General features: G+C 54.3%; 41 protein-coding genes across 41 annotated transcripts; 15 read left to right on the top strand and 26 right to left on the bottom strand.

Moving 5' to 3' along the window:
* Nucleotides 1–6,280: 6,280 nt before the first annotated feature.
* PHYSODRAFT_252777 (hypothetical protein) lies at nucleotides 6,281–6,727 on the top strand (the record flags this gene model as incomplete). Its single annotated transcript, XM_009537752.1, has 1 exon — nucleotides 6,281–6,727. One exon carries the CDS (start codon nucleotides 6,281–6,283, stop codon nucleotides 6,725–6,727), a length of 447 nt encoding a protein of 148 aa, XP_009536047.1.
* A 263-nt stretch (nucleotides 6,728–6,990) lies between these two features.
* Nucleotides 6,991–7,884, top strand: PHYSODRAFT_526254 (hypothetical protein; the record flags this gene model as incomplete). Its single annotated transcript, XM_009537753.1, has 1 exon — nucleotides 6,991–7,884. One exon carries the CDS (start codon nucleotides 6,991–6,993, stop codon nucleotides 7,882–7,884), a length of 894 nt encoding a protein of 297 aa, XP_009536048.1.
* A 161-nt stretch (nucleotides 7,885–8,045) lies between these two features.
* On the bottom strand, nucleotides 8,046–8,900 carry PHYSODRAFT_386740 (hypothetical protein; the record flags this gene model as incomplete). The annotated part of the gene is made up of 1 exon (XM_009537754.1): nucleotides 8,046–8,900. A coding segment is annotated over one exon (855 nt), but the record flags the coding sequence as incomplete, so codon positions are not given.
* A 5,384-nt stretch (nucleotides 8,901–14,284) lies between these two features.
* Nucleotides 14,285–14,729, top strand: PHYSODRAFT_339777 (hypothetical protein; the record flags this gene model as incomplete). The annotated part of the gene is made up of 2 exons (XM_009537755.1): nucleotides 14,285–14,402; nucleotides 14,485–14,729. The coding sequence occupies 2 exons, from the start codon at nucleotides 14,285–14,287 to the stop codon at nucleotides 14,727–14,729; spliced, it is 363 nt and encodes a 120-aa protein (XP_009536050.1).
* A 57-nt stretch (nucleotides 14,730–14,786) lies between these two features.
* Nucleotides 14,787–21,016, bottom strand: PHYSODRAFT_339778 (hypothetical protein; the record flags this gene model as incomplete). Its single annotated transcript, XM_009537756.1, has 10 exons — nucleotides 14,787–15,264; nucleotides 15,329–15,399; nucleotides 15,436–15,576; nucleotides 15,921–15,986; nucleotides 16,059–16,356; nucleotides 16,420–17,043; nucleotides 17,110–17,579; nucleotides 17,657–17,914; nucleotides 17,976–18,351; nucleotides 18,426–21,016. The coding sequence occupies 10 exons, from the start codon at nucleotides 21,014–21,016 to the stop codon at nucleotides 14,787–14,789; spliced, it is 5,373 nt and encodes a 1,790-aa protein (XP_009536051.1).
* Nucleotides 21,017–21,988: 972 nt separating this feature from the next.
* On the bottom strand, nucleotides 21,989–26,340 carry PHYSODRAFT_339779 (hypothetical protein; the record flags this gene model as incomplete). Its single annotated transcript, XM_009537757.1, has 4 exons — nucleotides 21,989–22,140; nucleotides 22,356–23,043; nucleotides 23,242–24,963; nucleotides 25,054–26,340. 4 exons carry the CDS (start codon nucleotides 26,338–26,340, stop codon nucleotides 21,989–21,991), a joined length of 3,849 nt encoding a protein of 1,282 aa, XP_009536052.1.
* Nucleotides 26,341–27,057: 717 nt separating this feature from the next.
* Nucleotides 27,058–28,104, bottom strand: PHYSODRAFT_526501 (hypothetical protein; the record flags this gene model as incomplete). The annotated part of the gene is made up of 2 exons (XM_009537758.1): nucleotides 27,058–27,861; nucleotides 27,904–28,104. The coding sequence occupies 2 exons, from the start codon at nucleotides 28,102–28,104 to the stop codon at nucleotides 27,058–27,060; spliced, it is 1,005 nt and encodes a 334-aa protein (XP_009536053.1).
* A 2,308-nt stretch (nucleotides 28,105–30,412) lies between these two features.
* PHYSODRAFT_527717 (hypothetical protein) lies at nucleotides 30,413–30,823 on the bottom strand (the record flags this gene model as incomplete). Its single annotated transcript, XM_009537759.1, has 1 exon — nucleotides 30,413–30,823. A coding segment is annotated over one exon (411 nt), but the record flags the coding sequence as incomplete, so codon positions are not given.
* A 460-nt stretch (nucleotides 30,824–31,283) lies between these two features.
* On the bottom strand, nucleotides 31,284–34,079 carry PHYSODRAFT_252786 (hypothetical protein; the record flags this gene model as incomplete). Its single annotated transcript, XM_009537760.1, has 2 exons — nucleotides 31,284–33,515; nucleotides 33,882–34,079. The coding sequence occupies 2 exons, from the start codon at nucleotides 34,077–34,079 to the stop codon at nucleotides 31,284–31,286; spliced, it is 2,430 nt and encodes an 809-aa protein (XP_009536055.1).
* A 740-nt stretch (nucleotides 34,080–34,819) lies between these two features.
* On the top strand, nucleotides 34,820–35,122 carry PHYSODRAFT_366939 (hypothetical protein; the record flags this gene model as incomplete). The annotated part of the gene is made up of 1 exon (XM_009537761.1): nucleotides 34,820–35,122. A coding segment is annotated over one exon (303 nt), but the record flags the coding sequence as incomplete, so codon positions are not given.
* Nucleotides 35,123–36,196: 1,074 nt separating this feature from the next.
* PHYSODRAFT_526094 (hypothetical protein) lies at nucleotides 36,197–37,912 on the bottom strand (the record flags this gene model as incomplete). Its single annotated transcript, XM_009537762.1, has 2 exons — nucleotides 36,197–37,051; nucleotides 37,571–37,912. 2 exons carry the CDS (start codon nucleotides 37,910–37,912, stop codon nucleotides 36,197–36,199), a joined length of 1,197 nt encoding a protein of 398 aa, XP_009536057.1.
* A 147-nt stretch (nucleotides 37,913–38,059) lies between these two features.
* Nucleotides 38,060–38,608, bottom strand: PHYSODRAFT_288756 (hypothetical protein; the record flags this gene model as incomplete). Its single annotated transcript, XM_009537763.1, has 1 exon — nucleotides 38,060–38,608. The coding sequence occupies one exon, from the start codon at nucleotides 38,606–38,608 to the stop codon at nucleotides 38,060–38,062; it is 549 nt and encodes a 182-aa protein (XP_009536058.1).
* A 369-nt stretch (nucleotides 38,609–38,977) lies between these two features.
* Nucleotides 38,978–40,621, bottom strand: PHYSODRAFT_549964 (hypothetical protein; the record flags this gene model as incomplete). The annotated part of the gene is made up of 1 exon (XM_009537764.1): nucleotides 38,978–40,621. The coding sequence occupies one exon, from the start codon at nucleotides 40,619–40,621 to the stop codon at nucleotides 39,053–39,055; it is 1,569 nt and encodes a 522-aa protein (XP_009536059.1). The 3' UTR covers nucleotides 38,978–39,052.
* A 1,237-nt stretch (nucleotides 40,622–41,858) lies between these two features.
* Nucleotides 41,859–43,436, bottom strand: PHYSODRAFT_526653 (hypothetical protein; the record flags this gene model as incomplete). The annotated part of the gene is made up of 2 exons (XM_009537765.1): nucleotides 41,859–43,340; nucleotides 43,407–43,436. The coding sequence occupies 2 exons, from the start codon at nucleotides 43,434–43,436 to the stop codon at nucleotides 41,859–41,861; spliced, it is 1,512 nt and encodes a 503-aa protein (XP_009536060.1).
* A 10,773-nt stretch (nucleotides 43,437–54,209) lies between these two features.
* Nucleotides 54,210–54,617, top strand: PHYSODRAFT_526948 (hypothetical protein; the record flags this gene model as incomplete). The annotated part of the gene is made up of 1 exon (XM_009537766.1): nucleotides 54,210–54,617. A coding segment is annotated over one exon (408 nt), but the record flags the coding sequence as incomplete, so codon positions are not given.
* An 84-nt stretch (nucleotides 54,618–54,701) lies between these two features.
* Nucleotides 54,702–54,857, top strand: PHYSODRAFT_461662 (hypothetical protein; the record flags this gene model as incomplete). Its single annotated transcript, XM_009537767.1, has 1 exon — nucleotides 54,702–54,857. A coding segment is annotated over one exon (156 nt), but the record flags the coding sequence as incomplete, so codon positions are not given.
* A 390-nt stretch (nucleotides 54,858–55,247) lies between these two features.
* On the top strand, nucleotides 55,248–61,603 carry PHYSODRAFT_288758 (hypothetical protein). The gene is made up of 2 exons (XM_009537768.1): nucleotides 55,248–56,174; nucleotides 61,124–61,603. Exons 1-2 carry the CDS (start codon nucleotides 55,851–55,853, stop codon nucleotides 61,556–61,558), a joined length of 759 nt encoding a protein of 252 aa, XP_009536063.1. The 5' UTR covers nucleotides 55,248–55,850; the 3' UTR covers nucleotides 61,559–61,603.
* Nucleotides 61,604–63,403: 1,800 nt separating this feature from the next.
* Nucleotides 63,404–64,849, bottom strand: PHYSODRAFT_377957 (hypothetical protein; the record flags this gene model as incomplete). Its single annotated transcript, XM_009537769.1, has 1 exon — nucleotides 63,404–64,849. A coding segment is annotated over one exon (1,446 nt), but the record flags the coding sequence as incomplete, so codon positions are not given.
* A 310-nt stretch (nucleotides 64,850–65,159) lies between these two features.
* On the bottom strand, nucleotides 65,160–68,985 carry PHYSODRAFT_565047 (hypothetical protein; the record flags this gene model as incomplete). Its single annotated transcript, XM_009537770.1, has 2 exons — nucleotides 65,160–65,940; nucleotides 66,011–68,985. The coding sequence occupies 2 exons, from the start codon at nucleotides 68,983–68,985 to the stop codon at nucleotides 65,160–65,162; spliced, it is 3,756 nt and encodes a 1,251-aa protein (XP_009536065.1).
* A 196-nt stretch (nucleotides 68,986–69,181) lies between these two features.
* On the bottom strand, nucleotides 69,182–69,775 carry PHYSODRAFT_527385 (hypothetical protein; the record flags this gene model as incomplete). Its single annotated transcript, XM_009537771.1, has 1 exon — nucleotides 69,182–69,775. One exon carries the CDS (start codon nucleotides 69,773–69,775, stop codon nucleotides 69,182–69,184), a length of 594 nt encoding a protein of 197 aa, XP_009536066.1.
* Nucleotides 69,776–71,560: 1,785 nt separating this feature from the next.
* Nucleotides 71,561–72,394, bottom strand: PHYSODRAFT_306053 (hypothetical protein; the record flags this gene model as incomplete). Its single annotated transcript, XM_009537772.1, has 2 exons — nucleotides 71,561–72,149; nucleotides 72,246–72,394. The coding sequence occupies 2 exons, from the start codon at nucleotides 72,392–72,394 to the stop codon at nucleotides 71,561–71,563; spliced, it is 738 nt and encodes a 245-aa protein (XP_009536067.1).
* A 411-nt stretch (nucleotides 72,395–72,805) lies between these two features.
* Nucleotides 72,806–73,252, bottom strand: PHYSODRAFT_527265 (hypothetical protein; the record flags this gene model as incomplete). Its single annotated transcript, XM_009537773.1, has 1 exon — nucleotides 72,806–73,252. A coding segment is annotated over one exon (447 nt), but the record flags the coding sequence as incomplete, so codon positions are not given.
* A 794-nt stretch (nucleotides 73,253–74,046) lies between these two features.
* PHYSODRAFT_288766 (hypothetical protein) lies at nucleotides 74,047–74,583 on the bottom strand (the record flags this gene model as incomplete). The annotated part of the gene is made up of 1 exon (XM_009537774.1): nucleotides 74,047–74,583. The coding sequence occupies one exon, from the start codon at nucleotides 74,581–74,583 to the stop codon at nucleotides 74,047–74,049; it is 537 nt and encodes a 178-aa protein (XP_009536069.1).
* A 1,942-nt stretch (nucleotides 74,584–76,525) lies between these two features.
* On the bottom strand, nucleotides 76,526–78,739 carry PHYSODRAFT_339793 (hypothetical protein; the record flags this gene model as incomplete). Its single annotated transcript, XM_009537775.1, has 3 exons — nucleotides 76,526–76,970; nucleotides 78,141–78,458; nucleotides 78,528–78,739. The coding sequence occupies 3 exons, from the start codon at nucleotides 78,737–78,739 to the stop codon at nucleotides 76,526–76,528; spliced, it is 975 nt and encodes a 324-aa protein (XP_009536070.1).
* A 5,854-nt stretch (nucleotides 78,740–84,593) lies between these two features.
* On the bottom strand, nucleotides 84,594–86,669 carry PHYSODRAFT_252750 (hypothetical protein; the record flags this gene model as incomplete). The annotated part of the gene is made up of 2 exons (XM_009537776.1): nucleotides 84,594–85,505; nucleotides 85,542–86,669. The coding sequence occupies 2 exons, from the start codon at nucleotides 86,667–86,669 to the stop codon at nucleotides 84,594–84,596; spliced, it is 2,040 nt and encodes a 679-aa protein (XP_009536071.1).
* A 5,062-nt stretch (nucleotides 86,670–91,731) lies between these two features.
* PHYSODRAFT_374597 (hypothetical protein) lies at nucleotides 91,732–92,064 on the bottom strand (the record flags this gene model as incomplete). Its single annotated transcript, XM_009537777.1, has 1 exon — nucleotides 91,732–92,064. A coding segment is annotated over one exon (333 nt), but the record flags the coding sequence as incomplete, so codon positions are not given.
* Nucleotides 92,065–93,478: 1,414 nt separating this feature from the next.
* On the bottom strand, nucleotides 93,479–94,045 carry PHYSODRAFT_252765 (hypothetical protein; the record flags this gene model as incomplete). The annotated part of the gene is made up of 2 exons (XM_009537778.1): nucleotides 93,479–93,640; nucleotides 93,698–94,045. The coding sequence occupies 2 exons, from the start codon at nucleotides 94,043–94,045 to the stop codon at nucleotides 93,479–93,481; spliced, it is 510 nt and encodes a 169-aa protein (XP_009536073.1).
* A 670-nt stretch (nucleotides 94,046–94,715) lies between these two features.
* On the bottom strand, nucleotides 94,716–95,816 carry PHYSODRAFT_288769 (hypothetical protein; the record flags this gene model as incomplete). The annotated part of the gene is made up of 1 exon (XM_009537779.1): nucleotides 94,716–95,816. One exon carries the CDS (start codon nucleotides 95,814–95,816, stop codon nucleotides 94,716–94,718), a length of 1,101 nt encoding a protein of 366 aa, XP_009536074.1.
* Nucleotides 95,817–96,340: 524 nt separating this feature from the next.
* PHYSODRAFT_526791 (necrosis inducing like protein NPP1 type) lies at nucleotides 96,341–98,259 on the bottom strand (the record flags this gene model as incomplete). Its single annotated transcript, XM_009537780.1, has 3 exons — nucleotides 96,341–96,680; nucleotides 97,753–97,780; nucleotides 98,103–98,259. The coding sequence occupies 3 exons, from the start codon at nucleotides 98,257–98,259 to the stop codon at nucleotides 96,341–96,343; spliced, it is 525 nt and encodes a 174-aa protein (XP_009536075.1).
* Nucleotides 98,260–100,787: 2,528 nt separating this feature from the next.
* Nucleotides 100,788–101,045, top strand: PHYSODRAFT_526744 (hypothetical protein; the record flags this gene model as incomplete). The annotated part of the gene is made up of 1 exon (XM_009537781.1): nucleotides 100,788–101,045. A coding segment is annotated over one exon (258 nt), but the record flags the coding sequence as incomplete, so codon positions are not given.
* A 4,419-nt stretch (nucleotides 101,046–105,464) lies between these two features.
* Nucleotides 105,465–106,738, top strand: PHYSODRAFT_527229 (hypothetical protein; the record flags this gene model as incomplete). The annotated part of the gene is made up of 3 exons (XM_009537782.1): nucleotides 105,465–105,974; nucleotides 106,049–106,268; nucleotides 106,350–106,738. 3 exons carry the CDS (start codon nucleotides 105,465–105,467, stop codon nucleotides 106,736–106,738), a joined length of 1,119 nt encoding a protein of 372 aa, XP_009536077.1.
* Nucleotides 106,739–106,874: 136 nt separating this feature from the next.
* PHYSODRAFT_527000 (hypothetical protein) lies at nucleotides 106,875–108,329 on the bottom strand (the record flags this gene model as incomplete). The annotated part of the gene is made up of 3 exons (XM_009537783.1): nucleotides 106,875–106,997; nucleotides 107,154–107,801; nucleotides 107,898–108,329. The coding sequence occupies 3 exons, from the start codon at nucleotides 108,327–108,329 to the stop codon at nucleotides 106,875–106,877; spliced, it is 1,203 nt and encodes a 400-aa protein (XP_009536078.1).
* Nucleotides 108,330–109,954: 1,625 nt separating this feature from the next.
* PHYSODRAFT_339802 (hypothetical protein) lies at nucleotides 109,955–112,347 on the top strand (the record flags this gene model as incomplete). Its single annotated transcript, XM_009537784.1, has 3 exons — nucleotides 109,955–109,988; nucleotides 110,246–110,508; nucleotides 111,643–112,347. 3 exons carry the CDS (start codon nucleotides 109,955–109,957, stop codon nucleotides 112,345–112,347), a joined length of 1,002 nt encoding a protein of 333 aa, XP_009536079.1.
* Nucleotides 112,348–112,538: 191 nt separating this feature from the next.
* PHYSODRAFT_527317 (hypothetical protein) lies at nucleotides 112,539–113,144 on the top strand (the record flags this gene model as incomplete). Its single annotated transcript, XM_009537785.1, has 1 exon — nucleotides 112,539–113,144. One exon carries the CDS (start codon nucleotides 112,539–112,541, stop codon nucleotides 113,142–113,144), a length of 606 nt encoding a protein of 201 aa, XP_009536080.1.
* A 1,282-nt stretch (nucleotides 113,145–114,426) lies between these two features.
* Nucleotides 114,427–114,873, top strand: PHYSODRAFT_527485 (hypothetical protein; the record flags this gene model as incomplete). The annotated part of the gene is made up of 1 exon (XM_009537786.1): nucleotides 114,427–114,873. A coding segment is annotated over one exon (447 nt), but the record flags the coding sequence as incomplete, so codon positions are not given.
* On the top strand, nucleotides 114,870–115,583 carry PHYSODRAFT_252745 (hypothetical protein; the record flags this gene model as incomplete). The annotated part of the gene is made up of 3 exons (XM_009537787.1): nucleotides 114,870–115,121; nucleotides 115,193–115,492; nucleotides 115,542–115,583. 3 exons carry the CDS (start codon nucleotides 114,870–114,872, stop codon nucleotides 115,581–115,583), a joined length of 594 nt encoding a protein of 197 aa, XP_009536082.1.
* A 110-nt stretch (nucleotides 115,584–115,693) lies between these two features.
* PHYSODRAFT_526670 (hypothetical protein) lies at nucleotides 115,694–116,259 on the top strand (the record flags this gene model as incomplete). Its single annotated transcript, XM_009537788.1, has 2 exons — nucleotides 115,694–115,881; nucleotides 115,998–116,259. 2 exons carry the CDS (start codon nucleotides 115,694–115,696, stop codon nucleotides 116,257–116,259), a joined length of 450 nt encoding a protein of 149 aa, XP_009536083.1.
* A 3,286-nt stretch (nucleotides 116,260–119,545) lies between these two features.
* On the top strand, nucleotides 119,546–121,060 carry PHYSODRAFT_339804 (hypothetical protein; the record flags this gene model as incomplete). The annotated part of the gene is made up of 3 exons (XM_009537789.1): nucleotides 119,546–119,921; nucleotides 119,994–120,271; nucleotides 120,299–121,060. 3 exons carry the CDS (start codon nucleotides 119,546–119,548, stop codon nucleotides 121,058–121,060), a joined length of 1,416 nt encoding a protein of 471 aa, XP_009536084.1.
* An 8,430-nt stretch (nucleotides 121,061–129,490) lies between these two features.
* PHYSODRAFT_429996 (hypothetical protein) lies at nucleotides 129,491–129,712 on the bottom strand (the record flags this gene model as incomplete). Its single annotated transcript, XM_009537790.1, has 1 exon — nucleotides 129,491–129,712. A coding segment is annotated over one exon (222 nt), but the record flags the coding sequence as incomplete, so codon positions are not given.
* Nucleotides 129,713–129,730: 18 nt separating this feature from the next.
* Nucleotides 129,731–130,746, bottom strand: PHYSODRAFT_526370 (hypothetical protein; the record flags this gene model as incomplete). The annotated part of the gene is made up of 2 exons (XM_009537791.1): nucleotides 129,731–130,150; nucleotides 130,408–130,746. 2 exons carry the CDS (start codon nucleotides 130,744–130,746, stop codon nucleotides 129,731–129,733), a joined length of 759 nt encoding a protein of 252 aa, XP_009536086.1.
* Nucleotides 130,746–131,051, bottom strand: PHYSODRAFT_288771 (hypothetical protein; the record flags this gene model as incomplete). Its single annotated transcript, XM_009537792.1, has 1 exon — nucleotides 130,746–131,051. The coding sequence occupies one exon, from the start codon at nucleotides 131,049–131,051 to the stop codon at nucleotides 130,746–130,748; it is 306 nt and encodes a 101-aa protein (XP_009536087.1).
* Between the last annotated feature and the right edge of the window lie 2,918 nt (nucleotides 131,052–133,969).

The raw sequence follows: 133,969 nt of genomic DNA on the forward strand, positions 1-133,969 counted from the left end.
ACTCTCGCTTCGTCACGGTACACCTGCTTAGTGACAAGCAAAGTCCTGTGATCAACAGACTCATGAAGGAGTATGTTCTCTGGGCCGAGCGGCAGGCGGGTCGTAATGTCAGGGGTGCGTTGTACAAAGTGCAGCAAGTGCTGACGGATAAGGGCGGGGAGTTTTTCAACGATGAAATGACAACCTGGTACGATTCGCAAGGGATTGAACATGTGAAAGTCGGCCCTAAATCCTCACAACTCAACTTGTGCGAGCGGGCTCATCAGTCGCTGGAGGGCATGGCGAAGGCGACGATGGCGCAAGCAGGCTTTGCCCGGAGCCTATGGCCGGAAGCACTGCGAAACGCGGTGTACGTGAAGAATCGTGTGTGCAATAAGGGCACAGGCGGTGTTCCTTACGAGATGATGTTTGGGATTCAGCCGGACGTGCACCATATCCGGAAGTTTGGTGCACTGGCTTATGTACACGTGCCGGTGTCTCCTCAGCGGAAGAAGCACCACAATAACGCTAGAATTGGCTTTGTGCTCGGGTATGCAGAAGACGTGATCGGATGTAAGGTCTATTTTCCTGACGAGCACGCTGCTAAGTTTGTTCCTGATCTGAGAGTGGCTGAGGACGTCATGTACCGTGATCGCTACGAAGTGGACGTGGATGACGAGGACTTGGAGTCGCTGCACTTCGTCAGACGCACGGTGACCGACGCCAGTGACACCGACGGAAGTGATATTGGTGATGCCGATCAGGCTTCAAATACGAACATGGCTACACGGGCGAGTACAGTAGTGGTGGGACTAGAGCAAAGCGGTGAAATGCAGTCTACTTTTGAGGACGCCGTTGACGAGAATGTTATTCTCGAGGCGGGAGATGAAAGCCAAGCTGTTGTTGATGGAGAGTCAGTGAATGAAGAGCAGCAGGACAACAGTGGTGGTACTGACGAGACTGGCGGCACTGGCGAGCGCCTCGATGGAGGCAAGTGTGGAATTCGTACGCTTGCGACTCCTGCGAACGATGATGAGAAAGTCACTGACAGCGGTGAGGACGCTGCTGAAGAAGACGACGGTGCTGCTGGGGGTGACGACGCCGTGTCGGTTCCGGAACGTGTGGGTCATCGCTGGTAGGAGGAGCGCATAGTGATACTGAGGAAGAGGAAGATGATGAAATTCTCAATGGTGATGGTGTTACTGTGGCAAGTGTCTTGGCTCCGGACGAGCACGAGGGAGATGCAAACCTGTCCCGCACTCAGTCACTGCAAGAGGACTTCGGTGAGACCGAATCGGTCAAGAGGGTGCATTCGAGTGGTCATGCAGCGGCTGGCGAGATTATTGACGCTAGTGTGATGTTCCCACCGACCCTGCCGATGAATATCGGGAAGCGGTCGCATCGTGACGAAACTCCGTCGGAAGAGGTGCGCGTCGAGCGAGATGCAGCAAAGACAGATGTGAAGAAGACACGAACCGGTCTTCGCGAGTACGACGAGCGTCGCCGTCCCAGCTACTTGAAGGACTATGTGATGAACGCTGCGCTCAATACCTCGCGTACTCTGGACAAGAATGGACGACCCATAAGAGCAAGTAATGTGAAGATTCCTCGGAACCACCGTGAGATGATGCGTTCTAAGTGGCGAGAGTTCTTTCTGATGGGCGAAATGGAGGAGATTGCAGCGCTGAAAGCCAAAGGTGTTATCATGGAGATTCCTGGCGAAGAGATGCCTGAGGATGCACTGCTGGTGAATACGATGTGGGTGTATGACTTGAAGACGGACCACCAAGGATATTTGATCCGCTTCAAGGCTCGCATTGTTGCACTGGGCAATTACCAGCGACCCGGGATTGACTTTTGTGAGACGTTCGCCCCCGTTGCTAGGATGTTGTCGTTCCGACTGCTGCTGGCGATAGCAGCGGAGCTGGGACTGAGTGTGTTTGGTGGAGATATAAACACCGCATACTTGAATGGTCTTCTGAGTATTCGGCAGTACCTACGATCGATCGATGGCTATCCCTGCAAAGTGAATGGGCATGTGTACGTGGTACTGAAAGCATTGTGTGGGGTGCGGCAGTCAGGTCACGAGTGGAATACGGAACTGAACCAGTGGTTTCTGGATCACGGGTACCTGCGATCTCTGACGGAGCCGTGTCTGTACTATCGTTTCGAGGGTGAGACGATGGCGTACGTGCTAGTCTATGTCGACGATATTCTCGTAGCGACAAACGACGAGCCGTACAAGGAGCGCTTGTTCAAGGAACTGAACGAAACGTATGGGATCAAGGACCAAGGGCGGCTGGCGCAGTACTTGGGCGTTGAGGTCGAGCAGACCACGGAGCGGATTGCGATTCGACAGGAAAAGTACGCAAATGAGATTTTGAATACGTTTGGCTACAGTGAGGCTCATGCTGTTGGGAATCCCATGGAAGTGAATGTGCGTCTGGCGCCGAGCAGTGATGAAGTGGTGGCGGATACAAGCTTCCCTTACCGTGAGGCAGTCGGGATGCTCATGTACTTGGCCACCGGTACGAGACCGGATTTGGCTTTTGCGGTAGACAGCTGAGTCGCTTTGTTGCAAAGCCGACCACAAAGCATGTGGGCACTTTGAAGCGGGTGCTGAGATATCTAGCTGGCACACGCAACCATGGGATCACCTACTCGAGAGGGCAGATAGTTTCGAGTGAAGTGGTGATGGAAGGATATTGCGATAGTGATTGGGCAAATGATCCTGAGCAACGCAAGAGCACTACGGGGTTTGTGTTTACCCTAGCTGGCGGTGCCATTGCGTGGATGTCACGACGACAATCGATCATTGCCTTGTCCACGGCAGAGGCCGAGTATGTAGCGGGTTGTGAAGCAAGTATGGAGGCGGTTGCAGAGAGTAATATCTTGCAGGAGATCCTGCCTCATCACACTATCCGGCTACGGATTGGAGTGGACAACCAAGCAGCTCACGTGATGGCTACAAACCCGACCTACTGCCGCCGCACGCGGCACATTGAGCTACATTGGCACTATGTGCGGGAGCAAGTGCAGAAAGGAGCTATTAAGCTGCACAAGGTGAAGGGTGAGCAGAACCCTGCCGACACGTTCACTAAACCTCTTGACAAGAAGAGACTCAAGGCGTTGCTGTTGCTGGCCGGTGTTGGAAGCGTGCAATAGGCGAAGAGTGCTCTTCGAGGAGGGCGTGTTATAATGCATATCTGAGACCTGGTCATGGCAGTTGAGACGAAAGCTGAGAAGCAGAGAAAAGCAGGTCGTTGTATGGGAACGGGTAGGAACCCGTGAGTGTTGGTAGGAGCTCAGGCAGTGAGCAGCTGACGCTCCATCAATTCAGTCTTCATTTTATCCTTCGTAGGCACAAGGTGCTCGGATCCGGTGCAGATTCCATTAGTGGTAGCTGGCAGTGATCGTGACGCAGGCGAACAATTCCAATAGCAATATACCGAATAAAAATTATTGTGCCTTTCACTTATTCTGCCGTGATAATTCTGGCATAACTCTAATCCGTTATCGACCTTAATTATGCCCCGAGTTAGCTAATTCCCATGTTAATTCCGGGTCGTCCCTCCGTGGCCGAATTAGGAGCGGCGATGGTGAGGCCGACTCAAGGCGGAATAAGCTAATCCAGCCTTCGTTATTAATAGGCGGAAACAGAGCGATTGGCGGTTTCCTATCCGCCAATCCATGCCATTCTGTTCGTATCTCCGTCGATTAGCTGATCGCGGATGTTAGGGGAAGCGCTCACAATCTTAGGCATAATTAACACTAAATAAGCGTTGATCACCCTTTTATGACTCTAATTCCGCATGAATTAACAGCTCACCCGCCAAAATACGTGAAAGACACAATACGTCATATTGATATTACTTACGCAACAATACAAGTCACACACATTATTTGGAAAAGAGGAGAGTGATTTACAAGGGTCTAGATGACGATAAGATCATCGATAATGTTTGGATCGCGTCGTTTTCACCACGGTGGACGGCGATATTCAGATGGCATCTACTTATAAATATAGTTTGAGCAAGCCATGAAATGCCCCGTGATATTATGCAGCAAGCCAAGCAGTATGGAGTAGATTTTGGCAGTCTTTCTCAGGCATGAAAAAGAAAGCAGGAGCAATCATTACAATGCCATTATCAATGCTGAGATCGTAGTTGTAGCGTAAATAACAACGGTAGCGGTAGTGGCAGCAGATAATAAACAGTCGCAGTAGCGATAGCAGCAGATACGAACAAGCAATATCAATGCCAACATTACTATGACATCATTAACAGTAGTGAAATAGTATTTGTAGTAGCTGTAGTACAGCTGCTCCAGCTGTAGTTGCAGTAGTGGTAAGCAGATAGTGCCTGTGACCAGCGCGCCACAGGTAGCATAACAAATGCAATATCTTTAACAATAGTGGAATATGAGTAGTATAGCAATATAAGTAGTGATGAGGTAGGAGTAGGAGCAGCAGCGATAGTGCCAGTGTCAGTGACAGTGGCTGAAGCAGTGGCAGTAGCAGTGACAGTAGCAGCCGCAGTAGCTGTAGCATGGCGTGGTGGCGACAGTGGCAGTTGCAATAAATACCAATTGCAACATGATGTTGTCAATGTCAGGGACCCTCCAATTCAGTATTATATTGAATTGGTAAAATTGCTTGACAGTAATAATGATTTAAATATGACGATAACCAAAGCTAATTATTATACTGATTAAATATTTCAATTCCATGCGCCTTGCCTGTGTTTTTGAATACCCTGAAATCGTACGAGCCAATAATACAAATTTCAATATGGCGCTTGCCAATAACACATATTTTCGTCATATTAATTGACAATTTTCATATTGAAATTTTTTATTCATACCCCTGGTCACCATCAATTATAATAGTATGAAAATTTAAGTTTCTTGTAGTAATATGAATCGTTTCATGTATAGTAGTCACAAAAATATTGGTGATAATGTTAATAACAGTAACAAGTGCAGACTGGCGCTGAGGCGCGGCGCGTCCCAACCGTTTTAGTAGCAAAAAACACAAAATTGTTCGGTCCGCTTAGAGACCCGCACGCGAAGCGCGCCCCAGTTCGGTCTCGTTTAGATGCCGTAGGACCAAAACAGGACCAGACCTGCATAAGACCTGTTTAAAACCTTACCGGTTGGTGTGGTTTGCCAATGGAGTTCTCTACGAATCATTCGCAACTGCATTTTGTGGCGTGGACCGGTGCAGTATGTCGCTAGTGTCCAGTGCTGTAGTTCTGTTAAAATACGTGTTTCCAACAACCTCCATCAGTGGGGAAAAATGTTTTTTCGTGTTGTGTCGCGGGCGTGGAGTGGCGGGTGAAAGGTACCGAGGAAATTGCAGACTGACTATACTACCTACTTCTGGCGCTCGTCCACGGGGGCCATGGTCTTCTTTCTCGCCCTTCACTTCGTGCAGCGTCGAAGTGGTTTCGAAACCACCAATACACAGAATCCATCCAACAGTGGCGACTCTGGTTGCCGAGCCATCGCACCCCGAGCACTTAGAATGCCGTGCACTAAATAGTATAACTACATGTATAATGCTTTTCTACGATGCTGTCTCGAAGCGAGTTTGTCCTACCTGCCACATCCCGAGCCATTACATGCCGTGATGGTGCACACAACTCACTTGATATGATGCGCGCCCAGTGTATGTGCATGTAGGACACAGAAGCAGATAGAATAAACACACTGTAAACATGTGACAAGGCGCTCAGTTCGACCAAAACTGGGGCATGAATACGGTCTCGGTTCCCGACGGAGTGTATACGGTCGAAACCTTACCAGGAGTTTGTCTGGACGGGTTGTTAGTCTTTCACGTGCCCAGGCATGAGCTCCGCTACCCATGGTCACCGGCGGTACTGTACGGTACGCCTTCCGGTCTGGTCCTTGCCATGTGAGGATACTCAAGTGTCCAGCCTGAATTCAAGAGAGTTAGGAAACGACAACCTGGTGTGGACAGGGAAAGTTGGTGGAGGGGGCCAGCCGATATAAACTTTCGTCACGTCACAGATTCGCCACGTTTTATGTGTGGGCTGCTCACCAGTCATGGGTCCATGTTTACAGCCGCGTGTTCGCTCTTTCGCGCAACCAACCGCTGCGATAAAACTCGCCCGCCAATCATGCACTGCGGCTCCTCTGGATCCAGGTACTGTACAGTACAGTCGTTCCCCACGGCGAGACCGGTGGCTTCCAGGCCTCGCGTCCAATTCGCGTCGTCTTCACAACCCCAAATAACACTTTGCAATCTGCTTCCAATCACACACCAGCCTCCAAGAAGAAAATGCAGCTCGCTCAGTTCTTGCTCATGCTCATGGTCGCGCTGCTGACAGTCAGCGCTTCCGCCGAGTACTGCGGCGACGGAGGGGCGGACGACGCTACCGTCGAGATTCCCCCCATCCAGCAGATGGCCGCAATGCCCAAAACCAACAAAGCGCAAGCTAAAACGCCGGAGCCCGTTGGCTTCATGGTGCCCATCAAGCTGCTGGCCGCGCTGCGGTCAGAAGACGAAGAGCGCGCGGGTGGCGCGACCCCCGGCGCTGCAGCTCGAGCCGTCGGCGCGAACGCGATCCCTCTCAATGGCCCGGTCGCGAACCCCAGCACCGACATGATCGTCATCACCAAGTTCAGCAACAACGGCCTCTTTAATCGGATCGCGCGCTGGTGGAGGAGCTTCTTCCCCCGCGGAGGAGCCAAGAACCGCCGACTGCGCAGCGTCCAGGACGCGTGAACGCGCTAGAGATATTTATCTGCGCCCATACAGCCTTCATACATAGCCCATAGACACCCCCATAGACACCAACACCAATAGACAACAGACAGCCTTTCGATTCGTCTACAGCCTGTCGCGGTCCCGTCTTGTTGAAGCGCGTCGTCGAATTGCGCGCGTCTCCCTCGCGAGAGTGCCCTTTAGCGACCCATTCCCCCAAGAGAGTGCCCTATGACAACCTCCTCTCCCACTCCACTCTCCATCCCTCCTCCTCCTCGCTCGCAATGACGGCGTCCGCTGCGCCGGCGGCCGTGCAGCTCGCGCCCAAGTGGGACGCCAAGCAGCTGAAGCAGATGGCGGCGGGCGGGGGCGCGGGCATCGTGGCCAAGACGGTGGTGGCGCCCTTCGAGCGCGTCAAGATCGTGTGCCAGACGGGCGAGAGCGTGGGGATGCTGGCCACCACGCGCAGCATCGTGTCGTCCGAGGGCGTGCTGGGCTTCTGGCGCGGCAACATGGCGGCCTGCGTGCGCGTGGTGCCGCACAAGGCCGTGCTCTTCGCCTTCTCCGACTTCTACAAGGACCTCTTCCGCTCCATGGACGGCGAGGGCAAGATGCCCGCGTGGGGGCCCTTCGTCTCGGGCTCGCTCTCGGGCTTCACGGCGTCCATCGTCACGTACCCGCTGGACCTCATCCGCACGCGCGTGTCCGGCCAGATCGGAGTGAACCTGGTGTACAGCGGCATCGCCCACACCTTCATGCGCACGCTGCGCGAGGAGGGACCGCGCGCGCTGTTCCGCGGCATTGGCCCCACGCTCTTTGGCGCGCTGCCGTACGAGGGCATCAAGTTCGGGTCCTACGACCTGCTGACGTCCATGCTGCCCGAGGACATTGACCCCAAGGCTGACTTTGCTGGCAAGATTGTGTGTGGTGGTGGCGCCGGCGTGCTGGCAACCATCTTCACGTACCCGAACGACACAGTGCGCAGGCGGCTGCAGATGCAGGGAGCGGGGGGAGTGACCAGGCAGTACAGGAACGCGTGGGACTGCTACGTCAAGCTGGCGAGGAACGAGGGCTGGACGGCCTACTACAGAGGCCTCACGCCCACGCTGGTGAGAGCCATGCCCAACATGGGCGTGCAGTTCGCCACCTACGACTTTCTCAAGAGCCTCATTGACTAAGAGATAGAGAGACAGAGAGAGGAAGGTAAGAGGGAGGGGGGAGGTACGGACGAACCTGCCATCCTAGACGACGTGCACGAAATAAACTTTACATACATACTGACGTTGAATTGGACTGACCTTCGAGCTAACTTCTAGTCGTTGTCCTTGTCTTCGTTCTTGTCGTCATCAACGGCGACCATTTCTTTGGCGAGCTCCTGCTCGTCGTCGGTGAGAACGCCCTTCAGGGTGGACAAGTCCTTGTGGAAGACGGTCTTGACTACAGCCTCCAGGGCGGAGCGACGGTGGGTCTCGCGCTTGACGGTGGTGGTGAACCTCTCCATGAGACTGGGGCGAGCCGCTGCCGCTGCCAACAATTTCTCCTTGTTGCGCGCGATGGCGTCCTTGAACTGCTGCCGCTGCTCACGAGCTTTTTCTTTGGCCACGGCGTCGAGGTCTTTTAAGTCGACGAAGTTGCCAGAGTAGTTCTCACGTCGGACGCCCTCCGACCGCTTCACTTGGGCACGGACACGACGAGCTGCTTCCTCACGTCGTCGCTCGCGAGCGTCAGCTTCACGTTCTTCGCGTTGGCGTTGCTTCTCCTGCTTGGCAGCTTCGGCCATCAGCTTCTGCACGCGCAGTGCCTCAGATTTGGTAGGTTTGCGTTGAACCCCGACATCCTTTCCCAATGAAGCTCGAGCGCGTTCAAGCAGCTTCTGTTGAGCCCGTTTTGCGTGCTGCTTGATGGCCTCCTCCTTCGCTTGCAGCCGTTGCTTACGAGCCTCCTTCTTCTCCTGCAGCTCAGCCAGCTTGGCCGCGCGTGAGGTGAAGAACTCCCCATTCTTATTCTTCGATGAGGTGTCAGTGCTGTCTTCCACGACAGCTTCTTCATCCTGGTTGCGACGTGCTAACTCCTTCCGCTTCTTCAGAGCGGCCTCCCACTTCGAGTGAAGCTGGTCAAAGTTTGGCACAGGCTTCGGTCGGCGCTTCAGTTTCTCAGCTTCCGCCTCCGCTGCTGCTCGCAGCTTCTTCTTCAGCTTCACCGTCATGTTCCCAGCGTCCGGTCCCGATTCACCATTCGGGGTTGAAGTACCCGACATTGCATTCTTGCTGGCCACCGCCATCCTCGGTGGCAGTTCAGCTGATTGCATTAGCTCCTCGGCTCGCTGGCGAATTCGCTCTTTGCGCTTCTGCTCAGCCTCCGCAGCATCTTCCGCCGACAGATAAGTCGTTAACGGTACGTCACGCGCCTTTGCTCGTTTTTCACGTGCTAACTCTGCGTTCATTTCCTGCTCGAGCTGCTTAAGCTGCTGAGTCTTACGCTGGTTCGCCAGTGCCTGTCGCTCCAGAAGTTTTTGCGGTGGTGCTGCGTGTCGAGCTCGTTGTAATCGCTCAGCTGCCTCCTTGGCATGTTGCTCAGCCTCCGCTTGAGCTCGTGCCTTGTTTTCGAAGAATGCACAAGATCGTCGCAATTCCTGGCTGTCTTGGTTACTTCGAGCCGTTCGTGTGGCTGAAGGACTGCGAGATCTGCTCAGACTGAGACGTCGAACGTGTGATGACACAGCTCTTCCGCGCCGGAAATTGAACGAGGAAGAAGGTTCAATCCTGCTTCGAGACCGAGAACGGCGACGCAGCGTCTTACTGGGTTCAGGTGAGTTGGATTCTGCCACACACACACACGACTTAGCCTACTGATCCAAACATTGTGTGATCTTAGGATGAACGTACCCTCAGGTTCGGATGCAGGTCCCGGTGGGAGGGATTCGTCTCCAGTCCATGCAGGCCACCCGGAACTGCGCTTGAATGGTGATGTCTGGGCGAAAACGAACACGGCATTAAATTACTTGACCAGCGTCACTCGTTCCGTTGAACGTACCGCAGGCGAAGCAATCCTGCCGTAGGGCGGAGGCGACTGCGTCATGTCGTCCCATTCATGAAGTTCCGGGTCCTCTACTGCTGAGTCCTCGTCCTCGGACACAACTCCACCATCGTTATTGTTCTTCGAGTGGCGGCAACCCCCGTTCTCTTCGTCAGAGTAAAAAGGGGCTTCATCCCACGCGTTCGTCTTTCGCTGGCCTTCTGAGGTACGGGTTGCTTTTGCTTCTTTTCTCGACAATTGAACTTCCTGTTCGCGAAGCTTTTGCTCTAGGCGACGTGCTTTCCGCTCAGCCTCGTCTTTCTCGCGTTGCAGTCTCTCAAGAGCTTCAAATTCGATCCGCTGGGCCTCTTTTAGCTTTCGAAGTTCATCCAGCACCTGGTCCTGGAAGGATTGCGATACAGCCTTGGAAGCGGGAGGTTGCTCAGTTCTAGGGAGCAATTCGTCACTAGTACTTGACGTATCCCCAAATGAGAGACGGCCGCTGCCATGACGAGAAGACCTGGATTTTCTTGCTTGGCCTTTCAGCCGCGGAGACCCACTTCGGATAGGAACTACCGGTGCTTCACGCCTGCTTGAAGGATGTCGAGATCGGCTGCTGTTGGAGCGGCATCGACGCTGGGCTTCCAGGTCGTTGATGATTCGCGCCACATCGTCGGTCTGTGAAACGTAAATGGTTTATGGTTAGCCAATTCGACCTGAGGCAGCACATTTAGACCACAAAAGCACGAACCTCTCGCTTCTTCTGTCCGTAGTCAAGGACCCTGTAGCGGCTGGAGCTCGCTCTGACAGCAACTTCATCCTCGTTCCATGCCGACCGCGTGTTTGACATTGACCTTGGTGTTGTGACTCGCGACTGCATTGAGGACAAGGAAGACGCGGTCGAGATGGCAGGACTCATAGTCCAGGTTTGAATGATGAAAAGATGCAGAATAGCGTGCGGAAGCCACGAGACACCAAGCAAGCAACTTACTCCTTGCAGTGCAGCTGTCTACTGTAGATGCTCATCAAAATAGCGACCACTAAAAATATGCATAAACGCGAAGTCCGAATAGAATGTACTGGCGTGATATCTCCCATTTAACATCAAGATGCCGCGTCGTGTTGATCTTCTATTATAATAAACCGAGCTCCCGCTGCCAAGTGCTCACGTTTTTGCCGGCACTTTCCTCATGCATCCTCCAATGTGCTAGCGACATCGCTTCTGTGTTTTGCACCCGCGAACTAGTTTTGCAAGACTTTCCGCAACGCCGTCTTGCAGGTTAAGTATTGGCACTACGGTAATATAATAGTGCCTAGTGCCGGTTCAAGGTGATCACGGATCACTTCTCCTATCTCATCGTTGCAATAAGTACCATATACAAAATCACAACAACAGCTTAGAGGGGGAAAGATGTCGTTCATCCGGCTATTGACTCGATGCATTCGTCAATGATAGTGGCGTTCTCCGTGCTCTTAGCGGCCTTCAGCATTAGTTACCGCGCGGGATATGGGCTTCGTAAAACCTGCGGTACGCCACTCCTACTTGAACGTTATTCGGGGAGAAATCTCTCATCCTGAACGATATCGTATCCGGGTGGATTCCGTTAGCTAGCCAGTCCTCAAACTGCAGCTTCTGTAGGAACTTTGCCGCGGAGATCTTCGCAGTACTCAGTGCGTCAGCCAGGCCCAACATACCGTACTCAAACCTTTTTTCCAGTATCCAAATCACACCCGGTTTTTTGCTGTCGACATTGTGAAGTTTGGCAACATAGAACGCCCATGCACCCAACGCCGGGTTACGTACAAGATCGTAGAGATATGGGCTCTCCAGATCCTCACCGAGCTTCAGCATCTTGAAAATATCATCGCCAGTTTTCCCCTCGCTCCTCCAAACCTCTTCCCTCAAACGCGCTACAACGGCATTCGTACTGTCCAGATCATGGGACAGCATTGCCACCTTTCTGATGTCATCGGGGACTTTTCGGTTGTTGTTGTAGACGTCGTGGATGCGTTTTTCTTTGCGTCGGCAATCATTTCTTGTACGCCGTCGTCGCCGTACTGCGCTTTCAAAGTCACGTATTGTGCCTTTCGGTCATTTTGCCGAGTCCTACGTAGGACTTTACAGGTCAGTTAATCTGAGGTTGGCGGTCTCTAAATCTGAGATGCAAATCTCGGACGAGTCCGATGAGCGGTCTCCCGGAGTCTCTCCGTTCAATGGACTCCGGTTGGAGTCCAAGCCAACCAAGCTTTGTTTAGGGAAGCAAGCAATGCCGGAACACGCGAAGGCGAAGGGCGAAGACTGGAGTGTTTAACGTATCGACTGCATCGTGTTTCCCTAAGTTTTTTCTGCGTTTGACATACGCCGTATTAGAGTCAGCTCGTATGAAAGTCCTGCCACAAGTCTTGGCAGGAGTCCTTCGTAAGACCTCAAACCCCGAATGCCGTGAAAATGGGCGACATTCGGGCTTTCGGCTGTTTGTAGGACCTGCGCAAGTGCTTCCATCGGACTAGCAATTCTTGGTCCTAATTCCCTACTAGGGACCTGCTAATCTGCTCCGATAACCTAGCCCCATCTTAGTAGGTAGCTGTTTTACACGTCCGATTCGCCAAAACAACTGAAAAGCACAATACATCAACTGATCTGGGTCGGTCTTGTCCAACCTCGTTAAATACGACAGTTTTTCAGTTTGTATTTGAGGATTGTATAAGCAACGTCTACCTGCTAAAGGAACGAGCTAGACATCACCGTCGCTTCTGAGCCTACACATCTCATCAGCCCGCTGCATGGTTGAAACGGCCCAGGCAACTTCTGTCTACTTTCCCCGTGGACAGCGTCACGGTCCCTGTGCCCCCGAACGGCATCGCCTTCCCTCCGAGAACCGAAGCCCTCTCCACTGCACTTGTCCAAGCAGATCTGCGTTCCTTGCTGCCGTATATGTTGCAGGCCATCTTGATCGCTCCAACAGCGCTGTTGTTCCCCCAAGGCGCTCCGTATAGCTGTTTCTCCACTGCGTTTTCTCCGTCCCGCCGCGCCATGAAGTTTACCGATATTCCCATCCACGTCGCAGGCCTGCTACGTGTGGTGCAGGCCACATTGACACTCAGCCGAATCCCGCTCGTCACTACGGTGCTGAGGATGGGCTGCGCGAAACACACCCAACGACCTGGTGACCTGCCAGAGCCGCACGCATGTCATGAAGGCACCGACGTCCTGTTGGGACCACGGCGTCACCTGTGGGCTGGTTTCTAATGGGAAACGGCTCCACATGGTGGACATGTAGTCCACCGTGGACCCCCCACAGGCCCCGCCTTCCGGCTGACGGTATTAAACCGCCGCAATACGCCGCCCCATCCCAGCGACGCAGACAGCCAGCTTGGTCCACGGTGTCACCCGTGAGCTGCCACGCCATGATGACCAGTCAAGACGTGGACGACATCCGTGTGGGTCCACGGTGTTCTGGAGTAGCGCCCTCGCAGAAATCTCACGAATGCGATCTCGCACAAACTCGGCGCGTCTGGATAGCGGTCGCGCCGAGCAAATTATTCCCGGTTGTTGGAGTAGCGTATCTTCGAAATACAGGCCCAAGTCTTCGCAGGCTTCGGAGTTGGGGGTTCTTGTGTTGACGCTTGTTCCTTGTCGTAGGGCGTCGAGCCTTGGGCGTGCGGCGTTATCGGGCCGGCGTTTCCTGGGGCTTGTGTGGCGTTATCGGGCCTACAGGGGGACTTGTGCACGGCGGTTATCAGGCCAGTGCGGTCCTTCGCCTAGGCAGCGCGTTATCGGGCGCCCACCTAAACGGTATACGTTTAACGTGCCTTTGTTCCAGCACGGGTCTGTGGGAGGTGAGCACCCGAACCAACAAACGACGGGGGGGCCGCGATATCGAGGCGGCTCTACTTGCCGGCGCTTGGTGGTTCCCCTGGAACCTCGGAGAAGACGGGAGGTCTTTGTGGTTCAGAGAAATTTCGGGACTGAGTCCTTACCCTATCCTATGCCCTAGCTACTGGCTACTCTGTACTACTGCTTGCTAAGCCTACCGCTCTGGGCCTATCCCTACTTCTGTCGTGCTTGCACTGCCGTCCTTCAACCTGGTTTGCGTGGTGCAATCAAGATCTTACCTCGGCGCGTTTTGGTCGGCGGGGGTTAGGGTCGGCGCGTTTTGCTCGGCGGGGTTTAGGGTCGACACGTTTTGCAGAGACGGGGCGCTGGTCGACTTGTCGGATGATTACGCGTCGAGTTGGACTCTGTCGCTGTGTCTCGCGGCCCATCACCCGCGTCGACTTTCCGTCGACCTCTCCCGCGCGTCGCCCCCATCAATCGCGTCGCGTTTCATCAACTGCGTCGAGTTCATCATCCGCATCCATCAGCATTCGTCTCGGCGCCTTCTTTCACCGACGCCGACGTGCCCGCTTCCTCGCTGGGCACTACACCACATCCGTCCCGCTGCCACGCACGCGCACTCCCCAGGTGGGTGTGTCGTTGCAGAACCTGCCCCGCGTGTTGGCCGCATCTCGATTCGTCGAATTCTTTGTCGTCTCCGTCCGCTTCGTTGCCATTCAAGCATCATGGTTCGCGCTGAGGACTTCTGCGTCGAGGAGAGCGGGCCCGACACGGGCAACCTCGAGGCTGCGCTGACATCGTCGTCTATGCAACCAGTGCACATCGGTCTCGCCTCCCTGATCCGTCCGATCAGCTCGCGGTAGCCCAAGCTGCCTCCCCCCGGTCCAATCGCGACTCGGCGCTACCGTGGCGGAATGCGATCAAGCGCAGCAATCCTTCGTAGCTGCAGAGCAGCAACGCGGCGAGCTTTTGCCGAGCGAGACCGCGCGCATCAAGCCCTGGCGGTCGTCGAGCAAGCGCACGACGCTTCCAGCATCGCGAGGGACCACGTGCGTCAAGCTTCGGCTCTCCAAAAAGGAGTGCAACACCGCCGTCACCGAGAGAGACCAGGTCCGTCGCGCTCGGACGGCGACGCACTACCCTTGTTGGGCATCTCATTCTTATCCGTAATGCGCCCACGCAGAGCCGTGCGGAAGCCGAGTCGGCGCAGCGTTTAACGAGCCGCTGTTAGTAGACCTTCGGCGCAATAACGCGTTCCTTGTGACCCACACCAAAGAACTCCGGCGGGGCGCGACGCGTATCCGCGACTTGGAGGAATCGGCGAGTTTCAGGCCACGTCTCGCGCAGCTGGGAATACGTCGCGTGTGGGGGTAGCGGCGAGATGCCGCGAGCGCTCAAGTCCACCGTTCCAGCGCTCACGTAATCGAGCTGGAGGACGAGCACGACGTGGCCATCCAGGACCGCGACGAGCATGACGCGGTTTGAGGACGGGTGCTTCGGGAAGCGCGTCGAGGTTGGTAGACGGCGTAGCACGTGCGCGATGGACTTCGAGAACATCTTGCCGGTGTCGTCACGTCCGTAGGCGGGCACATTGACACCTACGACATGATCCGTCGACGTGAAGCTTCCGTCGCGGTGGAGATAAACGCTGTGGCCTGTGGAGTCAAGCCGAGCGGCGGCCCCCGCTGCTCCTGTCTCGCCTCCACTACGTCGAGTACGGGTGTCAGCGTGGGTTCTGCCGCCCCCGTTTCCGGTCCTGAGGCTAAGACCTCGTTAACCGCGGATACTCATCGGGCTCCGACGCACCGTCCAGGTCCGACGCTTCGTCCAGGTCCGGCGTCTACTCCGCCGCCAGCTTCAGCGGGTGTCCGCCGACCGCGGTACAGCGGAGCCAAGGAATCAACGCGTCACGGGTGCAGGCCTCCCAGTTCGGTCTCGACTCCATCGTCTTCGCCTTCGTCTCGGCTGCTGCTGTCGATCGAACGCGCCAGGTCACAGCGCAGTTCCAGTCCGAGGCCTCGGACAGCGACGCCCAAACGCGCCGCCCTCAGACCAAGTGGCGACGTCCCTCGTCGCGTTCACTGACATGGACCCCATTGAGGGGCCCTAGTGCCACACGTTGTCGTTGCTCGTAGTCGCTGTAGCCGTAACTCCAACACGTAGGTCTTGCTCTTTTCCTTCGTTTCTTTCCACTTCTTCACATCTTTTATGAGATCTCATCTTCAGCAACAGGCTGGTCCTCCACACTTTCCTCATCCAACCCCTCGCTCCGGCCATTCCCAGAGTCGAGGCTCTCCGCCTATCCACCTGTCGGCAGCCACCCTGCCAACTTCCACCGCGCCACTAAAGGCGCTCACCCACCAGGGCTCGGCTCAGCCGCCCCACGTCCTCGCGCGAAATCGCCGCAAGACGGTAACGACCAGCGTGCTGTCGCGAGAAGTCGCACCGCCACTTTCCGCAGTTGAGATCCAGTTCGTCGGTACAGCCTCTCTAGGTCACGTCGGACTCGCGGCGCGCGCAGCCAGGTCGGGAAGCCCGACCGGCATGCAGCTCCAAGGACTTCTCCCCTTCGGAAGCATCCTCGTCCAGAGCGAGTGTCAGGCTGTGCTCCAGTAAACACGTATCGGTGGAGTCAAACGGTCCGTTCGTTGACACCGCCAAACACGTCGCGGCGTGTGACAGAAACTCTTCAACGGGGTTTTGCTTGGAGGTGCGGAAGTTGAAAGACAGTTGGTAAAGCGAGTTACTCGTCTCGCGACGCGATTCGTTTGGCCTGCCTTGCGCTTTGGTGCACAACCTGACGCGCCGCATCTGCGCACGCGGTCAGATCTGTAGCGTCCGTCGCTTGGGCTCGGCGCACTGGTGCGGTAGTTTTCCGACGGCGATTATCGCCCTTGACGTACACCGCGGATCTCGGTCGCGCGCGAACCGAAAGGAGAGCGCCAAGTCTACCACGACGCGAACCGTCTCGGCGTGCTTGTCCCTGACCTTCGAGTACGCAACGCCGTCACTCTTTACAGTGCTAGTGTCCCGGCTCACTTCTAGCGGCATCTCGTCGCGGCAGTCGGCGGGCTCGTTCGACGGGATCGTCCCATTGATCATAGCGCACACAGGCCTCAACTTGAAAACGTCCTTGACCGAAAATTGACAAGGCGTGCAGCCCGTCTCAAGACGTACAGCGTACGTGCTCACACACGGGGCGTCTCGCGGCACAGCGTCCAGCATGAGCTCTAGCCCGTAGGCAAATCCCATTCTGCCGCGATCCCAGCAATATGACATCAACGAATTCACTCCAGCCCTGTTCATCGCCGCGACGTCGCCCCGGGTCCGATTTGCGTCGTCCCCGGCTTGGCCGACTACTAGCACGTTCACCTGCGCGAGTCGGCAGTTCAGAAGGATGCATATCCCTCGGCGCGTCGACTCTGTTCCGTCGCGCGACGAGTCACTCGCGGCGTCCGACACGCTCCTCGCAACCTCGAATTCCCTATCAGCCTCGACGCAAGGTGGGTTTCTGTTTATCGCGTCGTCGCACTCTAAGGGCTGTACTGACGTTGGACCCTCCACGTATTTCGACACTGCAACAGGCCTCCTGATCGGGCTCGACGCGTTCCTCGTTGCAGCAGGCTCGTTGCCACCCCCCTGCGCTCTCGCCCCGTCGAGGGCACTTCCCATCGCCCCGCGTCTCGCTTCAGCGTGACTGTCCGTCGCACGACATTGACCGTGTTTCGTGGAATCTGGTTTCCTGACGATCTCCTCTCGGTGGTGTAGCGTCTCTGCGCACCTGGTCTGCGACGAGTTTCCCGTCGCGTTGCACTCATGACGTTGTACCTCGCATCCTGCCAGTGCGTCGGACATGCGCTTAAGCTCGTGGGGGAGACCGGGGCTGTCGCAATCCAAGCAATACCGTATCGGCAAATTGACTTCAGCCGTGTCCGTCGTCGCGACTCCGCCCCGAGTCCGATCTGCGACGTGTACACCTTGGTCGACTTCTAGCGCGTTCACCTGCGCGAGTCGGCGGTGCTGTCGAACGCATAGCCCTAGGCGCTTTGACTGGGCACCGTCGCGTGACGTGTTTCTCGTTGCGACCCACACGCCACCGAAAAACTTGAATGCACAACCAGATCCGACGCAAGACGCGTCTTCGTCCAGCACACCGCGCCCCGTAAAATACCCGGGCCATGACTCTCTGCGCATTTAGCCGCTCTGGGAGGGGTCTTGACCAGGCTCGACGGGTTCTGAGCAGCCAGCTCTTGTAGGACACCTGGAGCTCTGCCTCTGGGGTTCGTCGCGCGTGTAGAAGCCGAGTGCATCGTCACCACGAGGACGTATGCCGTCCCGCGCCCCAAATCCATGTTCTCCGGCGTCGGCGGGTCTCGTTCCGGCGCGTTGACGACAGGGTTGGCCTCGTTCCGGCACGTTGACGACAGGGTTGGCCTCGTCGCAGTTTCCCTCGTCGCGATTTTTCGCGTCGCGTTCCGCGTCGAGATTTTCCACGTCGAGTTTTTTTGCGTCGCAATCTTCCGCGACGAGGTTGACAGGTGACGCTGTTTCTAGATCTAACGTCCGGGGTCGGATGTCTTCTCGCGAGTGATCCGCCGGCTGTATGACAAACACCCCTGCCCCTGCTGCGCTGGCGTCACCGTCGCTCGTCCCGCGTCTCGCGTCAGCGCGACTGTCCGTCGTGCAACGTGGGTCTGGCACCCTCGCCGCGCTCGGGCTCGACGTGGTCTGCGCTGTAGTAGGCTGGGTGACCCCCACCTGAGTCTTCGCTGAGTCGGCACCGTCCTTCGCCCTGTGCATCGCGCCAGTGCAACCGGCCGCCGCGGAGCGTTGACCGCGTTCCCCAGGATCCGATTCCCCGGTGACCTCTCGGCGGTGCATCGTCTCCGCGCACCGGATCTGCGACGAGTTATTCGTCGCGCTGTCTTCTTGATCTCGTCGTACGCATCCAACAAGTGCGTCGGGCCCCGTGTTCCCGCCTCGACGTACGCCGTAACGCGGTTGTACGTGTAGTGCGTCACATGTTCGAAGTCGGTGTACGTCGTTACTACGTCGACCCGTGTCTTCAACACCACGCGCGACAGCGTCGAGTGGTCACGCATCTGCAACTTGCTGACCGACGACGTCTCCACCGCTGGCGCACGGGTCAGCCCCGCTGTTGGTGACTTCACAGCGACTACTGGGTACGATGTGGGCTTCCTATCCGCGTGAACTTCTTTCTCTAGCTCACCTCGACGCGCGTCGAATTCCAGATCTTCGTAGGTCGGCCATCCATACATGGGCCAGACGAGCTCGTCGTCACGCCAGGTCTCGTCCTCGTCGCAGGTCACTTCATACGCAAGGTTTTGCCAATCTTGGTACTGTCGATTAGTCGCCAGCACGAAGCGGGGCGCAGGCGGAAACAGATCGGAGGGTGTCCACCAACCCACGTTCGTGCCTGCGTCGAGCATTATTGTCTCGTCCGTGACGTTGGTCACCCGCAGGTATGTTTGTCGCTCGATCTTAGTCTTAAACATGGTTGTAACCCACGTTTTGCTGCGCGTGACCCACAGGCGCGGTGCATCTCGGCTAGAGCGCAGGCGGACGTCGAGTGTTTGCCCTGGGTCGAGTCGCTTAAGCGCGTCGAGTGAGACCGGCCGCACTCGTGCGTCGTAGCGCGATTGCTCGGGAGTCGTAGAGGCCCGCGCCGTGCCCAACGGTCGCCTGGATGTCGTCGCAACCGGCACTGCGACGGACATCACGGCGTGATTACCAAGTCCTTGCTGGCGCATCTCCTTCGACGCGTCCCGCGTCGACATTTTCTGCGTCGAGTTTTTTCGCGTCGAGTTTCTTGGCTCGACATGAACCGCAGAGACATGGGTATTCGATGCCTGAGTTGTCGTAGAGCGCGTACTCGCCTCTTCCAGCGCCTTAGGAATTGTTTCCTTCAGATCCGGCAGAACCTTGATACGCGCTGGCGTGACCTCACGGGGCGTAGCGCGCGGCGGCTCGCTCAGATGGTTGAAAACCTCGTCCAGTTCCGGTGAAGTCGTGGTTGAGGTCGCGGCCGTGGTTTTCGACATCCCGAAGTCCACGTCAAACAAGTCGGCGGGTTCGTCATCTACGTCGCGTCGGGGTTTGGACCTCGACGTGGAATCCACGCTCGACTCAGCCTGGGGCGAAGTTATCATCTGCGTTGAGATTGGGCGCGTCCCAGGCGGAGTCACCTTGCGTTGGATGGATCCGACCAGGACCGTCAAGGGTCCCAAGACGCCGTGGATCGTATGTGTCCACGACTCGACGTCCCAGTCATACACTCCCGTCCTCTCGGTGATGCCCAAGCTGAAGCCTGATTCGTGCAACATCTCGAAGAGTGTCCCTGCGGCTCGCGTGACGTTCGTGAGCATGTCAAAGTCCGGCACCCGGAAAGGACCCGTGAACTTGATCGCGTTGGGCTTGATGAAACGCAGGATCGGATCGTGCTCCAGCAGCCGGATCAGCTCCACTCCAGCAAGCATATACCTCATCTCTGCCGCGGTGAACTGATTCCCCGTGTCATCGCCTCTCGCCTTGACCGGCGGTCCATCCGCTGAATCCGGCGCGCAGCGCTTCTCCGGAGACTTGCGCTTGCGCGACTCGAAGCTGCTATTGAAGTCCACACTCGATTGGTATCGAGGTGGCGGCGAGGGCGTGGTCGTCGAGGTCTGGGCTGAGCCCGTCGCGGAACTCGTCGCGACTTGTTTGACGGATCCGGCGAGAATCGTCAAGGGCTCCCGCACGACGCGAATCGCGCGCAACCAGGACTTGAGGTCCCAGTCGCACAGCTTCTCCATCTCGAAAGATCCCAGCACGAATCCCGAATCACGCAGCATCTGGAAGAGAATCGGCGCGGCGTGGGCGACGCTGGTGAGACTATCGAAGCCCGGCGCGACGAAGGGGCCCGTGAAGTTGCTCATCAGCATGGGCTTGAGGAAGACCAAGATCGGGTCTTGCTCCAGCAGCCGGAAGAGCTCAGTGCGCGCCACGACGTACCGCACCTCTTCGACGGTGTACTGGCGCCCCGCGTCCTTGCCTTGCGGCTTGGACAGCGACGCTTCCGCCGAGTCCGGCGCGCGCAGCTTCTTCTTCTTCCTCCTCTTGGGCAACTTGCGCTTGGCGGCGGCCTTGGCGGTGGGTTGTTGTTGGTTGTCGGCCTTCGCAGGCTTCCGACCAGTAGGACCGCGACTTACGTCGCGGCCCTTCGCGGCTCCCTCGTCGGGAGCCGAATCGGGAACGGCAAACTGTTCTTCGTAGCCCTCCAGGTCGTCGCTGGCCCCGTGGCCTGTCGTGAAGGTTCCCTCAGAGCTCCACGACGCGACAGGTCTCTCACTGTGCTCTCTTGCGGTTGGCGACCTTCCAGCCGACTGCGCACCTGCCTCCGATGCCTCTTCGATCGTTGGCCCGTCATTCGAAGTAGTACTCCCGGGTCGCGGCACCATTGTGGAGTAGCGCCCTCGCAGAAATCTCACGAATGCGATCTCGCACAAACTCGGCGCGTCTGGATAGCGGTCGCGCCGAGCAAATTATTCCCGGTTGTTGGAGTAGCGTATCTTCGAAATACAGGCCCAAGTCTTCGCAGGCTTCGGAGTTGGGGGTTCTTGTGTTGACGCTTGTTCCTTGTCGTAGGGCGTCGAGCCTTGGGCGTGCGGCGTTATCGGGCCGGCGTTTCCTCGGCGTTCCCGTCGGGCGTGCGGCGTTATCGGGCCGGCGTTTCCTGGGGCTTGTGTGGCGTTATCGGGCCTACAGGGGGTCTTGTGCACGGCGGTTATCAGGCCAGTGCGGTCCTTCGCCTAGGCAGCGCGTTATCGGGCGCCCACCTAAACGGTATACGTTTAACGTGCCTTTGTTCCAGCACGGGTAGCCTTAGACCATCTTGCTGCTTCTTTATCAAATGTTTTCTTTTTTAGTCGATACAAAACCTTTTCACCGACCTCGAACTCGTTTTCAATCCTCTCGGCTTCAGCCTGGTTGTGGACTAGTTCAGATTCAATTACCTTACCTTTAGCTTCGTTGGGGGTCATACCAATCGTCCGATGGGTCGTGCTATTGTAGTTCTCAATAACAGCAGCTATGAGCTTCTGGGTTAGTCGCTTTGGTTTGATTTTGACAAGGCGCTGCTTCAGAGTTCTATTGAAGCGTTCAATTTTACCCATTTTGGCGTGATCTCCAGGCTCATTGTTGAAATGGTCAATTTTCTTAGTTTTGAATAATTTCTGAGCCTGTTGGTTCATGAATTCTGAACCATTATCGGTTGTGAGAATGTCAACCTTATGGAGGCGGACAAAAACCCTAATTGCTGCTAGTACGGTCGGGCCAGTTTTGTTGGTTAGCAATTTTGCGTAGCCTAGGCGAGAGTTGATGTTGATCGCAGTCAAGATTGGTCTTTTCTCCCAAAACGCCAAGTCCATCTGTCACGAATTGGGGTTAGTCGATGCGATTTTGAACCCATCGTATCGCTTCTTCTGCTCCTGAAATCGCTGAATATCGCTCTGGTTTGAGTACCATTCCTTGACGATTTTCATCGTAATCTTCGGCTCCAGTTCTTTAGCCTTCTGGTATAAGGCTTGGGCACCCACATAGCCCGTTTTGGGGGCATAGTATAATTTGGACAACAGCTGATCCATCGCTCTATATGGTTATAAAACAAAAAAATCCCCTGCCAGGTAGTTGCTTATATGTCGAGCGGTTCGGTGGTGATACCATCCGCAAGTACACGACGCTTGTCATAATAGTAGTTTAGAGCTGTTTTAGTCTGGGTGTACGTAATGATTGACTTACTCTCCTTACTGCGTCTAAACCCCTTGTTAGTGCCCTGTAGCGTGATGCGGTCGCGAACAACTGATTCAAAGCCATCTGGGTTGAGGACGTCGCCATTGCGGCCACCACTCTGCTGGACTCCCTTCGCTGAAACCTTGACCTTGTAAGATTCGTCTGGTAGGTAGCAAATGTAGTTCTTAGAGGACAATGATACCATAGCATCACCAGACCACTCATCATTGAACAAACCTGGCGTTCGGCGATCAAACTGAGCCATCTCTTCGCTATAATCACGTGGGAACCACTCGTACTTATGCTGCTGAAAATGCTCACGAAGCTCGGGCTTGATACACTCAACGAATGGCTTCTCACAGCTGAACGCAATATAAGCCGAGTCTGTGTCCATTTCTTGGTACTGGAATTCCGAACGGTCGAAGTAGAAGTCAATGCAATCATAGTAGAATTGCAACATACGGAGCTTAGCGAGCTGATAGATTGCAATCGATAGATGAATTGGGTTCTTATTGTTGAGCTTTCGCTTCTTCATAGTGAATTCACATGAATCATTCAGCTCTTCCAGTCCATGGAAGGTGAAGTACTCAATCTTGGCCTTGATTGCCATATCGTCCGGCTCATACCTGACCTCCTTGTGCTTGCTCATGTCCATGCCAGATCGACCAAACGCACTATTACCAACCAGTTTCATCATCTCAGCAATCATAGCCTTATTATTGCTACCCTCACTAAGCGTTTTCAGCTTAGTCAACAAGTCTAGAACCAAATGAATCTTAGGATTGGTTGTCGATTCATTCATGAACCTATCGATAATGAGCGCATCAAATGATTTAGGGTTCGTAATGATTTTTTTCAACTCTTGGACTAAATCATCCATATCAGAGTCAGATACCTTCTCAATAATGATCTTACAGATGGATTTAACATTTTCATCACCCTCTCGTCGCGCGCTCGATACGGCTTCCATTAATGGTGCAAATGCCTTGTGAGAGCTAGCCTTGATGAAGCTGTAAGTCTTGGTGATCTCCATACCATGAGAAATGTACCATTTGAGTAGCGGTGCATAAATGAGGATCTTCTCACCAAAGTAGCTCCCGATGAGTTTGCGAGCCGGCTTTGCTCGGCTTTGCTTGCGCTCCTCGTTGTACTCGAACATGTGCTGACCGATGACACTCCGATCGCTGCAGTCGATAAGGGTGTTCTTGAAAATTGGGGTCATTTCACTGAAGTAGGGTTTGAGGTGCTCTGGTGTACGGATATCACACTCGAGGAAGCCAAAGATCTTGTCATTTACAATATCATCGACGATCCCTGTGTATGCTTCGATGGTAGTCAACCGTCCACATGGCATCTCATTACCAAGAGCCCACAAATACAGAGCATTAGCATCGTAGCCGATGATCTTTTTGCAGATCCTACCCCCTCGAATCTTGGTCTCGTTGCGTTTCGCGTATCTGTTGAAGATGATAGAAGGACCACCAGCAATGTTCGCCTTCATCTTGGTGTAGATGTCCTTCTCCTCTCTATCGATAGTGTACACCAACCTGTCTGAGTTGAATTCAAATAGCTTCTTGCGGCGGAAGCCCTTTAGCGACATGTTCTTGCGAGCAACGTTGCATCCCACACAGCTGATCAAGATATTACCATCGATGTGTCCGAGCTTGTTATTGATTCGGTCAGCCGAGGCAGTATCAGCTGTGAGTTGCTTGTAGCATAGCCCACACAGGTACTTTTGTCGCTCTAGCAAGTCGTTGAGGTGTTGTAGCGTCATATTGAATTCACGATCGGCATCAGCATCCTGGGTCTTATATCCACTTAAGCGACTAGCGGGAAAGTCAAACGCTTCAGCAGGCTCCTTACTTGGTTGCTGGAGGTTGTTGAAGCACGTCTGATACATGACTTTCTCAGAGAGACCAGGTAGCGACACACCATCAGTGAACATATCAAGTTCGAAACGTTTGAATAGTTCTCGCTGGGCTTTGATGGCCTTGATGAAGGGTACTACATCGAGGTTGTTGTAACAAATGAGTAGATCCTTGATCCACTTCATGCCATAGTGTTCCCAGACGAACTGTACCCGCACATAGTCCTCATCGCTGATACTAGTGCTACGAAGATCACTGTCGAACGCCGACTTAGGAGGGACTTCCGGCTGACTGAGTACGTCAAATGAAGTAATGTACTCGTACGGGAAGATGCCTTTTCCTAGGCCACAGACGCATCGAATCTTGTCATCACACTTGCACTCACCGAGATATGTCGACAAGTACTTTGCATAGCTGCTGCCTGCCGGAACATAGTTGCTAATGTCAAGCATTTTCATGTCTGACGTGGCGATGCACATGTAGCTAGGGTTCTTGATGACTGATGTGATGTTGTCAGTACCGATGACTGCAAACAGGTCCGCCTTGATAAGGTTGATGTCGTAGCGTCCAGAGTTAAATCCGAATACTGGTACCTGACCAATGCACTGCTTCAGCTTGCCATAATCCGAGCGCTTCTTACCGAATGTGAGCTTGCTGTGGAAATCGAAGAAACAAGCAAACTCCCCGTTCTGAATCCAAGCATTGACATCATCCATCTTGTACGTCTTACCCAAGTCTAGACCAGGAACCTCAGCGTCAGTCAAACCATGGACGTTGATGATTTTGCGGAGCAAAGACTCGTACTTCGTGACGTTGTACTACTGAATCTTAGCCGCAACTTCCTTGATGTACTGAAACATATCCTTGAGCAACTCCTTCGGGTCATCACTGACAAAGCATCGCACCTCCTCAGTCAAGCTGTCGGCCGCGGAAACAAACACAGGAATGTGTTCGTTTGTGAAGATAGTATTCTCTCCGTTTTTGACACCCGTAGGCTTGAGGATATCCTCAAAATCATAGACAATGAAGTGATCGATGTAATGGTCAGCATCCTTGATGGAGTACTTAGTCAGCATGTAACGAATGCTGTTCGGAGCGGGTTGGTAAATGGTTGGCTGAGCTGGGAACGATTCGATGTTCACGAGTTCGCATTGGTTCTTACTGTGGTTACGTAGCTTATCAGAGCTAACAAACACCATCTCACACGTAGAGCATTGGTACTTCTGCTGGAGCATATCAACGTTCGTGATGTAGAGAGCGTGATTCTCGTGCGACAGGATGTTGATCGAATCATAGTCCTTGTCCGAGCAGCGAATGCATTCAACCTTGCCCGTCTCAACATCCATGTTGAAGACGTTGATGTTCAGCTTGAAGCACTCCTCAAGCTCATCGAATTGGAGAATGTCGATAGGCTTAAAATTGCGGAACAGACCCAGAGTGTAGGTGATCTCCTTGTACGAACAGTACTGCTTGAAGGCTTGTTTCACCAGAGCCTGGATTCTGCGAGGATCCTTCTTGGCTCCCTCCTGCTTGTGATAAGCAATGCAGTGGAAGACACACTTGTTGTTCGTCTTGGGGAAGTTGATGACGTGCTTGTTATCACGAATCGCCTTAGGAATGACAGCCTCGCTATCACCCAGAGCATGGTCGCGTTGGTAGATATAGATTTTGAAGCCAGTAATCCCCTTCACCATGTACCCGGAGCTGGGGTAGTTGAGCTTGTCAGCCAACTCCATGGAGCGAATCTCCGAGATCACCTTACGAATATCAGCCTTGCTGTTGATAGCTACAGGAGTGCTAAATACAGACGTGTTGCTAATATTCGGGTGGAAGTAGCGAGTCTCGCTGTCATCAGTTCTGCTGACAAGCTTGTATCCAAGAGCGATGTTGACCTTGAAGGCAGACTTCTGGGTTGCGAGCACGTTCTCGAGCTTGTCGTAGAACTCAGCAGGCTGAATTCCCTCGTAGAGGTGCGACTCCATGTTCTTGCCTTGGTAGAAGCGGTACTTACTGTCTTCCTTGAAATCAGCAGCCACATTCTTTTGGAGCTTGCCTAGACTGATCTGGTACTGCTTCGCTACCAATTTTTGGTTGGTGGGGTGGGAAATGTTGCTAATGTATACCATGCGCCCCGTCTTGCCACGTACCTTAATACGGTAGCTACTACCCCATCGAATGGGTTGAATATTTAATCTCTTTAATCCTTCGAGTTCGTATGCAAACATGTTGCCTATATATGCTTGACTATATTATTCTCCGTAGATATGACTTTATAATTATTTGACCTTGTATCAGGATCGACTTTATATCTTAGTCATTTACAAAATATTCTGAAATTAATTAATTCATATATTAGGCTTATACCTTTTTGGAGGTTTTAAGCCATTGTCTGACTATATTGGGATTGACTTTTTGAGAAAAAAATTAATTAATTAATTAAGTTCGGTTTCGTTGTTAGGTTCGGTTTTGCCATCAATAAGTTCGGTTTTGGGCTTTCGCTTGCGAGCTCGCATCTGCTCTCTATTCTTGTCGTTGTAGTCTTTTTGATAAGATAAACGAGCTTCGCGTGTGCGCTGCTTTGATACGTTCCTTGCTAGCTTGGTATTGCTCAGGAGAGTATGCCATCATTGTATATTACTAACTTTATATTTATTAGGATGAAAAAAATGTCACTGCCCCTTGTGACATCGCCGATGTTCCTTGCCAGCTAAACCAAGTATTAATGGTGAAGCAGAGAATTGGCAGAATCGTGTATTATAAGTTTAAAGTACTGTCGACGGACCGCCACGTCAAAATGAAGCTATCCGGTCCTGTAATACTGCTGGGTCCAAGCACGCACGTAGCTAGTTGTCTTCCGACAGGATGGAGTAAATCATGCCCGCAATCTGCTTCACTGATTCAGGTGCAGGAACGTCATTCTCCATCACCATCATCACGGGTGTCGCACGCTCAATTTTTTCATCCAGACTTCTCGAGAAGACCCATTCCAAGAAGTTCGTGACAATGCTGTACACTTTCGGCAGTCCTTCTACATCCGCAAGTGCTTCACTTCCCACGTAAGCTTGAGCAAGACCCTGCTGGATATCGTCACGTTTCGCTTCCACAATGCAAACTCGTTTCTCGCCGCGCTTAAGCACGAACTCAAAGGCTACGTCTCCGTGAACACGTTTCCCAATCACGGTTTCTTCGGCCAGGATTTGGACGCCTCCATCGAACAGCGCACAGACACTTGCAAGCACGGGCACGATGAAGTGCAGTCGCTTTGCTTCTTTGCCAGTAATGATATCTCCAAAAGCCTTGATCAAGATAGGAAAGTATCTATGCAGCGCATCAAGCTTTTCGTCAGGGATAAGCTTTGACGATGGTCGATACTTGGTCGCTGGCATGATGCTGTCAATCTCCGGGAACGACACGTACGAGAAACCCGCGGAGCCGGCACCCTTCTTCGCTTTCTTGTTCTTATCAAGAACCTCGTTCAACTTGTCCCATCGTCTCTTGCGACTCGGGTGCGGTGCAATTTCAGCGTCCTGGACTTCAAGGCACTCCCGATCTGCAACCACCAGCACGTGAATCGTCTTCTTCGTTGGAGCACCTTCAAACACGTCGCCAATCTCATCTGCTGGGTCCATTTCCACGTTCAGCAGTGTCTTCACTTATTCAGGAATGCCTCCACTTCGCATAGAAATCACATCAGGGTCCTTCGATGAGAGCCACGCGCCGTCCGCCGTCTTCGCCAGGGAAAGCTGCAGGTCCTTGGCGTCGCACGTGATAGTCGCTGGATTCTCCGCCTTGATCGCCTTCTTCAGGTCTCCCACCGACTGACCCGCGTCAATGTCCACAGGAAACGCACTGCCCGCCGCACCAACGATCGCGCAGAAGAGCTTCACCATCTTTCCTCGAGCTGGCAGATTCTGGTATGAGGAAGAAGGAGGTAGAATTTCTGGCGTACTTAAGCGAACATGATGGTGTGTGACATAGATTTTCAACGAATGATGAGACGCTGGTCCGAACTACTAGTAAAATCTGCCGGCGTAATGTTCCATGACCCACTACTGATCACTGGTGCCACCATTTCAGCACTAACGACACGGGCACTACACTTCAATTCGTAAAATTTTCCACCTTTTGTTCGTGCTAATCGAGCCCCAGTGGAGTTTGAAAGTGCCACCAGCTAAACCGCTTCTTATCTTCTTCGATCCTCTGCTGCAGCGTGAACCTTCGATGTTTATCCAGCTTCTCTGTACTAGCGCTGAGGACAGTCTGTCCCTGAGGATGGAAGAGTTGGTAGCAATCCTGGCCTACTTCGTGCAGTTCCCAGAGTGATAACACGTCAACTTCATTCCAGCCGTCCTCGCTGTTCTTACCGACTTGGCCACGACCGCAGAATGCAGACTGCGCGGGGCTTCTAGGAGTGCCATGGTTTTTGCTTGCTCGCGTGGTCACCACAAAGTTGCGAGAACCCGAGAGATCATCATCTGGCGAAGGATGTCGACTCGTAGCTCGCATTTCTTCGTAGGGATATCGATAGTTCACAATGCGGAATTGAGTGTACCTGGAGCTCACTGGTTCAAACCGCCACTGAGCTTCAAGGTCGTCGCTGCCAGGTGTCCAGTCACGGCTAGCTGCACGCCCACCAATGCGAATCCGTCGCGCGCAGTCCCCAGCATATGTAACAACAGGTCGCTGGTGGCGCTCGTCAGAGCCAAGCTTGACCTCAGGGGAAACGAGGTACTCCGCAACCTGGCTTCCTTTATTTTCAAGCAGCAGGCCTCGTCCGAGCACAATCGACTGCTGAACAGGCGAGAACCAATGGCACCAGTACTGTTGCGCCAGCTCCCGCGAGCCAATCGGCAGAGTTGTTGCCAACGCGTAGACGAAAAACGGTAAAACGAGGCTGTCACGCCGGTCTGCCTTGGTCTTGGATAGCTCTTGTTCCAGGGATCGGGCGATCGAGCACCCAAACAGCGTGTGCTTGGGCTCCGGTAGTTTTCGGAGGAAATCCACTACTGCTCCAATGTCGGAGCCAGTACTGTCGAAGAGATTGCGGATCACCAACTCCAACGCTGCGAACTCTCGGGCTGCTTCCGGGATCAAACGTGGGTTGGACTCTGGATTTGACGTACTGGACGAGTTTCTGCCTTCTTCGACAGGGTCAGTAGCGCTTGGATCGAAACAAGGTCTCAGTCGCCATGCGCAACGACGCATCGTCGATGGTACGCCAGCATCATTTTCCGGAATGACCAGTGCTAGACGCTTGTCAGGATCGAGCTGTTTCTTGGCCGAGCAAAGATAGACACCAGTATGCGGGTTGTAAATCAAGAATGATCCAGCCATATCCCGAAGAGGTTGCAGCTCCCACATAGCTTCCGGTGCACACACCGTGTCGTTGTCCGAGCCATGAGGGGGTCGAGACATCATTGCATGCGTCATGCCGTTGCCATCTGTGGAGGTGGAGCTGACGGAGGTGGCGTACAGCCACTCGTATGGGTAGCGGAAATTGACGACACGGAAGAGCGTTTTCGTTTCGTTCACGGGGACAAGTCGCCACTGCGTTTCCAGGTCGTCCTCCGACGGAACCGACTGGGCAGCGGCTCCACGCCACGTAACAACGCGACGCCGTGCGCTGTCCAGTTTGAATTCACTGCCAGGCGCATAAAGTATTTCCAAGTTTGAAGCATTCTCAAGCAGCAGACCATGGCCTTGGACCAGAGTTCTGACATACGCTGGAAACCAGTCCACCCAGTACCGCTCTGCCAGTTCACGTGTAGAAGAGTCCTTCGTATCAGTAAGTTCTTGGATGAAAGACGGTAGAGCTAAGCAGAGAACTTCAGGCTGGAGCTCCATCTCCAGATCATGAAGCACAGCAGCCCCTTGAAGTACCAAGCTAGAACTCGGGAGAGACCGCAGCAGATCCAGCACACTGCAGACATCGTAGCCAATTTCCCCAATGTAGTCGCGAATAGCATCTTCCAAGTCCTTCTCGCCCAGCGTATGGTCTTGTTCTGTATCTAAGTCGTCGGTGGTCTCACCACCAGGTTGAATACCACGACACGTCCGCACGTCACCCTTCACGCAACTGGGCGAGCAGGTGCTGATACTGAGCGTCGCCAAACTGCTGCAAGGGCTGCTGACGTGGTGTGCGCAGCGATCCTCCGTCAGAGCCTCCTGGACCATATTCCGCCGCATCGTCCGGCCCTGCTCCCATTCGTGGCGCCACGCCGACATCTCCGTCATGTGGACAATGCTCAGCACCTTGAACAATTCGTCGATCTCTTTGTGGAAGTCTTGGATGCGGTCAGCCATACGAGCACTCTCGATCAACCTCCGCAGCAGCCTCTTCCGTGAATGGCTCTCCAAGAAGCTCAGGAACTGAGCGATGGCGCTGCCGTACATGGCCAGCACCCGACTTTCACGCAGCGACGAGGCGTCCGAGCACTTCTGCAACTCGTCGTACACGAACCGCAGCCGCTCGTACACTCGACGGCACATGGCCTCGTTCTCCTTCATCTCCCCACACAGCGTAGCTGTAGCCGACAGAGCCTCGAAGAGCGATCCACCCACGACTGGAACAACGAAGTCGCACAGCAGCGACGACACCAACTTGCTCATGATGGCGCAGCGTGTCAGGCGGAGCTGGAAGATTGAATTGTGTGCATTGGTCTCGGTGATTCGCAGGTCGGCCGGTATCGATATGCGAGTCGGGCGATGAACAGGCAGGAATGGCGACGAAGAGAAGCGCGGCCGACCACAACTCCGGACAGAAGCTGTCTCAAAGTGCAGCCATCAAGCGTCGGGCCGTCCACCCTAAAGGCAAAAAGCAACTAACATTAAAGCTTTTTCATTTTGCCTTAGGATGGATCTGGCCTAACAGGCCAACCGCTAGCTCGAACACATTCTGTTCCTGCCTCCTGACACATGCATTCCTGCCTCTCGACTTCACCACGCTCCATCGCTGGCGGCAGATTAAGAAAATAACGACTCATAAATCAAATCAGCTGGGAGTGGCGCCTCACTTGCACCTTCGTCTTCTCACGCTTGGCGCCAGGGTGCTAGTCACTGCTGACGACACCTACACGAAGTACATCGCGCCCTTCATCGACTGGTGCACGTCGTACATGCGCGTATCCGTCTCGGGAGCGGTATCACTGAAGCCCGAGACGCTCGAGGCGGTGTCACTGCCATCGACCAGGAAGAATCGAGCGCGGAAGGCCACGAGGTGCGAGTAGTACGCCGACGGAACCATCGACACGGAGCGCGTGCAGCGAGCGAACGTGTAGCACAACTTGTACGTAAGCGTCTGCAGCTCGTCCGCCGTGAAGCCGATTTCGTCCAGCAGTACGTGGTAGTGAGTGGGGCGACTGGTGCCTTGCAGTCCGGCGTGACTCATCAGGTAAAAGTCGTTCTCAATGGGGTGGCATATCCCCGACTCCACAACCGTGCCCGCCTTTACGTTTCCGCTGCGATCCGCTTCGTTCCTGTTGTTTGGGAACAGACGCGTGTTGTGGCGCTTCTGGACAATGACGAACGTAATCGGGGGCATATACCCCTTCTCCAGCGCTTGGCAGGCCTCGCGAATAGCCGTCACTTCATAGTTCAAGACCATGTGGAACTGGCCTTCGCTCACACCGTCGCGATAGAACACAATACGGTCGGGCTTGCCGCGCGTCGATCGGTAGAATTGCTTCATGAGCTCCATCACCATGTCCTTCAAGTTCATGATCTGCTCCACGCGGTGGCCTTGCGCCCGAATCGCAGACGCGTGACGAATAAAGTTGGCGTCCATTGAAGCTGTGACCGCAGCAATGGATGGACGAGTCTTGTCCATCGGGCTCGGGTGCGTCACGTCGGCTCCGAAGATGATAGTGCGCGATGCCGACACCTGTGGCAGTGGGCCGCTGATGACTCCGTTCTTGCCGCCCAGCTTCGTGTTCACCTTCATCAGGATGTTCGCAATGTACTGCGGGTTGCACTTCGGGATATGCTTCGACAGCATACACTGCGACACAATGCCCATGCCCGCTTCCGTGTCGGACATCAGCTTGAGCTCTCCATACGCGCGAGCGTCCGACACGGGGTTGATCATCCACACGATCTCTGGTTTGGCGTTGAAATTCTGCGTCGCCGCCGTCACTGCCGCTTGGAACATCATGCGCACAGAATCATTGCGGTTCTTCTTCAGCAGAATCGGGGGCGGCGTCCTCGGGCAGCGCATGCCAAGCTGGCCCATCTGACTCATAACAGCCTTGAAGAAGGCCAGGATGCTGTCCAGACTGCACCGGTTCGGGTCACACATGCTGATGATGGCCCACGACTTGAACTGCGCCGGCGCGTTGAACTTCTTGCCGCGCATGTTCCACGCGCCATCGCGCGGGTTCTCGCGCGCGCCGCCGCTGTACTCGATCGTCGGTGGCGGCAATTGGCGGCCCGTAGTCTCCACCATGTGCGGGTCCACTTCCAGTCCAAACGCTCGCAGCGTCGGGTCCGTGCTGAATCCAGCCTCGCGGAACTTGCGCTCAATGGCGCTCTTGCGCTGGTCCGGCGGCGTGCACGTGAACTTGATCATGTTGGCCACCTGCTTGTCCGTGACCTTGCGCGGGCACTTCTGTCCGGCCATGATGTGGCACACCTCCATGGGCAAGTAATTCTTCTTCTGCGGGGCGCCAACGTGCAGACACGGCAACTTCGGGTAGCGCAGACGGATGTTGTACGTCCTCTGGAAGTACTGGACAATGGACATGCGCTGGCCATCGTCGTTCTCGAAGAACGTGTTCTCCGCGCTGTCCTTGGACAGGCCGTTGACGCGGTAGCTGCGTCTCACGCCGGGGCGGTGCGTGATGTTGACCTTGACGCCTCTGATGGCCTTGCTGAAGGACGAGTGCTGGTACTTGGCCAATGACGTGGGCATCTGGCGCAGCGACTGCGTCTCGCACAGGTACTCAGTGACGCTCATGGCCTCCACGAAGGCGGTCGCGGCCAGGTCCAGGTTGACCACGAGGCGGCTCTGCGTGGGGCGCAGGCTCTGGTAGTAGCCGAACCAGAGCTCCGCGCCCTCGCCCAGCGTCCTGGCGCCCGCGTTGGTAAAGAGGTTACGCCCCACGACCGTGAATCGCTGCGACGCCGAGTGGCGCAGCGCCACGTCCAGCGCCTGCAGCGCGTCGTACGGCGTGTAGTTGAGTCGGCCGGCGAAGAGCTCCTCCAGCTGCTGCATGCGGATGGCCACGGGGTCCGCCTCCTTCACCACCGCCGAGAACTCGCGCGCGCGGCCGCCGTCCTCGGGCAGCGCGAGGCCGCCGAACTCCTGCTGCTGGAAGGGCAGGCGACGCGGCGCGTAGATGTTCTTCCTCGCGTCCGAGACCAGCATCACGTCGGGGAACTGGCGCCTCAGCTCCGCCATGAGCGCGGCCATGATCTTGCCCGCCAGCGCCTTGGGCGGGCCATCGTTGCCGAAGCTGCGGCCGGCCTCGGCCATGCTCACGTCGTAGTGATACACGTCGCCGGCCAACTTGAAGTTGACCTTGAAGTGGTTGGCGAACACTTTGACGGCCCGGCCGGCCTTGCCGAAGCCCGGTCGCGGCGGGAAGCGCGTGGCCACCAGCGGCTGCACCAGCTGCGGCGTCGCGTCGGGCACGCGCGCCTTCTCCTCCAGCTCCGAGGCCAGCGACTCGACGCTTGGAGCGGCGCGCGCGGGCGGGGGAGGGGCGACAGGAGCGGGGGGAGGCGCCACGGCGGAGGGAGGCGGCTGCCCGGGGCGTCCTCGGCCGGCGCCTTGGTCCCCGCGCCCCTGGCCGCGGCCTCGGGTGCCGCTGGGGCGCGCGCGGCCAATCACGGGCTCGCCCTGCTGCTGGTTCTTGCGCCGACCCGGCATCTTGCGGAATGAATGACCAAGCGACAGGGGCTCCCCCCCCTGTCAAAAGTGATTCGCGCTACTTCAGGATCGGCAACTTCAACGTCGTGGACGGTTGGATACCAGGATACCGGTCGAGCCGGGGGTGTCAGTCGGATTTGTCTCGAGCGGAGCGCGTTGCTGCAAGTGAGAGAGAATCTCGGAGCACTGCTGATCGGTTGAAGTTAGGGGCTCTTTTCTACCGGGTAATGTATGTCGACACCCATCCATTCGCCACCTTGCCTCTCATGAAGGCGTCCGGTAGAAGCAATGGCCAAGATGCTAGCTAAGCCAGCCTTGAACGATTGGTTGCTGTACGAGAAAGAGCTGAAGAGGAAGCCGTACAAGTCGTTGCTTTCGAAGCTGAACACTCGCTACGACGTGCCAGCCTGCTGATAATGGCGAGAGAAGACTCCACGACAAGGAGTATCGCGAAGAATTAGAGGGGACACAACTCGATGAGTGGCTAGGTCAGGGTGGAAATGCAGGCAGGCTCCATCTTAAAGCTGCTGAAAATGGACAAGGCCGGAGTACGGTTTTTCTTTTCGAACCCGTTGCTCAACACTTGGACGTCATACCTGGCGAAGCTAGACGCGAGCGGTCCAGAGAGGGCAGCGTTATTCGTCTTAACGGCGCGGTTCAACAACGATAGCCGCGGCGAAGAAAGAGGGGAGTACGAGCTCGATCGCCACCAAATTGGAGAGGGTTCAGCACCAGACTTTTGGTTGAGCGAAAGGAAAACGGCAGACGACATGTTCTCGATCCTTCGTCTCAACAAGGAAGGGGGCAAGTTCCTCGACAATTCGACGTTTTGGTCGTGGGTCTTCTTCGCGACGAAGCTGAGCGACAAGAACCCAGACGAGGTCATGCTGGCAGCTCTGAAAAAGCGTTTCAGCGACAAAAGTCTGGAAAATATCTTCACGGCATCAAAACAAGGGGCAAACCCGAAGCTCATCGCCACCCGATTGAGGCAGGAGCTGTGGATCAGTCAGGGCCAATCGGCGGACGATATCTTCAGGCTTCTCAAGACAAGGGGATCGCATTCTTAAAAGTCCCGAGTTGAGCACGTGGGTTTCCTATGAGACGAAGCTGATCAAACGGGGCGACACAGCGGGCGGCTTTTAGCCATCACGATACTGAAGCAGCAATTTGGGGACTTAGAAGTGGCGAAGATGCTTGCTCTGGCAAAGGCGGAAGCGTCAAGAGGATGCGGCAACGCAAAGGTCATCGACGAATTGCAAAAGATACGATTCAAGCAGTGGCTGACACGAGGAGATCATGGTCAGAGAGAACTGCGAGTCATCACTTCGATCAGAGAGCTGTGTGACTTCTACAAAGCGTGATTGGCGCATTAATTTGTGGAAAGCAGAAGGGGTGAGAGTGGTTATGTGGCAATGCTGCCGATGCGGGATACGACTAATTCTTTTGCGTGTTGGTAAAGATGCTTGCTTTATCTTTCACTACGTGGCAGCTTTTCTTTTCAGCTGACCAAAGCAAACAATCAACTAAGTGCATCGCATTATTTAGAAACGGAGAAATCCAGCCAACGGCGCACGCGCTCATATTCCTGCGATCGGAAGCAAAACGATTTGTCCCGGAACAAACATGAGGTCTGTACAGTACTTACTGGGTCTCTCGTGCTCCACCACCAGGAAATCGTCTGTGTACAGGAGGTTTTCGTGTGATCTGTACGATCTTGAAATAATACTGTTAGCACCATCCTCAACCAATTTTCATCCACAACTTAAACAAAATTGTTTAGTTTGCGTGCGATTACTATCTTCGAGCTACGACTATAATACGTATTACCAAATACTTACTGCCTAGACAGTAATCCTTTTTATTAGTGAAGTACTCTGGTTGTATTCGCTGGAGCGTCTTCCTTGAAAATTTCCTTCAGAACTGCAATCATGACCTGTCACTATGTATTGGTACCACGCCCTGAACGCTGCGGACTCCACCCGTTTCTCGCTCAGGATGCTCATCTTCAGCGCGTGGCAAGCTTCCCCTACAGTTTTCCCACAGTCGGAGCTCCTTGATTGGGTTTGTCGGTTTCTTCTGCGGACGCTGGCTTCAGATGTTGCTAAACAAAGTGGGCATTACGACTTCGCCAAATTAAACAGCAGCGCGTTCAGTTTTGCTGCAAGCTTCTCCGACCCATCGATAACTGTCGGGACTGTCTGCATTCGCTCGAGCCTTTTGTTGGAGAAAATTGTCGTCAGCACCGAGAGCATCTCCTCATACGCCATCTCTTCATCCATTTTCGCCAATTTCGTGACATACGAGATCCAAACCGGAAGAGACGATCTCGTGAACAACTCGTTTTCTGCGCTCGCCAGGTTGAGGTGAGTAAAGACACCCGTAGCGGATTTCTTTTGGCTGAGCCACAGCTCCAGCTCCAGCTTTACAGCAATATCTCTGGTACCACCGACCTTTTCCGCCTTATAAAGCATGTCGCCTAGCTGCTTCTCGTCAAAACGCTTCTGTAACACCTCAAACATCGTCTTGTAAGGGCTCTCCTTGTCCATCTTGGTCACGTAGGAGACCCACGTGTGTATGTCGCGCGTCTCAAAAATATATCGGTGATGATCCTTCAGTAAAAAGTCGAAGACGTTGTCCGCCGTTTTGCCATCTTGCCGCCACTTCGCTATCGCGGTGTTGGCGAGCCTCTCGGCTATATCAGCGTTGCTGTACCATCCGAATTGGATCATTTCCCCGATCTTTTCGTCGCTGTAGTACGACTTGAGTACCGTGAATATGACGTCGTCCGCATTCTTCGAGTCCAACTCGGTCACGTAGTCCACCCACATCCTCGTTCGAGGATTCCATACCGCGTTCTCCACTGCATTCTCAATTTTGAGTAGCTTGAAGACATCAACCGCGGTTTTCCCGTCACTCAGCCACTTTTCGAGCTGAATAGCTTCGATCTTGCCAGCGATGACACTTGAAATCTCCTTTTTCTTGTAGAGCATCAGCATATCGGCAAGCTTGTCGTCCGTATCTGTGAGCGTGGATATCTTCAGCTTTGTAAGCAAGATCGAGTACGGGTCTTCCTTCAGCTTCTGCACGTGGGCGACCTAATTAGTCAGCAAAGGTTTACTCAAGAGATCCTCCATGTCGTCGCCCAGCTTGAGGAGCTTGAATACGTCATCTGCAGACTTCTCAGTAGTGATCCAGTCCTTCATCTGCGCCTACTCAAACTTTTCGGCAATAGGTTTTGTGCTGGGACTCTTCTTGGCCGCAATCAGCATCTTGGCCAGAACATCTTCCTCGTAATTCGTCTTCAGAACGGCAAACATCAACTCGTCTCCCTTGGCCTCATTCAACATGAAGTTGTACCACGTCCTGAACGCTGGAGCCTCGAACAGTTTCTCGCTCTGGGTGTTCAGCTTCAACGCGTTAAAAGCCTCCGATGCCGTTTTCCCCTCAGCAAATCAAACCTCCTCCTGCACCGCTTCCACGCGTTTAGCAACGTCACCCATGCCGGACTTCTTTGCACCAACAAGCATAGGCGCCAGCTCGTCGTCGCCGTAGGCCGTTCTCAGTATCGTATACATGTGCGTATCTGCGTTCTTTTCATCAATGCTCCTCACGTAAGACACCCATCTGCTGAAACTAGGATCTTTGAAGAGAGTTTCACCCTCGTTTTTCAGCTGCAGGAGCTTGAAGACGTCGTCAGCACTTTTTTTCTCGGTCGTCCAGCTGCTGAGTAGTAATTCCTCCACTTTCTCCGCCACGGTCGACCCAGGCAGCCCCCACTTCGCTGCAGCAAGAAGACTTGCAATCTTGTGGTCATCAAGGTTTTGAGCCCTCATCATGGCCAGCAGCAACGCGTATGGATCCGCCTCCGTCCTCTTCACGTAGTTTATCCACGTGGTCAACAGCGGGTTCGACAGCAGATTGTGTCCCTCGTCGTCCAGCTTGAGAGCCCGAAAGACATACTCCTCCGATGTTTTCTTGCTCTACCAATTCTTCAGTTGTGCCTCCTCCAGTTTTGCAGCCCAAGACCGAGAAGACTGGGTACTCGTCGCTTTCTTGGCCTGTATGATCATTTTCGCTAGCGAGTTATCGCCGAGCTTGGTTGTCAAGGTCGAGGCAATGACCATCTCACTCGCCTCAGGGTTCTTCTTGTACATGTCGGTAACTAAGCCGGCCCAATCTGGAAACGGCTTGGTCTCCAACAGATTGGAGTGGTCGGCCAGGTTGAACCATTTAAAGAGCCTGTCCACTTCGGGTTGTTTGCTCGGCTTCTTGGAGAACTTGTCTAGAAAGCTGACAACTCTATCGAGCCCCCTGTCTTCGGAATTGTCGTCGTCCTCCCGGATTGTGCGCTTTCTCAAACGGCGATGCATTCGGTCATCGCTTGGCTCGGTACTGAGCGAATACTGCGAGGTTTCTGAGCCGAGGACGGTCTTCTTCGGCGAACTCGCACCGGCAAATACCAGCGCGATGACCGCAGCCAAGAATATGACTCGAGCCACCGACCAAGTCGACTTGGTCTTGGAAGCCATGCCTTGAAGCTGAGCAATACTGGCTTCGGCGGCGAATTGTAATATGATGCATTGGATCCACTCAGACGAATTACACCTCCAATATATATAATACTTTCTGACCGATTAGTATCCATTACATCTGTAATTTGAACGAGCCATCTCCGATGACGCGATAATGCGTGCGTTACTAATAGAATTCTACTGTAGACTCCGAGTACATGCCCAACATAAAAACGAATGTTCCAGACGCCCAAGACTTTCCATTTCAATTGCGCGTAAACGTTTTGATGACGAATTATGTAAGTTAGTTGGACCATACGGCATAGTAAGCCTACGCGTAGTAGGTAAGGTACGAATCGGATGCAACAATAAAACAAAAACAAAATTGTTCGCATACATGCACATTCTTTTAAGAATCTTAAAAGTTTTGTTCACAATTGTTGCTACAACCGAACCGGTTTTTTAAGCAAATGCGGCAACTCGGTGCCCGCACGCTCCACAGAAGTCGAACTCCTCCCCCACCATGGCACTGCAACCGGGACACACTCGGTCCGTCTTGTCCACGTTGTTGCGCAGCTCTTCCCTCTCCGCGAACAGCTTTAGCTCCGTGATAGCAGCCGAGAGCGCAATGCGCTGCTCCCAGTCCGGGTCCGTCAGCCTCTTGACGAGCGCCCACTCGTCGTCCTCCAGCCCATCGGGGCGGGGGTACCCCTCTCCAGAGAACAGCTTCTCCAGGATCGTATCGTCATCGTCCAGGGCGTAGGGCGGCTCGTCCCCGAACGCTTCAATGATGCACATGCCAAAGGAGTAAATGTCCGAGGCGAAGCGCGGGTTGTGCGCCGCATCGGCCGCGTCCGGGTCCCCCATGGGCATCAGACACTCGGGCGCCTTCCAGCGCACCGTGTCCGTCTGCGCCTTCTTGCTGAGCCCCACGGACTGGCTGCGGATGTACGAGAAGCCAAAGTCGCAGATCTTGGCCTTGTCATCCGCGCCAATGAGGATGTTGTTGCACTTGAGGTCGCCGTGCACCACCTTCTGCGAGTGGATGTAGTCCAGCCCCACGGCGGCCTCGTAGAACAGCCTCCAGATCTCGCTCTTGTCCTCCATGAAGTGATCGGCAAAGTTCCCGTGGATGGCGTCCTCGCACACGAAGAACGCGGGGGTGCTCACGTGGCACGCGCCGAAGAGTTCGACCACGTGGGGGTTGGCCAGCCGTCGCCAGACCTCCACCTCCTTGAAGAAGGACGTCTTGGCCTGGTCGTCGTCCATAAGCAGCGACTTGATGACGACCTTGGCCCCCTTCCCCCACGTCCCCCTGGTCACCGACCCGTAGGAGCCGCAGTCGAACTGCTCCTTTGTGTCAAAGTCCACGTCGTCACTACTAATGAACCACTCGGGAACCGGCGGCACCTTGGCGCCCGACGTGCGCGTGATCTTGTTGAAGGTGCGCTTCATCATGCCTAATGTAGCCATCGAGTTCTGCTCCTTCTTGTGCGTCATCTCGAACTTGAGCATGGCCAGGCTCTCGACGAGGTTGCTGTCTTTGCTCTGCAGGTCGGCGCTGAGCCGCTGCTGGTTGGCGGCGATGCTCAGCAGCATCTGCTCCTGCTTGCGGCGCTCCTCGTCCCACTCGCGGCGCCACTTGGCCATCTCCTGCATGTGCACGAGGTTCAGCAGCTTGTACAGGTCGTCGATGTCCTCGTTGAACTGCTGGATGGCGTCCACGACCTTGCGGTTGCTGGCCAGGCGCTTGATGAAGCTCTTCTTGGCCTGCTTCTCGAGGAACTTGAGGAACCTGGCGATCGTCTGGCCGTACATGAACAGCACGCGGTTCTGGCGCATGGCCTCCTCGTCCGAGATCTTGGCCAGCTCCTCGCTCACGAACACGAGCCGCTTGTGCACGGCCGAGCACATGTCCTCGTTCTCCTCGAGCTGCTGGCACAGCTCGATGATGTTGCCCAGCACCTCCACGATGAGACCCCCCACGCCCGGCACCACGAAGGACGCGACGAGCGAGCACACGGCTGACATGGCAGGCTATGACTTCGAGTCCAAGAGTGAGCTGGAGGGAGCATTGGATACCGCGCGCGGTATCATGATCGTTTGACGTACATGTGGGAGAAAAGATCAGAATTACATGTAGTTTCCAAAACACGTATGATTTACACAGTTTTCAGATGAAGCTCCTGGAATTGGCACCCTCTGGAACACCTATCTTGCGTTATCGTTCTCATGGCCACGAGAAGGAATCCAACGTGCTGTAGAACCAGGCACCCAAGCCTGCGGGTGCACCCGTACATGTACCGCGTGAGCTTTAAGACTCGAGTTTAGAAGAAAGGGGGAAATGGGTAGAGGTGGAGGAGGATCAGAATCCACAAACAGCGCTCTGAACTAGAGGCAAAGCTTTGGTCTGGGAGGACAGTGTAGACTTCATTTGTGTGCAAACGTGGGGTAGGCAAGAATAATGTAACATGAAAATTGGTGGCAAGTTTTCAAACCCTGGTGTAGCGCCTTTTAACAGTACCTCCAAATTACAACTTTACAGAAATGATCGCATGGGGTGGAACGTGTTTGGTCGATAACATCGGAATCGTGCCCGATATTTTTTAACGTTACGATGATGAAGATCAATGTTGATTGATACCAATAGGTGGAGCTCGCCCACCAAGAGGGGACACAATGCACACACTCCGTGTGCACCTCGACGCCTACATTAATCGACATGTTCAACGTTTGGCTGAAGAGTCACAAGTACGGATTCAGCGTCGCAGTCAACCCGATAGTGGCGAATTATGCCGGAAAACGCGCGATCATAGTTTAGGGACCTTGGTTGCAAGATGGCAGGCGGATGGGTGGGTACGTAGGTGGGTAAGCATTCAGAATGCGAAATGGCTGCACTTTGGTCTAAAGTAGACAGATAGTGAGTGATCGGACTCAGCTACCGGATCCAGTTGCCGGGTCAACAATTGGAAGACGGCAAGTGACAAGGGACCACGATACCGGCATCGGCCACTGCTATCCCTGTAAAAGTAAATCAATAACTTTTCTTTTCACTTAAAATTGACGGGATCTGTGTCCTTTTGACCATTTTGCCGCCCAATTTATGCTGTTTTGTGATATGGATACGAAAACGATGTGTACCCATTGAGTGGGTGAATGCCTGACACAGGTGCAGTGCACTGCAACGCTCGGGGCATACAATAAGGCTCGCTTCGCTCCACGAACTTCCATTCCCTTCCGATTACACACACTATCGACACCTCCTCTCTCACGCCGACGCCGCAATATTTTCCTGTGCAGCTCCCAGCGGCGAGCCGCATTTGCCACAGAACTTGAACCCCGCGGGAACGCTCATGGAGCACTTCGGACAGTCCTGCGTTGCCTGGTGGGCGTCCTTCTCGCGCTCCGCGAATCTCTCGAGCATATCGATGGCAGTGGAGAGTCCGATTCGCTGCTCCCAGTCCGGGTCCGTCATCTTCTGCACCAGCGCCCACTCGTCGTCCTTCAGGCCTTCGGGGCGGGGGTACCCCTCTCCAGAGAACAGCTTCTCCAAAATAGTATCATCGTCGTCCAGAGCGTAGGGCGGCTCGTCCCCGAGCGCTTCAATAATGCACATACCCAAGGAGTAAACATCCGAGGCGAACCGCGGATTGTGCGCCGCATCCATCGCGTCCGGGTCCCCCATGGGCATCAGGCACTCGGGTGCCTTCCAGCGCACCGTGTCCGTCTGCGCCTTGGCGCTGAGCCCCACGGACTGACTTCGGATGTACGAGAAGCCAAAGTCGCAGATCTTGGCCTTGTCATCCGCGCCAATGAGGATGTTGTTGCACTTGAGGTCTCCGTGCACCACCTTCTGGTCGTGGAGGTAAGCCAGGCCGACCGCGGCCTCGTGGAAGAGCCGCCAGATCTCGCTCTTGTCCTTCATGAAGTAGTCGGCAAAGTTGCCGTGAATGGCGTCCTCGCACACGAAGAACGCGGGGGTGCTCACGTGGCACGCGCCGAAGAGCTTGACGATGTGCGGGTTGCTGAGCTTGTGCCAGACCTCGACCTCCTTGAAAAAGGACTTCATGGCCTGGTCGTCGTCCATGAGCAGGCACTTGATGACGACCTTGGCGCCCTTGCCCCAGATGCCGCGGTGCACGGAGCCGTACGAGCCGCAGTCGAAGGCCTCCTTGGAGTCGAACTCGACGTCGTCACTTGAGATGAACCACTCGGGCACGACGGGCACCTTGGCCTTGGACGTGCTCACGACCTTCTTGAAGGCCTTGTGCATGAGCTGCAGCTGCTCCGGGTCGTTCTGCTCCTTCTTGTGCTCGAGCTCGAACTTGATCATGGCCAGCCCCTCCTGCAGCGCCGAGCCCGAGCTCTGGATCTCGGCGTGGATGGTCTGGCCGTTCGAGAGGATCTCGGCCATCTGACGGCGGATGCGCTTCTGGTCCTCCTCCCAGTCCTTCTTCCACTTGGCCATCTCGACCATGTGCGCGATGTTGAGCAGCTTGAAGAGCTCGTCCAGGTCGCTGTGGAAGTCCTGCACGGCCGCGACCACCTTGCGGTTGCTGGCCAGGCGCTTGATGAGGCTCTTCTGCGACTGGCGCTTGAGGAACTTGAGGAAGTCCGAGATGGTGCGGCCGTACATGAACAGCACGCGGTTCTGGCGCAGCGCCGTCTCGTCCGTGATCTTGTACAGCTCCTCGTTCACGAACTTCATGCGCTCGTACACGCGCCGGCAGATCTCCTCGTTCTCCTTCATCTCGTTCACGAAGTCCAGCACGTTGCCCAGCGCCTCCGAGATGGCCTCGCCCAGCTCCGGGATCACGAACTCGGCCACGAGCGAGCACACCTCCATCTCACAGTATCTATCGCCCTGCTGTGCAGGACCTACTTGACTTGAGTGCGTCTGACGGGGCCAAAGCGGAAGTGAGCCAAGTGCAGGAAGATCGCCATACATGTGTACCACGTGCCTCCTCTGATTTGTAGTACCGGATACTGTACCCATTGCCCAGACCAGAAAAACCAATTGTTTCACACGCATCTTGTCAATTCACATATAACGACCATTGAAATGGCAAGCGCTACCGCAGTCCAGGAATCTCTGCGCGGCTGTCATACGTGGCTTAGTGCCTCCACACCGAGACGGCAAGCTGGCCGGGTGATAGGTTTTGGAAGGAGCGAGCTGACAAGAAAGCGTTTACGAGAATGCTGCACCAGCGAAAAAAAGAATATCACTGCAAAACTGGAGGAGGGGAGGCTTCTTAGCGAATAAAATAATATGGTAATAGTCGAGAAGCGTCGGCGCCAAAACTGCAATAGCAAACATGATTTATCATTCGACGCTTTGCTTCACGAGGAGCCAACCAGCAACGCAACAATGAATTGCCACGTACCCGTCCACTTTGGGGTGCTCGGTCTCGACTCAACTTGACCCAATTACCGCCGAACTCTTGCCTAACAACCTCACACGTTCCATTATTACGGAGGCTCGAGCAGCGGTAGCTGCTGGCCGAATACAAATCGTGATTCTCAACTGGATACAGACGTTTAGTGTGGACGCAAACGACGAAAAGGAAGGTGTATAGACACCAGCGAAGCTGCGGTCTACGCGGCTGGTGAGGTGTTGGAAGTGCTGCAGGCACGTAGGTGTAACCCTATGGTGGGGGTACACGGTTACGACACCAGAGTCGTACCCACGACAGATCTTTAGGAGATTCTAGAAGCTTCGTAGGGGCGACCGCCCAGGAGGACACGTAGAGAGAGAGAGAGAGCTCACTTCTCGATTGGTAAAGCCACTGACGAGGCCCCCGGCGGGGGGGGCCGAAACGCGTCTGGCACGCGTTGAGTAGAGAGGTCGCACATGCATGCTCCAAGTACTTTCTACAGGTTATGAGTCCAAACGGCTCAGCGCGATCGACGAGGGGCGCACGATCGAGGGCAAGTTCTGGTGCTGACTCGCAACGACGACGGAGAGCCCGCCCGGATGCGAGGGCGTGGTGTACAAGTCAAGAGTGTCGATGAGAGAGATGGTGCTGGTTGTTCCCGGTGGATCGGCGCGGCGTTGGTCGGGACGCCCGCGAAAGGGGCGACCGAGTGCCGATGCGCGACGGAGGTGATGGTGTGTGCGGTGACGACTGATCGACGGAGGTCGATGGAGGAAGGAGACTCAAGCTCAGGGGGAGCACGAGGTGCTCGCGGCTACGAAGGCCAGGGGGAGCACGTTGGTGTCCATGGTGACGGTGCAGACGAAGGTGCTGAAGGTCAAGGCCGGTGCGAGGGCGAAACGATACCGCGGACGCACGACGGGCAAGTTGGCAACGTAATGGGCGCCAGGGACCGCTGGACGCGCGGCAGTAAGGCCAGCAGCGCCCGGTGGCGGACCCAAGGAGCGGTTGCAGAGCGCGCGCGAGGGCGGCAAGATGACCGCGGACGTGCGTAGGCGGCGGCCGACAACGAAGCGACTCGGCACGCGAGGCGTGCGCGAGCTCAAGATAATGTCAAGGACAAGGGGGCACAAGAAGAAGCACAACGACTCGATGGTCAAGATGCTCGACGGGCAAGGTGAGCGGCTGCTGGAAGACCAGGAACGTGATCCGGTGAAGGACACGAGGCGAGCGCCGTGGACGCAAGCGAACAGAGCGACAAGGACGGCAAGACAAGGAGGGCTACGCGGGATCTGCGTGGTCACGGACTCCTGTTGTCGAGGGGGAGTGTTGGAAGTGCTGCAGGCACGTAGGTGTAACCCTATGGTGGGGGTACACGGTTACGACAGCAGAGTCGTACCCACGACAGATCTTTAGGAGATTCTAGAAGATTCGTAGGGGCGACCGCCCAGGAGGACACGTAGAGAGAGAGAGCTCACTTCTCGATTGGTAAAGCCACTGACGAGGCCCCCGGCGGGGGGGCCGAAACGCGTCTGGCACGCGTTGAGTAGAGAGGTCGCACATGCATGCTCCAAGTACTTTCTACAGGTTATGAGCCCAAACGGCTCGGCGCGATCGACGAGGGGCGCACGATCGAGGGCAAGTTCTGGTGCTGACTCGCAACGACGACGGAGAGCCCGCCCGGATGCGAGGGCGTGGTGTACAAGTCAAGAGTGTCGGTGAGAGAGATGGTGCTGGTTGTTCCCGGTGGATCGGCGCGGCGTTGGTCGGGACGCCCGCGAAAGGGGCAACCGAGTGCCGATGCGCGACGGAGGTGATGGTGTGTGCGGTGACGACTGATCGACGGAGGTCGATGGAGGAAGGAGACTCAAGCTCAGGGGGAGCACGAGGTGCTCGCGGCTACGAAGGCCAGGGGGAGCACGTTGGTGTTCATGGTGACGGTGCAGACGAAGGTGCTGAAGGTCAAGGCCGGTGCGAGGGCGAAACGATACCGCGGACGCACGACGGGCAAGTTGGCAACGTAATGGGCGCCAGGGACCGCTGGACGCGCGGCCGTAAGGCCAGCAGCCCGGTGGCGGACCCAAGGAGCGGTTGCAGAGCGCGCGCGAGGGCGGCAAGATGACCGCGGACGTGCGTAGGCGGCGGCCGACAACGAAGCGACTCGGCACGCGAGGCGTGCGCGAGCTCAAGATAATGCCAAGGACAAGGGGGCACAAGAAGAAGCACAACGACTCGATGGTCAAGATGCTCGACGGGCAAGGCGAGCGGCTGCTGGAAGACCAGGAACGTGATCCGGTGAAGGACACGAGGCGAGCGCCGTGGACGCAAGCGAACAGAGCGACAAGGACGGCAAGACAAGGAGGGCTACGCGGGATCTGCGTGGTCACGGACTCCTGTTGTCGAGGGGGAGTGTTGGAAGTGCTGCAGGCACGTAGGTGTAACCCTATGGTGGGGGTACACGGTTACGACAGCAGCGTCGTACCCACGACAGATCTTTAGGAGATTCTAGAAGATTCGTAGGGGCGACCGCCCAGGAGGACACGGAGAGAGAGAGAGAGCTCACTTCTCGATTGGTAAAGCCACTGACGAGGCCCCCGGCGGGGGGGCCGAAACGCGTCTGGCACGCGTTGAGTAGAGAGGTCGCACATGCATGTTCCAAGTACTTTCTACAGGTTATGAGCCCAAACGGCTCGGCGCGATCGACGAGGGGCGCACGATCGAGGGCAAGTTCTGGTGCTGACTCGCAACGACGACGGAGAGCCCGCCCGGATGCGAGGGCGTGGTGTACAAGTCAAGAGTGTCGGTGAGAGAGATGGTGCTGGTTGTTCCCGGTGGATCGGCGCGGCGTTGGTCGGGACGCCCGCGAAAGGGGCAACCGAGTGCCGATGCGCGACGGAGGTGATGGTGTGTGCGGTGACGACTGATCGACGGAGGTCGATGGAGGAAGGAGACTCAAGCTCAGGGGGAGCACGAGGTGCTCGCGGCTACGAAGGCCAGGGGGAGCACGTTGGTGTTCATGGTGACGGTGCAGACGAAGGTGCTGAAGGTCAAGGCCGGTGCGAGGGCGAAACGATACCGCGGACGCACGACGGGCAAGTTGGCAACGTAATGGGCGCCAGGGACCGCTGGACGCGCGGCCGTAAGGCCAGCAGCCCGGTGGCGGACCCAAGGAGCGGTTGCAGAGCGCGCGCGAGGGCGGCAAGATGACCGCGGACGTGCGTAGGCGGCGGCCGACAACGAAGCGACTCGGCACGCGAGGCGTGCGCGAGCTCAAGATAATGCCAAGGACAAGGGGGCACAAGAAGAAGCACAACGACTCGATGGTCAAGATGCTCGACGGGCAAGGCGAGCGGCTGCTGGAAGACCAGGAACGTGATCCGGTGAAGGACACGAGGCGAGCGCCGTGGACGCAAGCGAACAGAGCGACAAGGACGGCAAGACAAGGAGGGCTACGCGGGATCTGCGTGGTCACGGACTCCTGTTGTCGAGGGGGAGTGTTGGAAGTGCTGCAGGCACGTAGGTGTAACCCTATGGTGGGGGTACACGGTTACGACAGCAGCGTCGTACCCACGACAGATCTTTAGGAGATTCTAGAAGATTCGTAGGGGCGACCGCCCAGGAGGACACGGAGAGAGAGAGAGAGCTCACTTCTCGATTGGTAAAGCCACTGACGAGGCCCCCGGCGGGGGGGCCGAAACGCGTCTGGCACGCGTTGAGTAGAGAGGTCGCACATGCATGCTCCAAGTACTTTCTACAGGTTATGAGCCCAAACGGCTCGGCGCGATCGACGAGGGGCGCACGATCGAGGGCAAGTTCTGGTGCTGACTCGCAACGACGACGGAGAGCCCGCCCGGATGCGAGGGCGTGGTGTACAAGTCAAGAGTGTCGATGAGAGAGATGGTGCTGGTTGTTCCCGGTGGATCGGCGCGGCGTTGGTCGGGACGCCCGCGAAAGGGGCGACCGAGTGCCGATGCGCGACGGAGGTGATGGTGTGTGCGGTGACGACTGATCGACGGAGGTCGATGGAGGAAGGAGACTCAAGCTCAGGGGGAGCACGAGGTGCTCGCGGCTACGAAGGCCAGGGGGAGCACGTTGGTGTTCATGGTGACGGTGCAGACGAAGGTGCTGAAGGTCAAGGCCGGTGCGAGGGCGAAACGATACCGCGGACGCACGACGGGCAAGTTGGCAACGTAATGAGCGCCAGGGACCGCTGGACGCGCGGCAGTAAGGCCAGCAGCGCCCGGTGGCGGACCCAAGGAGCGGTTGCAGAGCGCGCGCGAGGGCGGCAAGATGACCGCGGACGTGCGTAGGCGGCGGCCGACAACGAAGCGACTCGGCACGCGAGGCGTGCGCGAGCTCAAGATAATGCCAAGGACAAGGGGGCACAAGAAGAAGCACAACGACTCGATGGTCAAGATGCTCGACGGGCAAGGCGAGCGGCTGCTGGAAGACCAGGAACGTGATCCGGTGAAGGACACGAGGCGAGCGCCGTGGACGCAAGCGAACAGAGCGACAAGGACGGCAAGACAAGGAGGGCTACGCGGGATCTGCGTGGTCACGGACTCCTGTTGTCGAGGGGGAGTGTTGGAAGTGCTGCAGGCACGTAGGTGTAACCCTATGGTGGGGGTACACGGTTACGACAGCAGCGTCGTACCCACGACAGATCTTTAGGAGATTCTAGAAGATTCGTAGGGGCGACCGCCCAGGAGGACACGGAGAGAGAGAGAGAGCTCACTTCTCGATTGGTAAAGCCACTGACGAGGCCCCCGGCGGGGGGGCCGAAACGCGTCTGGCACGCGTTGAGTAGAGAGGTCGCACATGCATGCTCCAAGTACTTTCTACAGGTTATGAGCCCAAACGGCTCGGCGCGATCGACGAGGGGCGCACGATCGAGGGCAAGTTCTGGTGCTGACTCGCAACGACGACGGAGAGCCCGCCCGGATGCGAGGGCGTGGTGTACAAGTCAAGAGTGTCGATGAGAGAGATGGTGCTGGTTGTTCCCGGTGGATCGGCGCGGCGTTGGTCGGGACGCCCGCGAAAGGGGCGACCGAGTGCCGATGCGCGACGGAGGTGATGGTGTGTGCGGTGACGACTGATCGACGGAGGTCGATGGAGGAAGGAGACTCAAGCTCAGGGGGAGCACGAGGTGCTCGCGGCTACGAAGGCCAGGGGGAGCACGTTGGTGTTCATGGTGACGGTGCAGACGAAGGTGCTGAAGGTCAAGGCCGGTGCGAGGGCGAAACGATACCGCGGACGCACGACGGGCAAGTTGGCAACGTAATGAGCGCCAGGGACCGCTGGACGCGCGGCAGTAAGGCCAGCAGCGCCCAGTGGCGGACCCAAGGAGCGGTTGCAGAGCGCGCGCGAGGGCGGCAAGATGACCGCGGACGTGCGTAGGCGGCGGCCGACAACGAAGCGACTCGGCACGCGAGGCGTGCGCGAGCTCAAGATAATGCCAAGGACAAGGGGGCACAAGAAGAAGCACAACGACTCGATGGTCAAGATGCTCGACGGGCAAGGCGAGCGGCTGCTGGAAGACCAGGAACGTGATCCGGTGAAGGACACGAGGCGAGCGCCGTGGACGCAAGCGAACAGAGCGACAAGGACGGCAAGACAAGGAGGGCTACGCGGGATCTGCGTGGTCACGGACTCCTGTTGTCGAGGGGGAGTGTTGGAAGTGCTGCAGGCACGTAGGTGTAACCCTATGGTGGGGGTACACGGTTACGACAGCAGCGTCGTACCCACGACAGATCTTTAGGAGATTCTAGAAGATTCGTAGGGGCGACCGCCCAGGAGGACACGGAGAGAGAGAGAGAGCTCACTTCTCGATTGGTAAAGCCACTGACGAGGCCCCCGGCGGGGGGGCCGAAACGCGTCTGGCACGCGTTGAGTAGAGAGGTCGCACATGCATGCTCCAAGTACTTTCTACAGGTTATGAGCCCAAACGGCTCGGCGCGATCGACGAGGGGCGCACGATCGAGGGCAAGTTCTGGTGCTGACTCGCAACGACGACGGAGAGCCCGCCCGGATGCGAGGGCGTGGTGTACAAGTCAAGAGTGTCGGTGAGAGAGATGGTGCTGGTCGTTCCCGGTGGATCGGCGCGGCGTTGGTCGGGACGCCCGCGAAAGGGGCGACCGAGTGCCGATGCGCGACGGAGGTGATGGTGTGTGCGGTGACGACTGATCGACGGAGGTCGATGGAGGAAGGAGACTCAAGCTCAGGGGGAGCACGAGGTGCTCGCGGCTACGAAGGCCAGGGGGAGCACGTTGGTGTTCATGGTGACGGTGCAGACGAAGGTGCTGAAGGTCAAGGCCGGTGCGAGGGCGAAACGATACCGCGGACGCACGACGGGCAAGTTGGCAACGTAATGAGCGCCAGGGACCGCTGGACGCGCGGCAGTAAGGCCAGCAGCGCCCAGTGGCGGACCCAAGGAGCGGTTGCAGAGCGCGCGCGAGGGCGGCAAGATGACCGCGGACGTGCGTAGGCGGCGGCCGACAACGAAGCGACTCGGCACGCGAGGCGTGCGCGAGCTCAAGATAATGCCAAGGACAAGGGGGCACAAGAAGAAGCACAACGACTCGATGGTCAAGATGCTCGACGGGCAAGGCGAGCGGCTGCTGGAAGACCAGGAACGTGATCCGGTGAAGGACACGAGGCGAGCGCCGTGGACGCAAGCGAACAGAGCGACAAGGACGGCAAGACAAGGAGGGCTACGCGGGATCTGCGTGGTCACGGACTCCTGTTGTCGAGGGGGAGTGTTGGAAGTGCTGCAGGCACGTAGGTGTAACCCTATGGTGGGGGTACACGGTTACGACAGCAGCGTCGTACCCACGACAGATCTTTAGGAGATTCTAGAAGATTCGTAGGGGCGACCGCCCAGGAGGACACGGAGAGAGAGAGAGAGAGCTCACTTCTCGATTGGTAAAGCCACTGACGAGGCCCCCGGCGGGGGGGCCGAAACGCGTCTGGCACGCGTTGAGTAGAGAGGTCGCACATGCATGCTCCAAGTACTTTCTACAGGTTATGAGCCCAAACGGCTCGGCGCGATCGACGAGGGGCGCACGATCGAGGGCAAGTTCTGGTGCTGACTCGCAACGACGACGGAGAGCCCGCCCGGATGCGAGGGCGTGGTGTACAAGTCAAGAGTGTCGATGAGAGAGATGGTGCTGGTTGTTCCCGGTGGATCGGCGCGGCGTTGGTCGGGACGCCCGCGAAAGGGGCGACCGAGTGCCGATGCGCGACGGAGGTGATGGTGTGTGCGGTGACGACTGATCGACGGAGGTCGATGGAGGAAGGAGACTCAAGCTCAGGGGGAGCACGAGGTGCTCGCGGCTACGAAGGCCAGGGGGAGCACGTTGGTGTTCATGGTGACGGTGCAGACGAAGGTGCTGAAGGTCAAGGCCGGTGCGAGGGCGAAACGATACCGCGGACGCACGACGGGCAAGTTGGCAACGTAATGAGCGCCAGGGACCGCTGGACGCGCGGCAGTAAGGCCAGCAGCGCCCGGTGGCGGACCCAAGGAGCGGTTGCAGAGCGCGCGCGAGGGCGGCAAGATGACCGCGGACGTGCGTAGGCGGCGGCCGACAACGAAGCGACTCGGCACGCGAGGCGTGCGCGAGCTCAAGATAATGCCAAGGACAAGGGGGCACAAGAAGAAGCACAACGACTCGATGGTCAAGATGCTCGACGGGCAAGGCGAGCGGCTGCTGGAAGACCAGGAACGTGATCCGGTGAAGGACACGAGGCGAGCGCCGTGGACGCAAGCGAACAGAGCGACAAGGAGGGCAAGACAAGGAGGGCTACGCGGGATCTGCGTGGTCACGGACTCCTGTTGTCGAGGGGGAGTGTTGGAAGTGCTGCAGGCACGTAGGTGTAACCCTATGGTTGGGGTACACGGTTACGACAGCAGCGTCGTACCCACGACAGATCTTTAGGAGATTCTAGAAGCTTCGTAGGGGCGACCGCCCAGGAGAACACGTAGAGAGAGAGAGAGCTCACTTCTCGATTGGTAAAGCCACTGACGAGGCCCCGGGCGGGGGGGGCCGAAACGCGTCTGGCACGCGTTCAATAGAGAGGTCGTACATGCATGCTCCAAGTACTTCCTACATGAGGTGGTCGCGGCATCTAGAAACTACTTGACTTGTTCCCGTAGTAAACCCACACTCTGGTCAGCGAGCAGATAAACCAATTTTAGCAGTTGGAAACAAATTACTTTAAGTACGTGGTTTATCATCGCTCAGCCACTTTTCTAATTTCCAGCTGACCGACATTGGCAGTAAGCTTAGTAGTGGCATCTTCCTTCGCCTCCACCAACATTTCAAAGATCTTGTGGTGAGTAGAGGTGGGCTTGGACGTCATGATTAGGTAAGAGGTCGCCATAGCTATGGAGGGCGACTACCAGGATGCCATGATCAGTAGACGTTCTGTAGTTGGATGGCCTGTCACGTGACGAAGGGCCACGAACAGGCAGCGCCAGACGATCGCGCGCTGGTGATCGACTTGACAGACGAGTAGTGTGGTGGACATCGACCAGATGGGGTCGTGGTGTACGGCAGGAGGCGTGTACGGCAGGAGGCGTGTGGTGAAGAGGGCAAGCCAGTGGACTAGTGCTACCGGCTGAAGGCGGTCGTTTAGCAAGCAGTGGGAGGTTGAAGTTGGCGATGGTGACGACAGAAGATCGCAGTGCGTGGGCGACACGCCGGGACAAGGGCGAAGAAGTATACGAGCGAGGAGAGGCGAGATCAAGGACAGGAACGTGAGGCTGTGAGGCCACGAGCATGGAGAAGGAGTCGAAGAGGGAGAGGTCCAGTAGGTAGGCAGGCACCCGTGCGTAGGAGTAGATACAGCGGGGATAGAATTGAGTAGGAGGATACCGAGCGGTGGTCGGCCGATTCGACCCTCAGTTGCGGTTTTTCACAGGATTGTGGAGAGTCAAGACTAATATACACGAGTTGCGCCGAACGCACGGGTTTCCGGTCTTTGGAGCAGCGACGAAGAGCGTCGGCCAAAGCGACGGCAATAGCAAAGGTATGGCAGTGGTAGGCCAGTGCACAGATGAGGGCAGTGTTCGAGTAGGGCGGCAGGACTGTGGAGAGAGACCACGGGGGCTGTGGTGTTGGAGCACCTCGGCTGAGTGGCGCGGAGCTCGCATGTGCCAGTGTGCGAAGGGCTCTTGCTGCCTACCGGGCTTTACGAGCTGGAAACAGCTAGTGGGGCTACCCGACCACTAGTGCTTATAACGTTTCCTCCTAGCCATCCCTATCCTAGCCATGCGTGCAGGCCAGTAACGTCTGGTCGACACTGAACGGCCTCGCACTGGAAGAGACCCTGCTTACCGAGACGCTCCCTAGGTGCTTAGGTGAGCAGCTTGTGTTAACGATCTCCCTCCGACGCGGTGCAAGAAGAAGGGCACTCGGAGTGGAGATAACGACATGGTGGTCATACAGGGGCCTTCCGGGTAGTGTCCATGAGTGGCGCTGGCGGCTTGGCTTCAGTGGGCTAAGCCCGTGGCGGAAAGAGAGGAAACGGAAACGATAAGGAGACGAGAAGTATACGATGGGCTAACGATCTTTGTATTACGGTAACAGAGTACTAGCGATGGAATGACGACCGAGGGAATGATGGCACGTGACGAACGAGCTCAACGCCGAACTGCGTCGGCGGAGCGAGCGGCGACGGAGGCGGCGAAGCAACAGCGGCTCCCCCAGCAACCGACGTCGGTGAGGACTTTGGAAACGGAAGACGGCGCCACGGTGACGTTGAGTACGGAGGAGATACGCCGTCCGACGGGCAACACGCCCGTGGCAGCAGGCGGCGCTGGACAACGCGACCTTGGCGGAGGTCAAGGCGGCGACCCTCCAGCTGGACAAGGCGACGGTTCGAGCGGCGGTGGCAGCGGTCGCGAGAACACGAGTACGGCTGGTCAGCCGATCAACACGAATACGAACGCGGACACGACGATGGAGGAGAGGACGGTGGACTTGACGGGAAGTGGCGGTGCTGGCGGTGCTGGCGGTGCCGGAGCGGAACACCCACCACCACCTCCACCTCAACCACGTCCAGCAGCGGCGGCGGCATCGAGTGGGCATGGTACGTCGCGTGAGAGTGCTCCTCAGCGGCCGATCATCGTCCGCGAGAAAGCCAAAGCGCTGAAGTTGAAGAAGTTCAAGGGCTTGGACGACTCCATACCCGTGACGATGTGGCTCAAGACGGTGCGCGCGGAGGTCAGGCACCAGGCTGTGTCGATGGGCGTCGCGTGGCAAGAGAAGCAGCTCTACCACGAGGTCGCTTCGCACCTCGAAGGCGAGGCGCAGCGCTGGTTCGCTACGGTGATGGAGTCCGTGCCGGAAGACGAGGAGAATATCAGCACCCTGGCCGGAATGCTGCGCGCCAAGTACATGACGCAACGCACCGGACCAGAGGTGGTTGACCTACTCAACGCGAGACGACAGATGAGAGGAGAGCGGTTGATCGAGTACGCGCAGTCGCTGCGCGAGATCGGCGAGCGCGGCGACGTCGGAGAAGGTTGGCTGGTGAATGCCTTCTTGAAGGGGATGAGCAGCCCCGAGGGCGCGACCCATGTGCGAGGCCACAGGCTTCAGACGCTGGATGAAGCAGTGAGCCTGGCGGTGCCCCACATCGGCGAGTATGGCGAGGGGTACGGCGTCGGGTTGGAGACGGCGATGGAGCGCTGGGATGAGCGCGAGACGTCGAGCGGACGCGGGCCCGTGCAGGGGGCCGCGAAGAGAGCCGGCGGCCAGGAACAGTCTGGGCTGGCAGGGAACTACGGGAGTGTGGTGACTGGCTACGGGCCCATGTGGGGCACGGCGGCGAAGCCGCCTAGGTACGACACAGAGGGCAGGCAGGTGAGCTCTGGAGGAGCCAGTGCGACCGAGTGGTGGAAGGCGATACCGCCTGGGTTCCAGCTGGTGCCCGCGGGAGCGGTGGGTACACCAGTGGGTACACCAGTGGGTACACGTGGCAGTTTGGGAGACGGTTCGAAATTTCGAACGGCCAGCAGTGACCAGTACGGGACGAGGGGAAAACGGCCAGCAACGGCTGTGGACCAGAACACAAAGCGAGCAGCCAAGACGCTCAAGGTGGAGGGCAAGTACGGCGGCGATGGAGCGAGTGGCGGGCAGTCCAACCCTGCGCTTGCGGCGCGTGAGGGCAGGATGATGAACCAACAGCGCTATCTGCAACGGCAAGCGCAGCCACGGCGCGAGTTCACGCCTCGGCCGGGCACGGAGTGCTACTACTGCGGACGTACTGGGCACTTTGCGCGGCACTGCGAGGTGAAGGCAGCGGATCTCAACGCCAGCGGCGTGAACACGGCCGCTGACGCGATGGAGAACACTACGGAGGAGTCGGGAAAAGGCCCGCGAGCGTAAGGGCCCCGGCCTTACTGCTCGCAGGCACAGGACCGGGTAAGACGGCGAGGAAGCCGTTGGTGGAACGGCAAGGACGGCGGCGAGATGGCGGTCGAGACGAAGGCCGTGGTCGAGGACGCGGACGACCCCGAGGACAGCGAGGAACGAGGGCGCTTCGAGTCTGGGGATGGCGCGGCGGAGAATGGCGCGCGGGAGGGCGGCGGAGAGACCGACGGTACGAGCGGAACTGGGGATGGCGCGAGAAGCGCTGGACTCAGCGAAGAACGGAATGAGCGGCTTAAGACCGGGGATGACGCCGAACGGCAAGTGGCGGTGGCCTCCCAGCCTAACGCCAAGGACAGCAACACCGGAGCGTCGACGAAAAAGCGCGTGCAGTTCGCGGACAACGCGGAGGGCGTCGACGAAAAGCCGTCGGCGAAGGACGCGAAGAGCACCACGGAGGCGACAGACAGCTGCGCCGCGGTGGCGGACCACGGTGGTGGGGCTGTGAACGCGATGGTGGTCCAGCGCGCGGAAGGGAAGCGCGTGGTGATCGACTACGGCAAGTTGAGGACGACGGACGGCGGTTGGATCGACGGCAGGCCGGACGAGGAAGAACTACGGAAGAAGGTGGACGCGCAGCTGGCAGCAGCGCTGGCGGCGTTCGAGCAGTCAGTAGATCGGTCAACGCGGGTGGCTATGAGTACGAAGGGCTTGAAGGACCCCGCGGACGAGATGAGTGCGGGAGGCACGAGCAGGGGAGGCACCAACAGCGCGACGGACGACACGCTGAAGGCGGAGCTGCGCGTGCGTGACAAGGAACAAGGGCTAGTATTGCTGGTGAAGGCCCGGCAGCAAGCGCATGACGAGGCGACGAAGCAGGAGATGGAGCGGCAGCTCCACAAGCGACGAAAGCGGCTCGATCACACCTAGGCGCGTCGAGAGCGGCGTGCTGAGCGTGAACGGATGGCGGCTGAGCTGGCGAAGAGCGGCGCTACGGCGGCAGCGGTGTCGACGCCCGCGCAAGGTCCCAGGGAAGGACAAGTACGGCTGGCAGACGGTGTGGCTGCAGGGTCGGATGTGGTCATGCCCCAGCCGAGCGACGAGTTTCGAGAAGCGTTGAGCTGGAGTGCCCGTGCAGCTCAGGCGCTGCAGGAACTCCGAGCCCGAGAGAAGGTGCTGAAAGATGGCTACGCTGACCTTGCGGAGTCGAGTCGACGAGAGGATCTGGCTGCTGGCAATGCGGTCGGCGAGGACGCGATGCGCGAGGAAGTGGCGAAGCGGCTGGTGGTGGCGGCCGCGGGGCTCGACGCCATTGGCGAGAAGGACTGAACGGCCGAGAACAGCACAATGCTGCAGCGGTCCAGGACGAGACGACGTTACGAGAAGCATGTGCGCAAGGCAAGGGCGAAAGAGCGGCGTGAGTTGCGGGCAGCGCTGGCGAAGCTGACGCAGCCAACGCTCGCGTACAAGGCAGTCGAGGAGGTGTACCGGCGACTGGGGGCCGACACCGAGCGAATGCTGAGTCGACAGGAGGCGGAGACAATTGGGTTCGCGTTGCCCAGCGCGACAAAGGTGCTGCGACGACGACCGAGGCGACAAGAAGATGATACACGGCAGTACGTGTACCACAGCGGCAGTGTGTACGCGTGCTCCCGCGTGGAGCAGGAGGACGACAAGACGCGACCGATGCGCGTAGGGAAGCTGCGTGCAGTGCAGGCACCGACGGTAGACTCGTTACCAACGGCGGTGGTGAAGGTTCACGGCGAGCGACGGAGAATCAAGCTCGACAACGGCGCACAGTACAGTGTGGCCGGCGAAGCATGGCGGCAGTACGGCGAGAAGCAGCACGGGCTACCTCCGATGGACTATGTTGAGGGCTTTACGGGCGCAGTGTCACGCGCCCTGGGCGTGTGGAGATTCACGTTTTGCACGCAGTACGAGCAGGCCATGACGGTCGATGCGCTAATCGTCGAGGGCGCGACGGAGGAGTTCCTGTTGGGTGAGAACTGGATGCTGGAGAAGGGCGTCAAGATCGACTTCGTCTCGTGCGAGATGAAGTGGTACGAGGGCGACACGAAGAAGATCGTGCCGTTTCAGTGCTCGGGCGGCGACGGACGGCCAGGGAGAGCGGCGAGAGTACGGCTGGCGAAGGCAGCGAGAGTGAGGACGTGGACGTGTCGTAATGTGGAGTTGGGAGTGGCAGCGCCCGAGGGCACAGTGGGGATATTCGTACCCGCCCAACGCGTAGAGCCACACCTGTTCCTAGCTCCTACATTGTCGACAGTGCGCGGAGACAAGGTGGTCGTGCCAGTGTTTAACATCGAGGGCAGATCCGTGAAGCTGCCGAGTCGCGAGGCGTTGGGTACGTGGGTGCCGACGGCAGACGACGTGGAGATACTTGAGATGACAGGCTAGTACGGGCATGACCGAATCAAGCAGTGGCTCGACGACCTGTGCCAGATCAAGACACCGTTAAGCAACGAGGACGAGTTGGACATTGGAGACATGGACGAGCACGACAGGGAACTTCTATTACAACTCTTACGGAACTACCCTGAACTGTTAGAGCCGAGAGGGGGATGCCCACCGATGACGATGTTGGGCGTGACCCATGAGATCCACACAGGGAGCGAGGCGCCAATTAAAGTGAGGCCACGGCGGCACTCACACTCAGAGCAGACGATTGTTGATGAACATGTGGAGAAGATGTTGACGGACGGGGTCATCGAGGAAGGGAATGGCGCGTGGGGCTTTCCAGTCGTGCTGGTTAGAAAGAAGGACGGCACAGTGAGATTTTGTATCGACTACAGGCTCCTCAATGCAATTACGAAGCGCGACGTCTACCCCTTATGTCATCGATGATACTCTGGACAACTTGCACGGTGCCAGACGTTTCACCAGCCTGGATCTGCATGCCGGGTACTGGCACGTGCCGGTAGCAGAGGAGGACCGAGACAAGACTGGCTTCATCACGAGGAAAGGACTCTTCAGATTTGTGCGGATGCCCTTCGGGTTGGTGAATGCGCCGGGGACATTTCAGAGGATGATGGACGCAGTGTTACGGGGACTAACATGGCAAAGCTGTTTGGTCTATTTAGATGATGTTATTGTCTTCTCTAAAGGAGATGTGGCACAGCACGTCTTGCACTTGGCGTCCGTGCTGGAAAGGTTGTCGAGCGCGGGTCTGTCGCTGAAGGCAAACAAGTGTGCCTTTGCGTCGACACGTCTGAACTACCTAGGACATGAACTTGACGGTGCCGGAGTGAGGCCGATGGCGAGTTTAGTGGACAGCGTCGTACGGTTTCCAACACCGACAGATGCTGCTGCTGTGAAGAGATTTGTACACATGGCGGGCTACTATCGGCGCTTCGTGCCGGATTTCGCGAGTAAGGCAGCGCCTATGACACTATTGCTACGGAAGGGGGTTGTGTGGTGATGGGCAGAGCCACAGCATGAAGCATTTGAGCGGCTGAAGATGGAGTTGACGCAGAGGCCTCTGTCGGCCTACCCGGACTTTTCGAAGCCCTTCCGGTTGGTCACGGACGCGTCGAAGGTAGGCCTCGGGGCCGCACTGACCCAAGACCAGGGGCAGGGCGAGCAACCGATCACCTACGCTTCTAAGATTAATTCGGAGACGGTGGCAGCGTACACGATCACAGAATTAGAATGTGCAGCGGTGGTTTGGGCAGTCAAATTGTTTAGACCTTACCTGTACGGACGCAAGTTTGAGCTCGTGACGGATCACGCGGCGCTCAAGTGGTTGATGACGTCGATGGAGTGGACCGGGCGGCTGCACCGCTGGGCTCTACAACTTCAAGAATACGACTTTGAGATTATCTACAGGCCGGGCTCGAGCAACGTCGTGGCTGACGCGTTGTCGAGGGCGCCGGTAGGAGCAGTGGTAGGAGCATCGGAGCAACGAGCAGCTGACTGATCGTGTCATTCGTGACGAGCAGGCGAAGGATCGCACGGTGAAGAACCTCAGGCGGAAGGGCAAGTACCGTGACAGGGCTATTGTGGTCGAGGACGAAGTCGTCCACATTGTCCAAAGCGATGGCAGTAAGAGAGTGTTGCTACCTACGGCGCTGTGGACGGCAGAGTTGAGAGAAGGTCATGACTCGATCTACTCGTGCCATTTGCGCACGCCTCAGACGTACGAGCGTGTGGCAAGGAACTACTGGTGGTCAGATATGCGGGCCTACGTAAGGAGATCGGTGCAGTCGTGCAGAGACTGCGGGTCGAGGAAGACGAAACCGAAGGAGGTGATTCCCCCGCTGAGAAGTCAGGGCGTGGGGAATGCAGGTGATCGCTGGGCGCTCGACGTGGCGGGGCCGTTGCCCGTCACACAGGAGGGCAATCGGTATGTAGTGGCGGCGATAGACTACGCTACGAGGTACGCGGTGGTGGCGGCTGTGCCCACGCACACGGCGCCGGACATCGCGAAGTTCATTGCGAACAAGTTGGTGTTTGTGTACGGCCCCATGCGTGAGGTCGTCATGGACGGTGCGCCGGAGTTGAACGGCAAGGTGTTGGACGCGCTGGTGAAGGCTCTACAGGCTAAGCAGATCACGCCTGTACCCTACAGACCGGCCTTGCTGGGGCTGGTGGAACGCTTCCATCGGTCCTGGAAGGACATGGTGGCGATGTATGTGGCAGAGGCTCAGGATGATTGGGATCAGTGGCTGCACTGTGCAGCGTACGCGTACAACGGGGCGATACACTCAAGCTGCGCGCGCCGAGCGAGCTGCTTCGCAGCAGCGGCGTCACACAGACCGGGCCGTTTGCGGAGTACTACCGCAAGCTGGTCGACAACATGGCAAGGGCCACGGAAGCAGCGCACGCAGCGTTGGCGAAGGACCAACTGCGTCGCGAGAGGTACTGCAATCGACGTGTACGACAGGATACGACGTTCGAGGTTGGAGACTTGGTGTGGGTGCTCAAGCCTCCACGAGGCAAGGGCATCACGAAGTTGGCCCATCAGTGGGTGGGCCCGGCGAGGATCGTGCAGTCGGCAGGGTTCGACAACTGGGAGGTCGTGCGCGACGACACGGACGAGCATTCGATCGTCCACTGCAGCTTCTTGGTGCCGAGCCGCTGTCCGAGCGACTCCTTGGGTGTGATCGCGGAGAAGATTATCACAGAGCTGGAGCTGGAGGACGACGACGCAGAGCTGCGGAGGAGCGACGGCGACGACGACGAGGAGCCAGTCGCAGTGCAGCCCGGTGACGGACAGGACGAGGGACAACACGATGGCAGAAGTGCTGTCGCTACAGCGCACGCGGGCGCTACAGTCGACGGAAGAGTAGTGACTGAAGGCCGAGAAGAAGGCCAAATGACGTCGCAAGCGGAGGAGAGGAGTTTCGCACGGCGAAGTACGAAGGAGACGACTGGTGGCGGAGAATCCACGACGGGCGGAGCAGGAGAGCCCGTGCCGACCAGTGCAAATCTGGCCGGACAAGACGCGGAACGATGCAGTGGGTGCTGTGACCAGTGGAGAAGCGCGTGCTCCAGCGGTCCGTGCACCCCGTAGTCGCGAAACGGCGAGGACGACGCCGGGAATAGCAACAGCGGCCGCACAGGACGCTGAAGATGTGAGGACGAGCTTGGTGGCGCAGCCAAAGCTGCCAGTAGGGAATCGAGGACGGAAGCGCAAGGTGGAAGCAGATGTCGAAGCCAAGGCCAGTGAAGAGACGAAGCGGTGACGACGACGAGAAGCCGACGCTCGTGAAGCTCGAGCAGCACGACGGCGGGCTGCGCGTAACGAGTCAGAAGCCACAGAAGCGAAGGCGGCTGGTGCAGACAGAGCTACTGGGGTTCATGCTGGTGAAGAAGCCGATGGTGACAAGAGAGGCGCTGCGCGACGAAGTGGCGAAGGGCAAGACGAGCACGTGCGCGTCGGAGAAGCTGTCGACGGTGACGAAGACGCAGAGGGTCGCGACGAACAAGGTGCGGTGGTGGATATGCTGCGCGGACGAGGACGAGCACGATGGCAGCCGCCAATGCCGGAGCTCCTGCAAGTGGAGACCGCTGGCTACATTGTTGAACGAGCACGCCGGCGAGTGAGCAACCGCGCAGGCCGCTACGTGCGTGAGCACCAAGTGGAGTACAGCACTGGGCCAGAACGACCAGAGGGACGGCGATGGCTCACGGAAGCAGCGTTCGAGCAGCTCGAAGATGCTGCCAAGGTCGAGGACGACCTTGGAACCGGTGATGGCGTGTAGTAGGATGGCCTGTCACGTGACGAAGGGCCACGAACAGGCAGCGCCAGACGATCGCGCGCTGGTGATCGACTTGACAGACGAGTAGTGTGGTGGACATCGACCAGATGGGGTCGTGGTGTACGGCAGGAGGCGTGTACGGCAGGAGGCGTGTGGTGAAGAGGGCAAGCCAGTGGACTAGTGCTACCGGCTGAAGGCGGTCGTTTAGCAAGCAGTGGGAGGTTGAAGTTGGCGATGGCGACGACAGAAGATCGCAGTGCGTGGGCGACACGCCGGGACAAGGGCGAAGAAGTATACGAGCGAGGAGAGGCGAGATCAAGGACAGGAACGTGAGGCTGTGAGGCCACGAGCATGGAGAAGGAGTCGAAGAGGGAGAGGTCCAGTAGGTAGGCAGGCACCCGTGCGTAGGAGTAGATACAGCGGGGATAGAATTGAGTAGGAGGATACCGAGCGGTGGTCGGCCGATTCGACCCTCAGTTGCGGTTTTTCACAGGATTGTGGAGAGTCAAGACTAATATACACGAGTTGCGCCGAACGCACGGGTTTCCGGTCTTTGGAGCAGCGACGAAGAGCGTCGGCCAAAGCGACGGCAATAGCAAAGGTATGGCAGTGGTAGGCCAGTGCACAGATGAGGGCAGTGTTCGAGTAGGGCGGCAGGACTGTGGAGAGAGACCACGGGGGCTGTGGTGTTGGAGCACCTCGGCTGAGTGGCGCGGAGCTCGCATGTGCCAGTGTGCGAAGGGCTCTTGCTGCCTGCTGTATATAACCGGGCTTTACGAGCTGGAAACAGCTAGTGGGGCTACCCGACCACTAGTGCTTATAACGTTTCCTCCTAGCCATCCCTATCCTAGCCATGCGTGCAGGCCAGTAACGTCTGGTCGACACTGAACGGCCTCGCACTGGAAGAGACCCTGCTTACCGAGACGCTCCCTAGGTGCTTAGGTGAGCAGCTTGTGTTAACGATCTCCCTCCGACGCGGTGCAAGAAGAAGGGCACTCGGAGTGGAGATAACGACAGTTCCTTCTCTTGAATTAGCATGCAAAACACACTATCGGCTTTATTTTCAACTTACTTTGCTTTGCTAAGCAGCCACTGCCTCTCCAGCCTTGTCGCGAGGTCCTTCGTTTCGTCGACCTCTTTCGCTACCTTGAGCAGTTTTGCGAGCTCTTTCTTCGAGTAGAGGGGTTGCAGCACCGAGAACATGACCTCGTCCGCAGTCTTGGGGTCCAGCTTCGTCACGTAAGCTGCCCACCAAGTTAGCTCCGGTGACTCAAACAGCAACGAATGTAGCCGGTTCAGCCTTAGTCGATTGAAAGCTTCCCTCGCTGCCATCGGTTCGCTGAGCCACATCTGCTCAAGCAATCGCCGTCCGAGTTCCTTCGTGCGACTGCTAGCTTCTGCCTTATAAACCATGGAGCTGAGTTCTCTTTCATCGAAATGTTTCTGCAGTACCAACCACATGGTCTTGTAAGGGTCCTCCTTGTCCAGCTTGGTCACGTACGAAACCCAAGTGTTGAAATCGCGAGACTTAAACATCTGGTCGTGGGGCTCGTTCAGCACAAAGTTGAAGACTTCATCCGCGGATTTCTTCTCACGCAGCCACTTGTCGAGAATTATCTTCTCGAATTTTGCTGGCGTGTCTTCAGACACCATTCTTCCAGTTGACACCACTCTCGCCAGCTGGGTCTCGGTGTGGTATGGCTTCAGCACCGATAAAATTATATCGTCGGCATTTTTCGGATCGAGCTTGTTCACATAGGCCACCCAGGCCCGCGTACTCTGTCTGAACAAAAGGAAGTCTCCTTCGTCGTCCAGCTTCAGCAGCTTGAACATAGCACCCGCAGTTTCCCCCTCCTTCACCCACTTGTCGAGCTGTGCTGCCTCCAGTTTTCCAGCGATGGCACTTGTAGTGGCCTTCGTCTTCTCCTTAATCAGCATCCCGACGAGCTTGTCATCGGTATCTGTGAGTTTTGATGTCTTCAGTTTGGTAAGCAAGATCGAGTACGGGTTTTCGTCCAGCTTCTCCACGAAACTCAACCAATGGCTCAGCAGTGGGTTGTCTAACACGTTATCCACATCATCGTCCAACTTCAAGAGCTTGAAAACGTCGTCTGCCGACTGGTCATTACGGAGCCAATCCTTTATCTGAGCCCGCTCCAATTGACCAGCCATGACCTTCGTACCCGAGCTCCCCTTTGCTGCAACAAATATCTTGGCCTGAGCATCGTCTGCATAACTCGTCTTCAATGTCGACAGTATTACCTCGTCCGCCTTCTTTGGACTCAGCTTCGTCACGTAGTTGACCCATGTGCTGAGCGCCGGGCTCTTAAAAAGTTTGTCTCCTTGGGTGTTGAGTTTCAGCGTCACAAAAACTCCCTTCGCAGTTTTCCCTTCGCTCAGCCAAACCTTCTGCTGCACCTCCTCCAGTCTCGCAGCCACGTCACCCATGAAGCGCTTCTTCGACACGACAAGGATCCTGGCTATCTCGTCGTCGCCGTAGGTTGCTCGAAGTATTGAGTACATTCGCTTGTCTGCTTGTTTTCCTTCCAACTTCGTCACGTAGGAGACCCAGGTGCTCAGACAGGGGAGAAAACCGGTAAAGAGATTTCCGCCTTGATCGTCGTCCAGCTTGAGGAGCTTGAAAATATCGTCCGCGCTTTGAGACTTCCAGCTCTCGAACAACGCGCTCTCCCCTTTCTTCGCAATAGACGACGTAGCAGGGTCTTGCTTCGCTCCAACAAGCATGTTCGCGATTGCAGCGTCGCTAAGCCGTTGCGCCTTCATCTTCTCCAGCAGCAGTTGGTACGGATTTCCCTTCGTCTTCTCCACGTAGGACACCCACGTGCTCAGGTGTGGGCTCCGCATAATTCCGTACTTCTCCTTGTCCACCTTCAGCACACGGAACACGTAGTCTGCCGTTTGTCCCCTGCTCAGCCAGTTGTTCGCCTGAGCCTCCTCCAGTTTGGCTGCTACCGTTCCCGTACTTGGCACTTGCTTGGCCTCGACGAGCATCTTCGCGAGAGCTTCGTCCCCATACTGTTTCGCCAAAGTCGCTGCCCCAGCCATGTCAGCCGCTTGTGAGTCCTTGTAGCCATTGGTGACGGCGCTGGTCCACTTCTGGAACTGCGGGTTTTCCAAGATATTGGTCTTTTGATTGACCAGTTTCATCTTGATGAAGAGCTGAAGCACTTCTTCCTCTTTCTTCGGTTTTGCTGATAGTTTCTCAGTAATCTTTGAAACGAGGGAGCCGACACCAAGGACCCTCTCTTCGTTGATTCTTGGGTGCCTGTGAACTCTCAAGGAGCGATTCGAGCTGACGCCCGTCGTTGAGTCTACGACCGCATCATGACAGGATGAAAATCACAACCAATATGGCGACTAACTTGACGGTCATCGTGTACTACCAGCCAGCTACCTCGATGACGATGTGTTTGGAGGCGGATTGCGAAGTGGTAAATAGACCTTGCTGTTGATTCGTACTGATTTGGCTTAGTATTTTCGCGATTGATTACCATCCATGCCCATTAGTATGAATTGCAAGTTGTGTTCTGCATCTTCATGCTTCATGTCGCTATCTTCGCACGACTATTGACAGGTTGCTGCTCTAGAAGATCCTGTACGACGTCGGTGCGCGACGACGCTCCCATTGCGTCTCGTGCGTGGCCCAGTGCTTCCACTCTAGAGCGTCAAGCGTGTTGGCGATCTCTGTCGCGAGCTTCTCGTCCGAGATGATCTTGGTCTTGTCCGCCTGCTCCAGGTCCTGCACCTTGCGCAGACGCTGCAGTGCCAAGCCGAACGCGCTCAAGTGGCGGTCGTGCAGCAGCGCCACGTGCAGGTACGCGTTCGTCTCGACGTCATCCCACTTCTGGAGGTTGGTGTACGCAATGAGGAAGTCGTCCCATTGAGCGGAGTCGCCCAGTGCGCGAGCCTTGCGTGCAAGGGCGTCGGCCAGGATCGCCTTCTCTTTCTCCTTCTCCTTGCGTAGCTTCTTCTCGGCTGCAAGCTGGTCGCCAGGGACGCTCCGCGTACCGAAGAACAGAGCCAGCTCGTTCTGCTTAATGAGAGCCAGCACGGCGTCGGCCGCCTTGATCACCTCCTCCAGCTGCGATGGTCGGCTCGCCTCGGCGTCGAAGTGGTGCAGCTTTGCCTGCATCGCTGGCAGGTGGTTCGGGAACTGGCCCACGAGGCGCTGCCACGCCGGCAGGAACGTAGGCTTGCCGACCAGCTTCGTCGTCCGCTCCAGTAGCAGATCGCGCACAGCTTCCTTCGCGACCTCCTCCTCGTCGCGCTCGTCCTTCGACTCTTCGGGTTCCGGATCCTTCACAGGGGTGAGCTCCGGAGGAATGACGTAGGTGATGTCGAAACCACCAGGACGTCTACCATTCCTGCCAACAGACAACAACAGCAGCACAAGTGTTAGGACTGCGCAGTATCCCCCCAGCGCAGATGACTTACCCCTTGATAGCGCCGTCCTTCTGTCCGAAGTAGATCTTGCCCGTCAGAACATCTCCGACGGCATTCCCGGCCGGAAGCTTGTCATGAGCGGGCTCCCCGACGAAGAGGGGAACGTACTTCCCGGTCGGCAAACTCCTCTTGTCTAGGGGCTTGCCACCCAGCGCAACATCATCTTGGTGACCGAACACAGACGCAGGGATCTCCTTGATCTCGTGGTTCAGGAGCAGCACCATCTGCTTCAGCTTCTCCAGCTTGCTCACATCCTCGTGTCGAACTTGAGCTCGAACGACGTAGGAGCCCTTCTTCAGCATCGTCTCGTCGCCGTAGGCGTCCGAGCAGCCCAGATACTGCTTCTTGTCGTCGAAGATCATCATCAACTGCGCCTCAAACGGTGACTCGTACAGCCGCCCATTCAACAGCGGCAAGTGCGGCACCACTTTGCCCGCCTCCTTCTTCGTAAACGGGTACGTCAAGATGAGCTGGTACACTTGACGCTTGTCGGGGAACTGGTCGCGGCTAGAGCTCAACGGGGTGATTTCCGCCGTCTTCGGACGGATGCGCTGAACGTACTTGGTAAAGCTCACCTTCGGGGCCAGAGTCTCCGTCTCCACGGAGCTCGAGACGAGCACCTTATGCGATTCCACGCCGCCCGTGACCACAATCTTCTCCTGGTCGGGCTTAATACCGTGGAAGCGGACCTCAATTTGAACGATCGAGTCCCCCAGCGCGCTCCAGAACTGCCCCAAACAGAACTCGGTCGTCAGGCCCCCCAGCGTATCCATGCTAAAGGCGAGCTCCTGTCCAGGCTTGAGGTAGAAGGCCTTGTGGAATGACGACAGGCTCTGGCGCACAAACGGCTGGAACTGCAGCGCGTCGAACATGTACAGCTTGCCCGACGAGTTCGACTCCACCTCACGTTTACCGTTCGAGCTGGCGCGGGTAAAGATAATGTCCGCCCATGTAGCTCCGGCCGGAGGCGTGATGAAGCGCCGAGAAATGTCGCCAGGCTGGAACTTCTTCTGGTACACGACCACCGACGAGGCCTCCTCGGGCTTGATAACCACCACCGGGATCGTAAACAAAGCACCTCGCGCTTCGTTCTTCGTGTCATAAGCAACGATTTCACCGTAGTGCTCACCAGCGCTCAAGTGTTTAGTCTCCACCAGCACCTTGAAAGCGCGACCGCCATGCATCAGCGCTAAGCTCCGGCCCACGTCAATCCAACGCGCAGAGGGAACAAGACGGACGTGCTGTTCAAAGTGAACCTTGTCCTCCTGAACCGCCTTCTTGTGGAAAATGGGCGTCACCGCGACGTTCACCTCCGTGCTGTCGTGGGCAAAGTCGGCGCCGTCACGCAGGAAAACTCCGCGCGCGTTTCCATCACCTGAGGACGTCTTGATCTCGTAGTGCAGAGGGAACTTTTTGGTACCGTCGAACGTGTTGCTGCCCGCGAGGTACTCGAACGCCGGCAGCACTTGGATCAGACCCTTGCCCTGCGCGTACACTTCCACGTTGGGGACCTTGACCGCAGTGTTCTCGAGAGCGCGACGGATCGAGTACGGCGTGTACTCCACCCCCTGCGCCTTCAAGCCGCTGACCAGCAGCGCGATGTTTCCGGCGCAGTTCGGCGAGGACATGGACGTGCCGTTCATGAGCTGCTTCTTGTTCAGCGTCCAGTTGGGCACTGGGGCGATGGCTGCGCCAGGTGCGCAGATGTTCACGCCCAAGTCTCCATCAAACGTTGGGCCACGCGAGGACCACGTGTAGGCGATACCCGACAGGTCGTTGTCGCGCATAATGTACTCGGCGTCCATCATCTTGGGCGACACGTACGCTCCGACCGCGAGCATGCTCGACGTTGTGCCTCCAGGGGCGCCCACCGTCCCCAACGCCGGTCCGTTATTGCCCGCACTAACCACAAAGGTCACGTTGTGCTCGTTCACCAGTTCATTGCTGAGCTCCACGATGCGTCCGTAGTCGTGCTGCGACGCGTACTCGCCGTAGCTCATGTTCACCACATCAACCTTGGCATCCATGACGGCCAGAATGGCGCGACTCAAGGCCGACGACGTCTCCATGCTACCCAATCTCCCGTCTCCGATCTTCACTGCCACAATCTGCGCTCCAGGGGCGATGCCGTCGCACTCGGGCTGCTCCGGGTAGTGCGCAGCCACGATTCCAGCCACGTGAGTGCCGTGCGCGCCCACGTCGTTCACCACACTCAGCGTGTTGCCCTCATCGTAGATATTCAGCACGTAGTTGAGCTGCGACTCGTCCGGGAACGTGGCGTACTGCCGCTCGTCCTTGAAGTTGGTGAGCGCCGGAACATCAGAAAAGTCCCCCGTCTCCTTCGTGTCCAGAGCTGCGCGCCACTTGCTGCCGTCGTAGAACACCACAGCGTCGTAGACGGGGCCCGGGTCCTCGTAGCTCTTGCTGAGCTCCTGCAGCTGCGTGAGTCGAGCCTGGAGGTCCTTCTTGGCCCTCAATTGGGCCGTGCCATTGGTCGTGGGGCTGTTCTCCTTGCTCCACTGGGCCAGCGCCTCCTGCACTTCGTTGACGGCCGCGCGCTGCTGGACGTCGAACTTCTCTCTGCGCTCGGTCTTGAGTCGGGCCATTAGGGGCCCAGGGAACAGGTGGAAGCCCACGACGGTGCCCACGTGGTACTTGCCGTCCTGGCTGGGGCTCCACTGAGGGTTGAGCGTCAGCACGCGGCCGTTGGGCAGCGTCAGCTTGCCGTCTGCGGCCTCGAGGACTGTGGACGTGTCCACGTCCCCAGCGCCGGTGGCGTCCACGATGTCCACGATCTTGGGGCGGCCGTCGGGCGTCGTCTGGAGGCCGATGGCGCCGGGGTCGACGCCCGTGTCGAAGATGGCGACGACGGCGTCGCGGCCGTCGTAGGTCGGGAACTGCTGCAGGAAGCGGTCGGCCAGCGTCTCCTCCTTGGGCAGCAGCGACGCCGTCGGAAAGGACTTCATACTCTTAGATGGGGGGGGGGGGATTCCGACACACACTTCAAGTGTATTTGGCAAATTTGGGAATGAACGACGAAAGTGGATCGGTGTTCGCGGATAAGTACGAGGATGCCACATCATGGAGATAGAGAAGGGCGTACAGTGCAGGTAGAAGAAGAATGAAATTGATAAACAGGATGTAGACTTGTCGTAGAGCTGGCTAAAGAAACCTAATTCTGCCGCTGGGGGATCCATACAGGCGTAGATCATCGTCGTCGATGGGTTCGGGGAAACCCAGACGGCGCAAAACTGTCTTTATATCGTCGCTGACGAGATGAAACTCGGCCGATCGGCGATAGAGATGCTGGTAATGTTGCCGAAATGAGAAGCCCAAGCGAGGAATGCTGGGGCTGACCACGCGAACACCGTTGAAATGTATGTCATTCCGTAGACGCCACAGAGCGTGGAACACAATAGTCGTGTGGATGTGCCACAAAATGAGAAGAGTGTCGCGTTGGTGGCGCCAATCTTCGTGGACATCGCGGTCGGACGGGAAAATCAGCAACCGCCACCCCAGTGAGCATCGAAAAGCAGGAGCCCAAGGCTCCCACAGCGTCTGCCACAGTATCTGGACGGGCTCACACTCAAAGAAGCAATGAGTGGCGGTTTCGAAAGCGCGGCAACCATCGCGTACACAGTGCTGCGCTAGGGGCGACGTCGCACTCAGAAAGAAAAGTCGCGCCCCCAGCGTCAGATTTCCAAAGTAGAGTCTCATGGTGACATCGTGTACTACAGGAAGCAGAACCCGACGCATCCACCTCCATGCTTTAATCCACCCCGCGACCTCACCCTCGGTACAGCCCAATGCTGTCAGTGGGTGAGGTTTCGGTACTGCAGGGGTGCCAACGAGCCATTTCCAGTCACCATCTTGTAGGTTGGGGAAAAACCGCACCGATCGCTGCCGAACAACGCCATAGAGGACTGGGTCGGTAGTCGCTGCAGGCACGAAACCCGACAACGACGAGGGATTTGTCCGGCAGAGGACCTCCGAAAGCTGGTCGTACAGTTGAAATATGTCCCCGTGGCGCACCCGCGGGTAGATCGGCCGAACAGCATCAAACATGGAGCTGAAGAACACCATGGCCGAAGGCCAATGTCGGCGGTTGTCCAAAAAGTCATTCAGAGCGTGGTAACCCAGGCTTGCCAGTGTGCGGCACAAGCGACCAAAAGTGATCGAGCCAGCCCCAACAGGAGCTTTGGGTCTGGATGCGTGAAAACTCGGTTCCACATTCCACCACAGGGGGCTGCAGAGCGCGTAGTGGCGGGTTTGAAACTGGGATCGTGGTAGGCTCGCGATAGGGTCCCAAGGTACCCGTGCCCAGAGCCGAAGGGCGTGTCTCCACCAGGACGGTAGCATTCCTTGTCGCCATCCAGGGGGGCGAGGAGGGTTTTGCATTAGAAAATCACATGTCCATTGTCTGGAGAAAACGCCAAAACGAAGGCGGAGGAGCTCAGCGATGGGTGGATACCAAACCATCTCAGGATGATTCAGGTGATCCGTCATGGCACGAACAATAGTTTGTAGGAGCTTCAGGTGCTGGCGCTTGATAAACGACGCAATAAGTGGGATACCCAATCCACCATCTTCACGTGATCCACTTGCGATATCTGCCTTCACGAGATAGACACCGTTGCCACCGAGGCGGTTATACAGCACGTAGCTCTGGATAACCCTCTGCCAGCGAGTGAGAAATCGAACAGGAACAACCATCGTAGTGGTGAAATACCAGAGAAGCGATAATACCATTGTTTGCACTACAACACGGCGTCCTTCCAGCGTCCGAGCCCGACCCCGCCACAGCCGAAGCTGAAGTAGGAGTTTCTGGTCCAGTTGAGTCGCCAAAACAACGGAGTATCCCTATTGCCAAATGGCATGCCGAGATATCTAACTGTTTCGTGCCGTAGGAGAGACCGTAATGGCTCTAGAGTGGGGGCAGGCAAGTTGTCATTGAGACTCATTATCCAGCTTTTGTCATGATTGAGTTTGGCCCCCGATCCCGCGCAATACAATTCAACGAGGCGCAGTTGTTCCCTACAGTGTAGGTAGAGCGAGTGGCACAGTTAGAAAACAAGCAAAGACACTACACTAACTCACTGTAGGTGCTGCTTGTACAGTAAATGCGTTTGTATGCTTGCTGCTCTATTACTAGCGTTTAATTCCCGGTGCCGGTTGTCTAACTCGATTTCGCGTACGCACCACGGCGTTGCCAGAGTAATTTAGTGTTAAAGGGGTAATTATTGGTAAGAAGAACTTCTCGTTCCAGTCAGTATTCGATAACTGCAAGGGGTTTCAAGATGAATGATTGAAACCCGTCAAAGTCCACAGACACATTAGGCAGATTTGCTAACAGTTAGCAAACGCTAGTGTTGGCTATCTGCGCGAACACTAATGACAGTAGACGATAGTGTGCAATTGGGTAAGGAGGCAAAATTGTTTTAGAATCGATGAACCCTATCGCGTCAATTGATCATGCACAGACAGCCATGGCGGTATCGTGCGTTTTTCCCACTCAGATTAGATTTTTTTTTGCTTCCAGGCTTACTTAGCCTTGCTAAGCAGCAACTGCTTTTCCAGCCTCGTCGCGATGTCCTTCGTTTCGTCAACCCGTTTCGCTTTCTTGAGCAGTGTTGCAAGCTTTCTTTTCGAGGGGTAGAAGGATTGCAGCACCGAGAACATGACCTCGTCCGCGTTCTTGGGATCCAGCTTCGTCACGTAAGAGGCCCACCATGTTATCTCCGGTCCCTCGAAGAGCCGTGCTGGGAATAGGCTCAGCTTTAGTCGAATAAACATGTCCTCCGCTGTTATCGCATCGCTCAGCCACATCTGTTCAATCAATCGCCGAGCAAGTTCCTCCGTGCGGCTGCTACCTTCTACCTTGTAAACCATCGATCTGAGTTTTGCTTCGTTGTAATGTTTCTGCAGTGTCAACCACATGGTCTTGTAAGGGTTCTCCTTGTCCAGCTTGGCCACGTACGAAACCCAGGTATTCAAATCGGGGGTCTCGAAAATTTGCTCGTCAAACCGTTCCAGTACAAAGTTGAAGACGTCATCAGCAGATTTCTTCTCGCTCAACCAATTGTTGAGGACGGCCTTCTCGAATGTTGCTGGCATGTCTTCAGACACGGACCTTCCCAGTGTAGTATGTCTTCAGCACAGACATGATAATCTCGTCGGCACTTTTCGCATCTAGCATGCAATCCAGGCCCGCACAGCCCGTGCATACAAAAGAAAGGTATCTCCACCATCCAGGTTCAACAGCTTAAAAGCATCAGCCGCAGTTCTCCCCTCCTTCAACCATTTGTCGAGCAGAGCTGCCTCCAATTTCCCCGCGATGGCAATTGTAGCGGCCTTTGTCTTCACCGTCAACAACATGTCGACGAGCTTCTTGTCGGTATTGGTGAGCTCGGATGTCTTCAGCTTGGTAAGCAAGATCGAGTACGGGTTTTCGTCCAATTTCTCAGCGTAACCTACTCAGTTGCTCAGCAATGGGTTGGCCAACAAGCTATCCACATCATCATCCAGCTTCAAGAGCTTAAAGACATCATCCGCGGACTGTTCATTCCGAAGCCAATCCGCTACGTGAGCCTGTTCCAACTTTTCGGCAATCGTCTTTGTAGCCGCGCTCTCCTTCGCCGCAAGAAACATTTTGTTCGTTTTAAGTTGAGGTACATTACAGTCATTTAGGCTAGCTAACGACCTAGTAAATGCCCGGCCCTCCCGCGCTTAAGGATCGTTGGAGGGTGTGCTGCCTACGCCCAAAGGGTGGCAGCAGATGCACACGTGTTACGGTGCGCCAGTGCGAGGGGAGGCCCGGCCAATGCCCTCCCGATCCGGGTTGGTGTCCATCCAGTGCTCAACGTCCGCTTGGAGGGACTCGAGTACGGTTGTCCACTGCGGCGGTAAGCGGGAGATATCTTCCGCCGTCGCCTGCTTGCTTTGTTTGGTGTCCATAGCAATGTTTGCTAGGCCGTCCGCTGCTTTGTTGAAGTGCCGCAGGTGATGTGACCATGAAGACACCATCAGTCGGTCCGCCAGCACCCGGCACTGTCCGTAAAGTCCTTGTAAGTGACGAGCCCTTGGTACCCGTCGCTTCTGCAATTGTGTTAGGATGAGATTGCTGTCGCCAACAATATGCAATCCCACCATTGAGTGCTGTACCGAATAACGCAGGCCGTTAAGGAGAGCGCGATATTCAGCGACGTTGTTCGTGGTCTTCGAAACGTAGGAAACGCTGGCCAGCCAGAGGACGGCGGGCTGGAGGATTGCGCCGCCAAGTTGTAGGATCACCGTCCCCGCGCCAGCAGGGCCGGGGTTTCCACGAGCCCCGCCATCAAAGTAGAGCAGGGTGTGCTGTGAAGTCGGAGCGGGGCGCGGCAGGCTCTGCGTCTCCGGGGAGCAAGAAACATTTTGGCCAGGATGTCATCGTCGTAGGTCGTTTTTAGCGCCAATAGGATCAAGTTATCTGCGTTCTGGGCATCCAGTTTAGTTACGTAACTGGTCCATGTAAAGTCGTCTTGAGTGTTCAGTTTCAGGCTTGCGAGCATTGCCTTTGCGCTCTTCCCCTCACTCATCATGGCCTTGTGCTGAATCTCTTCTAGCCTCTTAGCCACATCGTCCGCAAGGTACTTCTTCGATCCAGCTAACATCATAGCCAGCTCATCGTCACCGTAGGACGCTCGAAGTACCTTATACATCTGTTCGTCTGCTTGGCTCCCTTCCAAGATCCAAGAGTCCAGCCGAGGGTAGTTGGAAACGTGCTTGCCTGCGGTGTCGAGCTTTAAAAGCTTGAAAACGGCGTCCGCGCTTTGAGGCATCCAGCTCTCGAGCAGTAGCTCCTCCACTTTCGGGACGGTTGTCGACCCACCCGGTTCCCCCAACAAAACCCGCGGCTACATCATCGCTATCACGCACCATCATTTTTGTAAGCAGCAGCTTGTACGGATTTTCATCCTGCATCTTCACGTACTTGACCCAAGTGTCGATCACGGGTCTCCACAAAGAAATAGATCCGAGCTCCTCAAGTTTCAGAGCCCGAAGCAAGGCATCTGGAGTTTTTTCGTGCCCAGCCAATTCTGCAGTTGTGTTTCCTCCAGTTTGGCGGCCATAGTCTCAGCACTAACGATCATCTTAGCCAGTGCTTCATCGCCGTACTGAGCTGCTAAGGTGGGGGCCATTGCCCTTTGTGCCGACTGGAAATTCTTCTTGTATCCTTTTGTCACTGCGCTGGCCCACTTCTGGAACTGCGGGTTTTCAAGAAGCTTCGTGTGTTGATAGGGAAGCTTCATCTTCATGAACAGCTGAAGCACTTCGTCCTCGTTCTTTGGTTTCTTCGACACCTTTTCGACAAGCTTCGAGATGACGGGAATGTTAACATCAAAGGCTCTGGCTTCGGGTACATAGTCCCATGATGGCTTGTGAGCTCTCAAGTACCGGGTAGAGCTGGCTCCCAGTTCCTTCGACTCTGCGGCCACAAGTAAAGCATCGGTGCGCGCTGACAGAGCGAAAATCGCCACTATTACCACGCGACACAAACGCGTGGCCGAGTTGGTCTTGAAAGTCATGCCAGGAGACGAGAATACCAAGCGTCTTGGGGGCGGATTCCACAGTGATAAGGCACCAGATCGGTTGCTGCTGGCTTGAACTATCGCAGGATTGAAATCTAGGATAGGCAACAGGAATACGGTAACACCTGAAAAGCTACTACATGAGCCGTGGCAGCACAATACATTGTCGTTCTGTGATTGAAGAAAGTCTAAACTTTCGGTTGTGAAGTACAATGTTTCAGGCTTCGATTTCGTGAGATGTCTGGAAAAAGGAGTCTTACACGCTCTACTGTATCGCTGCCTTTTAGTATTCGCCCAAACGCAAACTGTATAGGTAACACTAGCGTTGTGTTAATGTGTAGTATATCCGGCTAACATGTTTGTGGAGTAACTCAAAGGCTTTAGCTAAAAAGAGTTGAAGATCGTTTCACTTGTCGTAAGCTGACTTGTACGTGAAGTTCTTCTTTTTTACACCAAATATGATCGCTTCAAACTACTTAGCACTAGATTACGCTGGCTGCACACATGGAATATAGATTCATCAACGAGTCATTAATTTGGCATGCTAGTGATAGAGTAACTAACAATCAAACGCTTTTGCAAACAGCACTTGCAGTGAGTTAGTGTGTTGTGAAAATCACGAACATGTTTGTGGAGTACTACGCTACTGCCGCTACTTACCTTGCGACGTCCACGCTTTCTTGCTGCATCTCGCTCGCAAAGCATTCCTTAGGCTTCCGCAACGGTGCTCGTCACTTTCTGGCATATGTCGACTACACCGTTCACCCTAATTAGTCGTGCCATGACTATTTACCGTGTACGACCTGAAGGGCGCCTCACCCTGTTTTGAATTTCAGTTTTCTCGGAAACAATTCGTATTTACTGAAAACAAAATGTACCACGCAATTCGTATTGCCGAGATCTACCCGAAACCGGTCTCTTTTCTCAATTTAAGGTGAAACTAAAAATATTTTTCAAAACCGGTGGAATGATTACCAAAGGTGCACGACTATTTAGGCCACACGACTAATTAGGGTGAACGGTGTAACAGCTACACCGTAAAAGTTACTGCTCACATTTAACTAGAAATGTGAAGTTATAACGATCATTATATCGTTACTACTAGAATGGTGAAGTCATAATGATAGTTATAACTTCATCTTTCTAGTTAAATGTGTGTAGTAACTTTTCGCGAGCGACGGCGGAGAGCGCAAGTGCTTTTGAAACTACAGTAGTTCAAATACGCTGATCCAGTTGCTTCTCCTAAACCTCGGCAGGTCATTGACTTTTCAGCAAGCTCCAAGATGACTGGAACGGTACCGTACTTTATTTCGGCGGTTAGAATCACTAGGCTGATTAATGGATTAGTGCATTTCGATCGATAAGTTCCAGCGACAAACGAGGGTTCAAACAAATGGTAAGAGGAACTACAGTACACTGGAGTGAGAAAAAACGTATACCTCGCCTAAGTTGATATTTGAGGTAAATGTTACCTGGCAGCAGGTGAAAACTCAAATAGCTACATTCGAGAGACTGGGTCGAAAACTTGGCATTTACGGGTCAGATAGAAAAATACTTACTGGGGCGGTGCTCAAAAATCGATCTTCAAGTGGTATTTGATGGCAAACCTATGCTTTGCATTTACACTGTTCCAGTTTTCTCGTTTTTCATTTCAGAATTCGCCCATCAGACCAACCACCCAACTGACCTCGTTGTGCTGTCATACTAAGGCTCCGCGAAGGTTGGGATGGGAGGATTTTGGTATAAACCCCCTCTTTAGTTTTATTGATGCCTTTCTTTTTTTGTTTTTGAATTGAGGATCATTATTGTCACTTAGCTAATACGATCGCTAACTACTACTAAAGACCGGGGGCGTCACCTGTGCAAAGCGTCACTAGGGAGGGGGCTCTCTGGACCAGCGTCTGGTGGGAGAGTCTGAAAATTAGTGCAAAGCGCGACCTCAAGCGAGGTCAGGTGGTTCGTACTCGCCACCCACGAGGTCGGCAGATACAGGACGGGGGTCCTGCACCTCCTGTTGTGCGGCCGTCGGCGCTGTCCCATGGAGACTTGACTTGAGCGTTAATCGCGTTCGTCCGGCGCGTGCTGAAGGATGCGTGAGCCCAGGCTCTAACAACATCGGATGACGGCAGCATCCCGAAGGACACCGCCCAAATGCCTCCGTGGAGGCGTGGCTTGAGTGCTTGAACCGCGGTCGCCTGCCGCGAGCTTGAAAGCGTGGTCGAAGGCTGGGCCTCCCACCACCGTGGCAATGACCCATAGAGTCGCCGCCCTCTTGGAGCGCAATCGCCGTCGTCGCGCGCGAGCTGCTCCTGTGCCGACTCCCGTCGTCGGCCATGGACACGCGCAAGCCGTCGCTGCAGCCGTCATGCTCCTTCCTGGGCTCCCTAGGGAGGATTCTCCCAGGAAGGCCAAGGGCCCGGAGATCCTTGGAGGCGACCCTTGGCAGACTCTTGCTCGCGACCCGTCAAATTCTGGAATTGATGTCTTTTCTTATGAGCTACGGTCATCTCATGCGCCTGCTTCGCAGCCGCAGCATCTGCCCGAAAATTGTCCTTAAGACTGTAGATGCCAGATATCAACTGGCAACGCTTTACAACAAATGCGAACCTTGGCTAAGATATGTTTGCAGCTTGTAGAAGTTTTATACTTGAAAATGAAAATGCTTATTTCTAGTGCTGCTACAGTCCGCCTCAATCGTTCTCTTTACTTCAATTCGAGCACTGCTCGAATATACGTACTGAATCATACCAGTGTCGTCGGTTGCACACCGGTTGGACCTGCCTACGCATATAAACCTCTTGGAGGCCCCAGTGCGGCACCGGATTCATTCGGGTGTAATAAATATTTTACCGGTTCGACTTGCCCACACCTATAAACCTTTTGGAGGGCCCAGTGCATCACTGGGGCCATACCGGTTTCAAGAAAATATACCAGTCAGATGTCAAGAGGGGTCATCGTTTGACTTGACGTACCACGGATATAATCCTATTTGGTCTGCGATAGCAGCACTAACGTTGCTTCCAATCCCAGTATAAACTTGCATTTGGTGGTTTCGAAACCACTTCGACGCTGCACGAAGGGAAGGACGAGGGGGGGGGAACCCTCTTTCCCGAGCGCCAGAGGTAGATAGTGTAGTCAGTCTGCAATTTCCGCAGTAGTTTTCACTCGTCACTTCGCGCCCGCGACACAACACGAAAAACATTTTCCCCCACTGATGGAAGTTGTTGGAAATGAGCTATCCAAGACCGTAGTCGACTTTACCGAGGTCATAGCCCAGGATCACAAGCATTTGGAATTACATTGGGTGCCGGCGGCGCAACGCTTCTACTGTTGGAGCTGTATATTAATCGCGTGTAGCAATAAAAAGTTTTGCTAGGCTATGAGTTCACACAGGGCATGAGGCGATGGAGTCCTACACGCCTTCGGCTCCAACCCTGGTGGGCAGCCGACTATAGCGCTGGCGGAAATGCAAACATGAAGTAAGCTTAGACGTATCCTGGCCTCGGGATTCTCTCCATTCGAATTAGAAAAAAGTCTCGAGCTTCTCAACTTACCTTCCTTTGTTATACAGCAACTGTTTCGCCAGTCTTGTAGCAAGTTCCTTGGTCTCGTCGACCCCTTTTGCTGCCTTCAGCAGTTGTGCAAGCTCTTTCTTCGTGTAGAGAGGTTGCAACACCGAAAGCACCACTTCATCTGCGTTTTTGGGATCCAGCTTCGTCACGTAAGAGGCCCACAATGTTACCCACGGTGTCTTGAACAGCCGGAATCGGTCCTGGCCCAGCCTAAGCTGTTTGAAAACGGCCCCCGCTGTCTGCGATTCGCTCAGCCACTGCTCTTGAAGCAACCGCTGGCCGAGTTCCTTAGTGCGGGTGCTTCGTGCCGCGTTATAAACCATAAGGTCGAGCTCTTTTGGGTTGTATCGCTTCTCCAGCACCGACTACATTGCCTTGTAAGCGTCGTCATGGTCCAGCTTGGTCACGTAGGAAACCCAAGTATTCAGAGCGCGAACCTTAAAAATCTGGTCGTGAGGCTCTTCCAGCACAAAGATGAAGACGTCATCCGCAGATTTCTTCTTACGCAGCCAATTTTTGTAGACGATCTTTTCGAAAATAGCTCTCATGTCTTCAGACAATTCCGTTCGCTGTGACACCATGCCTGCCAGCTTGGCGTCAGTGTAGCATGGCTTCAGCACCGATCGTATTACTTCGTCGGCATTTTTTGCATCAAGCTTGTTCACGTAGGCCAACTAGGCCCGCAGAATGCATTTATACACAAGGTAGAGTCCTGGGCTGTCCAGATCCAGCCGTTTGAAGACATCAGCCGCGGTTTCCCCCTCCTTCAACCACTTCTCGAGCTGGGCAGTCTCCAATTTCCCCGCGATGGCACTTGTTGTAACGGGGTTACACGAGAGTTACCCGAAGGGATATGAAGTGGGTACACACTGGCTAACCTAAATCAGTAGGAGAATCAGTACATGGCTTCAGAGCCACTGATTATGCATATGACAGTTAAGAGTTAAGGGTTGACTCTTGGAGTCCGTAAGGTGTACGGACTCGTACATTCTGGTATTAGAACGGGCTATCTTAAGCTGAGACTCTGCGAGTCTGTTAAGCTTCCTCTGACGCAAAGCTACGGCAGCCCCGCTGCACTTGGTAGCACTTGTAGTCAATCCGACACTTGAGTCTGTATAGACTGACCCTCTGTGTAGAATTGAGCAGTTCGCTCACTTGCCCCCGAACCAGCAGGATGCGCTTAAAAAGCTTATGTCCTTACTGGGCCCGGAATGGCGTGACGCAACTTGCGCAGCAAGGCCCCGACGCGGTGAACGCGCGTCTCGAGGAGTTTTCAAGCTACGAGAATGCTCTGCCAGAACACCTCCAGAGGATGGCGACGGCCGCGGCGCCCCAAGCGCCCGCTTTGTCATCCGACGCGGGGACAAGACCCAAGCCGCTCATGTTGAGCGTGAAGACCTTCGAAGGCAAGGAGGGTGAAAGCTTGATGCTTTCGACCCGTGAGGTTGAGATGGCTATGAGCTCAGCGCTACTCCGGACGGAGTCGCAGCACGTGGCACTAGCTATCTCGAAGCTCGGTGGGCGAGCGAGAGAGTGGGCACTAACGTCCGGGACGTCGGTCGAGGTGGCCTTCCCGACGTGGGACCAGCTGAAACAGCAATTGTCCCGAGTGTTTGCTCCGCCTAACGAGGCGTATCGCGTGCGCTCACGCTTCCTGGCGACCAGGAAGAGCAAGAAGGAGTTGGTGGACTATGTCCAAGAGTTGAGAACTCTCATTGCTGACATGTCTGCGGACCCACTACCGGAAGCAGTCACCGGTACGGTGTTCATGGAGGGCCTTCGCACTGGCGTTGCCAGAACGGAGGTGTTCCGAACCCACCCGAGCTCTTTTGAAGAGGCTGTGAGCGTTGCATTGAATGCGGAACACAACTTTAAGTTGTCGAGACTTGGGTGGAATGCGTCTTACGCTAGCGCGCCGAGTGGTCCGGAACCCATGGACCTCAGCTATGCTGAAGACGAAGAAGCCGAGCTTCGTGCTGCTGAGCAGCGTCGCGGTATCCGCAGATGCTTCATCTGTAGTGACACCCGTCACCTTCGTGCTGGGTGTCCGCTGCGCCATCAGCGCCAGGCTTCGTCAAGCCGCTCTTCGAGTTCGAGCCAGGACTTTGGTTTGTCTCGGGGAAACGAGGAGTCCCAGTAGGCGCGGGGCGGCCTACTGGGGAAGAACTAAGTTCTATTGAGCCTCGGCGAGGTGGAGGTCGACAGGACTTAGCCCCGAAGAGAGCCGTACTCTCTAACACGGAACGTGTATGCAAGCCGGGCTTGCTAGTTGTTCAAGCTTGGGTGAAGGGCTTTACCAAGCCATGGACGATTTTGATCGATTCGGGAGCGTCGGGTAACTTCGCCCGGCGTTCTACGATGGACGGAAGTCAGCTTTATGCTGAGGCGCTGGTAGCGCGCGGGAGTGACATCGTCACTGTTCGTCTCGCGACGGGCACTCGTGTCACGGTGCCTAAGGTCCCTGTGGACCTGGGCGTGAAGTTTTTGGATTTTGATAGCGTGGAACGCTGTCTGGTCTTAGACCTCGATTCGAGATATGATCTCATCCTTGGTATGGCGTGGCTGGAACGCCACGAGCCTTGGATCGATTGGAGGTCGAAGACCCTTGGTGCTACGCACTTCTCTCCTGGCGGAGCATTGGCGAGTCATGAACCCACCTCTGCTAGGAAGCAGAAGCGCTTCTGGCGCGAGCGCTGGACCGAGTCGGTCAATGTGGTGGACATCGGAGTCTCCGAGTTGGTGGACACTGAGTGTGTCGAGAACGAGCGTTCCGAGCGTGGCTCGCGGACGGCAGGTGGAGCGGCACGAATTCCGCTGAGCGGGTGTGCGTCTGAGGGCGATGCCCTGCTGTATTCAGGAGAAGACAAGTCGGCATGAAGCCGAGGAGCCATGGGCGCGGCCCGGCTGTTGAAGGATGTGGAGCGGCACTAATTCCACTGAGCGGGCGTGCGTCTGAGGGCGATGCCCTGCTGTATTCAAGAGAAGACAAGTTGGCATGAAGCCGAGGAGCCATGGGCGCGGCCTGGCTGTTGAAGGATGTGGAGCGGCACTAATTCCGCTGAGCGGGCGTGCGTCTGAGGGCGACGCCCTGCTGTGTGTCGGTGGAGGCGCGGTCGACAGGAAGTCGAGTGAAGATGGGCGTTGCCCGGATGAAGATCGTGGAGTGGCACATAATCCACTGAGTGGAGGCTGCGGATCGTGCAGCTCTTCGCTGAGTGTCGGTAAAGACACTGGGGCTCCCCTGGAGCTGAACGAGGTGGTGACACCTGGCGTCAAGACGCACGCGAAATCACGGGGCTCTTCAGGGCGGACGGTGTCCATGAAGAGGAGGCAGCGCCGCAAAGCGCTGGCTGCGAGACACAAGGCGTCTGCGATCTCACGAGTCGAGAAGGGCGTGTCGAGCGGTGAGGCTCCACGCGAGAGCGAGCAGCTCTATACACTCGTGAATGGAGTGACGGGCGACGTCGACGGAGGTATCAACCTCGACGACTTGCCCTCACTGTCTGCTCTCCTCGAGCTGGACGAGATGGCCTTGGCCGAGTTCGGCGAAGCCTTGAAGGCTGGAGACTTGGCTGAGGTAGTGGTCATACGCCCCGAAGAAGAGTTGAACTCGTCCTCGCTTCTGGATGAAGCTGTCCTGGAAGACACCAAGAAGGTGCTGAATGCGCGGAGCGGATCGGCGATCCTGAAGGACCCGTCGGATCCCTTGTATCAAATGGTAAGGGATTACCAGGACGAGGTCTCGAAGGAGCCGCCCTCGGGGCTACCTCCGGATCGAGGTGTTCGACACGAAATCGATCTCGTTCCGGGAACGAAGTACTGCGTGACGAGGCAGTGGCCCTTGCCGAAGGAGCAGTGTGACGTCATTGACGCGCTCTTCCGTGCGAAGCACGAGGCGGGCATGGTGCGTGAGAGTAAGTCTCCACACTCTACGCCGACATTCTGTGTCCGAAAGCCGAATGACAAGTGGCGTATCGTGCATGCTTTCAACAAGCTGGACGCCGCTACCATTCCAGCGCAGACGCCGATTCCTCGGAAAGATGTTCTTCAGAACAACATGACAGGATGTACGATGTACAGTGCGCTCAACTTGGTCGATGGATATTACCAATTGCTCATGAGGACGAGCGACATTCCTCTCACTGCGGTGAGTACTCCGAGCGACATGCTCTGGGAGAGGTTGGTGATGCCCCAAGGGCTTTCGAACGCGCCAGCGACGTTTAATCGTCTTGTGACGCAGCTTTTCAGGCCCCATCGGGCGTACTCGCAAACGAACTTCGATGACATCTATGTCCACAGTCGTGCGGAGGACGGAAAGACTGATATGGAGAACCATGTCGAGCACCTGCGTGCTGTGCTCGAATGCATGCGTCAAAACAAGTTGTACGCCAACATTGACAAATGCATCGTCGGAGCGGAAGAGATCCCCTTCTTAGGGTGCTTCATTGGGAAGCGTGGCCTGAGGGCCGACCCGGTCAAGGTCAAGGCCATTGTTGACTGGCCAGTTCCCAAGAACCAGATGGATCTTCGCAAGTGGCTTGGCTTGGCCAATTACTTGCACAAGTACAGCGAGAATTACGCTGAGATGGCTCGGCCACTCTTCAATCTCCTGAAGAAGGATGCGGAGTGGTGTTGGGACACCGAGCATCAAGATGCGTTCGCGGCCATTAAGGACAGGCTCCTTCATGCGCCTATTCTGGCTCTGCCAGACCCCGCTCGTCCGTTTAGTGTCGTCTGTGACGCCTCGGACTTTGCCATCGGCTGTGCACTGCTGCAAGCAGACGCCGAGGGGCGCGAGCGCATGGTGGCGTTCGAATCTCGCCAGCTGAAGGCTGCGGAGAAGAACTATCCTGTCCATGACAAAGAGCTACTTGCGATGAAGTATGCGCTCGTCAAGTTCAGGGTGCACCTGTTGGGCTCTCAGCTGTTCGTGATTTACACGGATCATGCGTCGTTACGCACTGCGACTCAGTCGCCTCACCTCTCGCAAAGGATGGCCCGTTGGCTGTCCTTCTTCGCGGAGTACAACTTCGAGGTGAAGTACAAGCCTGACAGGCAGAATGTCCTTGCGGACGCGCTGTCGCGCAGGCCGGATTATGAGCTGGTTCATGTAACGACCGTGACTTCGTCATTACCGGATCTGATCCGAACGGCTTATGCCAAGGACGACACTTGTGTCGCGTTGCTAAAGGCTCTGGGGAGCAAGGAGTTTCAAGACGCGGGCATGGAATTGTCAGCGCGGCTGCGCACGCGGCTACACCGTTTTTCCCTCGATGGAGGCCTGTTGTTCTACAACACTGGCCCCGAGGATACGCCCCGCGTGGTCATCCCTCATGATGAGGATCTGAAGTACCGCATCCTCTATGAGGCGCATGACACGCTGCTGGCCGGCCATCTTGGCCGTGAGAAGACCTACAGCTCGGTGAGCACCCACTACTGGTGGCCGAAGATGTACAAGTGGACGAGCACTTATGTGCGCACGTGCGAGGCGTGTCAGCGCGTGAAGTCGTCACCTCATGCTGCAGCGCCGTTGGCGAGCTTGCCTGTGTTGGCAATCCATGAGTATGGACTTTGTGTTTGGCCTGCCGGCGGACGCGGCGGGCAACACAGGAGTCGTGGTCTTCGTGGACCGACTGAGCAAGATGGCTCACATTGCGGCTGTGCCGGATACCATCGATGGTAAAGGTACAGCAACGCTGTTCTTGGACCGAGTGTTTCGACAACACGGCCTCCCTGATTCGATTGTCTCGGACCGAGACCCCCGCTTCACGGGCAACTTCTGGAGCGCGGTCTTTGCGGTGCATGGCACCAAGCTGGACATGTCCACGGCCGACCATCCGCAGACCGATGGTCAGACCGAGCGCGTAAATCGCGTCGTCGAGGACGTGCTCCGCAGCATTTGCGCAGAGACGCCGAAGCGCTGGAGCGCCAAACTGCCACCGTCGAGTTTGCGTTGAACAACGCCATGGACGCCTCGACAGGCTATACGCCGTTCTACGTAAACAGCTTGTCTCATCCCCGCGTCCCGCTGACGCCGCCACGTGGTGGCCTCGGGCTTGGTGGGGGAGGAGAAGCCGATTTAGCTGATCGGCTAGCCAATGTCAGCCCGGCTACTGTTCGTAAACAGGTTGACGCCTTCTTGTCGACGCGTCTGAGTGTCTTACGACATGTGCGTGACGCAATGGCTGAGAGCCAAGACAAGCAAAAGGAACATACAGATGCCAGGGAGAGGCAATGTTGAAAGTTATGAGGTCGGGGACCTGATGTTGCTTAATGCTAAAAACCTACCTACACATGCAGTGTCAGCCGTCTTCAAGACGAAGTTGCGCCCGCGCTTCATCGAACCTTTCGAGGTTGTGGCCAAGAAGAGCCTTGCGTACACGCTCAATCTTCCGAAGAAGATGCGGACGCACCCCGTCTTCTACGTGGGCTTGCTCAAGCCGTACCAGGACCCGATGCAGGTGCAGATGGAGGCACCGAGGGTGATGAGGTCACAGGCGCGGAGGTCGCGGTCGTCGAGGACGCAGTCACCGGCGTCGAAGACGCGACCATCGACGCGGGCACCGCAGGCACAGGCGGGAGTGCCACGGACACTGCAGGAGCCACAAGCGCAGGAGGCGCAGCAGGCGAGGCCTGCATGCGGACCAGGAATTCGAGCTGGCCCTGGAGCACAGCCTGGTGCCGCTGTAGCTCCGCGAACTCTCGAGCGTGTCGCTCTTCGCGGTCACGAAAGTAGTTCATCCACCCGTTCAGGCGAACGAAGTCGTTCTCCAAGGTCCCAAGTCGGTCCCAGACCTCCCAAGGCACCCCAAGCCACTCCAGCTGCTCAGCGAGCCTGTCGAGATCAGTCGCACAACGTGCCAGACGCGCGTCGATGTCGTGGACGCGGTCCCGAAGGCGATCCGCCTGTTGCCGAGTCTCGTGCAACTCGTCGAACGTCGCGAGGCGGCTTGGCGCGTCCTCCACCGGCGCTGCTCGATGAGCATGGGAATCTACATTACCATGTGGAGCGCCTCCTGGCGAAGCGGCGATGCCGGGGTCAAAGCCAGTATCTGGTGAAATGGCGAGGGTACCCTCACTCCGAGAACTCATGGGAGTTTGAGGTACCCCTCCGCCAGGACTGCCCAGACGTCGTGGACGCTTTTGATCAGCTTGATCACCAGCGCTCCGAGGGCTCAAGGAAGACACGCCGGTCGTCCCGCGCTTCCCGGCAATAAGCTGGGGAGCGATTGGGTCGGCCACATTGCTCCGAGGCTGGCCCTGAGCCACAGCGCTCACTCCCTCGCGGGAAGGAGCGGCTGGAGTGCTCGAAGGAGCGAAGCGCGCAGCGCTAAACTGGGCCTGCGGCTGGGCGAATGCCGAGAGACTGCGCTTGGCTCAAACCTTCGCGAAATCGAAGCGGAGCTTGCGTTCAATGCGAACACCCACTTCACTGAAGATGGCTCGGAGAGCATCCATGGAGCTGAGCTTTCGGCTGCGCTCGGCCCAAGACTCGAACTGAGCTTCGTACTCAATTGAGACTTCCCCCGGGCTAAGTACCACCGGGTATGTCCGCATGGCGGGCACCGACTTCTGCTTGGCTTGGAGCCGCCGGCGCTCGCGATACTCCGCGATAGTCGTAGACTGTGGGGTGAGGAGTCGCTCTCGGAGAGATGTTCGTAGAGCGAGCTCCTGTGGAGTACGGGCCGCGGGCCTAATAGCGTGCACTGCGAGTGACTGCAGGAACGCCTGGCGACACGCCTCCGCGGGATCGCGAGGCCGGAAGCCGTAGTCGGCAGCGCTGGGATTCAGCAAGGGCCGCGGCTCAGGGCGCTGGGAGCGCATGGGCGCCACCTGCGCCGAGACCTGCTCGGACTGAGCCTCGTCCAAGGGGTTGGAGATGACGGGTCCCAGGGGCACGTCCTTGCCACGAGGCGGTGAGTACCGTGGCGCAGTGAGCGCGCGCAGCTCGTAGAGACCAGACGAGCGTTCGGGGAACGGATTCGGAGTGCGCAGCGGTGGCCGCGGCTCCTCCCTCGATGGCGCAGTGCGCTCAGTGGCGAGACGGCTCGGAGAGCGCACAGGAGACGTGCGCGCGGGGCGCTCTTGATCGCGACGGCTTGGAGAGCCAACTGGGGCCGGCGAGCCTTCTTCACGGCGTGTCGACGGTGTGGGCGAAACGTCGCCGCGGCTCGGGGAGCGTCGCGTGAGTGGGGACGCATCTCCTCGGTTCGGAGAACCCTCCATGGACTCGTCCTCCTCGCCCTCTTCACCAAAGAGTTCCTTAAGATCCATGATCTGACGGGTCGGTGCTCGAGGATAGCTGGGGCTTGCGCGCTTCAGGCGTTGGGCCGCGAAGTACTCGGACACCGAGAGCCTGGAAGGCGTCAAGGGTGTGCGCGCGGGCGCTGGCGTTCGCGGAGGTGCGGAGGCACGCAGTGCAGCAGCACGAGAGGAGCGAGGCTCCGAGGCGGATCTCGCGAGAGGCTGTCTGCGGTCGAAAGACCAAAAGGCTTTATCACTTGAAGTCATGTGAGGGCGCGTTGCGCCGAGAAGTTCTCAGAGAAGTCCACGCGAATGTGGATTGACTCGTTCGAGAAGGAAGCTTGACGGAACAAGACCCGGAGGTTGACCGTTAAGCGTGAACACCCGTGTCCACGGTTTGGTGGGGGAGGGTGTAACGGGGTTACACGAGAGTTTCCCTAAGGGATATGAAGTGGGTACACACTGTCTAACCTAAATCAGTAGGAGAATCAGTACATGGCTTCAGATCCACTGATTATGCATATGACTAGGGTTCACTTTCTAGCATAGTGAACCGGATACATTTACACCGTAGGCGGCTTTGCCGCAATAAAGGGAAATACATTCAGTTTGAGATTCACACAGTTAAGAGTTAAGAGTTGACTCTTTGAGTCCGTAAGGTGTACGGACTCGTACGTTCTGGTATTAGAACGGGCTATCTTAAGCTGAGACTCTGTGAGCCTGTTAAGCTTCCTCTGACGCAAAGCTACGGCAGCCCCGCCGCATTCTTCATCTTCACGTACTTCACCCAAGTGTCCATCGCAGGTATCCACAAAGAAATATGCCCGAACTCGTTAAGGTTCAAAGCCCGAAGCAAGGCGTCTGGAGTTTTTCTCTGGCTCAACCAGTTCTTCGTCAAACCTTCCTCTAGCTTGGCAGCAATGTTCTCAGTGCTCGGTACGTTTTTCACCTCCACGATCATCTTTGCCAGTGCTTCATCGCCGTATTGAGATGCCAAGGTGGAAGCCATCGACCTTCCAGCCGCTTCGGAATTCTTCTTGTATCCTTTTGTAACTGCGGTGGTCCACTTCTGGAACTGCGGATTTTCAAGAAGCTTCGTGTGTTGATAGGGGAACTTCATTTTGGTGAAGAGTTGAAGCACTTCATCACCCCTTGGACGAGACTTTGGGCGGAGAGACGGTTTTATCGATATACCGTCTCCCCTCCCAGGAGGAGTCGGTATTCCCGGTATTACCGTCTCCCCCTTGAAAAGTGTTTGGAAAAGGAGACGAAACTTCCGTCTCTCCTCGTCGTCGACTGCTGCGTACTTTACGCGCTGGTCAGAGTCTCACTGGCTCCTTCTGCGATTGGTCAAAGCGATGCCTAAGCCTGAGGCGTACTTTGCCTTTCAGCAGGCCTTTTGACAGGCCTGGCTGCAATATTTTGCGATCTTTCCGCGAAGTTCCTACAGAATACACTAAAACGCTGGTTCTCTATTATAGGATAGATTATGGGCCAATGGCTCTCTCGAAACGGGAGACGCAGTACACTATCGTATCTTCTAAGTGCGTCTCCGCGGGAGTTTCGGGGAGACGTTAAACCTCGGGAGACGGTCTCTCGAGGTTTTACGTCTCCCGTCTCGTGGGGAGAGATCGTCTCCCCCGCGTCTCGTCCGAGGGGTGCACTTCATCCTCCGTCTTTGGTTTCTTCGACACTTTTTTGGCAAGCTTCAAGATGACGGGAATGTCGACGTTAAAGGCCCTGGCTTCATATTCCCTCGATTTCTTGTGAGTCCTCAGGTGCCGATTAGTTTGCTCGTAGGCTGACTTGAAGTCGAGAGAAGCCCTCGGGCTAACGCCCAGTCTCTTCGAGTGTGCGGCCACTAGTAGGGCATTGACGAATGCTAACAGAACGATGAGCGCCACTAGCGCGATGCGGTACAGACGCACGACGGAGGGGAGAACCATGCCCGGAGTGTTTGGAGGCGGATTCCAAAGGCTGCCTGCAGTACTCAATGATGTCGTTGGATCTAAACTAGGATAGGCAAAAGTACACTAATGCCTTCAAAGCACTACGAGAACCGTGACAATATATTGTGCGAGAAACTGCTTTAACCTCTGCAAGTTCATCTAGAACCACCAGAACGACTAACTTATGGTCAGGCGCGTTTCCGGAATCGGTAATGGGGCAAAAAAAAACTTATACGTGCCGTCAATGCATGTAGTGCGACGAGGTTTGAGAGGACGCAATGGGCCTATTTTCCCGAAGCGGCGCACGGATGTCACGCGATCACAGTATTCCGACAAATGTATCGGGCCCTACTTCCTCCGACAGTCGGAGTCGGACAGATCCGGGCCGTAACTAGGCCTCCGCCGCGCTTTGAATGATATAACCCATACTAATTTTTTACCTAGCCCCGTGCCTCCCTTAGAAAAAGGGCGGTGCCCCCCTAGAAAAAAGCTCTTGTTACGCCCCTGGGACAGATGTACAGTGACACCTTCCTAAATGAACCCCTCTAACTGACTATGTGTTCTTTATCTGGTTAGGATTCCTCGAATGCAAACGGGATTACATAGACTTCACTATAGGTGTTCTATAACTGACCAAAAACCTCTTTATTCTCTAAATGGACGCCGTAGTAATAGATCCAAACTCATATATATTTCAAATAAAAAAAATTAAGTGAAGAGAGAAATTGTATTTGAGATGCTAAGTTACATCGGAACAAAGAGTTTGCAGTAACTGTATGCTTGTAAATACTCAGTAGTCATAGTATTTTACAATTAGCGCAGCGGACATTTATATTTTGCGAAAAACTGAAATATTATGATATCGGGGCAACTAGGGGGTATGCAGTAGATACCGAGCAAAAGATAAAACTGCACGCATGATGGCAAGATATCGGGACAACAAATATCCCTATAACCTTACTGTATTGAAACTCATTACCTAACTCTAAATGAAACACAATATACCTCACCATGAAAATGAAATGTATTGAAATTCACGTACAACCTCTGGGAATGCGATTCTGATAATACCAATGTGAAAAAGGAGCAGGAACTGACAATACGCGCCTTCCGTTATTGGTTGAGTTCTGTCTGTGTGAAGACGAAACATAACATGAGTACGAAAATACCGGAGGGGTACGGGGTAAAGCCCTTGTATTGTGCACCTAACATAGGAAAATGTAGCCATTAAAGTGTAGCCATTTCAATATCTGATCAATTCTTTAACCGAAACAGCGTCTTTGACCGAACAAACTGGGTGTCATTTATAGAGGTGTGACTGTATCGAACTATCCGGACAACGACCGATTAGAAGCGAGACTTGCCTCTGACTGGCCATGAGACTGGCAATCTCAGTCAGGAGAAGCGTGACTGGTTGACTGCATAATACGAATTTGAAGAGTTTGATACTCTTAAGCGACTTCGTGCTCACAGCGGTGACCAATGTGGCAAGATAATCCTTAATGTCACAGTTGGTCCCCAGACATGCTTAGCCGAAGATATTCCAATATGCTCGCGTAATGTATGACCCTATCGTTAAACGCAAATGTCCTGCTTGAATTTAGGTATAGTCCACATAACCTGGCGCCACGTAACATTCACCCAAACGTCGGAGTAAAAGCTTTCATCGATCGCAGTGTACTACTCAGCGGCTGTAAAAATGAATATCAATACAATAGTTATGGCATTTTAAGCACGAAGTAATTCATTTTTGCTTTAGGACGCTCCCTTACAATGGAAAATTGTCCCAATACAATATTAACACTTGCGCCCATACAAAAATTAAGCTTATTACGAACAATCCCGTATATATTTATTGCCAATAATTGTAAACATTTTGTATTATTGGCTGACCCTGTATTGCAATGATTATTACTGCGACTCCAAAACCAAAATACAATATAATATTTTATTTTCCGACCTCTGGTACTGCTGCTTAAGGCGAAACCTCATGGGTCACAAAAAACTTTACAAGTTGGAACTTACAACACCCAGCGCAGGTAAATGAGATGGAGACGCTCCAGACAACCGAGACGTGTGTTCATGGTGATGGGCTCAGGATAGATCAGCTACAGATTCATCGATGACACGGAATGAACAAGGCTAACAGTACGAAGATATCGATAGAAACACTAAACAAATTTACTTTAGTTCACTTTACTTTACATCTACGTTGGCTCAGCGACGGCGCGTGTGCGTAGGCGCTGCCGACATGCTCGCCGAATGACGGCGCTGGCAAGTGACGTTTGTTGGGCCGAGGTTCCGGTTTAAGACGTTACGTACGCTCGAAGACCCTGCGCTCAGTAGTTTTGCCACGCGTTTTAGATTTTCCGTATCGCTGAACATCCGACCACTACGGAAAACCCGTAGTCCAAGTCACGTATCAGCGCAACGTGTTTTTCGCTACGTATTTTTAAAAACTGTTAGTGCAAATTGCGAGAGACAGAATTGTACAGGAAATAGCCCTGGTATCAAAGTTGAAGTTGTAACTTGCGAATATTTTATGTTTTTTAACTGGTGGTCTGTATGCACGTAGGCCATGTAGTGTAGGTACTGCTATCTCCATTTAAATATACGATATCGTGCAATCAAACCTAACCTGCGCATTTTTTTAAAGAAAAGATTAACGGTAAAGTGATGGCATGCCGTATTTACATGTTAGAAGAAGAAGAAAACATCTTCACGGATGTAAACATGAAGTAAGCTTAGACGTATGTTAGCATCAGGTATTTTCTTCATCGAATTACGAGAAAAAATCTATAGCTGCCCAACTTACTTCGCTTTACTCACCGGCAGCTGGTTCTCCAGTCTTGTAGCAAGTTCCTTCGTTTCATCGACCTCTTTCGCTGCCGTTAGCAGTTCCGCGAGCTCTTTCTTCGTGTAGAGAGGCTACAGCACTGAGAACATCATCTCGTCCCCGGTATTGAGATCCAGCTTCGCCACGTTAGAGACCCCATGTTGTCAGCTCTGGTGACTTCTAAAAAAGAAGAAGAAAGTTCGATTACCGATTATTTGTCTTCTCAACTTGCTTAGTAGATGCTAACTATATGTTGTGAACTAATCGACTAGCGTCTGAAAGACGATACCTGTTCGATGATTCAGATGTAGTTGGACGTGGCGTATTCGGAATGTGTCGGGGTGGCGTCGATGGAAATCTCCAAAAGAACTGCTTTCAGCCAGCTTCGTAATGATCTTCTTGAGTTTCTGTTGTTGAGGCTTCTCCGCACGTCTCAACTGGCGACGGTAGTGAGCACCGAAAGTTTTGTAGATTGCGGTGATAGTGGTGTCGAGTGCTTCGGGGTCCTTCTCCTCAAAACAGTAGTGATTTCGTTCGGTCCATTGATGATACACCTGACTATATTCCACAGAGATACAATCTCGGTTCGTTCTTGGTACCAGCACGCAGCCACTTGTTGTTTATGCGGTAATACCAGGCTGGTCCACGTGAGAGGGACCACAAGGAAGCGACTCCAGTCCTTCCATATCGTGGCCCATACGGCCTTTGATTTCGCGCACTCCATGAAGAGGTGTTTCGCTGTCTCGATGTTGTTGCAAGTCGAGTATGGACACTGTTGCACGGTCGGGTCTTGTTGCGTAAGAAACCAGAAGCGTGATCGTACAGGCAGTAGGCGAAGTGCGATACGTATCTGCAGGTCGTCGTAAATAGGCAGAAGTTGGGATCTGTGTGCACGTCCAAATCTTACGAAAGCAGGTACGTCGGCTGGGGACTTTGAGTCGAGGTCTTGGCGAATAGGATGCCTCGAACAATCCACTGCTGATGGCTGTAGTAGTTGCTTGAGTTTAGGACGGGGAATGTACGGGAACAAAAACGTTTTTGCGGCGATTTTGATGCCTACATTGGGGAGGTACATCGCTTCGGCACGAATATTAAAGCTTGTTATTGTCGTCTAAACGCGGTAAATAACTTGCATCAATTCCTTGTGGAGACTGCGGAGTCATCGCTTCTGGGTCGTCAATGGGAGTTGGGTGTTACCTGGCTAGAGAGCCCACCTTAAAAAGGTGGGAACGGATGGTTTTTGCCGATGTCGTCGAAAATATCTTTCATACAGGAATATTGTAGCCTTTTGGCTACATGGAGTCGGAAGCTTCTTTTGGGCTCTGCAACAGCGGCGAGATTTGGAGGAGTTGGTTCTTTGAAAGCCACAATGGCGCGTACAAAAGTGCGATCACGCTGCGTTCTTGGCCTCCATCATCTGGCCATTGGACTTTGTGCCACTTTTCATGCGTGTCTCCACCATTCTGGTAGCGCTGTAATGCAGGGGTTGGAAAAAATAATATCAATACAATAGTTACGGCATTTTTAGCACGGAATAATTTATTATTGCTTTAGGGTGCTCCCGTACAATGGTAAACTGTCCCAATACAATATCAACACTTGCGCCAATACAAAAACTAAGCTTACTACAAAAATCCCGTATATATTTATTGCCAATAATTGTGAAAATACTGTATTATTGGCTGACCCTGTATTGCAATGATTATTACTGCGACTCCGAAACCAAAATACAATATGATATTTTATTTTCCGACCTCTGCTGTAATGTCGAATAAGTATTTGAACTTGTTAGGCGAAATATCAAGAAAGTTGAGTGGGTGCTTCACTGGAAGCGAGGGAGTTAAAGCTTCGAAAAATGTAGACGCTAGTTGCGGCAACGCCTCCTTCTCCAGCTCTAGTGACTTGACGACCGATGAAGTGGACAAGTTCAGCCTTAGTCGATCGAAAACTTCCTTCGCTGACGTTGATTCGCTGAGCCACATCTCTTTAACCAATCGCTCGCCAATTTTCTTCGTCCGGCTGCTACCTTCTGCATCATAAACCATGGATCGGAGCTCTTTTTTGCTGTAATGCTTCTGCAGTACCGACCACATCGTCTTGCACGGATTCTCCTTGTCCAGCTTGGCCACCTACGAAGCCCATGCATCCAAATGGCTGGTCCGGAAAATCTGCTCGTGATACACTTTCAACACAAAGTTGAAGACGTCGTCCGCAGATTTCTTCTCACGCAGCCGGATCTTTTCGAGTGTTTCTGCCATGTCCTTAGCCACAGTCCTTCCACTTGACACCGCTCACTTTCCAAGGCTCAGCACTAACTGTTTCTCCATCCTCGTAGCAAACTCCTTTGCTTCTTCGACCTGTTTAGCTGCCGCTAGCATCGCTACCAGCTCTTTCTTGGGGTAGATATCCTTCAGCACCGAGAACATCATTTCATCCGCGCTCTTCGCGTTCAGCTACGTCACGTAAGAGATCCACGCTGTGAGCTTCGGTTTCTTGAACAAATCGCCTACCCTGTTCAGACCGAGAAGGCCGAACTCGTCCGCCGCAGTTTTCTTTTCGCTCAGCCAGAGCTCGTGCTTCAATTTGGTGAGAGTTACTGTCGTATCACTGGCCTTTTCGGCGTCACCAATCATCCTGACTAGTTGCTCTCCGCCGAAGCGTCCCTTTAGTACCGACAACATGGTCTTGTAAGGTTCCTCCTTGTCCAGCTTTGTCACGTACGAAACCCAAGTTTTTAAGTCGCGAGCCTTAAGAGCGTACTTGTGAGCTTCCTTCAGCACGTAGTCGAACACATCGCCTGCAGACTTCTTTTCCCTCAGCCACTTTGTGTGCAGCACTTCTCGGAATTTAGCTACCATAGCGTTGATACCATATCCACCAGCTTGTAGTCCGTGTAGTATGGCTTTATAAATCGTATCGGACGAAAGAAAGCCGACGATGTATCGTCGGCTTTCTTTGGATCCAGCTTTGTTGCGTAGTGCACCCAGGCGTCGACACTCGGATTCCACAGAAGGGCTAGCGCTTCATCGTCAAGTTTCAAGAGTTTAAAACGTCAGCCGCGGTTTTCTCTTCCCTCAGCTAGCAACGGCACTTGTAGTGGCCTCTTTCTTCGCCTTCATCAGCATTCCTACCAAGGTCTTGTCGGTATCTGCGAGTTTATATGCCTTCAGTTTTCCTAGCAAGATATTGTACGGATTGCCGTCCAATTTCTCCACGTAGGCCATCCAGCTGCTTAGGAGCGGGTTCGATAGAAGGTTATCCGCATCACCATCCAGCTTGAGGAGCTTGAAGACATCATCCGCCGATCGCTCGCTGCGGAGCCAGTCCGTCATCTGCGCCTGCTCTAGTTTTTCAGCGACTACCTTCGTGGTCGCGCTCTCCTTCGTGTCAAGGAACATTTTGGCCAGAATCGCATCATCCTTGTAGGTGGTCTTCAGAGTCGAGAGCATGACATCGTCGGCCTTCTGGGGGTTCAACCTAGCCACGTACTCAATCCAGGTACTAAGCACAGGGCTCTCGAAGAGTTTATCACTTTGTGTTCAGTTTCAGGGTCGTGAAGGACGTCTTTGCGGTCTTGCGCTCGCTCAGCCAAATCTTCTGCTGCACCCCTTCCAGTCTCGCTGCGACCTTGCTCATCAATTGGTTCTTCGCTCCAGCAAGGAGCAAGGCCAGCTCGCCGTCATCGTATGATGCTCGAAGGATTTTGTACATTTCCTCGTCCGCATGCTTCCCTTCTAGCTTAGTCACGTAGGAGACCCATGTGTTGAGCTTGGGCTGATTGAAGAGATGCGTGCCTCGGCCGTCCAGCTTCAGCAGCTTGAAAACGTCGTCCGCGCTTTGACCCTTCCAGCTATCGAACAGCACATTCTCCACCTTCTCAGCAATAGGAGACGTCGCAGGGTTTTGCTTCGCAGACCCGAGCATAGTCACGATGGTGTCGTCCCCAAACTTCTGCGCCTTCATCTTCTCGAGCAGCAACTTGTACGGATTTCCCTCCGTCCTCTCCACGTAGGTCACCCACGTGCTCAGCAGTAGGTTCCGCATTATACTGTGCATCTCCTCGTCCAGCTTCAAAGCTCCGAAAACTTGGCCAGCGGGTTGTTTCCTGGCCAACCAGTTGTTTATCTGAGCTTCCTCCAGTCTGGCAGCCACGTCCTTAGTACTCGACAGTTGCTTCGCCTCTGTGGTCATTTTGGCGAGGACATCGTCACCGTGTTGCATCGACAATGTCGAGGCGATCGCCATGTCAGCCGCCTCCGAGTTCGTCTTGTAGCCTTTGGAGACGGTGGTTGTCCACTTCTGGAACTGCGGGGTTTCCAAAAGATTGGTCTTCTGATTAAAAAGCTTCAGCTTGTTGAACAGCTGGAGTACTTCCTCTTCGCTGCTCGGGTTCTTTGATGTCAGCTTGGAAATGAGGGGGATCTTCGCATCAAACGCTCTGTCTTCGCCGTCGGTTGTCTGCCTGCGTGCTCTCAAGTGCCGCGTAGTTTGGCCGTTGAGGTCGAGAGCGCGTTGGGGAGTTATGCTAGAACTGGCACTGTCCCGCTCAGAAGGCATGACCGCAGGTAAGGCATTGACCAAAGTTGAAAGAATGACAATGGCGACCAATGTGACGCGACCAAGACTCATAGCTGAAGCGGTCACACCAGGAACCGGAGTGCGAGACGTCTGGAAGCAACTTGCAAAGTGGCAGGTATCGGTCGCTCCAGCGCCTGGTACAGTACTGTATGCGCCCTTCAACTGTGTGCCTGCGCTGCGTCATGTCTATTGTCAGTGCCGCTGGTCTTCATTGTTGTCGCGGGATGAGAACGACGGATAGGCAACGTGTTTCTAAAGCCGGGACTCATCAGTGCTGACTAAAATGTGTACAACGCATGTCCAGTTCTAATTAAGTGCGTCATGTTCCTTGTGGCTCTCATCAGCTATGTACTTGCCCAGTATACATCACGTACTCGATGGACGGACATTTTTCATTAAGCAAATGGCTCTGTAGTGCAACAAGCACTAGGTACAAATCACCTCCAATGTCGGCGAAATCTTTTATCTTGATCTAGAACGGCCAGGCCTTTTCGAGGTTCGGCACGAAGGCGGCATCCTTAAAGGGAACGACGGCCGGGTCGAAGCTGGTCTCATTTAGCGCTGTGCGAGCGGCTTCAGGCAGTTGGCTCCACGTCACGAGCTCTTGCAAGCCTCCCCCGTATTTGTTGAGCTTCAGAGTTCCCGTCCACACTTTCGTATTTGACGAGTGGGGCGTTACCCGCGATGAACTTCTTATCGGGAGGGGAATACTTCAGATACTCGCCATTATCTGACGACGTAGACACAGCAAGGAGCTTCGTGCATTCCGGCGCGGGGTTCTCCAGCCACACCACGATGTTCTCCCAGTCGTGACGGTGGCCTTTGCCGGATTTGGGCGAGTCTTTGGGGAAGTACCAGGCGTACATGGTGGCCCACACGTTCTTTTGCCACGCCGAACGCACGTACAGGGAGCAGCTAAGGATTTCCGGAGCTCCCATACACAAACAGGCCAACCATATGCATGTGTAACTCCATGAATACCAGCACTCTAAAGATCGAAGAGGACTATGAACATGCAATTGAATATCTGTGTTGTCTAGTTAGCTAGCCATCACAGGCCAGTAACCCCATGTTCGGGCGCGGTATTGACGGTGTTGGTCGCCCATGAACTCGTCTGAAAACGCCATCGCAAGCGCTCTGCTCGCGCTGATGTACAACAATTTGTTCGCTTTCGCCCACAGATCGTGTTTTTGTTTCAAACGCTGATGATCCTTAGTTGCATCATGCTCTCTCCTAAATCTCTAGCGAGTGTCATAGTTTTGCTTGGCGCGTTCAACGCTCACCACTGCAGTAAATTTTGGAAGACTGTGAGCAAGTACAGGTGTGCCCACGCGACAACGAGTCGACTATAACTTTGCTGCATACTGGTCGCATGTACTACGTAGTATAACGGAGCAACAGTTGTCATGTATATACCTCTAAAGGTGAGGGCCGAAACCACACGCATGTTCTCTCCGTAAACGGTATTGTCCAAGACTTGTAGATTGCGCAGTTAGTCTCGTTGGTGCTCTAGCAGTACCACAAACTCCTTTTGAGAAGTATTTTCAAACTTGACGCTCGTGTTTATCTTGCAGGAGTCGTCTTAGAAGTTACCGTACGATACATTATTTTTTAAATGTATTTTTTTCAAAAGTAACCAAGTTATCTACGTATTGATGCCTTGAACTCTTAACACCTGCATTAGACTGCTACTTGGTCAATTTGTTGTTGTTCCTGAACCAGCACATTGCGTCGAGCGTGCTACCGACAGAGTAACTGACCTCTAGGAAGACCGTGCCGGTAGCTTCCCTGTATGCGAACTCGTGATCGGTGAGGGATACAGGAAATCGAGCCGTCGTCAAGTATATGTACCGGTAGTGAACTCATCTTTGCTAGGGCCCACATGTAGTGGCAGTAGAGTGTTCAGTCGAGCCAAAACTTTGGTGACATCGTGCCCGACTCCGTCGCTTCGAGCAACAAGTAATGGTCAGCGGAGAGCATCGATGACGGTGACGACGCCAAGATGCACGTGTCCACTACGACCTGAAGTCGAAGACCTGCGAGGACATCATTGTGAGTGGCACTGACCCTAACGAGCGTGTCCCTCACGTTGCCTCCATCGGCAGCGACAGCACCCTCGTTATGTGAGATGTTAGCTCGTCCGGCCCCGTTGCTATAAAAACTATAATGGTTGTACTAGTCCTCTTCGATCTTTAGTTTAGCTTGAAGTGCTGGCACATGGAGTTACACATGCATATGGTTGGCCTGTTTTGTGTATGGGAGCTCCGGAAATGGGAGCTCCTTAGCTGCTCCCCACGTACACTTGGGAAGTCGTGAAGAAGCCCCTTCAGCCAGAACTCGACCCCCCAGTGGGCTTGAGACCTCCGCTGGTCTGACCCTGGGCGTTCACGGCAGGGTACGTGTTGCATCCGTTGCCAATGAGAAGTTGGGGCTTGAAGCGGACGGCGGCTTTTTCAGAGAGGCTGATCGCCTCAGACTGCGTGATGGTTGACATCGTCGTGGCTGATGGTCTCAGCAAGAGCCGAGGCAGCAAAGACGGCAGCGAGGACGAACAAGCCGCGAAGATTCACCATACTTCGACGGGTTCGAGCTCGAGGCGGTCAATAGCGGAGTGGCCACCGTAATGTGCCAGTGAGCTTGTGGCTCGGACAGTCAACCATCCTCGGTAAGCATTGATTGCGGGACAGGAGAGCCGGGATTGACAGTAATTTGTTTTGAACTACTATTCCACTGATACCACTATTAAAATGATGGGTGTATTTCCGAGTGTAGCGGGGAAATTATGTTTTCCGATGGAAGGATAAAGCCACGTTGAAGAAGGACGAGGTGCCCGTGGACGGCGAGCCGCACGCGGACACCAAGGCGCACGTGGACACCAAGATGCACACGCACACCAAGCCGCGCGCGGTCACCAGTAGGTTTAGTATGTATGCCATTCAAGCGGGCGGTTTTCTTGGACCGGGCAACCGGTACATGTTTTGTCCCCAGCCGAACGTGGCACTAGTGTAGTTTGAGCAGTTCGTTCTCGGCCAGTCAAGAGTTTGCACCGTCGGGCGCACGGCCCCAGCAGCCCCGACACGCCACCACGGCACGCTCGACCGCACGCCCGGCGGCACGCACCACAACCACTTCCTAAGGGGGCGGCCCCAACTCACAGAGCTTGATGGGGCTCGCCTTCAATAATCCAGAACGACTGCTGACCCCCCAACGTGCTTTAGTATGCTCAAAGGAAACTCTAAATACTACAGTAGCTATTATTTTGGGACGATGAGCCAACTAATAATACTGCAGTAATTAGTAACTCAGATCGGCCACATTTACTAATACTGACTACTGCCTCCCACTAGAAGCAATTTAGAGGCGTGTGGCAATCTTTCCGCTTCCAGGGATGCTTGGCCGCATGCCCACTCTCGTCGATTTAGTGCAGAGGGAAATATTTTGACATCCGTTGCCACTGTCGTACGCAAAATTGTAACACGAGCAAAACATTTGGCGGCCAGACTGGTTTTGCTCGTGTCGGTCCCGCCTACAGCTAGCCTTGATCCACTGAATGGCTCAAGAACGCTATCTACCTGGTTAAGGGTATGTTGGCGGCGCGTACTCATTATCGCCTCGAATGAATGACCCATGTCTTACACGGTTGGTACGGGGAGCGGTAAGTGCAAAATATGAATCGATTAAACGGATCTAAAGTGGCTTCAGGTGTTGGTTTTTACTTAGAGCTGGAGCATCCCGTTATACAAGCTGTACGAGTACACGATCCAATCGTCGGCTCTAGTAACGGGAACCAACAAGATTGCGCTGTGGATTACCACTAGTAACGGGGAGCAACAAGCTTGAGCTGTGGATTGCCACTGGCAATTTGGCAGTGGTTCGACCGACCCCACGATCCCCGCGTCAGCTCTGACAACAAGATTGAACTGACGCTCGTAAAAGGGAAATTTATGCACGAAGAATCTGACTGTGAAGCGTTCAGCGACACAGATATAGGCTTTTTGAAGGTCGACCATCGACATTACTATGAAGTAATAGATAATAATGTACTAATAATAATATAGTAATCGAGATCTCGGGTTCGATGATACTAGTACTTTAGTCTCTTGTTATCTTCCACTAGTATATTACTATGTTAATTCAGTGTTACTAGACACCTTTGCTCACGTATTTTACGGATTCTGCTACCTCCCTGAGTTTCGTAAATTGTAAAATTGCCGACGACACTTTTTGCCCACGTATATTCAATTAGGTACGAATATCAATCTTCGACAGGGAATCGAGGCCAGCAGCGTGGTTAAGTACCACGCGGGCTTTCCAGCTCTAGTTGATGGCCCCTGGCGCTAGGATCAAGCGTTTACATTATAGCTGGAGTCGTCCGAGGTGGCGAGAGGAAGTCGGGTTGGTGCTGCTCTCGTCCTGAGTGTTCCCAGCGTTTTCCCGCAAAACCTCAAAAACATAAAAGTAAAAACCTTCAGTATTTACACCGGGGAGCCTCGAACTACGTGTACATCGGACAGATGAAGAAGCTCTCGTGGATGCTCCAGCGTTGACACTGGGTCCAGGACCAGCTCCATATACCCGAAATGGGGCTTTCGTCATGCGTTCTAAGAAGGTGAGGGTCTTGAACCCCATCGTCTATACACAAGCACCGCCTTATAGCAAACACTAGCGTTTCCACCTTGTTTGCAACTGATTTTAGCTAAGCTTAACGTGTTCGTAAAGTCAGACGATTCATCATGCAGCCACTCGGAAATGTAAAAGCTGACTGGCACGAGTACCAAATCTGCTCTCCTTGAAGAATATTTTTCCAGCTACACCTTACAGCGTACTCGAAAGATCGATTAGATAACCGGTACCGCGTGCAGTTTCCTTGAAGGACTATTGGTGTTAACGTAGACTTCTTAGAGCACCAAACAACCGACGCGTTTGCAATATATACATATCGTTGGTGTATTGTCAAAAGCTCGAACTGACGATGCATACTTGCAGCTCGGAGCTGTTGGCGATGTATGCGTGCACCGCACCGAGGTGGTGCTGTGGGCACAAGACTTGCTGAAGGAGTTGGGCGTCAAGCAGACGATTGAAACAACCCTCTTTTGTGACAACCAAAGTACCCTGAAAGCGATCGAGAACAACGGCAACTCGGAGCGCTTGCGGAACTACGCCAAGGTGATCCGGTACATTGCAGAGTACGTGGATGCTGGAAAGGCGGGGTACCAAGCTCCATCAACTTACTGGAACGCGTTCTCGAGAGACGGCATCACCTCACGGCTCCGGTGCTGAAGCTGCCTGCGCACGAGGCCTGAGTCGCATGACCTCTGGGTCTTCACTAATGATGCCGGACATAATGGCTCTTGCCACAGGCCATAGCTAATCATGTAGCTGAGAGGTTGAGGCAGCGGTCCCAACAAGAGCGCCGCTCCTCAACGTAGGCATCGTAGGAAGAACAACACGAGTTGCCGGGCTCAGTGCCGCGACAGGCTACTGTGGAGGTGCTGGAGCAAAGGTCTGTTCGCAAAAGTGAGCGACCTGCACCAACACAGCAGCCAGGCAAGTATATAAGCAGTGTTAAGCAAACAGTAAGGCATACTCAAACTAAGTAACTACGATCTCGGTTGGTCCGCAACCAACCAGGCAAAAGTGGCTACAGGCAGGAGCCAAAGTGGCTACAAGCGGAGGTCGACAACTTGGCGATGATCTTGTGATGCGCAGATCTTCAGTAGCCGCAGGTCAGTGTCCAGCTATCGACAGTTTACTCCACACTCTCACTTGATCTCGTCGGCAGGTCCTGTTGCCGTAGCGTACGGCGAGAGCACCTATGTAGGATAGCAAGCAACATGATGGATACGCAGTAGTAAAGCAGATCGCACGACCCAGCAAGTACTACAAGCAGCAACAGCGATCAGGATAATGCGAAGGCAGCCCGGCTGCAAGCCAACGCCGCCACATCAGTCTCGCACACCACAGCAGCGTGATTGGATCAGTCGATACAGCAACGGCACAGGGAGTAGCAGTAGCGCATGCACCCTCCCACTAGCCACCAGGATATCACACCGCTGGAGAATCATTTTGTAGGATCTTCAGTACTTTCCTCGCTGAGCGGAACTTCGGAAACTTCACGTGTCCAAGTGGCTTCGTCGTACAGTCGTACAGTCAGCAATCATCTGATGCGTCACTAAGCGTTTGTCCTCCACGCAGTGTCGAACGAGATAAAATCGGTTCTCAATGTGCTTCATCTTTGAGTGTTTCCCTGGTTTCTCGGATAGATAAATACTGTCTTTGTTGTCACCCAGTAGCAGTGGTGTTTCATGTTTCCATCGTAGCTCAGCACACAAGCCCACAAGCCACAGTATATCCTTGGTTCCTTCGAACATTGCAACGTACTCAGCTTCGGTAGTGGATTGGGCATTGATTCCTTGTTTACGTGAAGCATAGGAGATCACTTTTCCATCAAGCACCGTGATGTAGCCGCTCACACTTAAACGATCTTCAGGATCATTAGCATAGTCAGCGTCAGTGTATGCAGACACCAAGACGTCCAACTTTGGCAGAATGTCCATCACAAGGCCGTAGTCACGCGCTGACTGCAGATAGCGAAGCACTCGCTTAGCCTTAGCAAAATGCGTGTGATCGAAATTGGCAAGATGCGTGCCGAGCGTGCGCACAGCATGTGCAATGTCCGGACGCGAGGCAGACACAAGGCACTGCAGTGCACCCACGAATTCCCGATACGGCAGTGGCTCATCTTTGAGTGGCAGCTTGATTGCGAGCTCTGCCGTAGCTTCTCGAGTGCGGCATCCATTGCAATCTTGCATGTTGAATCGCTTGAGAATCTCAATGATGTACTGCTGCTGAGAGAAAATCACTTGACGTCTCGGGCGATCAATCAGAATCTCCACTCCTAACAGGTACTTCACTTGCCCGATGGTTGTCAACTCAAATGAGTCTCGAAGTTGACTGGCCGTAGTTTCACAGTCCGCTTGAGGTCCCATGATCAGCAGATCGTCCACGTAGACGGTGAGTAGTTGTGCAACCTCACCATTCACGCGCTTCACATACAAGCCGTAGTCTGAGTCCAAGCGCTCAAACCCCATTGCAATCAGTTTTTCATGCAGTGTGCGATTCCAAATGTTCGGAGCTTGCTTCAGCCCGTACAAGGACTTAATAAGTCGTCACCGTTGAAGGCGGGGTCCCGTCGGCATGTTGTTGGAGCGAAAAAAAATCCGATGGATGTCGCTTGAGTGGCAGATAAACTATCGATCACAGGTATATATACTTGGTTAAAGGGTATGCAAAATAATAGGTAATTTGACTTAATCTCAACCGGATGGGTCAACATTGCAGCATAATTTGATTAGATCGCAGGCTATCGAGTATAACAGGTATTTTAGCTATAAACATCATCAGCACTCAAACCCATATTTAGCAGGTATTTGATGTGAGAATAATGGCACCTCAGTGGCCTTCACCCATGCACTCTGGATAAAATCCAGAGAATTGTAATTTTACGAGTTGTACAAATTGACGGCATGCCACGACCTCTGCAGCGCCGCTGTGCTTGTATCGAGGTGAAGCCGAACGAGGAGTATTATGCTCTCTTGTTCTTGATCATAGAAGATGAAAACGACGTGTTGCAGCCGTCGTTAAAGGCAAGATCTTCCCGGTCAGTTGGGCTAAGCATATTTTTTCTACCGCCACACAGTTATTATATAGTTCCATATCTGACCGCAAGGCGGTCAAAAACTCGTTGAAGGCCTCATAATCAACAGCATGGCTCTGAACAGGCTTCGGGGCATCCCATTTAATCGCATCCCTCAACGCACTTGGTGCAGAACGTGATCTTGTGCTGGATGGGTTTTCGTCAAGCGCAATAAAGCTGATCCGCTTGTGAATCTTGCATGAGCAGTACACACGCATGACGTACATGCTGCAGATTAGTGTACTGCAGAGTACGTGGATGCAGGGAGGCTGCAGATGATGTACGTCCCGACGACGGACAATCTGGCCGACATCTTTACGAAAGCTCTCGGGCCTTCGCGCTTCAAGGAGTTGCGCAACGGCCTCAGTGTGGAGGACACCAAGGCTGCCTGGACGGCATTGGATGGAGAGGTGCAGGGCCTCGTGCTGACGGCTGACGACGCCATGGACATCGAGATGTAGGTGCCCAAGTCCAAGCCGTAAGGGCCCATGCCGACACACGTGTTTGCGTTCACGCTTTCATGTTTGGGGTGCCACTACGAAGTGAAGTGGGAGTACGAGGTTCTGCCCGTTGATGGCCTGGTGTTCGACCGTGTTCCTGCTTGGAGCGAGAGCAGGCTGCCGTGGGCGAAGTGCAGCAACGGTTGAACAAGAAGATCACTTCAGTTGTGGCCCCGTTGGTATAGTGAAGCCAAGTGCGTCATTGCATTCAAGTATGTGAACTGCGTGTTGCAGTTAGTTGAGGTTCAAGTACAAAAATGAATGAAGAGGGCGTCGTGGAGAGGCTGAAGGCGAGGTTGGCGGTGAAAGGATTTATGCAGAAGTACGGAATTGACTATCTTGCAACCTTTTCGCCCGTGGTGCGCATCGAGTCCGTGAGATTGGTGATGATACTTGCACTCATATTATCCTTGGACCTGAGGCACATCGACTTCGTAACAGCCTTCTTGAATGGAGTGCTGACGGGTTCAACTCGACAGGAATCGTCAATAATCGCGGCTACATCTACGTAGACGACATCGACATCCTTAAGATCGTCAGAGTCGGCTAGCTTGCTACAATCCCCAACTTTCCGTGTGTTATGTTGTAATTCAGTTTCTTCCCACTAATAGCGGTGCAATTTTTGGGCAGATGCTGCGACTGCGAAGCAGGCTCAGGAGATGCCCTTGGGTCGTACGGGTCACGCTACCGAAGTATAACCAAATGTTTTTTTGTACCTTCCTATTCAGTATCAAACGGTCTTAATTCGTGCACTTGATCGGTCGGCTGGAAGTACAGATTCCATCTTACTCAGTTAGCGATCTCCTTACTGCATGATCACCATTAACGTTGCCCAGCTGATTGAATTCATGTTGAGCAGATTGTGTTTTATTATGGGCGATGATATGGTATCCATGGTAGATACCTCGTCAATAATCAACAATTGGCACGTAGAAACAAGTACACTAACTTATATGCCCAAGAGCCAAGAACCACGTAAAATCCAGAGCTGTTCCGGGCAGAGCACGGCCTTGTTGAACTCGATAAATTAATTTATATACTGTGTCCATAAAACATTATATCTCAACGGTATATCATGGTAAGCAGTATGTCGTTCTGCAATTTTACCGAATGACTTTCCCGTATTTTGTGCGGAAACGTGTGCTCGAAAACGCGTAAATTACGTGGGCAAAAGGTGTCTACTGTCGATCCCTGCCCGCATGTCATCTACAGATGGCTTGGCTCGATTGTACCGATCCTGTAGTCGAAAGTTGAAGGTCTTCTACCAGCCAGGATCACTTCGAGATGCGCACACGTTGATAGCAGTGACTATCACAGGAGCCAAGTGGGGCTCAGCTTCTGCAGGTGCTGCATCCCGTGGGGAGAATCGAGATATGGCCACCGAGTGTTCTGGTCTGACTTGAGGCGCCAGGAATAGTTTGACGGACTTCAGTCTGGAAACAGCCTCGTATCCTCCATTAGAATTTGGTCGATCGAGAGAAGCCCAGACAGACCACGACAGTCATGGCCGGCATGAATGCGTACACGAGCTCTCTGCGAAATGACAAGCCCGTGACGAAGCCCTACGAGGAGGGTGTCCCGTTCTTCGTGCCTCAGCTCTCCAAGGTCAAAACGAGCATCATGTGCCAGCAGAAGCTCCTGTTCAAGTACGAGTCTCCCGGAGTCACCGTAGGCCCCTTGTCGCCCAACCCGGTGCCGTATCGGAAGCAGGGCAACCAGGCGCTGTACACGGAGGAAAACCTGAAAAGACGTCAGAAACTCATGGAAGACCCGAGCGTGCTCGAGTCCATTGAGCGGTTCTGGGAGACCTTCCCCTGTATTCGACGCGGCATGGATACCATCCCCATGCACGAGTACGTGGACGTCTTCATGAAGTTCTACAAGGCACTGGTCGCCCCCAGCGAGTTCTCGATTGGTGAAGCGCGCTGCATCGTCGAAAAGGACTGGGGGCGGGACTCGATCGACGGCGAAAACATGTCGAAAACGCTCTTCTTCGGCTCTCTCTTCGAAGTGGTGCGTGTGTAGATTGTAGCTGTAGCTCCTTATCGATAAGTGCTCGAAAATTCTCATCTTTCTGGCGGTTGTAGGCGGACATTTGGACGATCGACATCAGCGCCGAAGAGTACGCGTCCTTCCTCAAGAAGCTCTACGAGCGCGTGACCATGACCATCTACGACCACGTCAAGCTGCAGTGGATAACTGCGTTCGCCGAGCTGGACAAGATCCGCTCCTTTGACGACCCCACGCCGCCTGACGCGGACACTGACAGCCAGAACCTCGACGCGAACAAAAAGTCCAATGCATTGGGTCCAGTCTTGGATCCCCCACGACCACCTTTCATCCGGAAGAAGACACGATCAGCTAATGCCCTGCTGCCACCTCCTCAAGACGTGCGTCTACCCGAGATTCTGTCGGGACGTAAGGGCCAAAGTGAGAGTGAGAGCAACAACGAAGGCTGGGGGACGACCCTGAGCGATGATTTCGGCGCCGGTGACCGCGATCGCCTCTTCGAGCACAGTCCGATCAAGACGCGGCTGGAGCAGGTGCTGGAGGGTAAGCGGATGAGATCCGATGACGACCTGTCCAGCGAATCGTCCAAGACGAAGCCGTCGCGCGTGGCACTACCAGAGCTGACCCCTCCGCAGGTGCTCCTTCCGATCCCAAGCATCTATCTCAACCCGGACTTGACCCACGTCCACGAAGCCGAACGAGCAGCACGCCGTCGCCTGCGGAAAAACGTCAAGCTGGCACAGAGGCTGCGACGAATCACATACTAGCTCAGGCATGCCCCCACACATTTACGAATTTTGCTCACTCACGTACTCAGTGCCGTCAGTTAAATGGCGTTGAGGTTTATTAACCGCGCAGAAGTCGATAGGTTGCCTCTCTCTGCTTGCTTATAAGACTGAAATATCAGCCCATTTTCTTCATCGCCCGGTCCTTTCGGTTGTGATTCGCTACCTTGGCCTTGTTCTTGTCTTTCCTTGCTCGCTGGCGCTGGATCTGCTGCGGTGTTAGCTGTTCGTCAGGCTTCTTCTCAGATCCTCCTCCTTGCCGCTTGTCTTTCCGTCGAGTAGAATTCTGCTTCGGGCCTGAAGGACCTGGTGAGGGACCACGCGTAGAGTTCGGACGTGACGGCTTCTGCCCGCCAGACAGGACCTCTTCCTTCTCGTCTTCCTCCTCTTCGCCCACTTCTTCGCCTGCCGCATTGAGCGGGTTGTCACGGTTCCGGTTGCGCATGCCCTCCCAGAACGCGTCCTTCTCCTCCTTCAAGCGCATCCGGCGGTTCTGCTCACGAATATCATCCTGGTCATCGGCACTGCCGCCATCGCGGATGCTGAACGGCACGAAGTCGTCGAACTCGTCGTTGTAGTCGTCGTCGTACTCGTCCAGAGTGGCGATGCCGTCATCTATGCTGCCGTATGCGCCTGCACCACTCAGGGGCTGCCCGTACTCGTCTTCTTCCTCGTACATATCCACGAGCTGCTTCATCTTCTCCACCAGTTGCTGGTCCTTCTTCGCAATCTGGGGGTCGTACGTCTTCTCCATCGCCTTCTTGCCCACCCACACTCGACTCGGGTCCAGCTTCTTCGACTCTTCCTTCTTCGGCGCTGGAGCTGGCTTGCCGGTGATCTGCGCCTCCAAGCGCACAAACTTCGGGTCGCAGCGCTTCAAATCCTGGGCGACGTCAATGAGCACCGGCGGCGGGTTGCTTTCCAGCAGGAAGTTGATCACGACCTCCACTTGCAGGTTCGAGCTGAGCAGGCAGAGCTCGACGTAGCCATCACCCAAATCCGGGAAGAAGTCCTTCACCTGGAGCACCATCGGGGCCAGCACTGTCTCCGTATCGTCGCTCTGCGGGGCTGGAGCAGCAGCCTTGGTCTCCTCCACTACCGGCGGCGCCCTCCACTCCTTCGCGTCAGCAGAGAGCGACACCGCCTGGGGCTTGGTCTCTGCAGCCAGATCGTCGGTCAGCAGCACGCGTCGCCGTGGGAGGCCCTCGACCACCATGTCCAGGTACGAGAAGTTCTCCACGTCCAGCTTGCAGCGGTCGAAGTACGCCGCCACCTTGTCCTTGCACTCGCACAGGTACCACAAGTCACTCAGGAACGAGCCGTGCTCCGCCTCGTCGTCCAGGCAGCCGTTGCTCAAGGCGTGCAGCCCCGCCAGCAGCTCCTCTCCACTGCTAGAGCCACCTTCCTTCTCCATCACCACGTCCACGCAGCGCGCGAGCACCTGCAGCAGCGAGCGTCGGGTCTCCGCAATGACCGGCATCTCCTGCGCCTGCACCTTGTCGTCGAAGCTCAGCACATGCCTCTGCAGTGCCGGCAGCGCCGCCTCGTAGAGCTGCACGAGCCCGTAGAGCATGGATGCATCCTGCCGGCCCAGCTCCCTCTCTAGGTCGGCGCCGGCCAGCACCAGGCGCTGCGTGACGGAGTCGGCGGTGGCCATGCCGGCGACCGACAGGCTCAGCTCGTAGGCGCGGCGCAGCAGCTGCACCACCTGACCTCTCTTTACCTGTTGCGCGGTCTTGTTGAAGTCGTTAAGTTGCTCGATGTACAGTTGCCGCAACGCCGGCATAGCTGTCGAAAAGCCCGGCACGTTTTCGACAAGAGTGTCCAAAATGCCCCCCACGGCGGCGGCGTTCTTGGGCGCGTAGACCTGGCAGAACGGCACCACGCGCGTCGCGTGCAGCAAGCCGCAGCGCTCGGCCAGAGATAGCAACGACGCGCTCTGCGTCACGCGCTGGAATAGCGCGAACACGGCGAGCGAGTCGGCAGCCAGCGACCTCGCGGCCGACAGACGCGATTCCTCGTCCATGGACGCGTCCGCGCGCGTCTGCAGCGAGGCGCCGCGCGTGAAGAAGGCGTCAACCGCATCGAGCGAGGCGGCGTCGCTCAGGAGGCTCCGCAGCTCGGTGTCCGTGGCCTCGGCCAGCGCCGGCAGTGGCGGGATCGGCATCTCGGCGATTTTCGTGTGTCGGCAAATGGCGTTTTTGACCCATTTTTTGAAGTTGTGAGTGATGGTTAATAGTCTTTTTGTGGGAGAAACCTGTGATTACGACATTTGTTTTGACTAGAATCTAAGACCATGATTGGCTTCAGCTCGTCGCGATGTGATAAATCCTTTTCAGCTGTTCGGGGAAATTTTGGTGAGCGAGGTGTCACGAAAAAGTACGAAAGCACTGATTAGAGCGAAAAGGGTGTATTGTGAAAACCGCATTTGCCTATTTTGCTCGTAAATCGATTGATTAGCACCCTGATTTAGCTCGATCAATTTGTAAATCGATCGCGCCCCTGCGATGCATATGTGAGTGGATGTGCAGATTAGGCGATCGTCTTATGGAGACCAAGTCGATATAGCCGCGCTTGGAGCAGAATGCCCACCTTTTACTGGGCAATCGAGCAGCCAAGCGATGGATCTAGATCACGATCGATTTCAGCCCTGATTTGTACTCTGATTAATTAGGCAATCGAGATCTAATAAGGGGTTGCTACAAATGGGCGTTTTAGCCGGTTCTCACAATAGGTGATTGAGATCTAATAAGGGGGTTCTACAGATGGGCGTTTTAGCCCGTTCTCACAATAATGTTTCAGCCATTCAACTTTTAGACCTCTGGAGCAGTAGCTGCCGGAGTGCGCGTCGCAATGCACGCAGCGCCACGACACGATCTGATCCAGTGGTCTCGACGGCGCGGCCAGTTCGCAGTAGTCGTCTGTGTCGTCCTCGTGTCCGCAGCCTCCCACCAGAAATGGCGTATTAATGACAAGGCGACTCTGTCCGCTCCATTCGAAAGTGCTTTTGAATCGCTATGTTTTTTTAGATTGCGTCCAATGCAGTAAAGTTTGCGTACCGTAACGCAACCGAAAAAGATCATTCGTACTGATGGTGAAAGCCAAGAGCTATGGGGGGAGGCGTGCAGTGCAGCACGAGTCGGCTACAGTTCGAGCGAGACCAATTTCGACCAACTGCCCTTTTGCTTTCATTCGCTCATGCCAGCCAAGTCCACCTCGGCAGTGAGTCTTGGTCGCGCCATATTGGTTGCGATTGTCGCTCTGTCAGCATGCGTCAATGCCTTCCAAGTCGCCACGGACTCGAAAAGGATCTACGACAACTGTTCAACACACTCTTGACCTCAACGACCAGACTACTCGGCACTTGAGGGCTCGCAAGCACACAAGTGACGACGAAGGCCGAGGGTTTGATGTGACGATCCCCTCATTTCAAAGCTAGTGTCAACGAACCCGAGCAACGAAGAGGAAGTGCTGCAGCTCTTTCTCAAGCTGAAACTCGTCAACGAAAGGGGCAGCTGTTCGAGAACCCGCAGTTCCAGAAGTGGACGAGCGCCGTCACCAAAGGCTACAAGACGAACTCCGAAGCGGCTGAAATGGCGATTGCCTCGACGTTGGCGATGCAACTCGGTGAGGATGTCCTCGCAAAGATGGTCATGGAGGCGAAGTTAGTGGCGAGTACGAAGGGCGTGGATGTCAAACTGGAGGAGGCTCAGCTGCACTACTGGCCGGCCAAGCAGCAGACAGCAGAGCAAGTATTCAGAGCTCTGAAGCATCAACTGTAGCCCAGACAGTGGAGAAGGAATTGTTCTATAGCTAGAAGTCTCAAAGCGCGGACGATATTTTCAAGCTCGTCAAGCTGGACGACCAAGGTGAACAGCTTTTCAATCTCCCTGCACTCAGCACGTGGATGTCGTGTCGGAACACGCCGAATTTTCTAGTATATGTAGGCACAATCCCTTAAGACAACACCCACTGAGTCACGATGAGTAGTGATTACTCAGCAGGCTTGTCGGGTAAATGAATATGAACCTAAAGGCCCAGCTTCACACCCGTTCCTCGGGTTGGTCGTTTCCCCTTATGCACCGTGGTTTCCTTAGGCTGCCAGCAAAGCCCAGCACTTCCAGTCACGAGCGACGCCTGGAGTGCTCTTCACACGCAACAACCCCGCGGTCCCTCCAAAGGAAGGGTCCTGGCCACTGGTAGGCCGTTCGCGAGGGCGTCAGAGAACTATCCGACGGTAAGAATCAAAAGGGGAGCACTTAAGCTGCGACCCAATACACGGCGGTAACTCGCCTTCAATACACGGCCCTTCCTCTACTCTCTTGGCCTTGCCGGGGTAAACGCACACCACTATGCTAGTAGGCACGCTCACCGACAGGCATCTCCCTCCCTACAAGATTACCTTGGACACGGGTCGTCCACCGTGCGCTCGAAGCCTTGTCGCTTGAGAGAAAAAGCTGTTCTGTGTTGTTGCCCAAAGGGTTTATCTCTTCTATCTTGTCTTTCCTATAGTACAATACAAATACTAAGTCTAAACGTGTCCGTTTCGGATCTTCTAGCACCAACAGTCGCCGCCGAAGAGTCGCCGAATACTCTTAGGTACGCGAACATAAGGAAGGTGCGTCTTAGGTGCGAAACTCCTGCGACTTGAGCCGTGGTGTGTACCACATCTTCAACTCGGGAGGTAGCCATCCGCGACGGGCTGCGACCTTCACTCACGGGCGCCAATCTCGAACTCCCGTCAAGATGGCGGGGCGTCACGGACCGCGCAGCCAATCATCGCCGATCCCGTTGGTACTTGGCTTTTGACGCAATTTGCTGCAAGCTGCTGCTCAGGCTGCGGCGAGATCTCGGGGGCAATTTCCAACACCATATGGATCTCCTAGACGACGAGGCTGGCAGGAAAACAAGCAAACGAACAAGTCTACAAAATCCTTCGAGCGTCTTACGCCGACGACGAGCTGGCCGTGATCCTACTGGGAGCGAAGAAACACTTGATGGGCGATGTTGCTCAGAGACTGGAGAAGGTGCAGCAGAAGGTTTGGACTGGTGAAAAGAAAACCGCGGAGGCAGTGTTCGCCTCGCTGAAGCTGGGGGGCTACCAGGGTGATGGTGTTTTTAAGAGCCCGGCGTTTAGCTACTGGGTCGACTATGTGACGAAGCTGAGTCCTGAGAAGGCGGACGAGTTAATGCTGTCGACTCCGAAGACGAGTTACAAGGACGATGTTCTGGCCAAAAAGGTTGTTACAGCGAAGGAGGGTTCCTCTACAAAGCCTATTGCTGGGCAGTTGGAGAATGCTCAGATGAAGGACTGGCTGCGCAACAAACGGTCAGTGGATGATGTCTTTAAACTGTTAAGGCTGGACGACGAAGTTGATAACCTACTGCAGTCCCCACTGCTGAGCAACTGGGTGATTTACTTGGGGAAGTTGGATGAAAACCCGTACACTATATTACTGGGGAAACTGAAGACTTTCAAGCTCACAGCCACTGACGATAAGCTCGTCGACATGCTCACGAAGGCAAATCAAGATGTCAGTACCAGTGTGCTTGCTGATAAGTTGGAGACGGCACAGCTCGACAATGGCTGAAGGAGGATAAAACCGCCCATTATGTTTACAAACTGTTACATGTACAACTGGATGACAGTCATGGCTTGCTTTTGGTGTATCCATCCGTAGAGGCTTCGGTGAAGTACGCGGCAAGGCTGGATTCCCAGAAATCTGACGATATCATTTTATCGGTGCTAAAACTACACTACACCGACACCAAGATGGCTGAAATGGTAGTCACAAGAAGGAGCCGCAACAAAGTCATAGCAGCCAAATTCCAAGACATCTTGTTCAAACATTGGCTGACCGAGAAGAAGACCGCGGATGGTGCTTTCGAGTTCCTGCTAAAAAGCCATCGCGCGCACATCTTTGAGATTTTTGACAACTTGGAGATTTGGGTCTCGTTCGTGACCAAACTGGATAAGGGAGACGACTACAAGACGATATTCTCGGTCCTAAAGAAGCGCTTGGAAGGCCGAGAACTCGCTAACATAATTTATGACGCAGGAGAAGTTGGTCGTACTGCGCTACTTGCCAGGAAGCTAGAGCAAGAGCTTTGGTTAAGCCAGGGGGAAAACGCGGAGGGTATTTTCAATCTTCTACATCTAAACGATGCAGAGACCGCGTTGTTTAAAAAACGAGACTTGGCGACGTGGGTTTCATACGTAACCAAGCTAGATGCGAAGAACGCGGACGAAATAATCTTCTCGGTGCTGAATCCTCCCTACACCCAGAAAGACTTCGCGGCGATGCTCACGGCAGCCAAAAAGGTTGAAAAAACGGAGGATCTTGCTATCAAGCTGGAGAAGCTATTCGTTCAAAGTCTAGGAAAGTAAGCTGAGAAAAACAAAACGGAACTATTATCGTCAGCTTGTCCAATCCGGTAATGTTGAGTTTACGTTTGCCACTAGCATTCTTGGGGAAAAAATGTTGTATGATGCGGGGGTGGTCTGGAATCCTCCATTCAACAACGATAATTTTGCTCTAGCAGCTGTGTTGAAGTTTGAGGTATATATATGTACGGTAGGTATATTTGCATCGAGTTGGGATCATTTTTTTTTCATTGTGCCATCAAGTTACTTCGTTTTTCCTCTGCGTCTAAGAATTCCCAGTATTTTCTGAAATATATTTCGGATTTATCCATGAAATTTATCTTGTTTCGTATAGACGAACATTCAAATACATACAAAGAGTAGCTAAACGGCAAAGTAACCCAGGGTCAAATGGGTATTTCATGCTGTAGACTATCAACGTTATGCCTGGCGCGACAACGTACTGCATTGCTACGTAGTACACGCTAATAAATAACGAATGCAGATTTAAATGTACGTGTAAGCCTAGACATATCTTGGCGTCAAGATTTTTTTCATTCAGATTAAAAGAAGAAGAAGAAAAAACTATAGCTTCCCAGCTTACTGTTTTTTGCTAATTTGCAGCTGCCCCTCCAGCCTTGTCGCGAGGTCCTTCGTTTCGTCGACCTCTTTCGCTGCTTTGAGCAGTTTTGCAAGCTCTTTCTTCGAGCAGTTGGGTTGCAGCCACCGAGAACATGACCTCGTCCGCAGTCTTGGGATCCAGCTTCGTCACGTAAGCTGCCCACCAAGTTGGCTCCGGTGACTCAAACAGCAACGAATGTAGCCGGTTCAGCCTTAGTCGATTGAAAGCTTCCATCGCTGCGATCGGTTTGCTGAGCCACATCTGCTCACGCAATCGCCGTCCGAGTTCCTTCGTGCGACTGCTAGCTTCTGCCTTATAAACCATGGAGCTGAGTTCTCTTTCTGTTGTGGTTTAGAATAAGTACCAGCTTTTGACATACCGATCGGAGTTTCTAATTTCGGATAGAAACAGATGCATGAAGTACAAGAACTTGATTTTCGTAAAGTATAATAAGGATAAGTGAGTTTACTGAGCTCCCCCAGTTTACTAGGGCTGTAGGAAAAGAGAACCCGACCGGATGAAGAAATGGAGTCGGCCCCACTTTCAAATTGGCCCTCCGTCTGACGGTCTACAACTACAACTACACTAAGACAACAACATGTCAGATGCTCGGTTGAGTGTCTTGACCAAGCCAGAGAAGACCGTGCCGGGCGGACTGGAGAAATTCTCCGGAAAGCAGCTACTTGGAAAGTCAAGCTACTCACGCACGTGGCCCAATTCGATTTGGAGGCCGAGAACAAGCTACTCGAAGCCGGTGACCCGGGCCCGAAGGTCTGCATGAGGGACTTCTTGAAGTCCACACCGACATGTCTTACGGATGCAACCGTAAAAGCAGCTCCGCCCGAAGGACAATTGGCTGTCCGGAAGGATATCATGGTATGGCGCAAGGCGGACGCATCGATGAGGCATGTCCTCAACTCGACCCTCCCAAACTCGTTTCTCTCGTCCCTACCGGACGAGGTGCGAAACATGGAGGTGTGTCTCATTTCGCAGCATCTCGAACGGAAGTTTGCGAATGGTGATGCTGGAGGATTGGTGGCATGGTCGAATCGGTGGACTCAGATTCTGAACTCGAAATGGAAAGACATCATGACCCTGTTCGCGCTGCTCAACCAAGCGCGAACGAGATGAATCGGAAGTCTAAGAAGCTCCTCGGCAAGGAGATGATGACGGAGACGATGATGTGCCTGCAAGTGTTGGCGCAGCTCCCAAGCGAGATTTGGACATCTTTGATTGAGCTCACGGAGGAAGCGCTCACCGCCGAAAAGGTCGAGGTGGCGCTGAACAAGCTGTTTGGTGGCCGATCCCGGAAGCAGATCACGGGAAACGGCGATGCGACAACGGTGGCGCGCATAAGCCATGCCAAGAGTGAGCGTGCTGTGCGTGGATACGACACAAGGAACGCAAGTCAGATGCCAACACCAAGGTTCAGGACGAAGAGTGTTTCTAGTGTTTCGGCCAAGGATATCAGAAGGCGCAATGCGAGCGCATGAAGGCCGACCGCGACCCAAACTGTGAAGGGGGACCGCTTTTCCGCACCAACGTGCAAGCCCAACTTTCCAAGCGGGCGCCCAACGGGACTAAGAATATTGCCACGATGCAGCACGTTGCCAAGAAGCAAAGGACGACGCGTGACGCACCCACGGACGTCGAGATGGAAGGAGCGTTCAAGCTACCCGAGTCGGAAAAGGCCAGATCGGAAGACGAGAATGGAGGCGGTCTGCTGAGTTTCGGTCAAGTCGACACCAGGGTACGTAAGAAGTATGGTGCTTACTTAAATTGGCTACGGCGATTAACAGTTTCGGATGGTCTGTGGATTGTTGATACAGCAGCTGGACTAGGGATAAGCCGGGACAGGAGATGGTTCGAATCTGTCCACACAGGTTCGAGTCACCAGTTTGAGTATGGAAACGGTAGCACGTCGGAGACTGCTTTAACGGGTTCAATACAGATGCATATTACAAGTCCTTTCAATAAGTCTATCGGTTTAAAGATAAGGAAAATTGCTCTCGATAAGGAATGTGGGAGTAATTTAATTAGCGCTTATCGTCTAGCCAGACAAGGTTACAATCACGTTAAATCCCGAGATGGGGAGTTTTGTATTTTTTCAGTGAGAAAGGGCAGCTTTTATTTGCAGCCGTTCAAAAGGGAGCAGTATATTATATGCCTTCATCTAAGTACAGCAGAGTTAATGCAGTAAGAAAAAGTTATACACAAGCTCAGAAAATAGCTTTGCTGGAGAAGTGGCATCATAGATTAGGCCACGTTCACAAGGCCAGACTTTTGGCAATATTTAGCAATGGATTAGTTGAAGGAATTCCTCAAATTCCTCAAAAGGATCTTCCTTTCTTTTGCGCTACGTGTGAAATCGCAAATTCCATGCGAATGTCATATCGTAATAAAATAGGATCAAGAAGTAGGCCACCATTGCATGCTTTACATATGGACACCACAGGAAAGATAAAAGTGAATGGAAGATGTGGCGGTTTTGGTTACGCTATGCATTGTCAATTGTAGATGATGCAACGTCCTATAAGTGGGTGTTTGTCATGAAATCGCCAAAAGAAGTGTATGGTCACGTTGTGAATCTCGTACGTCAATTGGAAAAACAGTATCCGTATGAGATAAAAAGAATTCGCAGTGACGGTGGCAAAGAATTTGTAAATAAAAGAGTTTAGGCGTTTGCAAAATCTAACGGCATGTTATTTGAGAAATCTAATGTAGACTCTCAGGAAGAAAATGGAAGTGCAGAACGTTGTCACCAGACGCTAATGAAACAAGTTAGGAGTGCACTATTAGCGGCAGCAATGCCAGCAAGTTGGTGGCCTGAAGCCATTAAGTACGCAGCGGAGGCATCAAATAGACTTCCAACATCTAGACTTGGCCACACATCGCCATATGAGGCGCTAAATAAGAAAAAGCCGGATGGGAACATTTTGCAAATTTGGGGTAGTGTTTGCTATGCTCACATTCCGAGTACCAAAAGAAAAGATAAGAAATTAAGTTCACGAGGACTAGAATGCAAGTTTCTTGGAATTGCAGAAGACTATAAGGGTTGTAGACTGTTAGATACAGCTAATAATGTTTTGCTGATCTCTAGAAGCGTAAGATTCGATACAACCGACCAATTAGCAATTATGAGAAGGTCGTTTCCTAAGCGGGATAAACAATTAACCCTGGACGAAGTAGAGGAAATTGTTGAGTGTACCACCAACGAGGAAGAAGACGAAGAATTAGAATCAGAAGAAGAGGAAAAGGAAGACGAAAAGACGTCTAAATCACCCCAGTCAGGAAGTGTGGGAGCTGTGGGAGATACTATTTCTTCTTTTGACGTCAATGAGTCAAATGCTAGTCACAATGTACCTTCCACACTTGGTATAAATAGTCCACCAACTTTCGTCGGACTGAAGGAGGAAAATACGGAAACAGAATGTGCAAAGCAGCATACGTTGCCGCGCACACTACGTAAAAGACGGCGCAGCCCAAGGCCCAGTGGGTATGAGGTTAATATAAACCGAATTTTAGGCGTAAAAGTTAGTAGGACATGCATTCCTATTCCTAAGTCACTAAAAGCGGCTATATCAGGGCCGTATAGGGAGAAGTGGCTGGGGGCATTGGAAGTTGAGCATAATGCTCTAATTGCAAATAATACCTGGAAAATGGTAACAGGACGAAAGGCATTACGCTGTCATTCGGTCTTGGATGTAAAATATAATGCAGATGTATCAGTTGAAAGATTCAAAGCCCGATTAGTTGTAAGAGGGAATCATCAGACACATAGAATAGATTACGGTGAAATATTTTCGCCCGTGGCTCGCTATGAGTCACTGAGATTAGTGCTTGTAATTGCAGCAGTTGCGGATTTTCATATCCATCAGATGGATGTGTCCACCGCCTTCCTAAATGGCGAATTGTTAGAGGAAATTTATATGATTCCACCACAAGGATTTAGAAACAGGCATAATGGAAAAGTATGTAAGCTACTGAAAAGCCTATATGGACTGAAACAGGCACCTCGGATATGGTATGGGGTCCTGCATAAGTTTTTTACGTCATTAGGTTTTTCTCGTTGCAAAAAGGAATACTGTTTGTACAAGAAAAAGTGGGAGGTTGGTGGAGTAACGGATGTTGTCCTAATATGTGTATACGTGGACGACCTCACCATTGCCGGATCTAGATTATCCGCAGTGAATGAAATTAAAGCGAAACTATCTGCACGCTATAATATGAAAGATCTCGGTGAAGCTCATTATTTATTAAAGATGGAGATCAGAAGAGATAGGGCAACTAGGCAACTTAGTCTATCACAACATAAGTATATCATGGATTTATTAGAAAAGTTTGACATGATGGACTGCACAACGGTTGCCAGTCCACAAGCAGCGAACATTGTATTGGAAAAAGAAACTAAGCTTAGTGCTGAAGCCATTGCAGCGCAGCCATTCGACTACCGTGGACTGGTAGGACCGCTAGTGTATCTGATAAGAGGAACTAGGCTAGATATTGCGAACGCTGTAATAGAATTAAGTAATTTTTTCTCTCGTTTAAATATGTCAGATTGGAAAGCAGCCCAGCGATTACTTAAGTATCTGAAAGGAACATCGATGTATGGGTTAGTATATGAGGGTACTAACAAAGAAGTAACGTATGAGCTATCTACAGATGCGAGCTTCGCAAATGCTAATGAGGACCGTAAATCAGTTACAGGTTACGTGTCTATACTCGCGGATGCGTGTGTATCATGGAAGAGTTGTAGACAAGAGATGGTCAGTTTACATACAGCACAAGCTGAGTTAGCCGCCGTAAGTGAGGGTATTAAGGAAAGTGAGTGGCTCTGGTTATTGCTTAAAGATTTAGGATGGCAGCAGAAGCAGCCGATATATTTTTGGTGCGATAACACAGCTGCTATAAGTATTGTTAAGAATCCTGGAAACCATTCCTCGACAAAACACATAGAGACTCGATATTTGTATGCCCGAGAAGCTTATGAAAGAAAGCGCATCGATATCATGTACTGCAATACAAAAAATATGGTGGCGGATGCCCTTACAAAGGCACTACCACAAGAACAATATTGCAAGCTACGTGAGCTTATGGGTGTGAGAAACTTAGAAGTTGAAATAAACAATGAGAGTGCGTAGTAACCTTAAGGGATATTTATGCACAGTGAGGCGAGGCCGATGAAACCTTTATCGCCCAGGGGGGTTCGTATAGCGCAGCCCAAGACTTTTCCCAGGGGTAGTGTAGTGGGCCTACCTTGGCTCACTACTACGGCTTACACGTATGCGCACGTGTATGAGGAAGCGTAGGTTGAGTTAAGTATACTCGAGATCCACGAGTATACTTTAAACAAGATAAAGACTCCAAGTAGCGTGTTTTGGTAAAAGATGAGGACTGCTATTTTTGTTTTATGTTTCTGACTTCCTCTAAATGTAATATTCTAAGATAGGAATCCGCCAACGGCTGGTTGGTAGAATTCCAATGCTATGCATGTCGCTCATTGGCTAAGAGATGATGCTCTCAGCCAATAGGAACCCTAAGTCTCTATGGACCACCCGTCGTGGTGGTCGTAAATGTATGTAGCTTTTGGTGTGTCTACACCAAGGTCGAGAAAGTCTTTCGAACCTCTAACAGACGTCGTATCTGTTAGAGTTACAAGTGACTGTAGCCACTTGTGCGTGTAACCCTGTTACACCATCCCCCCCTCAAGGTTAGACGCGCCGAGTCACGGCACGTCAATCAGGAATTTGACCATTCGTCAATTCTTCACGTTGGGAGAAAGAAAACTCGAGCTCATTCCGCAATGAGCTCGCCGCAGAAGAAGACCGCCGCCGCAACAGAGGGTAACCTCTCTGTTGCTCAGTACCATGAGCGCCAGCAGGCAAAGCGCGATGCGCTCGCTGCAAAGGCCGCGTCGGGGACAATCCAGTCGGAGATTGTCCTCGAAGGTTCCTCTGTAGTCAACGACGCCGTTGACTACGAAGACGACGACGTGGAGATGGAAGAGGGCGAGGCCTCTTCTAGCAAGCGCAAGGAGTCTATCGACAGCGATAGTCTCGACCCGCATGCCGGGTCGAGACGCCCTCGTGAAGGAGACGACTCGGACGCTTCGAGCTCGAAGCGTTCGCGCAGCGAGAGCGACACTCCGCTCTCTGCTGCTGGGGCTTTAAGCTCCCCGCGTGAGGTGGCGTCTTCAAGTTCTCCGCGCGCTGCCTGATCAGCGCGCGATCGATGGATGCCGTCTGCGTCAGAGATCGCAGACCGTGTGGGCAACACCGTGCCTCCAAACGAAATCCCGCTGTACGTATGTAGCGGCATCCACGACGATGCTGTGGCGGAGGAGCAGCACTTTGATCCGTTAACGAATCAAAGGCGCGATTATTACATCGGGCTCTTCCACGAGCTCCGGTACTTCTCCAGCAAGAGGACCTCTTCTCGCAGCAAAGTGCCTGAGTGGCAGGCACTTTGTCAAAGTTGGAATGCTTTTGTTGAGAACTTCAACAAGAAACCGGCTGCTTACCGCGAGCGGGTTTAGCATACCCGTGAACGCTTCGAGACATTCTCGACGCGCGGGAGGTTGGAGCAGCTCCACAGATCTTCTGTGGACGCTGGTATTCCATGCGCTGTGCCCGAAGGCCAACAGTGCACGTTGTGTCTTCCGGGTGCGGCGCGCTTGAGCGACCGCGACCTAAACGGGTACACGACGATTCGTGTACCTGCGAGTCTCAAGGATCTCCGTGCCAAGTTCTTGGCACGTGAGGAACGCGACGATCGTGGGGCCTCGGGCGCTGTAGGTGACCACAGCGCTCGCACTACCTTCGCGTCAGCAGTGCGTGGTGAGCTTTGTACTCCCTCACCATTTCCGGAACGTCCTGCAGCAGGACGTCCCGTGGCTCCCATGTATCTTGGTGGGGCGGAAACCCTCTCCAACGAATACGATAACGAACCGGCTGCCGGTTCGTTTTCGGGATACTATGGTTCACAATACGCTCAACAATCCAGCGTGTTGAGCCGCGGGCGTCGCGGGTCGGAGGCGGCGGTGGTGGGAACACGCCCCGGGTATGGTCAACCTGGGGTTGACCTTGGCCCGACGCTCGAGGAGCGGGTCGCTGCTGTGGAGCAGCTTCAGAGCCGCGAGTTCGCCGCGCTGAAGCAGGAGATGACGACCCTGAGAGATCAAGTTGCTCAGGCCTCGCAGACCGCGCCGGACATCTCTGTCGACGTGGGAGGTCGCGTCGCACGCTTGGCCCAGCGCGTTCACGCGCTGGAGCAGAGGTTCGCTCCCGCTGGGGCTTCCGCTTCGGGCCAGCCGAGCTAGGTGGCTCGTGCTGCCGGTATGGCTTCAGCCGCCCGACGTAAAATGTCGGGTGGAGGCGCATGCTAGATGGAATATCTAGTGTGCAGGCGTTGCCATGCCGTGCCAACACCGTGAACGGCCCGATGAAGCGCGGAGCGAGCTTGCTCGCCCCGAAGTCGGAAACTGCATGTTTAGGCAGGCTTTGAGTTGCTAACAAAACCAATGAACCCTTCTTGAATTCATAAGTGTTGCCCCTGCCAACATTGTCTGCGTTCAGCTTCTGTCGACCGACAGAAGCTGCGATAGCGTCCTGGACAAACCGAATGACGGTTTGTCTGCGCTGTACGAAGTGAATTGCGTCCGAGCTGAGCTCGTTCAGCTCGCTTCCAGCAGTAGGCCCTGCCTCTGCGTTGGTCTTCGTGGTGTCTGTGCCCTGCACAGACACGCTCTTCTTATTCTTGTTCTTGTCAGTGTATGTGCCCCGCACAGACACGCTCTTCTTCTTCTTCTTCTTCTTCTTCTTGTTGGTGTCTGTGCCCCGCACAGACACGTTCTTCGTGCGCTTGTCGGCGTCTGTGCCCTGCACAGACGCGCGGTTCTTGGCTTTACTTCGTGTCGTTGCGGCTGACACTGTGCAAGTGTCAGCGGCATTCTGCGGCTGCTGCGTTGCAGTCGGAGATCCTCCCCCACTTAAGGAATGAGCCACCATCCCGAGTAGACTCGGGAGGCGTGGGTGCCTGATGGCATTCACGTAGAACGGTGTATGCCCGGTCGAGGCATGCACCGAGTTGTTGATGGCGAACTCCGCCATCGGCAGGCACTCGCTCCAGTGTTGGAACGAGTGAGCGTAGCTCTTAAGCACGTCTACGAGCACGCGGTTCACGCGCTCGGTCTGCCCGTCCGTCTGCGAATGGTCCGCAGTCGACATCGAAAGTTGACTCCCAAGAAGTGTAAACACTTCTTGCCAAAGGTGTGCAGTGAAGCGCGGGTCTCGATCCGACACAATGTCGATCGGCATGCCGTGGTGTTTGAACACCATGTCAACGAACAGACGCGCCGTCTGTTTCGCAGTCACTTCAGCGGGTACTGCAGCAAGATGTACCATCTTGCTGAAGCGGTCAACAAAGACCAAAACGCCCGTGTTCCCCTGGCTGTCCGGGGGAAGACCGAACACGAAGTCCAAAGACATGGACTGCCAACACTCCGACGGAGACGGCAGTGACTGCAAGGGAGCCTGCGCGAAGGGCGCAGGCTTTACACGTTGACAAACCTCGCAAGCACGGACGTACTGGCGTACCCATTTGTACTGGTGGGCCCAGTAAAAGTCTCGGGTGAGAAGAAGGTATGTCTTCTCACGGCCCGGATGCCCCGCAGTCGGTGCATCGTGATACTCATACATGATCCTGAGTCGCAGGTCATGGTCATTGGGCACGACAACGCGGTCCGCGTTGTCGTCGACTGCACTGTAGAGTAATAACCCGTCGTGCACCCGGTAACGGTGTGCACGAGCACGAAGATGCTTCGGCAGCTTCTGACGAGCTTTGTCAGAAGGCGCTGAGCCGTAGGCCAGCAAGAGGTTCGCGTCCGCGTCGTGCGCGTACGCGACCATTACGTCGTCCAACAGTAACGACGTCGGGGTGCTCTATCGCATGGCGCCAATGGCATTGACGTCGGCATCAGTCGTGGCGTAGTCAGGTCGACGCGAGAGCGCGTCGGCCACCACATTGAGTCTTCCGGGTTTGTACTCAACCCGGAAGTTATACTCTGCGAAGAATGAGAGCCATCTCGCCATTCGTTGCGAGATGTGCGGCGACTTCACGGCCGTCCGCAACGACGCGTGGTCCGTATAGACCACGAACGGTTTGCTTCCGAGTAGATACACTCGGAACTTCGCGAGTGCGTACTTCATGGCAAGGAGCTCCTTGTCATGTACCGGGTAGTTGCGCTCAGCTGGCTTCAGCTGACGCGACTGGTAGTAGACGACACGATCACGACCCTCGTGATCGTGCTGCATCAACGCACATCCGATTGCGAAGTCGGATGCGTCACACACAACGTGGAATGGGCGATCTTGGTCGGCCACCGCCAAGATCGGCGCCTCAGTCAAACCCCGCTTGACTGCATCGAAGGCCTGCTGACACTCAGCAGTCCAAACCCACTCGGCGTCCTTCTTCAGGAGGTGTGACAGCGGGCGTATCATGCCCGCGTAGTCCTTCACGTACTTGCACAAGGACGTGGCCAAGCCAAGGAACTGCCACAGTTCCTTGACATTCGACGGCGTCGGCCACTCATTGATCACTCTGACCTTCTCAGGGTCAGGGCGGACACCGTTCTTCCCAACGAGACACCCGAGCACGGGTATCTCGCTCGCCCCGAAGATACACTTCTTCAGGTTCGCATAGAGCTTGTGTTTGCGCATGAGCGCAAGCAGCTTCCGGAGATGCACCTTGTGCATCTCAACATCGCTCATTCCGTCCGCAGCCCGGCTGTGGACGAACACATCGTCGAAGTAGCTCGGTGCGAAGTCACGCACCTGTTGAAGGTCGCAGGGGCGTTCTTCAGACCCTGTGGCATCACTAGCCACTCCCAGAGCATGCCGCTCGGCGTGCTCACTGCCGTGAGAGGGATATCGCTCTCACGCATGAGGATTTGATAGAACCCATCGCGCAGATCAAGAGCACTGTAGATAGCGCTCCTGGCCATCGAATCGATGATAACATCTTTTCGAGGTATCGGCGTCTGCGCCGGTATCGTTGCATCGTTCAGCTTGTTATACGCATGAACGATGCGCCAGCCGCCCTGTGGCTTCTTGACACAGAACGTCGGAGCACTGTGCGGGGATTTCGATTCCCGCACTTGTCCAGCTATGCGACGACTTTCGAAGAAGTCGTCGATCGCTTTGACTTGCTCTCGCGGCAGTGGCCACTGCCGTGTGACACAGTACTTCGTGCCCGGCACGAGATCAATCTCGTGCTGGATTCCCTTGTCCTGCAGAAGCTCCGCAGGATCTCTTCCGGAAGCCCGTCCGCGTACTCCCGTAGAATCTCGTAGTAGGGACTCGTTGAAGACGAGTCCCAGCTCTGCTCTTTAAAGCGCTCCTTCTTCGTCTTCGCACTGAGAGTGTCCTCGCTCTCAGTGGTGCTCTCCATAAAGAACTGCCTCAGTTCTTCATTCTCGCTCTTCGTTCTCTCGGCGTCCGAGAGAATGCATATTTGCTCGATGCGTCCATCGTGCAAGTCACGCGCGAAGCGCTTCCAGCTCATGACTGGAAGCGAAGTCAACTCCGACGCATGCGTCGGAGGGTTAGCGAGCGTCATCTCCCTGTACCGGAACCCGGCACAGGTACGCGTCAAGACGTTCAACGTCTCAACGTCCGGCTTCTCAGCCTCCGTCTGCCCGGCAGACATTCCTTGTAGCGTCTCGGCCCCAGGCCGAGACTTGCGCAGCGAACTTCGCATGCGCCGTCTTCTTGTTTTGCGGAGCCCGTCTCCGCTTGGTTCTTGACCTCGTCCAGGCCCAGCCGTGGACGGCTGTTCTTCTTTAGTACCGCCGGCGGGTTCATCCCGCGGGCGAGCGACTTCAAGCCCGGCTTGGTCGCCCGGCGATTCGTCGTGCAGCCCGGCTGCACGACAGCATGCAAGTTTTTACGGTGCGGGACGTTTGCAACCGTCCGCACCGCCTACAGCGTCGGCTCCCGGAGCCGACACGCCATCTCCACCTCGACGCCTGTTATTGGCGGAGCCCGCCATTACGGAGGGTGCGTCGGCTCCCCGAGCCGACGAATCAAATTCGTCCAAGCTATCGACTCCCGGAGTCGATGCGACTTCAATACCTCGACGCCAACCGTTGGCGGAGACCCCCAGTACGGAGGATACGTCAGCTCCCCGACCCGACAAATCAATTTCACCCAAGCCATCGACTCCCGGAGTCGACGGCGTTACGTCACCTTGGCTCTTATTATTGGCCAAACCTGATCCAATCAGATTCGTGTCAGCCTCCACGGCTGAGGCGTGTGGCTCGCCTGCTTCATCCGTGCCCCTTGAGACTGGAGACTCTTCCTGATTCGCTGAAAAGCGGGTATCGACCTCCGAGGCCAACGCATTTCCTTCATTAGATGTCGGCGGCAACGCCGACGCTAGCTGTTCTTGCGCGTGTGTTCGCGCGTGCCCAGGGCGCTCCGGGACAGCGGCATTAGGCGCTGTCTCGAGTGGGGAGTCGCGCGCACCTGTCGGTGCGTGCGTAGCGGCAACAGGGCCATTGCTCACTGTTCCGCTGTCGCGACCGAAGCGCACGAGAGTGCGCTTCTCCCATTCGATGACCGGATCATGTCGTGCAAGCCACGGCATGCCCAATACAATGTCAAACTTATCGTCCAGATCCAGGACGATAAAGGTCTCGACAAACTCTTGATCTTCATACGTGAAGCGCACGCGTACCATGCGCTTCTCGGTCTTCACGACGGCACCCGTTGCCAGTCGTACCTCCAACATACTTCGAGGTGTCTTTACCTCCTCGAAGTCAAGCCTTGATAGACTTCGCAGTCGATCAAAGTTATTCGACGCGCCCGAATCAACCAAAGCACGAAGAGAGTTGCTCTCTCTTCGAAGACACATTCAAGATGACATGGTTCGGTTTGTCATCATGCATTTTGCAGTGAGAAGGGTCCTCACTGGGGGCTGCAGTCCTCCGTGTCGCATGTCCGAGCTGGACATGCGCGACCGCTTCACCGGCAGGGCGCCCCGCGCCTACTGGGTTCCAGCGTTTTTTGTTTGTCCGCGACGATGCCCGGCATCGCCGCGTCGACCACCATCTCGGTGCACGGGTGCCGTGCACTCTCGGGCATAGTGACCGATCCTTCCGCAACGGAAGCATCGTATATTACTTCCTTGTTGCTGTTGATAACCAACAGCCGTTGCATTCGAGAGGTCTATTGGTTCCGGACCTCCCGCTATCGCGACCGGAGGTGGTTGCAGCCTCGGCGCATTCGCATGCAGTTTAGCCTGCCTCAGACTAAACTCCTCCTGCATTGCAAGAGTAATCGCAGCTTCGAGAGTGCCTGGGTACTCACGGAAGCGATAGGTCTTTACAGGCCCATCTCTCAGACCCTTCATGAACGTGACGACCTTGGTCGCCTCGTCTATCGGGTTGGTCACAATGTTCGAGACCAAGTACCGTGCTCTCTGCGCGTAAGCATGGACATCGTGCTTACCCTGCTGTAGGTCGAGGAACTCCGCCCTCGACCGGAACTCGTTTTGCGGTGGCTCAAACGCTTGTCTGAGCTCTTCCTTGAAACCCTCGTACGTGCTAAAGCACGTAGGATCCGAGAGTCGGCGTCCATACGCCCAACTTCTTGCACGTCCGCCAAGACATGACATGGCGAACGCAACCTTCGACAACGGGTCGACGATACGTCGAGCCGCAATGGCAGTGTCGAGTTCGACAAGCCAACGGAGGAGAGGTTCACCCTCTCTTCAGACATAGTTGCTCACATTGAGCTTCAGCGATTGCGCGCGTGGTGTCGTCCCGGACGACACCGCGGTAGTAGCAGCAACATCGCGTTGCTCCTTCAGGATGAAACCTAGAGCAACACCGTGTTGCTCTGTCGGCGTTAGCGTACGCAGCATCGTAGCTACAGCCGCCTCACCAATGACTGTTGACAGTCGTTGGAGGGCCTCCCACTCTGGATCCGACAGGTGGGGACAGTCAGCGCGTGCAACGTGAGTTGCAGGCGTAGTGGGGCTTTCCATGGGCACCTCTGTATCCATGGGAAGGTTCTCAGCTCCGTGTCCGTGCGGTGACGTACGAACTCAGGTAGCCGGTCGTTGGACGGACTACAAAGTGCTACCAGGTGTAGTGGGCCTACCTTGGCTCACTACTACGGCTTACACGTATGCGCACGTGTATGAGGAAGCGTAGGTTGAGTTAAGTATACTCGAGATCCACGAGTATACTTTAAACAAGATAAAGACTCCAAGTAGCGTGTTTTGGTAAAAGATGAGGACTGCTATTTTTGTTTTATGTTTCTGACTTCCTCTAAATGTAATATTCTAAGATAGGAATCTGCCAACGGCTGGTTGGCAGAATTCCAATGCTATGCATGTCGCTCATTGGCTAAGAGATGATGCTCTCAGCCAATAGGAACCCTAAGTCTCTATGGACCACCCGTCGTGGTGGTCGTAAATGTATGTAGCTTTTGGTGTGTCTACACCAAGGTCGAGAAAGTCTTTCGAACCTCTAACAGACGTCGTATCTGTTAGAGTTACAAGTGACTGTAGCCACTTGTGCGTGTAACCCTGTTACAGGTAGACCCAGAGAATCGACTTGAGAGTCAACAGCAAGAAGATAGACCCAGCGATTCGCAGCCGAAAAACTGTAAGCCCTGAGAATCACACTCCTTGGTTGGCGTGGGTACCTTGTGTAATCCCTGTCGGATCGTTTGTCTTCGACGGAACGGCACTCCACCGGTTGAAAATGTAGTCTCGAAGAAGTGCGGGAGCGCACGTCTACTTCAGAACGCACCTCCACACCAAAGGCAAACCCAGAGAATCAGATCCCCCGAAACCCAGAATATCACGAATTCAGGGTCCAGGATTGCAGTCAACTCCGGGACTTGGAGCTCAGAAGACACCTTACCCAAATGCCCTCCTAGCTCGATAAAACCAACAAAAACAGAGTATACAAACACCACAACTAGCCGTCAATTATTCTTTTGGACCCTTGGACGGTGGGTCACACTCACACTAGGCTCACTCGAGTCTGAAATTCAGGGGCCTAGCTCCCCTGAGACTCACACAAACGCGCACCACCTCCAATAAAGGAGGAAAATACAATCACTATCAGTTATCTTCCCTTCACACAAGCAGTCAATACAAAATCCTGGAGGCGACTACCTTGCACCCCAGAATACCCTCTGGAATAATATGAAATGGGCTACCACGAGCACAGCAAGTGACCCAACTAGTATATGGAATAGATAAATCACCCCAGGAAGCTCAAGGCCGTCGCTGGTCACCACCTATCTGGACTTGAGTTTGATGGAGCCCACACAGACGACTGTCCTTCGCCGTTGATGTGCCCTTAGCGTCCCGCGGTTATAGTCTCGGGTCCTCCGGATTTCCGTCGGCAGGCTTGACCGAAGTCACTTGCGCAGTACAGGGTAAAAGGAACTCTGTTTGGTTTTTATCAGCTACTTCTCTCTCTTACTTATCTCTCTTCTGCATTCTTCTTCGGGCAAGTATACCTTGGGTTCAGCGGTCCAAACTTGCGATCGGCTTGCGAATCCATTGTCGCACGGCGTCGAAAGTGCCAATTGTGGGTCCTTAGACTTGGTTTAGTATGGTGCAGGACTCCCTCTCGACTCCTCGAAAGTATCCAGTCTGCGCATCTACAACGGTTCTTCAAGGTCACGCATCACTTTGATTGCAGACTGGCTTCGAACTGACTCGAGTCCCTGAAAATCAGGTGACACTCAGGGTCATCTTCTGAAATCACTTATCTCCCACAGTCGCCATACATGTCACACGGGTACAGCCGCGCCGTATCCAAGTCATCCACCAATCAGCATCCGATACAAACCCCAAGTCACAGAGGTGACGGCACATCGTCGGCAATTTTCTGGGGACCGCCTCGTGTCAACAGGCAGTAATCATAACGTGGCACTACAAATACAGTGAGTTAACTATCAAGTTTGATTTGCATCAAGCTACCGATCTTAAGATAAGTAGGACAAGTACAACCGTCAGAGTGGAGTTAAGTTTTGCACCCCTAAATGCAGTGTTAAGTTTCAAGGGGTGGAATTAAAGGAGAAGCAACATAAAGATCTAAGTTATAAAACTGTCAAAGCATATTGGCGTTTATGTAAGTTTGTTGAAGTTATGCCAAGGACAAAGTCAAATTTTGGTGAAAAGGATAGGCTTTTCCAATTTGCTCCCCACAATGCGCATTGTAAGATACAAAGCTATAGGTCTGGGTATATGCTCCTAAGACGCATACTTAAAGGTCTTATAACGCACATTTGCCAGGAGTGGTGCCAATGGTTAGATAAGTGGCGACGTATCGGTTGCGTGTCTCTTTTGTGGGAGTGTTGTGGTTTAGAATAAGTACCAACTTTTGACATACCGATCAGGGCTGTAGGAAAAGAGAACCCAACCGGATGAAGAAATGGAGTCGGCCCCACTTTCAAATTGGCCCTCCGTCTGACGGTCTACAACTACAACTACGCTCAAGACAACAACACTTTCATCGAAATGTTTCTGCAGTATCAACCACATGGTCTTGTACGGGCCCTCCTTGTCCAGCTTGGTCACGTACGAAACCCAAGTGTTGAAATCGCGATACTTAAAAATCTGGTCGTGAGGCTCGTTCAGCACAAAGTTGAAGACGGCGTCCGCGGATTTCTTCTGACGCAGCCACTTGTTGAGGAGGATCTTTTCAAATGTTGCTGGTATATGCCTCCAGTTTTCCAGCGAGGACACTTGTAGCGGCCTTGGTCTTCGCCTTCATCAGCATCTCGACGAGCTTCTCGTCGGTATTTGTGAGCTCGGATGTCTTCAATTTTGTAAGCAAGATCGAGTACGGGTTGAAGTCCAGTTTCTCCACGAAACTCACCCAGTTGCTCAGCAGGGGGTTGGTCAGAAGATTATCCACATCATCGTCCAGCTTCAGGATTTGAAAACATCACCCGCCGACTTTTCAGCAATCCGTAATCTGAGCCTGCTCCAGCTTTCCAGCAATGACCTTCGTATCTGCGCTCTCCTTTGCTGCAAGAAACATTTTGGCCAGGACACCATCGTCGTAGGTCGTCTTCAATGCCGATAGCATCAATTTATCTGCGTTCTGGGCATCCTGTTTAGTCACGTAACTGGTCCATGTACTAAACGCTGGGCTCTCAAAACGTTTCTCGCCTTCACTGTTCAGTTTGAGAATAGTGAACATTGCCTTTGCGTCCTTCCCCTCACCCAGCAGGGCCTTGTGCTGAATTTCTTCCAACCGCTTAGCTACATCGTCCGCAAGGTACCTCCTCCACCCAGTAAGCATCATAGCCAGCTCATCGTCACCGTAGGACGCTCGAAGTACCTTATACATCCGTTCGTCTGCTTGGCTCCCTTCCAGCTTCGTCACGTACGAGACCCAAATACTGAGACTGGGGTAGTCAAAACGAATTTGTCCGCCGGGTCAAACTTACGAATGTCGTCCGCGCTTTGAGGCATCCAGCTCTCGAGCAGTAGCTCCTCCACTTTCTGGATGGCTGTCGACCCATCCGGTTCCCGCTTCGCCGGTCCAATCAAACTCGCGACTACATCGTCGCTATCGCGCGCCCTCATTTTTGCGAGCAGCAGCTTGTACGGGTCTTCGTTCTTCATCTTCACGTACTTCCTCCCAGTGTCTATCGCAGGTCTCCATAAAGAAATATGCCCGAACTTGTTAAAGTTCAAATCCCGAAGCAAGGCGTCTGGAGTTTTTCTCTGGCTCAGCCGGTTCTTCGTCAAACCTTCCTCTAGCTTGGCAGGAATGTTCTCAGTGCTCGGTACGTTTTTCGCCTCCACGATCATCTTTGCCAGTGCTTCATCGCCGTATTGAGATGCCAAGGTGGAGGCCATCGACCGTCCAGCCGCTTCGGAATTCTTCTTGTATCCTTTTGTAACTGCGGTGGTCCACTTCTGGAACTGCGGATTTTCAAGAAGCTTCGTGTGTTGATAGGGGAGCATCATTTTGGTGAAGGGTTGAAGCGCTTCATCCTCAGTCTTTGGTTTCTTCGACACTTTTTCGGCAAGCTTCGAGATGACGGGGATGTCAACATTAAAGGCCTGGCTTCATCTTCCCTCGATTTCTTGTGAGTCCTCAGGTGCCGTTTAGTTTGCTCGTAGCCTGACTTGAAGTCGAGAGAAGCCCTCGGGCTAACGCCCAGTCTCTTCGAGTGTGCGGCCACTGGTAGGGCATTGACGAATGCTAACAGAACGATGAGCGCCACTAGCGCGATGCGGCACAGACGCACGACGGAGGGGAGAACCATGCCTGGAGTGTTTGGGGACGGATTCCAAAGTGAGACGACATCCGGCGACTGCCTACAGTACTCAATGATGTCGCTGGATCTAAAGTAGGATAGGCAAACGTACTCTAATGCATCCAAAGCACTACGAGAACCGTGACAATATATCGTGAGAGAAACTGCTTTAACCTTTGCAAGTTCATCTGGAACCACCAGAGCGACTAACTCATAGTCAGACACACCTTTCCGGAATCGGCAATGGGACAACAACGCATTTTGGCGTACCGTCAATGCATGTAGTGCGGCGAGTTTTGAGAGGACGCAATGAGCGTATTTTCCCGAAGCGGCAGTGAGGGGCACCGATGTCACACGATCACGGTATTCCGACAAATGTATCCGGCCCTACTTCCTCTGACAATCGGAGTCGGACAGATGTATCGAACTATCCGGACAACGACCGATTAGAAGCGAGATTTGCCTCTGACTGACCATGAGACTGGCAATCTCAGTCAGGAGAAGCGTGACTGGTTGACTGCATAATACGAATCTAAAAGGTTTGACTAGCCGAGCGTCGCCGCTATGCGGCGGTGTTTTTTAGTTTGTTGGCGCTTCGCTCGCTATGCTCGCTCCGCTATTTGAGCAAACTGCCTACGCTTCGCTACGGCAGTGGCGGACCCGTTCCTCTCGCCTCGTCGGCTCGCTGCACTACTCTCAATGTCAGGTTAGTAATACAGAGGCCGGGGCAGACCCTGCGGGCCCGCAATATCGAATAATGGGGCACCTTCGCTGCGCTCGGCGGCTAATCGGAATTAGTATGATTCGTACTTAGTGAATAAGCGTGACGATTTTGTGACGGACGGACAGCGCGTCTTTCTTGTTGAATCTTTAGACTAGCCGAGCGCCGCCGCTACGCGGCGGTAATTTTGTGGTTAGTTGCAGTAGAGTGGGCTTTATCCGGTTCAAATGCTTTTAATTTCGATTGTGTGCACGTAAAAAGTGTTGTGTTAGAAGTACTGTTACATAGTAGAGTTACGTAGCTGGCATCAGCTTAACCAATGTTTCCACGTTAGAGTTAATGCAAAAAGAGCTATGTTGTTGTACGGTACGGTGCCGTAAAGCGTATCCACATCGCCACGATTTATGAACCCGATTACAACGTCGTCTCGTAGTGCATATATATAATTTTATTTCCTGTAATGTGATCAAAAGAAACATTGGCATAAGGTACATGTCGTCGTGGTAGGGTGGCTTGATTTGATATATCTTTATACGGTATGTTTACATAAGTCTGTGTACGTCTTGAATTACCAAGTGTATTACTACTATAGTTTTCTGTTAATTGGTTCGTAGGTGTAGCTATGCATTCTATACCTGGGCAATTAGCCCAAATCACAATTAAAATGTCGCTATTCTTCTACTTAACATTCTACTTAGTGCCTCTGTTGTTAGAAAACACCGTTTCTATATTTTGCTACATCGTTTGGGCATTTTCTCCGCTCCAAAAAATGTATTCAGCTCCAGGCTACGTTAGCTTCTACGTGGATCGCTTCAAAACTCAGGAATTCGTCAGTTTCTTGTTCTACTACACGGCGAACATTAGCATTTTAGTGTACCACCTGCAGTACAATAGCTAAGGTTTTAAAAGTAAGAAGTTCGCACCCCGAAACTATGCACGTTACCGGTTCCTGAATGTATATCCGTCCAATAACACTGTTATTGAAGGAATCTCAGCGTAAACTATGATAAAAATCCCCCGCTCAGTGAATGTCAGAATACATGTATCTAGGACCCCACTAACGCATTATCCTACAGCTACACACTGTACCTGCAATATATAAACGGCACTATATGTCCTCGTAACATGAACACTAAGCACCGCTGCAGCAATAATATGTCCATCCCTAAAGGATTACAGTAAAAGTGTTCTGCACTTGTTAGTAATAATCTGTGCACTCCTTCCACTACGTGTACTCGCACTGGTATCGCTTACTTCGCGCTGTTATCGCTTACTGCACACTGCTATCGCTTACTACGCCATACTATCTCTTACTACGCGTTGCTATCGCATACTACGTACTGTTATCGCTTACTACGCGTTGCTATCGCATACTACGTACTATTATCGCTTACTACGCTCGTAACAGTTACTTTTATTGTGCCTTTCTTCCAAAACGCCCTCCGATTTGAGGTCCTACGTAGGAGTCTTGCTCCTACGTAAGACCTCATAAAAGTTAGTACTAAGGCCAGTAAAACCGTGCATAAACAATAACTGAATATAAACTGAGCGAATTGCTTGCGAAGGGAGGCCAACAAATGAGCGTGTGCAGTACCGTTACACCTGTAGGCTACAGGCTGTAGCACATGTACCCGTACGTAGCTCCACGCTGGCATGATGACCTAGCTGCGGTACTGCCTGAGTCTCCGCCTGTACGAGTGTGGCCAAACTATGCATTTGCCACAGATGCTTTCAGGCACACTGACATGATCTAGTCCTACGAAGGACTCGTTAGTCCTACGAAGGCCCGAATGGCCAGCTTAACATGGCCATTCGGTCCTTATTTCCAAAAAGGTACCCTTTAGATGAAGACGGAGCTCCTACGTAGGACTTCCGTAATCCGATGCACAAATCCGAGGTTTAACCCTACCCTCTCCTTTTTAAGACCACCTTTTTGAGGTCAGATTGGCCAAAGTTTCTGAAAGGGCCAATACAGCAAACCTGTTCCAGGGCTATTATTCTAAGTAGAAGTGCGGGCCCACCAGCTATCGCTGCTACGCGGTGGGCCAAATTTAATTAATATCACATTGTCCGAAAAGTACTAGGCAGCGGGGGTGATACATATTTATCGCCCCCGTTCCGCTCGCCTCGTCGGCTCGCTGCACTACTCGCAGCGTTATTAATAACTTTGAAGTTGGGTGGGCCCTGCGACCCACTATAATGCGCG

Source organism: Phytophthora sojae (genome assembly GCF_000149755.1).
Source record: "Phytophthora sojae unplaced genomic scaffold PHYSOscaffold_11, whole genome shotgun sequence".
In the NCBI taxonomy this organism is placed as follows: Eukaryota; Oomycota; class Peronosporomycetes; order Peronosporales; family Peronosporaceae; genus Phytophthora; species Phytophthora sojae.

What these genes read in the sequence shown, in the direction of transcription:
- PHYSODRAFT_288758 (XM_009537768.1), top strand. Translation starts at nt 55,851, where the DNA reads ATGGTGGTCCAGCGCGCGGAAGGGAAGCGCGTGGTGATCGACTACGGC. An exon ending in AACAAGGGCTAGTATTGCTG is followed by an intron (nt 56,175 to 61,123) that starts GTGAAGGCCCGG and finishes ACAGAAGCGAAG; the next exon opens with GCGGCTGGTGCAGACAGAGC.